The sequence below is a fragment of the Panthera pardus genome, unplaced genomic scaffold (genome assembly GCF_024362965.1).
Source record: "Panthera pardus isolate Hobbes unplaced genomic scaffold, ASM2436296v1 HiC_scaffold_10, whole genome shotgun sequence".
In the NCBI taxonomy this organism is placed as follows: domain Eukaryota; kingdom Metazoa; phylum Chordata; class Mammalia; order Carnivora; family Felidae; genus Panthera; species Panthera pardus.
This window is the reverse complement of record NW_026526655.1, coordinates 48,235,055-48,379,233: the sequence shown is the minus strand read 5'-3', so window position 1 is coordinate 48,379,233 and position 144,179 is coordinate 48,235,055. Positions and strand designations below refer to the sequence as shown.

Here is a 144,179-nt window from a genome sequence, read left to right as displayed (position 1 = left end):
TTTTCTAGCTCTTTGAGGTATAAAGTTAGGTTATTTTGTTTGATATCTTTCTAATTTCTCAATATGTGCAAAAATTACTATAAAATTCCTTCTCAGGACTGTTTTTGCTGCATGCCAGAAAATTTGATAATCAGTCGTATTTTCATTTTCATTTTTCAAGATAATTTTTTATTTCCACTTTGATTTCTTCTCTGATCCATTAATTGTTTAGAAGTATGCTGTTGAGTTTCCACAGATTTGAAGATATATTCACTTTCCTCTTATTGATTTCTAATTTCATGCCACTTTGGTCAGAGAAAATAGCTAGTATGATTTCAATTTTCTTAAATTTGCTAAAATTAGTTTTGTAGCCTAATATATATGAGGATCTATCCTGGAGTACATTCCATGTGCATTGGAGAAGAATGTGTATTTTGTTGTTGTACAAAATGTTCTATATATGTCTTCTAAGTCCATTTGTTCTCAAATGTTGTTCAATTCCAAGATTTACTTGTTAATTTTCTGTCTGGACAATCTATTCACTGCTGATAGTGGTACTGGAATTCCCTATTATTAATATATTGTCTATTTATCAGTTAAGATCTGTTAGTATTTGCTTAATATATATCAGTGTTTGGATGGTGGGGAGTGTATATACAGTTGACCCTTGAACAACATAGGTTCGAACTGTGTGGGTCCACTTATATATGGATTTTTTAAAATAAATATAATACAGTAATGTAAATGAATTTTCTCTTCCTTGTGATTTTCTTAATAACGTTTTATTTTTTGTAGTTTACTTTATTGTAGGAATATAGTATATAAAATATATAACATACAAAACATGTTAATCAATATTTTATGTTATTTGTAAGGCTTCTGGTCAACAATAGGCTATTTATAGTTAAGTTTTAGGGAAGTCAAAAGATGTACATAGATTTCCTACTACATGGGGGGGGGGGTTGGTTCCCCTAACCCCCACACTGTTTAAGGGTCAGCTGTATTTATGACTGTTATATCTTGATGTTTTGACCCTTTTATCATTATATAATGACCTTTTTGTCTCTTGTTAACATTTTTGGCTTGAAGTCTATTTTGTCTGATATATATATACATGATATATATGATATATATATATCATGTATATATATACATATATGATATATGTATATATATATATATCATGTATATATATACATATATCATATATATATATAGCTGCACCTGCTTCCTAACATGTGTTTGGAGTATCATCTTCTACCCCTTCACTTTGAATCTGTTTCTGGAGCTGACGCAAAGTAGTAATAGAGTAGGGTCTTATTTTTTTTAATCCATCCAGCCACTCTGTGGCTTTTGGTTGGTGAGTTCAATCCATTCACATTTAGGGTGATTATTGATATATAAGAACTTGCCATTGCCATTTTGTTTTCTGGTTGTCTGTATCTCCATTGTTTCTTTTTCTTTGTGTTTCTGTTTATTGAGGTTGGTGATTTTCTGTGATGATTTTCTCAGTTTTCCCTTTTTTGTATATTTTGGTTTTTTTTTCTAGATTTTTGTTTTGTGGTTACCATGAGGTTTGTATAAAATGCCTCATGGATAAAATAGTATTTTTTCTGATGATCACAATTTGTCTTTATTTGCCTCTACAGGTTCCATCATTTTCCTTCTATCCTTTTATATTTTTATTGTCACAAATGTATCCTTTTAATTCTGTGAGTTTGTTACCAATTGTAGGAGCTATGTTTGTTTTTAATGCTTTTCTTCTTTTAACATTTATGCTATAATTAAATGTTTAACACCCTATTCCAAATTAGAGCTACACTTTTCTATTTCTGTTTACTTATCACCTTACTCAAAATTGTGTGTACTTTTGTCATTTTGTTTCAGGTAGAAGAGCTCCTTTCAACATTTTTTGTCAGGCAGATCTACTGGTGGTAAACTCCCTCAGCTTTTGTTTGCCTGGGAAAGACTTTATTTCATACTTAACAGATAATTTTGTTGGATAGAATATTCTTGGCTGGAAATTTTTATCTTTCAATACTTTGAATATGTCATTCCACTCTCTCTTAGCCTATAGAGTTTCTGCTGAGAAATCTGCTAGTTTAATGGGGGTTCCTTTGTAGGTTACTTTCTATTTTTCCCTGGCTGTCTTTGAAATTATTATTTTTTTTTAATCATTGACTTTTAACAGCTTAATTATAATGTGTCTTGAAGAGGGTCTTTTTGTACTAAGATAGTAAAGTGATCTATTAGCTTCATGGACTTGCATGGTTAATTCTTTCCCCAGGTTTGGGAAGTTCTCAGCTATTAGTTCTTTGAATAATCTTTCTGCCTCCTTCTCCTTCTTCTGGTATACCCATTATTTCTATGGTGGCTTTCCTAATGGAATCTAATACTTCTTGTAAGGTCGTTTCACTTATTTTAAATCTTAGTTTGCTCTCCTCTTCTACCTGAGTCATTTCCAGACTCTCATCTTCCAAATCACTTATTTTTTCCCCATCTAATCTGCTCTAGTTCCAATGCTTTCTACTGCATTCTTCATTTCATCTCTTGAGTTCTTCAGCTCCAAAATTTATTTGATTCTTTTTTAAAAATTTTCATCTCTTTGGTAAAGTACTCTTTCACTTGGTTAATTTTGTTCTTGAGTTCATTGAATTGTCTTTCTGAGTTTTCCTGTAGCTCACTGAATTTCTTCATAACATCTATTTGAATTCTGTCAGATCCCAATCTTCTGTGACTTTGAATCTGGTTGCTGGAGAATTGTCATTTTCTTTTTGTAATACTGCATTATTGGATTTTTCACGGCACTTGATGAGATGTGCCTCTGTCAGTGATTTCTTATGTAAGTAAAGTTTTGTTTACTTTGATTTTAATAGTTCTACACGTTCAGAATTAGAGGCCTTGCTTTTATATTCCAGCAGGTGACACTCTAGCACAAGTTTTTGGCTTCTCTTACCTGAGTTGGTATTGTGGCTATATTTGGGAGTGTGCACTTTCCATTCTCCACTTCCTCTGCAAGAAGGGCCACTGGCACCAAGGTCACTGATTGTGCTCCTGAGGTCGCCAGTGCTTGTCAACGTTAGGGTAGCCAGAGTTGTGGGCATTGCTTCTCCTGCCAGGGTTATAGTCTCTACTGCTGCTCCTGGAACTACTGGGCTCACAGGCACCAGCGCTTCTACTGCTTCCCTGGCTCCGCTAGATCCATGATGTCTAATCCACTCACCTTCAGATATACAGATATATGGATCTTTCTGGAATCTTGGTGTGCTGTGCACACCTTTGTTAGAAACCTTTGTTAGATTATGGGTAGCCTACTGGTTGTAAATCTGAAGGGGAGAGACAAAGGGAATGACTTATGCAGCCATGATGCTGATGTCCCTGCCAAAATATCTATTCTAATAATGGTTAAAAAAAAATACATATATATATATATATATATATATATATATATATATATGTTTAAAGAACAACTAAATCTACATACCTATTATTCATAATTTGTCTCCTCAATCAAGTATCAAAATTTCAAGACTAGTATAATAAATCATTGAAATATTTTTGTATTTAAAGGTCTCATGTTCAAAATATGTGGAAACTAATTTTTAAGTGACTTTGATTATTTCTTTTGTTATTTAGTTACCAGCATAAATTTAACATTGAAAAAGAAATTTAGAGATCTCATGGCTGGGCATCTCAGAAAATTTCTCTTTAAAAAACAAAGTAAATCAAAACATAATGATTTAGATATAAAGTTCTATCTGCTACCAGCTTGAGTATTGCAAAAACATTTGTTCTCTAAAAGTATCAGGAACCATTCTAAGAAAAATGGCTTATTCTTTTGATATTAAATGAAAACCTTTTTTAATCATATAACAATGACCCTGCTTAAATCAGGTTCCTACATGGGTTCTTTAAGAAAGTGTTATTGATAAATATAAATGGAGTGTTCTAAATAGGATTTTGCATGGCCATAGTCACTAAGTATTTGCAAGTATTTATATATTGTACAGATTAAAGCAGCAGTTTTTCTTAGAGAACATGAAATTTCTTTGATCTAACTTTGATCAAACTTCTTAGAAGTGTAAAATGTACTTCAAATAATCAATTTTTTATGAAAATATCTACTATATATCTATACATATATATTTTTTCTTTATATATATACATTTTCTTTTCATATATATATATATATATATATTATGTAAGGCAAGATTTGCCCTCATATTTAGCACATTTATAACTATGCCATATGTAGAATCAAACATAATTGCATAACATATATGGAGAGCTGTACTCTTAAGCCCATGGAAGAATCTTGTTGCTAGTATGTAAAAAATAGCACATTAAATTCTGAATTATATAGTACTAAATATATATTACTTGCTTATGTTAAGTTGATAGATGTTCATTAAAACTTAAATATTATAAAATAGAAATGTTTTTATACTATAAAAACTTTCACAGACATTAAGTTTTAATGAAAAGATTATTGGAATTACTCTTCACTGAAGCTCATATCTTCTCTTCCTCCCATATTTCCATTCTCAATAATTTGTTTAAGCCACAAATTTTGATGTCGTCTTGACTTTCTTTCCTTGTCTACCCTTATACTAATCAAATAAATCACTAACGTTCTATATTCTACTTTCTTAATATTTCTAGAATCTATACTTTTTCTCCATTATGAAGACAATAGTCAACTAAGCCCAGGATCTCTAGCTTGGTTTACTTCAACAGCTTATGAACTTAGCTACCTATCTCTTGTAAATGAACTCTTGTAATTCACTTTCTGTACTGCATTCCTTCACTCATTCATTGAACTAATATTTATTTAACCACCTACTATGGAACAATGCACTGTTCTATGTGTGACTAACCTTTCTAAAACTCAGAATTAATCATATTATCTTCCTTAAAACTCTTCAATGAATTCACTTACTTCTATGAAATATAATCATTGTGAATTCCTTGTATATCCTCATTTCTTTGCTTTCTGTCAATACTGGTCTATTGCAAATGTTTAGATGTCTTCTCTGGCTAAGATCTTCCTTTCCCCCAGTGCTTTGTTAAGACTCTTATATATCCCCATGTAGTATTGATGAAGAGCACTCATTATTTAGTAAGTGCCTCGCTAAAATGTCTCATCTCTTAAAAAATATGCTCCTTGATAATAAAGAATGTGCCTTAGTATTCATTATATGTAGACTATTCAGCAAGATTTGGAAACATCAGAATCTCAATAAGTAATTACTGGCTAAACAAAGTCCTGCTCATATGCTAAGTTTACTTTTCCACCAATTATGTCAAGCATTTTAATCTTAAATACAATATTAAAAGTATATACTGAAATGCTTATTAGACAAATTTCCAGTCTCTCTCTCTCTTTTTTTTTTTTTTCCCCTAGAGTATGGACCACTCAGGAAGGATAATAAGCCAAGTGGTATACAAACCTCACAAGAAAAGTAAAGAAAAATTCTTGTGACTGGCAGAATCCTCACTATTTGGGTATGACCTAAGAAGTCATATATATTGTGGTAACATGTTATGAGAGCTCACACTTCAACACTCCTATCAATAGTGGCTTTATAGCAGAGAAACCTGAAAATACCACCTTTGCCCAGTTACCTAAGTTAAGAGCACAAGTAGTAGGATAAACTAACTTCATCATCTCCTGAAAAGATATACTGGGAAGAATGCAGTGCAGTATCTGTGGTAGTCCAGTCAAATATGCTTAACCTGAATCTAATCCCAAGAAAATATTATACAAAAACAAAATGAGGAAAATTCTTCAAAATAACAGGCATCAGCCTAAAATTATATCAAGAACTCAAAAGAGAAGTAAAGACTAAGGAACTCTTCCATATTGAGGGAGTTGAAGTAGACATGACTTCTTTAACACATGATCCCAGATCCTGGGATCCTGGATTAGAACTTATTTGTTTGTCTATTTTACAATAATTGGTATCATTGGACAGTTGATGAAATTTGAATGAGATATTTGGATTAGAAGGCACTGTTAGTGTTAAATTTCTGATTTTGATCAGTGTACTACATTTATACAGAGAATGCCCTTCTCTTTCAGTAATTATATGCTGAAATGTTTAGCAATAATAGAACATCATGCTTTCAAATTGCTATCAATTGATTGAGAAAAATCTAATGGGAGTGTATGTCTGGGAACTTGTAGGTCTGTGCAGAAAGAGAGAAAGAGAGAACAAATGTAGTAAATGAGTAATACTAGAAATAACTGAGGAATCTGGAGGGGCACCTGGATGGCTCAGTCAGTTAAGTGTCTGACTTTGGCTCAGGTCATGATTTCAAGTTCCATGAGTTCAAGCCCCGCATAGGGCTCTGTGCTGACAGCTCAGAGCTTGGAGCCTCTCTTGGATTCTGTGTCTCCTTCTCTCTCTGCCCCTCCCCTGTTCACACTCTGTCTCTCTCATTCTTAAAAATAAATCAACATAAAAAAAATTGGGGAATCTGGAATTTCTTGTAGGATTAATATTATTTCAAAATTTAAAAAAGTATAAATAACATCAGAGAAATGAAAAAAGAACTTAACAAGTGGAGAGCTATAGTCCATTAATATCCTTAAATGGAAAGCTGTTCCTGGAGTGGAAGACTCAATGCAATAATGTATCTATTTTCTTGAACTTGATCTATAGTTTCAATGCAATTCCAATAAAAATTATAGTACATTTTATTTTTGTAGATATTTACAAGCTAATTATAAAACTTATATGTAAATGCAAAGGGCTAATATATCTAAGATTGTTTTGAAAAAGAAAAACATATCTAGAGGTTATACCATACCACATAAATCTACAGTAATTGAGAGAGTGTGGTAAAGGTGCAAGGATAGGCAAATAGCTCAATAAAACAGATAAGCAACACATTGATGCATATTTCATCACCTGATTTATGCCAAAGTGCCTCCGCACAAAAAAGAGAAAAGGTGGTTTTTTCAATAAATGGCATTGGGTCAGTTGGAATCTATATGAAAAATGAGTGTTTACCCCCACCATACACAAACATCAATTCTAGGTAGATTATAGACATAAATTTGAAAGTTAAAATAAAGCTTTTAGAAGCTAACATAGGAAAATATCTTCAAGACTCTAGGATAGGCAATAATCTCTGAATAAATATATAAGAAGCAAAATATTAAAGGAAAGAAGGATAAATTAGATGTCAAAAACTAAGAGACTTTATCAAAAGACACCATCAGAAAGGTAAAAGATATTTGCAATACATGGAAACAAGAAATAACATATTCAGTTACATGGAGAACTGCTACAAATCAATAATTAAAGTGGTGCCTGAGTGGCTCAGTCAGTTAAGCGTCCGACTTTTGATTTTAGCTCAGGTCATAATCTCATGGTTCATGGTATCAAACCCTGTGTTGGGCTCTGCACTGGGTCTGGAGCCTGCCTAGTATTCTCTCTCCTTCTCCCTTTGTCCCTCCCATGCTCACTCGCTCTCTCGCTCTCTCTCTCTCAAAAACAAAATAATAATAATAATAATAATAATAATTTAAAAGGCAGTTATCTCAGCAAGAAGTCAAAAAACCTGAACACTTCACAAAAGAGGATACACAAATGGCCAATAGCATATGAAGAAAGGTGCAACATCATTAATCATCAGAGAAATGAAAATTAGATACCCCTTCACCATCTACCAGAGGGCGAAAGTAAAATAACAACAACAACAGATTAGGCCAATTTTGGGTGAGGATGTGGGGAAGTAGAACTTTTTATGCTACTGGTAGGAGTGCAAGTTAGAAATCCACCTTGGAAAATAGTTTGCAGTATTTACTAAAGCTGAAAATATTCACGCTATTGCTGATCTATTCCATACCAGAAATATATTTTGTGTATCAAAGAGAATGTACACGAATTTTTATGGCATCATTATTTGTAATATCTCTAAACTGGAAAGAATTCAAATGCCCATCAATAATGAAATGGAAAAACACAGTTTGCCATATACATACAGTGAAATATCATTCAATGAATGACTCCTATATGCAACAACAGGGATGAATCGCACAGGCATAATAAGGAATAAAATCAGCCAAGCACAAATGATTCATACTGTTACACTCCACTTATGTAATATACAAAACGTTTAAATTTCATCAATAGTGACTAATATCAGAATATTTTGCTTGGAGACATCATTGATAGTCTTCTGGTGTACTGATAACGTTCCACATCTTGATCTAGGTGACAGTTACACAGGTGAGTTCATTTTGTAAAACTCAAAGACATATGCCTAATATTTGTGTATTTTACTGAGTATGCATTTGTGCATTTATAGAGTATGCTTCAATAGAAAACACTAAATGAACGATAAGAAATCAAGCCCTAGCTCATGCACAGTTTGGTCAGCTTCACTGCAATTGGTAGCTCAGCAAAGATTAATAGCACTAAACCACCATAAATATTCTATTTATTTTATTAAGTTAAAGAAGCTGTTATAATACTTTTGAAAACAAGTATCAAATACAAATTGATGGCACTATGTGATGCTCAACATTTAACTAAGAAAATGTTTTTTTCTAATTTTATACCTAATAGTTTTAAGATTGCATTCTTCATACCTTCAAAGATTACCTTCAAAGAAAGATTGCAACTTGGACTGACTTTTCTACCCAAGATAGAAACACAAATATAGAAGAAAACGCTGGGAAGGAATTATTAACATAGTGTCATATTAAAGTTCTGATCACTTATTATTTGACTGTTTATATTTCATTTTATTTTAAGCACATACAGCATCCTCTGTTGTAGAAATAAGAAGGCAAAATGCTTATTTGATCAAATATAAAGAAAACATTACTGTGCTAGATTATCTCTTGGGTACTTGTCTCTATCATACATTTCAGTAAGGATAAGAATTACTACTTCTGGAATCTTCCCTGTGTGGCTCTAGGTTAAAATTTGCTAATGAAAGTAATCTGTGTGAGATATGGAAGGCAGAAGTGAAGCAAAAGACATTATTTTCAGAGATCAGTCATGGTGCTTTAATCAGAGCAACTCTGCAGATGACTTTACAGGCTCACACTGTCCATTGTGGCAGATTTTGCAGAACTCTCCATGAACTCCCTCTTCGTGTCCCCATCTTTTGGCTAAATATATCTCATTATTGGACTTCCCTTTGAATACTAGTTTTTCTTCCTGCTCCAGTGTGTTAGGCTGAAGTTGTTAGTTATTGTTCCACTGATCTGGAGCATTCCAGATGTTCATACTAGCTCTTCCTGCTTTTGTGTCAGCTCTAATTCTTTTTATTAAACCCCTCACTCCCATAAAATTTAAATGACTCAGTTTTGCCTACTGAGAAGTCACTTTGATATTTCACATATTGAAGTTTTCTAACTTTACTGCCACATTCATGTATTTTTTAATTAAAAAAAAAGAACAAGATAACTTATTGACAGATTATTTAAGTACTTCAAAATAACTTAAAAAGATAAAACTCACAAAAATAAGTACAATGTATGAATGTTAGCAGGGAAAGAATATTTTCTATACTGTATATGCCAACTTTAGATTTCATTAGTATCCACACTTAATAATGTAACAATCTTCCTACTTCTAAAAGTGAGTGGCTTCCTTTATTGATCTAAATGTCTTTGCAAACTTCACCAGGTAGTTAACAAACTTGAATTATTTGCCACAAGAACGATTATTTTTTTTTAATTCTTGTACTTTATCAAGGCTATAGGAATATTTTCAATAGTTTGGGTTTTGAAATATATTCCACGAAGCATAATAGCTATAGATATTAAGATACTGCAATGTTAGATATTAAGATACTGCAATGTAAGATACTGCAATGTTAGTTCTAGCATTTGTCATGTTAGAACAATGTCAGTTAACAAAGGTCAAAAAGTATCCTTATTTATGATTAGCTTCAAATAAAGTAGGAATTTAAGTGTACTATCTAAGTATCTTTTGACAACCAGGTATTCAGAGGTAAAGAGTTTCCTCCTTAGTAATAATACAGTCTCCAAATAAATAATGACAATTACTGTCTTTCAAGTAATTTCTGATAAAATTTGATAAAACTCATAGAAAACTGCATTATTTGAGTTAAAAAAATAATGAGGAAAGTGAAAGTTGCTCAAAAAAAAAACTGAATAGCATTTGAATCTTAGGGACACAGGTAGGCATTATATATTCAAATTCTCACAATATTATTGTTTCCATAGAAGGAAGAGGAAAAAAACTATATAGAGGAGAAGAGGAGGAAAATAACATTTATTGAGGGCTATCTATAAACCTTTGCAGAGCTCCTTTTCATATGCTATTTCGTCTTCTTAATATCACAATTATTTAAAATAGACACTAGTATTATTATTATTTCCATTTTATAAATTAAAGAACTGAGATTCATAGTTCATTAAGGGTGGGTAGAGTAAAGATGAATTTAAGACTGCCTTGTATAAGTCTGTTAGGATTTTTTTTTTATTAGTGTGACATAGTAAATTATTTTTATGTGCATACTAATACAGCAGAATGCTGGAGTGAGGGGCACCTAGGTGGCTCAGTCAGTTTGGCATGTGACTCTTGATATAGGCTCAGGTTATGATCTCATGGTTGGTGGGATCAAGACTGGAGTCAGCAGCTTGGGATTCTCTCTCTCCTTCTCTCTCTGCTCCTCACCTACTTGCTCATGTACTCTCTCTCTCAAAATAAATAAATAAACTTAAAAAAAAAAAGAGCCCTGAGGTGAGGTAGGAATTATTCTCTAATTCTGTAAACTTGAGTAAGTTATTAACCCTGAGATGACACAAAAGATTCCATTTTAAAATCAGACTTACATGATTCAGAGATCTCATCCAGGATAAAGCTTTCCTAATAATTTCAAGAATACAATCAATTAAGAAGCACAGAAAATCAAGGGAGGGGTCTTGAATCCTGTTTGTATTCACCCTCTGGTCCTTTATTTGTAAACTATATATATTATATAATGTATTTTTTTCAATTTTTTAATGTTTATCTATTTTTGAGAGAAAAGCATAGCACGAGTGGGGGAAGGGCAGAGAGCAAGAGGGAGACAGAATCTGAAGAAGGCTCCAGGCTCTGAGCTGTTAGCACACAGCGGGAGGCAGGGCTTGAACTCAAGCACCAGGATTTCATGACCTGAGCTGAACTTGGATGCTTATCCAACTGAGCCACCCTGGTGCCCCTATGTTATGTATTTTTATGTATTATATATAAGTATATAAAATATATATAATATACTATGCCTATATACATCATATATATGATTCTATATCTAATTTATAAATATCATACTGATATATGGTATATATCTACACCAAATAGAATACATATTAAATATATATGTAGGCGTATATATATATTTATCAGAGTAATAGATGAGATAATTAAATAAGATGTGCAGGTCACCCCACATCAGTTAGCATTTAGGGTCTGGTAATCTTCATTTTACTCCTAGAAAGTTACATACTTTGTGACATTTTTCAAGGATCCATAACACATAAATCCATAGATACTACATATGTTTACCATATACAATCTAAACCAGGGACATCCTGCTTACAGAATTCCATACATAAGAACTCTTTTCTAAGTGAATACTATCAATTTAATCTTCAGGAAGCCAGTTGTTAGCATGCTTCAAATAAGCTTTTATGAAATCACCCGTCCTATTCTCTCCCAGAAGCACCCTCCACCTCTACCCTGCTATGGGAAAGAAATGAATAGCAGGTTTGCTGCTTTTGTAAGGATCCAATGAGTTAATTCATGTAAATCCATGCTGGTAAAATACTAATAATGCCAACAGCAATTATTATCATTATTGGCTACACTATATTACACGGAGTTTACAAATGGTTTAAAATAATTTAATAAGAGCTAAGACGTACTTAGTTTTGTGAAATGCAAAACTACTGGTATCCTCTTGCACTCATTTTGGTCTAATGACTTAGTGGAAAATATCTTTTTAGCAAGCATATTTTAACAAAAAAGCTACAAACCACAAATTACTATCTAGGTATTCCACAACAATGAATCAATAAAAGGAAGAAATAAGGAAAAAGAATGAGTGGGAAAGGTAAGAGACAGGAAGGAGAGAGAATGAAAGAATGAAAAGAATCAGTAATATGAAAGGTTTAGATAATTCAATTTGTGGTAACATGTTATGCTATGGTAACACACAAAATTTTGTCAGTAATTTGACACTTTCTTTTAAATGATTAATTCAAAGGTACATCACTAATAGTTCACTTTTATTTAATAAAATAAATAATATAAAACATACTTCCTTCATATTTCAATTATATTGTTTAATATTACCAACTTAGAGAAATTATAAAAATTATTTTCACTATTGTTATAATTATAATACTAATAATCCTATAAAGATATATTTACAAGTCTATATTTTGTTGCAAAGCAAATATATTTTATTACAACACTAAACCATTTGTGAGATGGAATTATATTTAAAGAAAGTTTTTAAATTGCACACTCTTGATAAAACATGGTGAAATCATCTAAACATTAAAAGCTAATTTAAGTAACTCAATTGCTTTATTCTCCTACTACTAAACAAAAAAAGAAAAAAAATCTAGGGAAATAAGTTTAATAAGCTATTACCCAACATCCTAAAATCTTCCATTGTAAGGATTGTTTTGCAAGACATAATTGTTTCCACATAATTAAGTACCTACACAAATAATGGTTTCAATGATTACCAAGGTTACCCAAGGCAAACACAATAAATTTAAAATGAGAACTAATCTAAAATGTGTTTCCAATATTCAGATCCATCAGAGACTAATAAGATCATACTTGAAATGAAGTAGCTATGTAAATGAGGGCACACTGAATATTCAATCCTTAAATGACAAACTTTCTCTGAATTTTCTTCTTTCTCACTTAAAGAAAACATTTTATTTTCTGTATTTTCAACATCTTAGCAAGAAACAATGGCTCTGATGGCCTCTTAAATTTGGACAGAATTTCGAATGGACATTATTACCTTTTAATTTTTGTTCCCTGGGCCAGAATGAAAATGTTAAAACATATGCTTATGAGTCTGTAATTCAAAATGATTTTACCATTCTATTTGTGTAAAGATATCTAAAAAAATTAGAAGCAATATTTACAAGGCAGTTAAGGTCTTGAACAAGGTTAACCAAAAGAGACAAAATCCTCTAAAGACTCTTAGTAAATAGCATAAACTAGTTTGATTGATTGGAATGTATATACAATTATGTTAATAGGTAAAAATGAGTTAATCTATTAAATTTTTAAAAATAAGGTTTCAAATTATCCCACAAAAAACACCAACTGTTTTCTGTATGTAAGAGATATAGCTAAAACAAAGTAATTCAAAAGTAGGTAGGCAATATTATAACAAACATGCAAACACTAATGATGTAACAGGAGTAAGCTGCTAACATCAGAAAAGGTAGAATTCAGACAGAAAGCCTCAAATAAAAGAGCAAAGAATTGGGAGAATTTTTTTTTTCTACAGAATGTCTTCTAAGAATGTCTTCTAAGGTCATTTGTATTCCCACCTTCATTAGTTTTGGAATTGCTAAAAATAAAACCCTTCTCAGACTGTTCACTAATTAGGTGAAAAAACTAACCATCCAAACAAACCAAAAAAAAGCCCCAGACCTGATAAGCTGCTTCCTGAAATAACCCTTCAATGTTAATATAAAGGGCCAGCTGGCAGAAGATGATAAGGAAGTAGTAATATTTTTAATTGGCACTTATTCTGAATACTTATAATACCAACTACACGAAAAGGTGAAAATTATTCCATGTTAACAAAAAAACAAGTTTCTCTTAATTCAGTATCAGAAGGATTCAAAAGTAAAGAAATTACATAGCCACAATTAGAGGTACTTTATTTAAATGAATATTCTTTAAACAATTTGAAAAGAACAACCACATTTCTATGGTGATTGAACTTACTATAACAAATGTGTTTACTGGGAAAAGAAATAAACTTAACTTGATGCCAGTTTCAGTCTAATGAGTAGAACAGACCCCAAATTACATGCTGGGACAGCATGAAGCATAATATTCTCTTTAGCTGTATGATTTGGTGGTAAATTGACAGAAGACTTGAGTGATAACTTAAAGCTCCCACTAATCTAATTTGTAATTTTGGAAGACTTCACTTTACTGATCCCTTGTATCCTTACTTGTAAAATAAAAGTATCCACTTAAAAGATAACTAATAACCTTTTCTGTTCTAATATTCTGAAGGGTTTTCACTTTTTAGAATCTTTTATTGAGGGGTTCCTGAGTGGCTCAATCAGTTAAGCAGATCTCACAGTTCACTGGATGGAGCTCTGCATCCAGCTCCGTGCTTACAGTGCAGAGTCTGCTTGAGATTCTCTTGTTCCCTCTCTCTGCCCCACCCCTGCTCATTCCCTGTCTCTCTCTCTCTCTCTCAAAGTAAATAAATAAATTTTTAAAAAAATGAATCTTTTTTTGAAATATAGATGCTCATAATCCATTATCTTGTGTTACTTCAAAACACTCCTTCCTTAAATTCACAAGATATACATTATAGATCGTACATATTTATATAAGCAAAATATGTAAGTTATATATCTATAATTAAAACAAATTTTCATAAAGTGATACTCTTGTTAAACCTGAAACCCACTATTTTCTATTCTTTTCTCTTTTGTTGTAACTTTAAAAATATTGCCTTGATCTACTGAGTTAATTTCACAAGATACTAATAGTTTTTGTTCTTCCATTTAACAAAATAGCTACATTTATGCACATCAATAAACCCTGTAATTTATTTAATCTGCATATACTGATAGCTTTTGTAAGGACTAATATATGAATGCTGAACAAACATGATTAAAATATTCCAATTCAGTCAAGGAAAGTATGCAACAAAGTTATTACTACAGTTTAATAATGTACCTAGTCTTTAATAAATGGATGAGATAAAGAATGGTAAGCCATCACATGGTGTTTTTACTATTCTATACATCATGTTCTTAACATTATGTAGAAAAACAGTAATTTAGGAGTTAAAAATGTGGGATTCTATCTAAAAGGAGACAGTGTCAGTTAGAAGGATCGGTTCTCAGAGATGAATAAAAGAAGAAAAGAAAAGAAAAGAAAAGAAAAGAAAAGAAAAGAAAAGAAAAGAAAAGAAAAGAAAAGAAAAGAAAAGAAAAAAAAAAAAGAAAAGAAAAGCTATTCTGAAGCACACATTGGCACTATTTAAGCAGTGACTGGGGGTGGGGGGGGAGAATTGATTCACTTATTTTCTGAAGTGTTAGTTACTGAATATCTATTATTGAGTTTTTTCTACTTAATAATAATTATTGGGTACTGCTCTAGTTATTGAAGAGTACATTGAAGAAGACAGACAAAAATTTTCCTTAAAGAATTTTCATTGTATTGTGATTAGACATACCCATGTCTTCACATGGTCTTCCCTCTATGCCTATCTGTGTCCTAATCTCTTCTTCCCATAAAAATACCAGTCGTATTAGATTAAGATGCATCTTAGTGACCTCATTTTAACTTAATTACATGTATAAAGACCCTCTCTCCAAATACAGGTACTGACAGTTAGGATTTCCACATATGAATTTTAGATGGACACAATTCAACCCATAACAAAGCCCAAGGTTTTTAATGCTCGTTTATCATGTAAGCACCTGCTGCCTAGTACATATCAAATTTGCAGACGCCCAGACAGAAGGCATATGTCCAGCATAAACCATATTGATTTTATAAGCAGTTTAGGCACAGTGAACCAGTTATCACTTCATAAATGGCTCAACTACCAAGTTCCCCAACTCCAATCAAGAGAGAACTTTTCAAGTAGGCTTTTCTAAAAAATACCAGTCTCAGGCCAACTGCATTAACTCTTTTGTGCATAGTCAGGCTGACAAATTCAGGTTTGTTTTTTTTTAATTTGTGATACATTTTAGGCCAAAAGTATACATATGTTTATTACAATTACTAAATTTTGCATTGATTTAAAAAAAATACAAAAATTATCTTTTGCAAGTTAGTCCATACTAAGCAACTTGGTCACTACTTTCATTTTTCTTATCCTCCAAACTTACATAATTTTAAAAATAACAGAAAAGTAGTGATTTTGCTTGAAATTAGCAAAGATTTCAAAATACAAAATCAAAAATAAAGAGGGGAAGAATCTCCACTGTCTTTAAAACAAGCAAACAAAATTAGAAAAACTAATTTTAGCCATTACTTGAAACCACAGCCTATGAGAAAGATTTATCCAACATAGAAAGAAGATATTAACAGCAGGCACATACCTTATCCAATCTCCATTTGTGGGAGGATAAACCACAGATAAATCACAAAGCAGTGTAATTTCTTTGAAGGAAACATGACAATATCTGTAAGAAAAATAAATGAAATCAACATACTCTTTAATCCAGAAATCTATGTAAAAGGATGATTATAGAATTTTTGTAACAAAAAAAATCAAAAAATTCATAAATAGAAGACTGGTTAAGTAAATAATAGTAATGACAGCATTTAACACCACTTAACTGTAGTTAAAAACTAAATTAAATCAGTGTACTCATATTGAATAATCTTCAAGACATACTGGTCAGTAAAAAATGGAACATGTGAAACATGCTTTATAACATAGATTTGCATATGTTAAGGGGGAAGACTTTCCTCTGTCCTTCAAGGTTCTTCTAGCTTGACTAAATCAAATTGACATGAGACAGATTAACAGGAGAAAATCAAATTTCATAGCATATGTACTAGAAATACACACAGACATGGAAATTCCAAAGTGAGGCAACATGATGTTTATGTGAACTATCATTAGCAGGAAGGTAAAAGGAGATGTTTGGAAACCACAGGTTGCTCTACTATTAAGATCAGTTTCTTAGGTAAGGAGGAATCTCTGCTAATAGCTCTCTTCCTGGTACAAACAGACCAGGGGAGGGAAAGAGATTTTTCCCTCAGATGAGGGGAGGGAAAGAGATTTTTCTGAATCTGCTGTGCTTAGATTGCTTTTAACTCAAAATAATGTTCATGCCAAAGTGGCCCATGAGGCAGGGGGGATGCTCTTGGCCCCTACACATATGTATAATGACATACAGACTACTATTGTTTGCTTTTGGGTTGAGAGTCTTAAGATCTTGGAATAAGGGTAAATTATTTTACTTTATATTGTTTCAATGTTTACCCACACATGTTATTACTTTACCACTACAAAATTCTGCCTCCTCTGCCTCTGAGGGACACCAAAATGATTAAATAAATTATTGGAAGGCTGAAATTTGAGGACTATCATAGGAATCAATATCTCTTGGAACTTAAGATAACATAAAGGGTCATATTGATAATTCAGACTAACATCACTCAAAGATTTGACTCCGTATCAAGTTTTAAGTGTCAATTAGATACTAATAATTACAAGGATATATGTCATCATGAGTCACAGGTAAACCAAAGAAGTCTATGACCCCTAGTCTAGTTCCCCAAGTCCTATTATACCACATTGGATACACGTTAATAGATGAGATTTCTATGAGGTTTGCATTTATTTACTTCACTTTCATATAATAATCCATTCAGGTTATAAGACATTTATATTTTACACTGAGAGGGTTACATTGATTATGTAACATTTCCCAACCAGCCATTATCCATAACTCCATATATTCCAGTTTGTTTATCATAAACAAATCTAGACAATTAGGCACATCTTGCTAAAAGCATTCCATAATAAAAAAGTCTATTTTACTAGCAAAAACCTTTGTTGTTGCTGCTGTGCCAATAGGATTGTCATCAGTATGTTTAGAAGGGGATTAATTCAGCTTCCTTGCCTTTTTATCTTTCCCTGGAGCACCCCCAATACAAGAAGAGACTGTATTGCAGACCTGCAACTTAACTTCTTTCTTTCCAGATGACAAGATACTTTGAACATATTGATCAAATATATTTACATTATAATGAGAAGACAGGTGGTTAATTCTTAAAAGCCAAGAAAGAAATTAGAATGTAATTCAAAATGTAGTGAGTTTATATTCTTCTTAAGAACAAAAAATGACTAAAATGGATAAAAATAAAAATAGACTTTGATAAATAGATGAATAGTATCAGTGAATTATTGAAGTATGTAAAGTAGTTTTGAGATTATATCTTTAATATCTGAGACAGAATTGAGGAGAGAAATCAGTACATCAATCCTGCCCCTCATGTCTTATTCAGGCTTGGTCCAGATCATAATGGTACACAGTACAGATAATAAACTATATCATGTGGTAGTTTTATTGTTGGTTTTCTATTATTCCCCCTAATTTTATACTGATGAAGTCTAATGTGAGAAGCACATAATGCATAGTTCATCAAGATTTAAGGGTAGGGGGATCTGGAGAAAGGTGGTCAAAATGTGAAAAGTTCCAGTTATAAGATAAATAAGTGCCAGGGATATAATGTACAACATGATGATTATAGTTAACACTGTGTATAATATATAAGAAAGTTGTTATGTAAGTAAATCCTAATAGTTCTCATCACAAGGAATTTTTGTTCTTTGTTTTCCTTTTTTTTAATTATATCTATATGAGACAGTAGATGCTAACTAAACTCACTGTGGTAAAAATTTCACAATATATGTAAATCAAACCATCATGCTGCATGCCTTAAACTTTTATTGTGATGTATATCAATTATATCTCAACAAACCTGAGGAAAAATATTTTTGATGTAAGAAATAATTTTATTTAAAAAATGATGAGGAGAAAGAATAATTGTTTGCTGATTAAGAATCCCTTAGAATAGAGCCAATTTCAGAGCTTTAAGATGACACGCAAATTCATTTTTCCAAGCCCAAATTTCCTGTTTGCAAAATGGAGATTGTAATAACTGTCTTACAATGTTAATGAAAGGGTTTCATAATACACACCTTGCTAACTACCTAACACAGTGAATGGTACATCATAAACATTAGTTATCTGTTGTTATGTAAAAAACTGTCCCAAAATTTAATGGCTTAAAACAACAGACATTTAGTATCTCTCAGTTCTTATACTACAGGAATCTGGGCACAGCTTAGCTATGTGCATCTAGTTCAAGGTCTCTCACAAAGCTACAATCAAGCTGTTGGCCAGAGCTGATATTTAAAAAACAAACAAACAAACAAACAAAAACTGTAGCTACTTGACAAATACGGCAAAATTACTCATTTTACTGGATAAAATTTTCCAATAATTTCAAAAATATTTTCTCTCCAAGCATCAAATGTAGACAACATAACCAATCTCATTAATAACAATGATTAGGATTGTGAGGGCAACATATTCCAACAATTAAAATGAAAAGAAAAAATCTTAATAACCAGAAAGTCCATTCCCTCAAATATCTCTATGATTTTAAGCTAGAATACATAGTACAGTGTCTAGTACTATACTTAGCTGGGCAGATTGCCCACCATTTAAATTAATCATGTCCTTCAATCACCATGATCAAATGAAATTTATCCCCGGGATGCATGGATGATTCAACATATGCAAATCAATCTGTGTGACACATCACATCGATAGAATGAAAGAAAAAAAAAAAACAAATGATTACCTCAATGGATGCATAAAAAATATTCAACAAAATTCAATATTCATTCATGATAAAAACTCAACAAATTAGGCATAAAAGGAATATATCTGATATAATAAAGGTCTTCTGTGACAAGACCACAGCTAACATTATGCTGAATGGTGAAAGGATGAAGGCTTTTCTTCTAAGATCAGGAAAAAGACAAGAGTGCCCCCTTTCACCACTCCTATTCTACATGGTACTGGAAGTCCTAGCTAAAGCAATCAGGCAAGAAAAGGTATCAGAATAAAGAAAGGAGCAAAAATGTCTCTATTTGCAGATGACATAATTTTATACATAGAAAATCCCAAAGACCAAAAACAGTTATGTCTAATCAATGAGTTCAATAAAGTTGCAGTATACAAAATTAATACACAAAGTAGCATTTCTATATACCAACAATTAATTTTCTGAAAAAGAAATAAATAATCCCATTTATGGCAGCATCAAAAACAGTAAAATAACTTGGAGTAAATTCAACTAAAGAATAAAAGATCTCTACACTGAAAACTATAAGACATTGATAAAATAATAGAAGACATAAATAAGTAAAAAGGTATCCCATGTTCGTTGACTGGAAGAATTAGTTATTAAAATGTCAATACTACTAAAAGCCATCTGTAGGTTCAATGCAAGCCTTATCAAGATTCAAATGGCATTTTTTTTAAAGAATCAGGGGAAAAAACACTTTTAAAATTTATAAGAAACCACAAAAGACTCCAAATATACAAAGAAATCCTAAGAAAGAAGAATGAAGCAGGAGGTATCACACTTCCTAGTTTCAAGCTATACTATAAAACTAAAGTCATCATAATAGTATGGTACTGGTATAAAACAGATAAATAGACCAACAGAACAGAACTGATAGCCCAGAAATAAACCCAAGTATATAAGGTTAACTAATATTTGACAGGGAAGACAAGAATACTCAATGGAGAAAAGACAAGTCTCTTCAATAAATGGTGCTGGAATAATTGGATACTCACATGTAAATGAATAAAACTCAACCCACTCACAAAAATTAACTCAAGTGGATTAAAGATGTAAATGCAAGATCTGAAACCATGAAACTCCTAGGAAGAAGACATAGGAACCAAGTTCCTTGACATGGATCATAGTAATGATTTTTTTGATATGACACCTGAAGAATAAGCAACAAAATAAAAAATAAAACAGGACTACAACAAACTAAAAAGCTTCTACATAGTATAAGTAACTATTAACAACTTAGAAAATGGGAAAAAAAATTGCAAACAATATATCTGTTAAGGGGTTAGTATCCAAAACAAAGAACTCCTACAACTCAATAACCAAAAAAAAAAAAAAAAAAAAAAAAAAAAAATCCAATTCAAAAATGGGAAAAGGACCTGAATAGACATTTCTCCAAAGAAGATATATAAAAGGCCAAAATGTACATGAAAAGATGCTCAATATCACTAGTCATTAAGGAAATGCAAATTAAAACCACAGTGAGATATTAAATCACACCTGCTAAAATGGCCATTAACAAAAAGACCAGGAATAACAAATACTAGTGTGGATATGGAGAGAAGGGAACTCTGTGCACTGATAGCGGAATTTTAAATTAGCACAGCCACTATGGAAAAATAGTATAGGAGATCCTCAAATAACCAAAAATAGAACTACCATATGATCCAGCAATTCTTCTGAAAATATATGCAAAGGTAACAAAAAACACTAACTCAAAATCATGGTTCCACCCTCATACGTACTGCAGTATTATTTACAATAGCCAAGATGTGGAAACAACCTAAATATCCATCAATGGGCCAATGGATGAATGGCTATTTCACACACACACAATGGAACATTATTTAGCCAGAAAAAAGGAAACCCTACCATTTGTGACAACATAAATGGACCTTGAAGGCATTATGCTTAGTGAAATAAGTCAGACAGAGAAAGACAAATACTGCATGATCTCTCTTATAGGTGGAATCTAAAACAAACAAACAAAAACACAAAGAAATGAAAAACAATACCACCCCCCCAAACTCGTAGAAAGAGATCAGCCTTATGGTGACCAGAGATGGGGGTAAGGGGAGGGGGAATTAGAGAAAGGTATCAAGGTATATTTCCAGTTTTAAGATAAATAAATAGTAAGGATGTAACATACAGCATGATGACTATAGCTAACATTGCCATATAACACATAGCTAAAATGATATAGAAAAATTATTAAGAGAATAAATCCTAAGAGTTCTCATCACAAGGAGAAAAATTTTTCCCCTTTATTCTTTCATTCTTTGTTTCCTTTTTATTGTATTTATATGAGAAGATGGATGCTAGCTGAACCTACTGTGGTAATCACTTCATAATATATGTGAATCAAACCATCATGCAGTATGTCTTAAGCTTATACAGAACTATGTCAATCATCTCTCAATGAAACTGGGGGAAACTTCTAATTAATTAATTAATTAATTATTTCCCTATTAATGCTACTCAATCAAAGTGATGCTTATAATAAAATTATCACCTATTGAGCATCTCTATAGACCATGCATTTTGCTGTTTTTATCAATTTAACTCATATAATGGCCCTATAAAATAAGAGTTAGCACTATACAAATTTTGGAGCTGAGGAAACTAAAGCCAAGAGTTGAAATAAATAGAATTTAAATCCCAAGTCTACACTATTAATACTGTACTATGTATTCCTGTTGCCTTTTACTATCATGGAATTTTCCCTACTTGTGACTGGCTACCTTAAATTTTATGTTATTCTCAATTGAAAGCTTAAACTGGACATAATGTTTGAACATTACTTTTTATTTAATATTTCACTATGATTCATTTGTGTTATCATCTAAAATATATATATTGAGAATATAAGAACAATTTTCCCAATTGATATTTAATTTGGTACCCTTCTTTCTGCATGGTCTGCACCACTTAACAAATCAGGAATATGTATTTAATATCAGCTTTTCATCATCAAGATAAACATAATATTAAAAAATAATAATTCAAGTGTAAAGTATTTAAATGGGTAGGATACTGGCAAAGAGATATACTTTATAATATGAAAAGATACTGTGTAGCCCTTACCAGACTCTGGTGTGTGTGTGTGTGTGTGTGTGTGTACACGCACTATTTAGCAATTACTAAAACGTAATCAAGAAATGAGCAGCCTGAATGCCTAGCACAGTGCTGGGCACTGCTGACCCAGGGGATCCAAGCAATGTAACTCTCATCAAAAGCACCTAGAATCTTATTAAGGGCCTAAGACCCACAGAGAGTCATCAAGTAATGAGAGATAAGGGCTAGGCAATAAAAAATCAGGTGCTAATTTGTTCTGCTGTAGAGGTAGTATTATACTAGTGATAGGGACAAAATTTCTCTTACCACATTTTTTAATATAATTTCCATTTTCTCTTTTGTAAAGATGATAATTATTTGAAAAAAAATCTAAAACACCAGCAAATAAGTTATTTTACAGAAATATAGAAAAGCAGTTAACATTTGATAGATTATATATATTCAGAGGATGGTTTACTTCAATATTTGAGTCAGTTCTGTTGGCAATAGGAGGCATGTTTAATCAGAGGCAGTAACTAATCAAAAGTTAAGTAAGCTTTTACCTACCAAAAACAGACCACTTTAGAAAGTATATGAGGGTGATACTCATTTATTCTTTTTGCCTACATTTACCGAATCAGTTATGGGAGGTTAGATAATACCATTCTATCTCTATACGTTTTGGAATCATTTAGAAACTTATATACATCAGGATGATTCTGATATCTATAATTTTGTAATTTCTAGACAAATTCTTATTTTGAGTCCTCTGTCAAATCAATTATCCCAATAAAGCCTTTTTTGACATGTCAATATATCATATTTTCTCCATTAGCGGGACATTCTGTAACTTTCTGTACTTGGTTGAATGGCAACACCCTAAAATTTAGTCCACTCAGAACCTCAGACTATGAAATTATTTAGAAATAGAGAATTTGCTGATGCAGTCTGGTTAAGATGAGGTCATACTGCATTAATGTGGGCTCTGATCCAAGGATTAGTATCCTTAGAAAGTATTATACTAGTGAAGATTTGAAAAGCACACTAATGTTTACCCCTTCTTGATGCTGAAACCCCAAGACTTCCATGTAAAAAGCTTGATCTAACCACCTGGAATATGAAAAGAACATCCGTACAGAGTGGTCCAACACTCCCAACCACTCCAGCCATCCTAGCTGAGGCCCTGGCTGGACATGTGAGTGAAGCCACCTAGATTATTCAGCTCTGTGTGGGCCAACACAGAAGACCCCGAAGTTCACAAAACTTCAAACACATGCTCCTCTGTCATCTCTAAGAATACAACAAATTCTTCTTCAAACATAATTATCATGGGCTTTCTCTTCTCTATTCTTACTTTCTAACTGCTATCCATATAAAAAGAACTTAACCTGTTGGATGGGTTTTTTTGGGGAATTAATTTACTTTTCTGATTTAACTGTTCTTCTCTAAAATTCAAGATTATCTACTCTTGTCAGCTTCACCATAACAATCATCCCTCCAACTCTATTGTTTTTAAAGTAGGTGAGATGAGGAAGAAACCAAAGTTATTACAATGTTGCCTCAAATCCATTCTTTCCCCTTTATTCTTATAGATTCCTTATTTCAGGACTTCAGTGTTTCTTGCCTATGTAACTACGCATAGTGAAATCTCTCAGGCCTTCTAACCCCAGAAATCCATCCCCCATATTGTCACCAGAATAATCTTCTAAATTGAGAATTTGCTTAAAACGCTTTGATGGGGGGGGGGGAGGGCGGCGCCTGGGTGGCTCAGTCGGTTAAGCATCCGACTTTGGCTCAGGTCACGATCTCACGGTCCGTGAGTTTGAGCCCCGCATCGGGCTCTGTGCTGACAGCTCAGAGCCTGGAGCCTGTTTCGGATTCTGTGTCTCCCTCTCTCTCTGCTCCTCCCCCGTTCATGCTCTGTCTCTCTCTGTCTCAAAAATAAATAAGCATTAAAAAAAAACCAAAAACGCTTTTATGGGTTCTCATTCATGTATGCCTAAGTCAAGACAACAAAAATATACTGGGGGCTCACTAAATGCTTGCTAGGCACTATACTAAGTGTTGTACATAAATAAGTGTGTGAATAAACCAATAGCTGCTTTCAAGGAGTTTCCATTCCCTTAAAGGGAGACTGACAGGTAAAGAGATATTTTTGATGTAATATGAAAAGTGCTAAAATGGAGGAAAGCACAGAGGAAGCAAATTTGGCCAAAGCTTAGAATGTCAGAAAAACTTTGTAGAGATGATGACACTTCAGCAGTCCTGTGACTGTGAATTCCAAGACCTGTGAATATGTGTTTCATGGCAATGAGGAATTAAGATTGCTAATGGAAATACGGTTGCTAATCAGCTGACCTTAAAATAAAGAAATTATTGTAGGTCATCTAGATGAGCCTAATATAATTAACAGATTTTTAATTATAGAGAGGGAGGCGAGGTCTGAATCAGAGAGACAATTGAAGATGCTACGTGCTGGATTTGAAGTGGGAGAAAGGGAAAGCTTCTAGAAACCATAAAGAGGTAGGTCGTAGATTGTGTCCAACAGTCTCCAGAAGAATGCAGCCTTGCCAACACCTTGTTTTCAGCAGAATGAGATTCATTTCACGCTGCTGACCTCAATTATTGTAAGATAATACCTTTGTATTGTTTTAAGCCACAAAGATTGTGGTAATTTGTTACAGCAGCAAGAGAAAACTACCACAGGGCCAAGTCACAGAGGCTGTTATATGCTTTGTTAAGTCTTAGGGCAATTGGAGATTTACTACAGAGGAGAGAGATGGCATCAGATAGCACTTTGATAAAAGATGGATTGCTGGGGTAAAGGTGGCAGAGAGATAAGGCTGTGGTTATCATACAGACAAAAGAATGATGAGTGGCTTAACTGAGGGAGTAGTGTACAGGTGGATAGGACAGGTCCAATTAATTTCAGTGATAAAATCGTTAGGACTACGAGATCAACTGAATGTGGGGAATATGGGGAAAGTTAAGTATCTAGTACTATTTCTCAGTTTCTGGCTTGGGTAGATACTGATATTGTCACTGAGATGGGAAATGCAGGAAAAATAGGGCATTGGCTTTGTCCTGTTTTGGTAAGGGGATGGGTTGAGATTTGAGTACGTGGAATTTGAGACGATTGCGAGACATCTATGTGGAGAGGGGCAGTGGACTGTATCTTAAAATCAGAGTTCAAATTTAGGAGTACTTTGCATATGAGTGCCCATAAAACAAATAGAACAGATGTAAAACTAGTGTATTGATTAAGAAACTGCCTCTGGGGCCATTATTAAATAGTAATTATAATTCTTCTTTAACCTTTGCGGAAAAAAGAGGCAACTATTGGGAAGGCTGTTAGAAAGATTAAATGTGGTGAGTGTTTAGCACAGTACCTAGAGTTAGTACGTTAGTAAATAGTAGGTATTATTACTAAATAGCCCAGAAATAAGAAAGAACAACAGTGGGTTAAAGAATATTAAAGGTCTAAATCCACACTGCTGACAAATCAGATACAGTCTGGACCTTCAAAGTACTTCTAGTCTAGTTAGCTCCTTGATGGAAGGGGCCAAATTTCACTCACCGCCATATCCCCAGTGCTCCACTCACTGATGGGCCCAAGGAGTCAGGTATTTTATAAACTCTGGCTGGATGGTTGACGGGAGGAGAAAGAGGGATCACGGAGAAAGCAAGGGAGTCAGAAAGAAGGAGGGAGTAGGAGAGTGAGGGAAGAGAGCTAGAAAGAAAGGAGGAGACTAGAGGGAGGACAGGAGAAAGGCAGTGAGCCTCGAAGGAAGTCAAAGGATCTTATGTGAACCTGGAGTGGGAACCTGGGGACGGAGTGCGATCACGGTGTCCGTAAGGAGGCACATATAGAAAACCAGGCCTCTGTCCCTACAGTGGGCTGTACAATCACTCCTGGATTTTGTGTTTTGCCCTGTTACTCCACTTCCCCTCCCCCACCGCCACCCCCACCCCCACTAATGCCCCCCCTCCCCCAACCCGGGCCAAACCATAGCTTCTTGGAGGCCAGGAGAAATTAGACAGCTTTCGAAGTTTGGGTTTTTGTTTGGTATGACTGAGGGGTACTGGTTTGAGAGAGAAATGGTACACTGACTGTGACTCTCAGACCAGGCCCCTGGGACCGACTTCCCGGAGCCTGGGACACTCACGCAGCAAGCACCTCGGGGAGGGCTCCACCCTTCCCGCGCTTCCAAGTTGGGAGCCTCGAACGCCACGAGGGTGGGGCCTCGCGGACGCGGGGTACTGACCATTCTGGATCCAGTCGCGACGGAGGGACGACGACGGGGAAAGGGGTGCGAAGGAAGGACACAGGAGAGGGCGGCTGAGGGTAGAAGGGCCCGGGGCTGGCGATGGAGCTGTACCTCAGCGCCTGTTCTAAGGCTGCCAGCGTCGCTGCCACCAAGACGGCCACCAGTGGCCTAGCCTCGGAGAGCCAGCAATGCGGAGACGTGAGTAGCAGCCAGCCCGGCGTCGTGGTCCTTGGCCCGGGCTTCTGGCCCTGTGGGGCGGGGGCAGGGATAGCCACCGACCGGTCTCGCGATTCCTAACCGCCTGCTTCTGGCGCCCTCGTGCGGCGCGGCCGGTGGTGGTGGCTTGGGTTGCTGGCCACAACTGGCTGTGGCTCTGGGGGCGAAGAGTGGGCGGTGTCCGGGGGAGCGGGAGGTCTTCAGGGCTGTCTGGTACGGCGGGACCCTTCGACCTTGACCGTAGGAGTTCATTTGGTTGGAGTAGGAGTACATTGGCCTAATACCTAAAAGGAAAGACCAAACTCTCCCAATTGCATCTGACAGGGCGTGCACAAAACCCACTTTCCAGGGGTCGGAGCGGGTCAACTACTGGATCTGCCTCTTGGGGTCAAGTTGCCTATGATCCCAGGAAGCAATACTTTATACTATACTACGAAGTTAGGTGAAAAGGTAAAGTAATTTTTAATTGTCTTACATTGGTTTTCTTTGCCCTTTGCTACTTGCTGTTAGATACAGGAACTACATCATACAAAGTCCATTAAGGGAATCTGCACTGATATACAGACGAAAAAGATAGCCAACCCCATATCTAACCTAAGATATTGCTTAGGATGCCTATCAGGCAACTTCATCTGTATGGTTTGAACAGAATCGTGGGCTAGAAAGTTTAGATTCTTAGCTCTGTCTTAATTTATAATTTATGGAACCATATTAACATGTCTTTATACTATCACTTTACATCTACTTATTTAGTGAGGTTTTATTGCAAACATATTTGGTTGAGAGGGGGAAGGTTATCAGGGATAGCTGGATATTTGATTGTGTTATGATTTTAACCAATAATAACTTGGACAAAACTCTAATTACAGAACAATTTCCTACTATTTTATTTTGAGTTGCATTCTATTTCATATACTAAGTGAGAAAGAAATGAAGTTGAAATGAGTTAACATGTTCAGTATTTAACTAATGACTGCATGATTTGCCCCAACTTCCTCATCCAGTTTTTTCCTCCAATCCAAAGCCTCAGCTTTTTCCACTTGGGGTCTTTTATACCTACTCACACATACTACATTAGTATTTCTGTGCCTTTGTTCCTTTGTTCTGTGCCTTGTCTCCCAAACCTGGCATATTCTTTCTTCTTCTGCCCAGTCTATGAATCTGAACCATCTTTCAAGATTCTTTCTGAAGTATGATAGCCCCCAATTAGCTGTATTTCCTTAAAATTTGCATTGCTCTCGGTTTATATAGTTTCACTCAACAGTATAATTTTATGTTTATAATTTAAATCATACTGGGGTATAGTATGCTTCTCTCAAACTCTTTCATATTTTTAGTCCTCCATACCTCTACCCTCAAACCTCCCCAGCCTTTGACCCAGTAACTAATGCTGAAGAAAGTTCAGTGCATTCTTTTTCAGTGGTTCTTTGATCAATATTGAAAAAAAAAATTATGAGAAAGAATTCTGAGTGACCCCGTGCCCTTCTTCTATCTATGATGTCATCAGAAATAAGCCTCCCCCCCCCCGAAAAAAAGGGGGGGGACCTGGGTGGCTCAGTTGGTTAAGTGTCCAACTCTTGGTTTCAGCTCAGGTCATGATCTCACAACTGGTGAGTTCAAGCCCTGCATCTGGCTCTGTGCTGACAGCAAGAGCTTGTTTGGGATTCTCTCTCTCCTTCTCTTTCTGCCCCTCCCACTTCATGATTCTCTCTCTCTCTCTCACTCTTTCTCTCTCTCTCTCTTTCAAAATAATTTTAAAAAAATGAATAAGGTCCCTTGGTATTTGATACTTGCCTAATAAACAGCTTTAACCTTACTGATCTTAATAAACTTATTTCTTAGAGTAAGTTTTGTTTTGGGGTATCTGGCTGGTTCAATTGTTAAACGTCCAGCTTTGGCTCAGGTCATGATCTCACAGGTTCATGGATTTGACCCCCACATTAGGTTCTGTGCTGACAATGTGGACCCTGCTTGGGATTCTGTCTCTCCCTCTCTCTCTGCCCCACTTGCTCATGCTTTCTCTCTCCCTCTCTCAAAATAAATGAGCTTAAAAAAAAAGTATGTTTTTTTCTGGAAAATATCTAATTTTTCTTTTTAAAAACAAATTTCTTCTATTAGAACTAACTATGCCACCTCGCACTGTTAGACTTAGTCACATCCAAACAAACTAGCTTTCCTAAAACATGCTTGAAACCTCTAATATCCCTTCTGTAGGCTAAGTGTAAACTTAGCCCTGTCTATTGTTTGCTTATTCAAATATATTGTTTGCTGAATTACCATTTCTGTCAAATAGTAATTCACTTGTCAATTACTTTTTTAAAATGTGTCCTCTCTATATTCTTTATTATATTCATTTCCCCCAAACTATCTTCATTTAATCATAATTAGGCACCAGACTGTTTCCCTGGAGAATGACTTTGTGAGATCCTTCTTTTTCTTTCAGTACAATCTCCTCCATAAACTGGTGCTTTATGTTTATACTTTTAGTTTGTGTGTGTGTGTGTGTGTGTGTGTTTAAGGGAAACTAATCACTTTAATTGACAACAGAATGGTTACGCTGGCTCCAATGAATGGATATGTCTAAAAGGTGTTCTTTGTTTACAGGTCAGTAGCCCAAGTTTGGTCTTGAGAAATATACTGCCATTCCAGCTAATGTTCAACATCTCTTAGATGTTAACATCTTTAAAAAAAGATGTCAGTATCTTAGAAAAATATGATCGGTCCACTCCTTGACTCATGATTGTTGATTGTTCCCCTTACAGGAAAGATATGGTCTTTATATCTGGTCTCACTGAATTCAAAACATTGTCCAATGGGATTCTTTTCTTTGCCTCCTCAGAGAAGCATTGGTAACTGGGGAATTCTGCTTTATGATTTAGGGCCTTGGAAGAAATTGAAGCCTGGTGTCAAACAAGAGGTCAAAAACTTATCAAGGAGGCTTTTAAATGGAAAAGGAAAGCTAGCATCCTATCAGGTTCCCGCAGCCTGCCCCTTTGCCCACATATGAAACATCCTCCCACCTACCTTAAAGGAGTTCTTTATAGGGTCCCACCCGGCCAGGCTCAATAGTGTTTGGAATCTGACTGTGGTGGCTACTGCCAGACTGAACACAGAGGTCACAAATTGGTACCTGCAGGCAGATCTGGGTTGGTGCACAGTGTGTGGGGTCTTATCAGTCGAACTGAAGGCCCCAAGCAGCACAGGCGCTCTCAGGGTCCCACATCTTACGCACATTCCAGTTGCCTTTCACTTGAGACAACTCCTGCTTTGACAGTACTTTAGACTAGAACTTCCATTTTTCTGGGCAAGAAAACTTAAAGGAAAGCAGAAAGAAAGAATGCAAAGGCAATATCAGGACAACTTCCACACCCACTTATATCCTCCACTTTTTCCCTTTGAGAAATTCCCCCATAACCCATTATCCCACCCTGCCATTGAAAAATGGACTAAGAACTCACACACAAAACAATCCACCTCACTTTGGTAATGTAATTTATAAATGAGAGTAGATAATTCATCTGTTTTCTCTAAAGTAACAGAGAAACATGACTGTTAGCTGATATTTTCCTTCTTTTATATGCTAATGATTATTGTATAAGGTGGTATTTGGTCTTTACACATATGAAGAAACTTCAGTCTTATCAAGATCTATTTTTTGACGTTTATTTATTTATTTTTGAGAAAGAAAGAGAGAAAGGTAGCAAGTATGAGTTGTTGGTCGGGGGGCGGGGAGCAGAGAGAGAGGAGGGAGACAGAGAATCTGAAGCAGGCTGTGCACTGTTAGCACAGAGCCCAATGCGGGGCTTGAACTCACAGACCATGAGATCATGACCTGAGCCTAAGTTGGACACTTAACAACTGAGCCACCCAGGTACCCCATTATCAATATCTTTTATAATTGGTTTTTCAATATGTTGAACTTTGTAAGACCTTGATTTTTTTCCTAACTGTAGGATTCAGGGATCGTTGGGTTTCTTGCCTTAGATAAGACCCCCAATACAAAATAACTCTTTAATCCATTATCTTTAAAATCTGATTTTTACTCCTACTATTTTTGTTAAAGCTGTTTCTGGAGAGTGTTATGCTAAGTGAAATAAGTCATACAGAGAAGGACAGATTCCATATGTTTTCACTCCTATGTGGATCCTGAGAAACTTAACAGAAGACCATGGGGGAGGGGAAGAAAAAAAAATGGTTAGAGAGGGAGGGAGCCAAAACATAAGAGACTCCTAAAGACTGAGGACAAACTGAGGGTTTATGGGGGGTGGGGAGAAGGGTGGGTGGGTGATGGGTATTGAGGAGGGCACCTGTTGGGATGAGCACTGGGTGTTGTATGGAAACCAATTTGACAATAAATTTCATAATAAAAAATAAAAATAAAAACAAAAAAGCTGTTTCCATGAATCTTGATAAAAGACTTCTATTTTCTTCATTTTCAGTTTATTGATATATAATCACAATATTATCCCTTTATACTTTAAATGAAGTGAGTACATTGACCTGGAAGAGGGAGGAGGAAAAGAAAGTTTTAGCTTTCTTTATACATTAAAACAAATTTTATCCTATTCCCTTTCTTTCCTTTCCCTTCTTTCTTCTCTGGCTCAGGGCCAAGGACTGATGGAGATCAGAGAAGGAATTAATTGAATGAGAGTAGGTTTTTAGAATAGGATCATGTGGAGAAAAGAGGGAGAGATAATAAATTTATGTTACCTAATCCAAGGCTTTTCTGTTGCTGATTTTTCTCCACACCAGATTCTTCATGCATGCTTTACTTTCGATGAACAGTGTAGTCATTTCGATAGGTTAACATTTAAAAGTGAATTTCATTAGTTTTACCTTTATAATATTTTTAAATCTGTGTTTACAGCTTTTTCGACCTTCTTACGGTTTTAACCTGACTGATCCTTACTGTCGACTTTTGGAAAACCAATATAAAAGTCTCCATGATCCACATTTAAGAGCATACTATAAGCGCAAAGATATCCTGAGAAGATTAAAGAAGGGTGGCTATATCACCAGCAATAATAAAGTGGGTTGAAGATTAATTCTTTTTAATCATTGCAAATTTCTAAGACTTGATAAGGCTTGCTTCTGTACCTTACAGCGGGGTGTGTGGGGGGGGGTCTGTATCACCTTTAATTTGGTCAGAAGAAATACTTAATGGGAAATTTCATAAATTACTCAGTATTTGGGTCAAAGGAAATCAGACAATCGCTTTTTTCTAAATGAAACTACTTCTTCCCTCACCTTTTTTCTTTATACCATCAAAAGATGATTACCAAATAATTTGGGGAGGTAAAGGTAATTTTCCCAATTGTATCATAGTCCTCTTTCTCTGCCTCTAATGTCACTATATGCTTGTCAAGGATTATGTCCCATACACTTTTTAAAAACTTGAGACAAAATAGGAACCTAGCAAAATCAGTCTGATGGAATATTGATGGACTATATTCTTACTGGGGCTGAACATTTTTATTACATTGGTCTTTTAATAACTCCAGTTGTGGGTACTAAATCCTCTATCATGGCATAATGCATATTAATAAAGTAATGGTTTGGAAAAGATATTTCCTCTGGGTTAAAAATTATAGAGAGATCCTGCTTGAAAAATTGTTAGCATTTTATTACTCTTAATACCAAAATATTATCAAATGGTATTCCATTACTGTTTTTTCCTCCAGAAAGTAATTGTTAATGATTTTTAAATATTTGTATTCATATATTTTTGTTGTTATTATTTTGTTTTGTTTTTTAGATTGTATGTACCTTGAGGGAATTGAATAAGTACAGGCAATATCTTACCAGTTTAAAATTAGACTTTGAAAGAAACTATATGAGAGATCAAGTAAGTTAAATACTTAATATGGTTTCTTTACCTAGGATTTGGAAGAAAGCTTTCTTTGTATGCAAAATATTTTCTTTTAATATTTTTACCTTTAATTTTGACAAACTACTTTTTCCAAATAAAATTTAGAAGAGGAATAAATAATATTTTGTGACCAACACAGTTGCTATATTGAGCTAAAAAAAAAGGGACCAAGTCATCTATTAATATGCCTGTGGTAGCTTACATAATTTAGTAATAATTTAGCAACTCAGACATGTCACTTCTACCTGAGCGAGGACCAATAGGAAGAGTCTATTGGGCTAGCAAGATTCTTCATCTGGAACCCCCAAAACAGTGGGAATAACAGGAGAGGAAGTATATGATAGTTATAATGTCCTACAGGTGACTCAAGAAACATGTACATTGTGTATGTGTACCCACACACATGCAGCTGTGTTCATTCAATAAAAAATGTTATTAAAGGTGAAGTGGAATGCCTTGATGTAGAATAAGTGGGTATAGATAGTGACTTCCTTTCAATTTTTGACTCAAAGTTTGTGTGAGAGTGTGTGCACACATGCACATGTGCATGAGTGAATTCGGGTTTTAGGCTTGAGTGAGTTGGATAAAAATGAGAAATGTATGTGTATGTGTACTTTCACAAATTTATGTTCAAAGGTTAAGAGTTGTAAAAGAATGATAATGACTTCTCTATACTATTAAATGTTCTATATTTTCCCCAATTTCTCTCCTATGCCTAGAGCTTCTCTTCCCCTTCTTTCTTATTTTCACTTAACTTTTTCAGAATAGGTATAAAAATATGATGAAATATTTATCATTTATTTTCCGAGAAAGACATCTTTATTTTGGGTCAGTTGTCCATGTCTATAATAGGTTTAAATGCAATTAAACAGAAGCAGCTATTCACAAAGTACTAAGCACTAAATAAAAAGGCATATCGTAGGACAGTTTTATTTCTGAAGAATGCAAAAAGATTTTGTATACATATATATGTATATCTATCTATATTCACATTTATGTACATATATGTCTATGTGTGTATATATGACATACTTTTTTCAATAGGAAATGCTTGCAAAGCAAGTAAATAAACTACAGGAAAACAATCAAATACCTAGACGTTCTGATGTTGCACGGTTCCAAAATTGGTTGTTACAGGAAGACACCCAATCTATTAAGGACCAGGAACAATTAATAAGGAACAGGTAAGATTGAAGTTAATGCATATTTTATGTATATATTGTAGACCCAAATATGGAAGAAGATACTAGAAAGAATTGAAAGTAGGAATTTTTTTAGATAACAAGACACTATTTAACTCCACTACTGTCCCCACTATGGAGAGGAAAGGAGACCAAGAGGTACAGGAATTGGGAAATTATGGTGGCAAAGGTATGAAGAGGAATTTCTACCAGAGAAGACAGGGTTTCTGGGAATCCAAAAGGTAATCCAAGCTGATAACTGAAGAACAAATCAGATCCAAAACCTTTCCTATTGTAGGAGATGAGGGAAAGTATCTTTAGCACATGCTTCTTTTTTTTTTTAATGTTTGTTTACTTATTTTGAGAGAGCATGAGCAGAGTAGGGGCAAAGAGAGAGGGGGAGAGAGAGGGAGAGACTCCGTCTCTCTGCTGTCAGTGTAGAGCCCAAGTGGGGCTCGATCTCAGGAACCATGAGATCATGCTGGCTTGAAGGTCTATGAACAGAGCTGATAGAAAGTCAATAAAATTCTTGTAGTTTAAGAAACAAAAACTAAGCCAGAAGGTGGTTTTGGAATATCAAAGCAGATGAAGCCGTCATAAGGGAAACAGCCAATACACCTTTACTTGTATTTGCACTTTTACTTAGATATTTGGATATGATAAATAGGGAATTAGAACTTGAGCGTACAGCAGAAGAGCAACACCTGCTCCGAATGGATAGAGAAGAAAGACGACAGCGAGAACACACAAGAAGAAAACTTAGTCTTCGTAGAAAAATTGAAGAGGTGAGATAACAAATTTAAAATATTGAGAGAAAAACTGTATACAACTGTTTCATTTGTAACTAGTTGTCCATCATAGTTCCTGAAGTCATTTCAGGTCTGAATCATATATCCCCATTAATCTTTCTTCACAGCTATAATATACAAGTTGTTACATAAAATAATAAGGCTGATAGCACAAACTATGTATATGAACCAATACCTGCTCTTAAAGAGATGATTGTGAAAGTTACTAGACACTATTTAACTCCCCTAAAGTCTTCATTGTTGGCGGGGAGGGGGGGAGATTTTTAATTCAGCTTTAGTAAAAAATAACCATCTTGCATTGTTAATAGGACTGCAGTAAGGAAAGCCCATCCTAAACCCAATGTATGACTTTCCGCTTGGTGGTGGTGGTGGTGGGCAAAATACAAAGGTTTAGTGTGAGCATGTACTGATTATGTAACTCCGTGCTCCCTAGGAATGGAAGACAAAAGAGATGCTACTTCTGATGAGGATTGGAGAAGATGTTAAAAGAGAAGCTAGGATAGAGGAACAACGGCGTCGCAGCAGAGAAGAGAGTGACAGGAAGGTGGGGTGAGCTTTAAAACCTCTAACTGGGACTGTTTGAGGAGAAGCTTTTGCTAGTTTTGGTATTTGAAAGTACACTTTGCGAGATAACAATGGACCAGTTACCCCAAATGATATGCATTATACAAAACTGAAAGCTACGGATATATTTTGGCTATATTATATTCTGACTATAATCAAAAAAGTGCTGCCTTATTATTTGATACAACTGCTTTTGACTTTATCTCACGACGTAAACTAGTAATTTTTCTAGGAAAAAAATGATAAACTGATTTTTCTTACTCCCAGAATTTCTTGGGAAAAGTTCTCAATATTTCCCTACCAGCTAATTTTTTTAGAGTAACTATTTTTTATTTTAAATGATACATAATATCTTATGATTTAGAATGTAAACCAGTGTAAAGAGAAAGAAATTATGTGTAATCCTAGCACCACCTATTGTATGATACATGCACACATTGTGTGATATTTCTATGAAAATTTATTACAATAAATAAATTCATGTTATTACACCTTACAGGGTGTTTTGTAGATTGCTCTTTCATTTAATAAAAAAACGTTGACAACTCTCCATGTGGATTAATACTTGTCTAAAATTACAAGTATTTTCAAAGCTTATTGGTTTTTATTTTTATTTATTTATTTTTAAGAGAGAGAGAGAGAAAACAGGGGAAGGGCAGAGGGAGAGAAAGAGAGAGAGAGAATCTTGAGAGGGAGGGAGAGAGAGAGAGAGAGAGAGAGAGAGAGTCTTCAGCAGGCTCCACACTCAGTGCACAGCCCAGCACAGGGCTTGATCCCACAACCCTGGGATCATGACCTGAGCCAAAATCAAGAGCTGGACACTTAAACGACTGAGCCACCCAGGCTCCCCTCAGTAGCTTATGGTTGACAAACTAGATGTAGTATAAGATATACATAATTTGGTTATATTGATATATACTGCTATGTAATATTTTTTATTAATGTAAATTTAAATATGTATGATAATCTTTTATTCTACTTTGGTACATATACCTTTTAGTATTTTCAAGGTTCATACGGTGAGCTCACCTTATCTCACTTTGTTGTAATTATTATTTTCTAATAATCACTTTTTTGCAATGGGAACTCTCTCCAAACTGACCTTTTTGTTTGCTTCCAGACATTTCTGAAAGTATCTGGTTTGTAGAGCAACAGAATGTCCCAGGTCTCCCCTTTTTGCCTCATGCCAATTACTATTCAAGGAGTCCTGACCAATTTTCGTGACAACCAGTGCAATGGGACAAGTTCTGGCCCTGGAAGTGCTTTTAGACGCTACCACTGATGGTAGACATGGTGACAACACAGGAAGCTTGAGCCATGTTCATGGCAGAGAGATATCTCAAGTATTGATATTTCCAATGGAGTTATTCTAAATTGTTTCTCTTGAATTGTGTTTTAATAGAAGTTTTCAATTCATTGGTGTATGCTTCTTAATATTTTAATATTTTTTTCAGATTGACACCATTTTATATTGACATACATTTTACTCCAATGTATGTGCTTAAATTACAATTATGGAAATCTTTAAAAGATTTTGCCTTTGTATCTTTGTCAAAAATCAGTTGTATAGTGTATTTTTGTATTCTTTTCTACTCTTTGATCTATGTCTATTACACTGCTTTGATTACTGTACCTTTTATAGTTCTTTAAATCAGTAGTGCTAACCTTTTAAGTTTGTTCTACCATTTTAAAGTTGTTTTGGCTAATCTAAATCCTTCACATTTCTGTATAAATTTTGGAATCCGCTTTTAAGTTTCTACCAAGAAATCTTACTGAAATTTAGATTAGCATTATGTTGATTCTATTGGTCAGTTTGAGCACAGTTGATCTCTTGATAATATTGAGTCTTCCAACTTGTGGACCAAATATTTCTCTCCAATTATTTAGGTTTCCTTAATTTTTGCAGTTTTCAGGTCTTACACATCTTTTGATAGATTCATCCCTAGGTATTTCATAATTTTTATGCAATTATAATTGGTATTTTTAATTTTAAATTATGATGATTTGGTGTTAGTATCTAGAAAAGCAAATTTTTTATATTCATCTTGTAGTCTGCATTGAAAAAATCATTCTAGTAAGTTATTTCTAGATGCCAATTGACATTCTACATAAATGATTACGTTGCCTATGAATAAAGGTAGTTTTATTTCTTTTCTTTGGATGCTTTTTCATTTTCTTGCCTGATTGCACTGACTTATAACCCCTGTTATAACCTAGAATAGAAAAAGAGATAATGGACATTATTATCAAATATTTCTTTTGTCCCTTCTCTCCTCTGTACAGGCATATATTAATTAGGTTGCTTGATGTTCCACACCTCACATATACTCTTTCATTCTGTAACTTTTTTTCTCTCAATCTTTCCTTTTGGATGGTTTCTTTTCCTTAATGCACTTTAATTAATCTCTTCTGCAATGTCTATTCTGCTATTAATGCATATCTTATATTACTCATCTCATACATTTAAAAAATGATTTTGGTCCTTTTTATATCTTCCATGTCTTTTCCTTACCTTGTAAATATATGGAATACAGTTATGCTCTAGTATTATTACCTTTAATTCTAGCATTTGTATCATTTATGGGTCAATTTTAATTGATTGATTGACTCATTTTATGGATCATATTTCCCTGCTTCTTTATATGCTTGGTGCTTTTTGATTAGATGTCAGATATCATGAATTTTACTTTTTGGATGCTGAATATTTTCATATCCTTCTAAATATCCTTTAACTTTTTTCTTGAATGTAGATAATTTCTTTGGAAACAGTTTGTTTTAAGTCTTGCTTTTTAAGATTTGTTAGATGGGACCAGAGCCATGTTTAATCTTATACTAGTTATTCCTCACTACTGAACCAAGACCCATTTTAGTACTCTACCCAATGCCCTGTGACTTAAGACATTTTTCTGGAGTGGATGGTGAAAATAGGCATGATAGACAGGTACCAAGCACTTTTCTCTCTAATCCTTTAGGATGGCCTTTGTTTGTTTCCTCGCATACCTGTACTGATCCATTCTCTTGCTAAATACTCTAGGGAACCCGTGGAAGATCTCTAGGGTTCTTTCTCTGTGCAGTTATTTTCTTTCTGGTACGTTGAGGGTCAATATTAGCCCAGAAGCTTAAGACAGGAGTGACTGTTGATTTCCAACATATACTCTCACATTTTAAGTGTTTGTTTTGCATTTTTAAACAGAAAGCTGACATTAATTTTATATATCTTAATATTTTAGAAACAAGCCCTTCTAGAGAAAAAAATGGCTTATCATTTACAAAAAATGCAAGAAAATGGCTTTAAAAGAGAAGAGATGAGAAACAACACACTTCATTACAGAGGACAAGATGGAACATATAGTGAATGTGAGAATATTAAAAAGCTGATGGAGCTATGTAGAAAATGCTTGTCTATGTATTTACGTAAAAATCCTTTCATAAAACTCTGATTGCTTACAATTGCTATCTGCTTTGTGTTAGGCACAGTTCTAGGCGTTTTTCTATTATGGTTCAAGTGGAAAAATAGACATATATGTAAAAATTAGAACAAAGTAAAATAATCTTATCAAGTGGTCTAGTAGCAAGCTTGTCTATTCTGTAGTTCTGACTTCCCTATACTAAAAATAATGTATTTTTTGCTACTGAAACTTTAAAAACTTTCATGTAAGGTAATTGCTATTTTATAACCAACATGGTATTCTACTATTTTCCCAGCCATAATGAATAGACAGTACCAGAAGAAGGTGGGGGGGGGGGCAGGCAGGAGGTCGGGGAATAAAGAAGGGAGGAAGTGGAGAAGAAGGGAGCGTAAGGAAGAAAAGACAAAAGAAGGAAATGAAGAGTTTAAAGGAGGGGTATCCAGTCATGACTTTGCTATGCCCAATCTCTACCAGCTTTCTTTAAGCTCATAAAATACATTAAGTTTGTTAAATTAAATTAATGATGTTAACTACAATTTCATAGCCAGAATACAAAAATGTAGATTTGCTTTAATTATCCTATGTGGGGGGTGCCTGGGTGGCTCAGTCGGTTAAGCGTCCGACTTCAGCTCAGGTCACAATCTCACGGTCCGTGAGTTCGAGCCCCGCGTCGGGCCCTGGGCTGATGGCTCGGAGCCTGGAGCCTGCTTCGGATTCTGTGTCTCCCTCTCTCTCTGCCCCTCCCCCGTTCATGCTCTGTCTCTCTCTGTCTCAAAAATAAATAAACGTTAAAAAAAAAATTAAAAAAAATTATCCTACGTGGTATCAGGAAAGAACAAGATCATCCTCCGTCCTATCAATCCTCTTTCTAGATGAAAGCCTCCTTGTGTCACTCCAGTAGATTACTAACTAGTTTTCATTGCCTCTTTTTTCAAACCTACTTCAAATCTATTTTTCAAACTGCTACTAATTACACTTTAAATCTGTTCTGAGTCTTTCTTCTGCTCCCAAAACATAAAGATCTCTATCACCTCTTAACTGAAGCTCAGACTTTTGAGGCAACCATTCATCACTACCTAGAGCCCAACTCAAACCTAAATTTTAAGCTTTATTTCATACCACCTCCTTGAAGAAGGCAGCTATCATCTAGGGGTGATGTACTTAGGCTCTAGAGCTAAACTGCTAAAGTCCATAATCTTTACCAAACTGCTTTACCGTAATAATCTAGCCATTCAAATGGCTTGGACAAATTACTTAACCTCTTTGAGCTACAGTTCATGATCTAAAAACAAAAATAGTACTCCTAAATTCTCACAAAGATCTCAAAAGTCTATAGTAACTACTCAATTTATTTCATTGTCCAATCAAATGAGACTACTGACCATTCCTAACACACAAGGTCCTTTTCTTACTTCTGTACCTCTCTGTCCAATTTTCTTAGCCTGGAGTGATGTGCTCAGTGTCCATCTATCCAAGTCCACATTTCTTTAAGCCCCACTGTAAGTGACATTCCACAAAGTCTTTCTTTTTTTTTTTTTTTTTTTTTTTTTAATATATGAAATTTACTGTCAAATTGGTTTCCATACAACACCCAGTGCTCATCCCAAAAGGTGCCCTCCTCAATACCCATCACCCACCCTGCCCTCCCTCCCACCCTGCCCTCCCTCCCCCCCCCCCATCAACCCTCAGTTTGTTCTCAGTTTTTAACAGTCTCTAATGCTTTGGCTCTCTCCCACTCTAACCTCTTTTTTTTTTCTTTTTTCCCTTCCCCTCCCCCATGGGTTTCTGTTATGTTTCTCAGGATCCACATAAGAGTGAAACCATATGGTATCTGTCTTTCTCTGTATGGCTTATTTCACTTAGCATCACACTCTCCAGTTCCATCCATGTTGCTACAAAAGGCCATATTTCATTTTTTCTCATTGCCACGTAGTATTCCATTGTGTATATAAACCACAATTTCTTTATCCATTCATCAGTTGATGGACATTTAGGCTCTTTCCATAATTTGGCTATTGTTGAGAGTGCCGCTATAAACATTGGGGTACAGGTGCCCCTATGCATCAGTACTCCTGTATCCCTTGGATAAATTCCTAGCAGTGCTATTGCTGGGTCATAGGGTAGGTCTATTTTTAATTTTCTGAGGAACCTCCACACTGCTTTCCAGAGCGGCTGCACCAATTTGCATTCCCACCAACAGTGCAAGAGGGTTCCTGTTTCTCCACATCCTCTCCAGCATCTATAGTCTCCTGATTTCTTCATTTTGGCCACTCTGACTGGCGTGAGGTGGTATCTGAGTGTGGTTTTGATTTGTATTTCCCTGATAAGGAGCGACGTTGAACATCTTTTCATGTGCCTGTTGGCCATCCGGATGTCTTCTTTAGAGAAGTGTCTATTCATGTTTTCTGCCCATTTCTTCACTGGGTTATTTGTTTTTCGGGTGTGGAGTTTGATGAGCTCTTTATAGATTTTGGATACTAGCCCTTTGTCCGATGTGTCATTTGCAAATATCTTTTCCCATTCCGTTGGTTGCCTTTTAGTTTTGTTGGTTGTTTCCTTTGCTGTGCAGAAGCTTTTTATCTTCATAAGGTCCCAGTAATTCACTTTTGCTTTTAATTCCCTTGCCTTTGGGGATGTGCCGAGTAAGAGATTGCTACGGCTGAGGTCAGAGAGGTCTTTTCCTGCTTTCTCCTCTAAGGTTTTGATGGTTTCCTGTCTCACATTCAGGTCCTTTATCCATTTTGAGTTTATTTTTGTGAATGGTGTGAGAAAGTGGTCTAGTTTCAACCTTCTGCATGTTGCTGTCCAGTTCTCCCAGCACCATTTGTTAAAGAGACTGTCTTTTTTCCATTGGAAGTTCTTTCCTGCTTTGTCAAAGATGAGTTGGCCATACGTTTGTGGGTCTAGTTCTGGGGTTTCTATTCTATTCCATTGGTCTATGTGTCTGTTTTTATGCCAATACCATGCTGTCTTGATGATGACAGCTTTGTAGTAGAGGCTAAAGTCTGGGATTGTGATGCCTCCTGCTTTGGTCTTCTTCTTCAAAATGACTTTGGCTATTCGGGGCCTTTTGTGGTTCCATATGAATTTTAGGATTGCTTGTTCTAGTTTCGAGAAGAATGCTGGTGCAATTTTGATTGGGATTGCATTGAATGTGTAGATAGCTTTGGGTAGTATTGACATTTTGACAATATTTATTCTTCCAATCCATGAGCAGGGAATGTCTTTCCATTTCTTTATATCTTCTTCAATTACCTGCATAAGCTTTCTATAGTTTTCAGCATACAGATCTTTTACATCTTTGGTTAGATTTATTCCTAGGTATTTTATGCTTCTTGGTGCAATTGTGAATGGGATCAGTTTCTTCATTTGTCTTTCTGTTGCTTCATTGTTAGTGTATAAGAATGCAACTGATTTCTGCACATTGATTTTGTATCCTGCAACTTTGCTGAATTCATGTATCAGTTCTAGCAGACTTTTGGTGGAGTCTATCGGATTTTCCATGTATAATATCATGTCATCTGCAAAAAGCGAAAGCTTGACTTCATCTTTGCCAATTTTGATGCCTTTGATTTCCTTTTGTTGTCTGATTGCTGATGCTAGAACTTCCAGCACTATATTAAACAGCAGCGGTGACAGTGGGCATCCCTGTCGTGTTCCTGATCTCAGGGAAAAAGCTCTCAGTTTTTCCCCGTTGAGGATGATGTTAGCTGTGGGCTTTTCATAAATGGCCTTTATGATCTTTAAGTATGTTCCTTCTATCCCGACTTTCTCAAGGGTTTTTATTAAGAAAGGGTGCTGGATTTTGTCAAAGGCCTTTTCTGCATCGATTGACAGGATCATATGGTTCTTCTCTTTTTTTTTGTTAATGTGATGTATCACGTTGATCGATTTGCGAATGTTGAACCAGCCCTGCATCCCAGGAATGAATCCCACTTGATCATGGTGAATAATTCTTTTTATATGCTGTTGAATTCGATTTGCTAGTATCTTATTAAGAATTTTTGCATCCATATTCATCAGGGATATTGGCCTGTAGTTCTCTTTTTTTACTGGGTCTCTGTCTGGTTTAGGAATCAAAGTAATACTGGCTTCATAGAATGAGTCTGGAAGTTTTCCTTCCCTTTCTATTTCTTGGAATAGCTTGAGAAGGATAGGTATTATCTCTGCTTTAAACGTCTGGTAGAACTCCCCTGGGAAGCCATCTGGTCCTGGACTCTTATTTGTTGGGAGATTTTTGATAACCGATTCAATTTCTTCGCTGGTTATGGGTCTGTTCAAGCTTTCTATTTCCTCCTGATTGAGTTTTGGAAGAGTGTGGGAGTTTAGAAATTTGTCCATTTCTTCCAGGTTGTCCAATTTGCTGGCATATAATTTTTCATAGTATTCCCTGATAATTGTTTGTATCTCTGAGGGATTGGGTGTAATCATTCCATTTTCATTCATGATTTTATCTATTTGGGTCATCTCCCTTTTCTTTTTGAGAAGCCTGGCTAGAGGTTTGTCAATTTTGTTTATTTTTTCAAAAAACCAACTCTTGGTTTCGTTGATCTGCTCTACAGTTTTTTTAGATTCTATATTGTTTATTTCTGCTCTGATCTTTATGATTTCTCTTCTTCTGCTGGGTTTAGGCTGCCTTTGCTGTTCTGCTTCTATTTCCTTTAGGTGTGCTGTTAGATTTTGTATTTGGGATTTTTCTTGTTTCTTGAGATAGGCCTGGATTGCAATGTATTTTCCTCTCAGGACTGCCTTCGCTGCATCCCAAAGCGTTTGGATTGTTGTATTTTCATTTTCGTTTGTTTCCATATATGTTTTAATTTCTTCTCTAATTGCCTGGTTGACCCACTCATTCGTTAGTAGGGTGTTCTTTAACCTCCATGCTTTTGGAGGTTTTCCAGACTTTTTCCTGTGGTTGATTTCAAGCTTCATAGCATTGTGGTCTGAAAGTATGCATGGTATAATTTCAATTCTTGTAAACTTATGAAGGGCTGTTTTGTGACCCAGTATATGATCTATCTTGGAGAATGTTCCATGTGCACTCGAGAAGAAAGTATATTCTGTTGCTTTGGGATGCAGAGTTCTAAATATATCTGTCAAGTCCATCTGATCCAATGTATCCTTCAGGGCCCTTGTTTCTTTATTGACTGTGTGTCTAGATGATCTATCCATTTCTGTAAGTGGGGTGTTAAAGTCCCCTGCAATGACCACATTCTTATCAATAAGGTTGCTTATGTTTATGAGTAATTGTTTTATATATCTGGGGGCTCGGGTATTTGGCGCATAGACATTTATAATAGTTAGCTCTTCCTGGTGGATAGACCCTGTGATTATTATATAATGCCCTTCTTCATCTCTTGTTACAGCCTTTAATTTAAAGTCTAGTTTGTCTGATATAAGTATGGCTACTCCAGCTTTCTTTTGGCTTCCAGGAGCATGATAAATAGTTCTCCATCCCCTCACTCTCAATCTAAAGGTGTCCTCAGATCTAAAATGAGTCTCTTGTAGGCAGCAAATAGATGGGTCTTGTTTTTTTATCCATTCTGATACCCTATGTCTTTTAGTTGGCGCATTTAATCCATTTACATTCAGTGTTATTATAGAAAGATATGGGTTTAGAGTCATTGTGATGTCTGTATGTTTTATGCTTGTAGTGATGTCTCTGGTACTTTGTCTCACAGGATCCCCCTTAGGATCTCTTGTAGGGCTGGTTTCGTGGTGACAAATTCCTTCAGTTTTTGTTTGTTTGGGAAGACCTTTATCTCTCCTTCTATTCTAAATGACAGACTTGCTGGATAAAGGATTCTCGGCTGCATATTTTTTCTGTTTAGCACACTGTAGATATCGTGCCAAGCCTTTCTGGCCTGCCAAGTTTCAAAGGAGAGATCAGTCACGAGTCTTATAGGTCTCCCTTTATATGTGAGGGCACGTTTATCCCTTGCTGCTTTCAGAATTTTCTCTTTATCCTTGTATTTTGCCAGTTTCACTATGATATGTCGTGCAGAAGATCGATTCAAGTTACGTCTGAAGGGAGTTCTCTGTGCCTCTTGGATTTCAATGCCTTTTTCCTTCCCCAGTTCAGGGAAGTTCTCAGCTATAATTTGTTCAAGTACCCCTTCAGCACCCTTCCCTCTCTCTTCCTCCTCTGGGATACCAATTATGCGTATATTATTTTTTTTTAGTGTATCACTTAGTTCTCTAATTTTCCCCTCATACTCCTGGATTTTTTTATCTCTCTTTCTTTCAGCTTCCTCTTTCTCCATAACTTTATCTTCTAGTTCACCTATTCTCTCCTCTGCCTCTTCAAGCCGAGCCATCGTGGATTCCATTTTGTTTTGCAATTCGTTTAAAGCATTTTTCAACTCCTCGTGACTGTTCCTTAGTCCCTCGATCTTTGTGGCAAGAGATTCTCTGCTGTCCTGTATACTGTTTTCAAGCCCAGCGATTAATTTTATGACTATTATTCTAAATTCACTTTCTGTTATATTATTTAAATCCTTTTTGATCAGTTCATTAGCTGTTGTTATTTCCTGGAGATTCTTCTGAGGGGAATTCTTCCGTTTGGTCATTTTGGAGAGTCCCTGGCGTGGTGAGGACCTGCAGTGCACTTCCCCTGTGCTGTGGTGTATAACTGGAGTTAGTGGGCGGGGCCGCAGTCCGACCCGATGTCTGCCCCCAGCCCACTGCTGGGGCCACAGTCAGACTGGTGTGTGCCTTCTCTTCCCCTCTCCTAGGGGCGGGATTCACTGTGGGGTGGCGTGTCCCGTCTGGGCTACTTGCACACTGCCAGGCTTGTGTTGCTGGGGATCTGGCGTATTAGCTGGGGTGGGTAGGCAAGGTGCACGGGGGCTGGAGGGGCAGGCTTAGCTCACTTCTCCTTAGGTGATCCACTTCAGGAGGAGCCCTGTGGCAGCGGGAGGGAGTCAGATCCACTGCCGGAGGTTTGGCTCCGCAGAAGCACAGAGTTGGGTGTTTGCGCGGAGCGAGCAAGTTCCCTGGCAGGAACTGGTTCCCTTTGGGATTTTGGCTGGGGGATGGGAGGGGGAGATGGCGCTGGTGAGCGCCTTTGTTCCCCGCCAAGCTGAGCTCTGCTGTCCGGGGGCCCAGCAGCTCTCCCTCCCTTTGTCCTCCAGCCTTCCCGCTTTTGGAGCAGAGCTGTTAACTTCTGACCTCCCAGACGCTAAGTCGCGCTTGCTGTCGGAACACAGTCCGTCCGGCCCCTCCGCTTTTGCCAGCCAGACTCGGGGGCTCTGCTTGCCCGGCGAGCCGCCCCTCCGCCCCGGCTCCCTCCCGCCAGTCCGTGGAGCGCGCACCGCCTCGCCGCCCTTCCTACCCTCCTCCGTGGGCCTCTAGTCTGCGCTTGACTCCGGAGACTCCCTTCTGCTAATACTCTGGCGGTTTTCTGGGTTCTTTAGGCAGGTGTATGTGGAATCTAAGTGATCGGCAGGACGCGCTGTGAGCCCCGCGTCCTCCTACGCCGCCATCTTCCGGAACCCCCCTTTTTTTTTTTTTTAAACGTTTATTTATTTTTGAGACAGAGAGAGACAGAGCATGAACAGGGGAGGGGCAGAGAGAGAGGGAGACACAGAATCTGAAACAGGCTCCAGGCTCTGAGCTGTCAGCACAGAGCCTGACGCGGGGCTCGAACTCACAGACCGTGAGATCATGACCTGAGTCGAAGTCAGATGCTTAACCGACTGAGCCACCCAGGCGTCCCCCACAAAGTCTTTCTTAACAGCCCTAATTGGAAGATCCTTCTTCTTTGAATCCCTTATAGTACTTTGTATTATTCTCAATACACTTATTACATACTTCCCATTGTCTTAATCACCCATAATATCATATCTCCCACTTTTGTTTTCACAGAGCAGAGAGTACTGTATTTATGTATGTATTCATGTGTATGTGTTTGTGTATAAAATATATATTTGCTAAATGGGCTAATTCAATTTATTCAGCTCATCAAAATAATGAAAACAATCTCATGCTTCAGAAAAGAAATCACTTTAGTAACTATATACATTCCTACAAACTCAACTGTTAACTTTCTAAATAGGAAAAGAGTTCCAAGTAGACATTTTAAACATTTGTTACCTCAAATTCCCTTTTGAAGAAGATGTAAAGGGAGTGCTTGAGTGGCTCAGTTGGTTAAGCATCTGGCTCTTGATTTGGGCTCAGGTCATTATCTGACTATTGTGAGCTCAAGCCCTAGATTGGACTCTGTGCTGAGCAGGGAGCCTGCTTAAGATTCTCTCTCTCCATCTCCCTCTCCATGTGCCCCTCCTCACCTTCATGTGCATTCTCTCTCTCTCTCTCTCTCTCTCTCTCTCTCTCTCTCAAAAAATAAAGATAAAATACATTAAGAAGGTATAAATGAATCCAATTTATATTATCAAGGTGACACGAATATCTATCTTACAAAACAAACAATTATACTTCCAAATAATATTGTCATCTTCCACCAAGTAGACAACTTCCAGAGGGACAGAGAGAGAATGAAAGAGGAAGGGAATATTAGGTGAAATTTGCTCCAGTGGGCAGACAGATCACTCTCACATTTACATCTCTAATGAAAACCCATTGAGTACCCATTATGTGAGGAGACTTTGCCCTCCTTACGTGGTGAAAAAGAAGAACTATAATTACCTCTATCACAAAGGAGTGATATATATACAGTTGCCTGTGCCAGGCTGGGAGGCACATCCAAGAATGCAATAGTAACTGTGGCCCAGTGGGTCTCTAGCCAGTAGCTACATTGGTATGCATCCCAGCAGATAGGAAATGACATGTTACAGTTTGTCTGGGTGTAACTTTTCTCTCTACCAGAAGAAAATTCTGTCCCTTCAAGTATATCTTTTAACTTGAAGTGATAATATTTCAAGAATTATTACCTTCCCATTTCACATCTTTCCATCTTCTCCAATACCTCCCTATAATCCCACATACAAATGAGCATAAGGCTCACCTCCCTTGGGCTTGATAAAATAGTCTATCTTGGGTAATTCTGTCATCACTCTTACTAAAAATAAATGTTTTATTACATTTTTTAAGCTTATTCTCCAAAGAAGAAAAAGAAGTCTTTTGATAATATGAACTTAGTTTACCAAGTTGGTGACCAGAGACCAAATAAAGGAGTATATGGTAATTTAATATTTTGATAAGAAATACTGTAGTAACTTGAGGAAAGACTGAGTTTGGATAGAAACTTTTGCTTAAATGCTTTAAATGCTTAAATCTTCTATTTTGTGTTGTCAAATGACTGATTTAGAATGATGCTTACCAATAATGACACAACCTCTATTGCTTTCAGAATTTGATCTCTAGTTACTGATTTAGTGTTCTAAACTTAATATTATGTCATAATTTTAGAAAAATAAAATGAAAAATCTATTGCTGTTAAACAGTATATGATACCTAAAAAAAAAAACCTAATTTTTATAATGTTCAAAATGATTTTAGAAAACTCTGAAGTCAGTCAGAAATTAACTCCAAAACTACTCTGAACCCTTTTACTTTATTTTACTTTATTATTTATCCCATACTGTTACTTCATGTTGTCTATTAGGGCTCACTGGATTAGACCAGGAACACAAACGGCAGCATAAAACTTCTCCAAATAATACACTGTCAAAGTGTGAGGCTGTTAAAAATTGAACAATATGAATCTCCTCCCACTACCAAATTTCCAAGAAAAAATTAAAGCAAAAAATTTAAATTACTTTGGCGTTATTAATTCAAATTTAAAGAAGAAAAGTCCACAATCTTTCCTCCCTGAGTATGTAATTTGATTAGTCTCATCAAGACTCTGAAACCTGGGGAGCGACAGAGTTGTCTTAGCAGAGGATGTCTTCCACTTTCAGGACCACTGAGGTAGATTTAACTCTTAAGCTTCATGGGTCCTATTTTTAAAGCTCAAAGACTTTTTTAAAGACCCCAATAGTTATTACAAGGCACACAATTATGACAACACCAGCCCCACCTCTACAAAATGTGTACATTCATCAGTTGAAGGAGATTTGGGTTGTTTCCAGGTTTGGGTGATTATGAATAGAAAAATCAGAAGTATTTGTAGTCAGCTTTTTATGTAAACAAGGGATTGTTGAGTCATAGTAAATGTATGTTTAAGTGAACAAAGTACTGTCCCAAATGCTTCCAGAGTGCCTGTAATATTTTTCATTCCCATCACTAATGCACGAGAGATCCATTTGCTATGCATTCTTGCAACCATTGTATTATCAGCAATTTTTTATTTTAGTCATTCTAATAGATATAGTGTTAGCTCATTGTGATTTTCATTTGCATTTCCCTGATCGTTAATGATGATGAATATCTTTTCATATGCTGTCTGCCACTTGTAAATCCTGCTTAGTAAAGTATCTGTTGAAGCTTTTTGCTCATTTTTAATTGGGTAATTTTCTTACTGTTAAGTTTCAGAAGTTATTTATATACTCTGAATACAAATCTTTTTCAGATATGTGATTTGCAAATATTTTCTCTCAGTCTGTGACTTGCCTTTTAATTTCTGTTCCATTGATCAATTTATGTGTCTATCTCTTTGCCAGTACTGCACTGTTAATTAGCATAGCTTTTTACAGTCTTGAAATCAGGTAGTATAATTCTACCAACTTAATTTTTTCCCTCAAAATTTTAGGACTATTTTAATTTGCTTGCCTTTTGCATATAAATTTTTTGATCAGCTTGTCTGCAAAAATTAGGCTGAGATATTTTAGTGAAGTACATTAAATCAATCTACAGATCACTTTAAGGAGAAAAGAAACCTTCTACAAATCTTGGTCTCCCAAGCCATAAACATAGTATCTTTTTCTGTTTAGGTTATACTTGATTTCTGTCATAAGTGTTTTTATAGTTTTCAGCATAGAGATCTTATATATGTTGTGTCATATTCATACATAAGTACTTCATTGTTTTGGTACTATTATACATGACGTTTTTAAATTTTGTTTTCCTGTTGTCCATGACTATACTTTTACGATACCTCTTTTTACATATTTTTTAGTGGTTGTTCTAGACAACACTGTACTTATCTTTTCACAATTCCACTTCACCCTTTAAGTGGAATGTACATCTTTCCACTATCTATGACTTCTTATCCCCCAACCCTTTGTTATAGTTGCCCTATGTATTACATCTACATACATCAAACATCCATTCAGACAACGTAACATTTTTATTTTAAATAACTAAATAGAAGAAGACTAACATATTATATTTACCCAGATAGCTACCATTTTGAATGCTCTTTAATTTCTGATATTCCAGGTTTCTTTTCCAGTGTCATTTTTTTCAGCCTATAGAACTTCTCTTAGTATTTCTTTTAGAACAGATTTTCTGGCACTGAATCATCTTATTTCCCTTCTTCTAAAAATATCTTTATTTTACCTTCATTCCTGAATGACAGTGTTTTCATTTGATATAGAATTGTAAGTTGACATTTTTTCCAGAACTTGAAAACTGTTTTTCCGTTTCATTGTGTTTCTGTAGTTCTGATGAGATATTGTCTATATTTAAATAGTGATCCTCTGTAAGTAAGGTGACATTTTTCTCTGGTTGTTAAAATTCTGGGGGGTGGGAAATAGCTTTTAGCAACTTAATTATGATATATCTTGGTGTGGATTTTTATTTTTTTGCCTGCTTTAATCTTCACTGAATTTCCTTAAACTTAAGTTTATATCTTTTGCCAAATTTCATTTAAGCAGACTTCCTTATCTCACAGAAAGAACTACTATCCAAATCTAGTGATTATCATAACCATTATTTTTTAAATATATTTTTAAATATATTTACTACATGGGTGTATATCCTTAAACTACATATATACATATAGATAGAAATAAATACCATTAAAAATATTTAATGTAACTGATATGCTGTTGTATCCAGTTGTATGTGATGTGCTTTTTACACTCAGCATTATGTTTCAGAAGTTTTATCTCTGTTGCCTGACATTTTATTTCATTACTGATATATCCCATTGTGTGAATATACCACGATATACATATATTTCTCTTGATGGAAATTATACACATAATATTTATATCGTATTTTTATATGTTATATATATTTGTATTATATGTTACAGATACTATATTTATATATTATATATATTTATATAAATGTTTATATAAATATAAAATCTCATGGTACTCATTGAAGAGATTCTCTAGGGGTTATATGCCTAGATATGGGATTTCTGCGTCATGTTTCCTTTTCTGAGAAATCATATTTTCAAATCTCTTGTCCATTTTCCTAAGGGGTTTTCTTTCTCTTGTGGATGTGAAAGAATTTTAAGCCATACTAGATAATTGTGTTAGTATATATATATATATATATATATATATATATATACACACATTATAATAAATATCCTCTTCCAATTATGATTTGTTTCTATCCTTTCTTTTTATCTTTTGATGTACAGAAGTTCTTAATTCAATATGGCTGATGTTAATCTTTTGTCTTATTTGTAGCAAATATTTCCAGTTTTGTTAATGGCTTTTTTAACTGTTCTTTTTTTTTTTTTTTAAGTTTATTTATTTATTTGGAGAGTGGGGAGCAGAGAGAAGAAGAGAAAGAATCCCAAGCAGTTTCTGTGCTGTCAGCATGGAGCCTGATGCAGGGTTTGATCTCAGGAAGCATGAGATCATGACCTGAGGCCAAAGTCAAGAGTCACACATTCAATTGACTGAGCCACCCACGCACAACAGTTTTTCTTATTAAACATTTCAAACATAAATAAAAACCAGCAGAACCCATATGGTGCCTCCATCTGACTTGTTTCACTTAGCATAATACCTTTTCTATCTATAAAATCATGTCATTCACAAATAGTGACAATTTTACTCTACTTTTCCAATTTGGATGACTTTTGTTTCTTTTTTCTTTTTTTTTTTTTTTTTTTTGCTTAATTGGAGTCCCAGAAGGTCCCTTAAGCTACCCATCAGTCTCTTAATCTATTTTTTTTTTAATTCTTTTCCAGGTGCCTGGGTGGCTCAGTCAGTTAAGCATCCATCTTTGGCTCAGGTCATGATCTCATGGTTCGCGGGTTTGAGCCCTGCATCGGGCTCTGTGCTGATGGCTCAGAGCCTGGAACCTGCTTCAGATTCTCTGTCTCCCTCTCTCTCTGTCCCTCTCCTGCTCATGCTCTGTCTGTCTACCTCTCAAAAATAAATAAACATTATATATATATAAATTCTTTATCTCTTTTTGGGTGAGTTCCACTGCCCTCAATTCCAGATCACTAGCCCTTTCTTCGGTTCCACCCATTCTGCTGTTGAACCCCTATAGTATCTTTTTCAGTTCAGTTATTGTATTCTTTAGCTCTGTGACTTATGTTTCACACTGTCTTATATTTTATCTTTGTTGATCTTTCTGTGTTCATCCATTCATCTCTCAAGATCTGTGAGCATCTTTATGATGATTACTTTGAACTCTTTATCAAGTAAATTACTTATCACTTTTTCATTAAAGTTTTCTTTGGGAGTTTTTCTTGTTCTTTCATTTGGAACACATTCCCCTGTTTCCTCATTTTCCTTGTTTTTTGTTTTTTGTTTTTTATGTATTAGTCAAAACAGCTATCTCTCCCAGTCTTAAGGGAGTCATCAAAAGAAGGCCGGGTGTGTGTTTCATTTGTCTGTGCAGCATCCTGCCAAGAATTGGCTCTCCAATTGTTTCAGTCCCATGGGGCCCCAAAACACAAGGACCCCTGGCCACTAGAGCCAGGCAATCAAAGGGTATCCCTTATGAACTGTGTGTACCTGCTGGCTTTGACAGGGCTACAGGGGAGGGGTTGGGGCAGGCAAGCCCACCCACTGGCTTCAGTGGGGCAGGCCACAGGAGTTTGCAGGGGTAAGGCAAGCAGAATTAGCAGGGTAGAGAGAGGGCAAAAATGGCACCTGGCAGTGCCAACACTTGCCAAGATAGGAGACTATAAAAATGGGAACAATCAGCACCTCCTTCCCTGGAGAGAGTTGGAACAAACTTCTACCCTTCCAGAAGATGCTTTAAGAATAGCCAGTGGATCTTCTTCGTGTATGGTCCACATGCTTTTCAGCCTGCTGTACTTGTGCTGGGTCTTAGGGTAAGTAGTCTGTGTACAAACCCTTTAGGAACAGAATCTTATTTCCTAATGCCCTTTGAGTTTCCTGGATGTAAGCTATGTTGATGTTTTGTTTTGTTTTGTGTTTTTTTTAAGTAGGCTCCATGACCAGTGCAGGACCCAACATGGGGCTTGAAATCACAACCTTGAGATCAAGACACAAGCTGAGATCAAGAATCAGACATTTAACTGACTGAGCCACCCATGCTCCCCCATAGTGATTTTTAAAGCCAGATGTTTGCAGGCTCATATCTCCAGTGCAGGTCCCAAGGGCTAGGGAGCTCAAACTGCTTGCTTCTCAGGGATATGCTCCATATTTGTGAATCCCTCTCACAGGTCGGTTGTCATACCACAGGTGGGGTTTTTGGCTAGACCACACCTCTGCATGGTGTATGTCTTTCCCAAGCAGATGTGGCCTTTTTATCTTTTGTTGTGGAGGAACTGCTCAGCTAGCATTCAGGGCTTTTTCAGAGAAATTTGTTGTGTATGTAGCTGGATATTGGTGGGTCTACGGAAGGAGGTGAGGTCAGGGTCTTCTTATGCTGCCATCTTGCAGGTTCAATTTCTCTAGCAAGACTGATTCATAGATGGTGGCGTGCCTTTCCATCAAGAGGCATATAATATCTCATTTCCTTTCTCTTTGTAATGTTAGCAGCCATTTATGTTCAAGGCCTAGATCTATGAATTAATTAAGGGTTTCAAGTTGGGATAACTTAATTCTATCATTCCTTCTTCTTAGATTAATTGGAAAAGTTGTATTAAAAGAAATTTCCTCTTGGGGTGCCTGGGTGGCTCAGTCGGTTGAGCGGCCGACTTCGGCTCAGGTCATGATCTCGTGGTCCGTGAGTTCGAGCCCCGTGTTGGGCTCTGTGCTGACAGCTCAGAGCCTGGAGCCTGTTTCGGATTCTGTGTCTCCCTCTCTCTGACCCTCCCCCGTTCATGCTCTGTCTCTCTCTGTCTCAAAAATAAATAAACATTAAAAAAAAATTAAAAAAAGAAATTTCCTCTTAACTACTATTTGGTTACAGTGTGGTATAGGATACTTCGGAAAAGCAGATTGAAGCTTAACATTTTACAATCATTTATTAGTTTTCAAAGTAGTAAATTGTTTCAGTAGCATCCTTCAACAGTGAGCAATTAGGTTTGTTTTTTTCATTGTGAATTTACAGATTTAAATAAATTTAATGTACTTTAATAAAATTATGTTAATGTGTTTATTAATGCTAAAAGGGTGATAGTTCCTGCCAGTGGGATCTCCCGTTAGTATAACTCTTAAGTCCTTTGTGACATAACCCTAATGATTTTTTATAGCTTCCTTGCTATCTGGGAAGACAGGATTATTCAAGCTTATTTTGTACACATTTAATTGCTTCAACATCATTGAGTTTCACTGGCATCTTTTAAATGATAAAGTGAACATATATAGATGATAGACAGATAGATGATAGATACATAGATACATAGATAGATAGACAGATAGACCTATTTCTGGACAGTCTCCTGTTTTATTTATCTATTTGTTCTTACATGAATACAGTGTTCTCAATTACTATAGCTTTATAATAAGTCTTCAAATTTGGTAGTTTGAGTTCTCTAATATTTGTGGTTCTTCTAGATTGACTGTCTTGTGGTAGGGCCTTTACTTCTCCATATAGATTTCAGAAACAGCTTTCCAGTTTCTACAATATAGTCTGTTGGGATTTTATTCGGGCTCACCTTTCATTTCTTTTTCTTCCTGGCTAGCACCTCCAGGATAGTATTGAAAAAAATGGTGATTGTGTACATATTAATCTTGTTCCAAAATTTAAGGGGACATGATCAATATAGAGTGTCAGCTCTAGAGATTTGAAGATAGCTTTTATCACAGGAAGGACATATCCTCATATTGCTAGTTCACTAAGAGGTTTGATCATGAATGGCTATTAAACTTTATCATTTTTTCCCTGCATCTTTGAGATAATCATCTAAATTTTTTCCTTATTTCTTTTAAAGTTGTGAATAACTTTGACTTATTTTTAATGTTATATGTTAAACCAGTCCCACATTCTTGGGATTAACGTTACTCATTCATCATGCATTATCTTTATCATATATTGTTAGATTCAATATATTTCATTTATAATTTTTGCAACTTTGTTCATGTGGGATGGTGACTGAGGTTTTCTTTTATTGTAATGTCTTTTAATGAATTTGGTATTAGAGTGATTTTGGTCTCAAAATATGAGTTGTGAGAGTAGAAGTATTCCTCTTTAATTTTCTGGAAGAGTTTGTGTATAATTAGTGTAATTTCTTCTTTAGATATTTGGTATAGTTCAGAAATGAAGTCAATTGAGCCTGGAGTTTTCTTTGTGCACATGTTTTTACATATTCGATTTCTTTAATAGATATGTAGTTCTTCATATCATCTATTCATAAATGAGATTAGTTTGTGTTTTTCAAGAAATTTGTCCTTTGTATATAAATTTTTAAGCCTACTACCATACACTTATAATATTCCTTTATTATTATTTTTTAGTATTATCTATATAGACTTTTGTTGTGCTATTATCTCTAATTTTCCTGATGCTACAAATTTGTGCTTTTTCTTGGTAATCTGGCTTATCACTTTTATTGAACTTTTCAAAGAATTAGCTGTTTCATTATTTTCTTCCTTTTTTTTGATTTCTTTGATATTCACTTCAATCTTTACTATTTTCTTTCTTCTGCTTACTAAATATTGACAAGGAGGTGGAAGAATTGAAACTCTGATACACTGCTGAATGGCTTGTAAAATGGTACGGCAACTTTGGAAAACAGTGTGTTGTTTTGTAATAGTTAAACATATACTGGATCACTGTATGATCCAGTCGTTCCACTAATAGATATTTACCCCATAGAAATGAAAACTAAGCGACTTGTACACGAATTCTCATAAAAGTTCATTTGTGAGAGGCCAAAATGGAAACAACCCAAATAGCAGGTAAATGAATAAAAACTGTGGCATATCCATATAATGAAGCACTTCTCAGAAATAAAAAGGAACAAATTATTAAAATATGTGAAACCATTATACTGAGTAAAAGAAGCTAGGCAAAAAAAGAGTACATATTATATGATTCCATCCATATAAAAGTCTAGAAAATTCAAGCTAATCTTGTGTGAGAAGTATAGAGTGTTGTCAGGATGGGAGGAGAAAGATAGATGGATTACAAAGGTGGATGAAAAAACTTTTAAAAGAGTATTAGAAAAGTTATTTGATTGCAGTGATAGTTGTAGACATATTTTAAAGTTGAAATATTTTCAATTTAAATGAGTATAGTTTATTATACTTCAATTACACTTCAATAGATTGTTAAAATAAAACAACTATGGTTTTTCTCTCTCATTTATTTACTTTTAGGACCTACAGCAAATGCCATTTATCAATCTCTAAGTAATACAAAGAATGTCGTCAAAAAATCAGCAACTTTAGTTGGCCAGTCAGATGTACAAGTTAATAGTACTGAACAAAAGGTATAAAATTATGTCTCAAACTTTTGTATGATGATTACTTATCTAGTTAATTTTTCACTTCTATGATCTCTTTCACTAGCATGATACCAATTGGTTAGGGATATTAGGGTCTATTCATGAGGCCAGATTTCTTTCCTTGGGCGTATTGAGTCACTATGTAATTTAACAGTAGTAACTAATCCAAACATTTAGCAATTACAATGATAATAATAGCTAAAACGTATTCACTGTTGGCCAAGCCCTGTGCTAAACTAGAAGGAAGGGAAAATGAGGAAATTTGGACACATAAGATATAAAGATGAATAAAACATAATCAATTATCTTGAGGACTCATTGCCTAATAGGACAGACAGACTCAAAAATGTTATCACAAGAAAATGATGTTCTCAAAATCAAAGAGAACTGTGTTTAATTAAGCTGTAGGCTGGATTGGAATAGGTTACCTTGTATTTCCCTGAAATAGACTGAATGACTCTAAACTTTGTAAAACCAACCATTGAATGGATTACTATGCCTTTAAACAAAATATGGAATACTAGAAAAGGAACAATTTTGTACACTGCTACATATTGAACTCAATTTTAAACTAGTTAAATTTGAGATCCCTATAGAAACTATTCCAGGAGGTTGTTAATATATATTTTCCTGAGACAATTTTCATGTGAGATTAGGGGATAAAAGAGAGAGAAACTATATTAATTTGGTTGATTGATAGTGACAAAATTTCTTTTATAAGTGCAGTTACTAATGAATGTTTTTCTCTTTAATGTACCATGTAGAAAGATGGAGTAACTAGAAAATCAAATACGTCTGATGATAGAGGTGAGAAAATGAAAAACAGTCATACTTGTTATATTGTTAATTTAATAATCATGACTATATATATATATATATATATATACAGTTTCATAATCATGACTATATGTATATATATTTTATATATATATATATACACACACACACTATATATATATATATATATGTATATATATATATATATATATGTATATATATATATACAGTTTTTCAATTTGTTTTGCTGATTATAACAATCATGGTTATTTTGGATAATAAAAAATGGTAAAAAAATTGTTTATGAATATAGATATAATTAGCTCACATGTCAGTGCTTGCTTGATGAGTATGGCTTTTGAACTTTGCTAAGTATGGAAAATTTAGGGTCCCTGATGTGGCTGTTTATAGTGATGGAGTACATTACTCACATATGTGACTCAGTAAGTTACAGTACAGAGAACTGTCTCTGGAAGGGCCCCACACTCCACTGCCATCAATTCTCCATAGACAATACATCGTATTTCTCATTTCCCCTTCAGCAGACCATACAATAGCTAAATTTCCCCATACCTTGTTAGATTTCTGGAAGGCACTAAAAATACTCATATGCATATCCTACATATACATAAAGAAAATATTAGGCACCTCCATTGAGTAGCCAATGATCACTTCGAATTCTATAGAATATCAAACTCATCATCTTCCTGATCCTTCTTCTGTTTCACCTAGGCACAAAATGTTAATTATTCTTTGACTCTTCTTTATTGTATTTTGCATCCCAAGGTTGCTACTTTCTTTCTAATCTACCCCCTTAATTTCTTTTGCCCTTTCCTCTCTTTTCATTCCCACAGCTTCTACCTTGTTTCTTTCATCCTTGGCTATTTCAGTACCTTCCCCCATTCTCCTCCTCCTCTTTTTAATCCCCATAAATATTGCTGTGAAAGCAATCTTCCTAAAACACAGCTTTGGTTATTCCCTTATCCAAGTAGTGAGTGGTTTTTGATTGCAGACTGAATGAAAAGAAAGCAGTTAATTCTGGCAGTGGTCTGTGTTTAATTATAGGGACTAAGCTAGCTTAATATTAAATAAATTAGGATCAGAGGTTAAGGATTTCAGACTTGTGTCTAAAGGCAATAATGAACCATTTGAAATTTGTAGCCAGTGAACACTAAAAACAGGTCATGTAATTCCTGGAGATACTTCTTTACCTCAAATAAATGCCTGATTGTGGTAATTCAATGATTGTTTAAGCTCAGCAGAGGGAACATGGGATCAAATCTATTCATCAGCATTCACCCTTGTTCCAGAAATATGATCTTCTCATAGGTAAAATTAATCTCTTCTTTCTCTAGGAGCTGTAAACATCTCAACTCAAAATTCAATTATTTCAGCTCAAACTTCACCCACAAGAAATTGTCCAAGATCTTCACAGTCTTACTTGGATCCTCCAAAAAATAAGGTATATAATATTTCCTTTTGCCCCAAAGGCAAGCAGAATTAATGAAGTACATTCTTATGATCAGCATGAGTATAAAAATTTCCATTCATGAAGTGGCCATACAAAACAGCTTCATTCCCTGAAATTAGTCATACCATAACAAAATTTTAACATCCCTAGGATAATCTTCCTAAATATAGGCTACAACATTGTAGTTCACAGTGCATACCTACAGCCTACAGAGGAAGTATTAATTTGGCTTTCTTTGGTTGGGCTTCTACTAATACGGATGGACTGTTCAGAGGTAGTCATATTCTCTCTCCCCTTTGTTTTTGACTAGCCATCAGTTACCTGCTTTTGGAAAGTTACCATCATAAATTCAAGGTGTGTCTTCTGATATACATTACATTTTTTTTTTCCTCTGTGAGTTACCAACTGGTTTTAGGAGTCAAAACCACATTTCATTACCAGCACAGTGTTAACTGGTTCACCTGTACTGAAGAGTTAACTTGGTTTGAAAATGGAAATTAACTGTTTTTCCCAAATGAATTTGTACTTGAATAGGGTAGGAAGTGGCATCATTTTCTGTTTCTTATAATGCATAATAATTGACAAACTACACATAACTTCTAAGATGTATGTTTACCATAAAATGCTTTTCTATAGTGCAGTTTTGTTACAAACATTTTACAGTTCAGCATTTTACTATGTCAATATCCACTTTAAGTATGCTAAGAGTCAAAAAAGAAATTTCTTAACAACTTTGACATTTAAAATTCTCAGATTGCCTAACAGATCCCAAAGGCCATGTCTTTTACTAAAAACAAACAAACAAAAACTCCTGTAAAAACAATCTAAAGTTTATTACTGACCTTTTTTGGTTAATGTGCATATTATTAAATTTGCCATCCATATTGATCTCAAATAAGTACCAAATGTCCACAAATTCCTAATTTATTATGAGGAAAAGCCTGACTGTTTTATTATGCTAAGTATTACACTCTGTTTCCAACATGTTATACGTAGCCTACCACTGTCATAAAATATATTTTTTGTGACCTATGTTCAGCTCTCAGATCTGGTGGGCAAAAAAAGAAGCCTGTTTCACTTGATTTACCTCCTTGAGCAGACTGAGTTCTTGAGCAAGTCTAGAGAACCACATCCCTCTGTAATCAGAGAACCTGTTATCTGCTTTCCACCTCTAAAACTTTTATTGTAGCTTTGTCAAAAAAGCACAATGAGGTGCCTGGGTGGCTCAGTTGGTTAGTCATCTGACTTCAGATCAGGTCATGATCCCGTAGTTTGTGAGTTCAAGCCCTGTGTTTGGCTCTGTGCTGACAGCTTGGACCTGGAGGCTGCTTCAGATTCTGTGTCTCCCTCTCTCTGCCCCTCCCCAACTTGCACTCTGTCTTCTCTCTCAAAAAAAAAAAAAACAAAACTTAAAACATTTTTTTAAAAAGCACACCTATTCTTTTATCCCACTGAGTTGATTAACATATTTACCAATCAGTGTATTCCAAAGACAGTTCATTTTAGGATGCTAGTGAATATCACTGTCAGAAAAGAGTTAAAGCAGGCTTGAGACTTGTGTCTTTAGAAGGGCCTGTTTGCAAGGTTACCCCTTTGGGTAGCATTGGGAAGTTGACTTTTCCCAAGTCCTGAAGTAATATGGAACTTTCCGTAGCTGAATGGATGGTGCACTGTACTGCTAATAATGTGATTTTTGCTGAACATCTGATTTCCTTTTAAGAGACTGGAATTTTGATATGCACTAAGGCACAGGGTGTCCTCATGACCAGCCTTCAATAAAAACCTTTGAGTGCTGAGTTTCTAATGGATTTCCCATGGTAAAAACATTGTACATGTTACTGAATTTTTTTTATTTGCTGGAGAAAAGAGCATGCACAGAGAAGGGAGAGAACATAAGAAAAACTGCGCATGGAGTTTTCAAGACTCGGCCTGCGCCTTTTCCCCTTTCTTTATCCTATAGTGTATTCTTTTACTATAATAAATCTTAAACATGAGTACAACTATATTCTGAGTCCCATGAGCCTTAGAAAATCACCAAATGTGTGGGCAGTCTTGTGTATCTCCCATGATACAACTATGAACTTTTAAATTATGTAAATATCACAAAATGTGTGCAGTTCTTAAAAACTGACATTTAAGGGAAATTCTCAGAATCTTAAATTTCTGTATTTTAAATATATAAATAATAGTTGATGTTCAAATCATGGAGGGGGAAATCTTTTGAGGATGTTTGTTTTGTTGTTTGGATTATATAGAAGGAGATAAATGCTGAATGGAATGAACGATCAAACAAGAGATCAAGCTACTTCTGTGAATCAGGTAAACATCAGTAACAGCTACTGAGTAAGTTATGAGATCTATTAATTCATTCTTTTAACTAACATTTATTGAAGTCCTGCTTCATGCCTGGTATGGTGCTACATATTCCTGGAATGTTTGGTACAAATTACTGGAAAAATATTTAACCTCGCCCTGGCTCTCTTAGTAAGAAAAACGATTTTTAAACTACAGATTCAATTAAATCTGAAACTATTCATATTTTCTGTCTCTTTTATCCATCTAAATTTTCAAACTTCTTGGCAGAAAGTTGCTATATGTCCTATCCATATGGATTAGATTATTGAAAGGCAGTGTAGCATAATGGGTAGGAACATATAATCTGACCCAAATATTTAAGTTGAATCCACACTCCAACACCTAAAATTTATGTTTGGGCAAGTTACTTAACTTCTCTGTTCTTTGTTTTTTCCAACTATAACATGAGAATGTTACCTAACACAAGTTACCTAACACAAGTTCGCTGACCACCGCTGGAAAGATCAATAATCAAGAGAGGAGCTTTGATTGGAAAGGAATTTGAGCTTTATTCAGGAGGCTGGCAACCTGGAGAGAGGTGTACTCTTGTCCAAGGTTTTTGCTTGGCCAAAAGATTTTTAAAGGGGTTTAATCAGTTAAGGCAAATGCAGTGGTCTGTGACATTTCTGGATTACCTTGCACACTCGATGGCACCAGTTATCTCAGAGCTTGGAGGTTGTTCAAGTTCTAGTTCCTTAGCGCCCAGGATAAGGGCTGTGCAAGAAGGTCCAGTTCCTTGGTATCCAGGAGTTGTGCAAGATTACTCTGTTCTTTCTGCATAGGAGGGAAAGTTCTACTGATGTGCAAAGGGAGGACAATAAAGTTATTTGTGTGACCTTGCAAAAGAAAAATATTTTGCTAAAAGATGCTGGGCCAATCAAAAAGCTAAAGTGGCTTCAAACAGACTTCTGGCCTCTGTGGCCTGGGAACGTTCAGGTCCTTCATTTCCCCCATGGCCAGTGGTCTGCAAATCTCAAAGAAAGTAAATTAGTTCTGCTACAGATCGAGGGTCAGGAAGCAAGGAGTGTGTTAACTTGAAGCAAGTTAACCCTTAGGACTGGCTGGAGTATTGTTACAAGAACAGGAATTGTACATCATTCATACAATTCCTATGGCAATTCAATACATTAATATTTGTAAAAGTGCTTAGAACAGTGTGTGGCACTTGATTTGTGATATGTAAGATTTTGAAATGTACTGCAAAACTTTATATGCAATATTTTCATTTTTTTCTAATTCATATCTATATTCTAATTGTCTTATTTTGTATTTGTGAATTCGTCTTAAAATTTTAAGTATATTGGATTTCTAGGTTCCCTTTTGTTATTTATTTCCAATTTAATTGCTTTGCAGACTGAGATCATGGCCTTATTGTACCAGCTTTTTTTGTTTGTTTGTTTGTTTATTTATTTTTTTTGAGAGAGAGAGAGAGAGACAGAGCATGAACAGGGGAGGGGCAGAGAGAGAGGGAGACACAGAAGCTGAAACAGGCTCCAGGCTCTGAGCTGTCAGCACAGAGCCCGACGCGGGGCTTGAACTCACGGACCGTGAGATCATGACCTGAGCTGAAGTCGGAGGCTTAACCGACTAAGCCACCCAGGCGCCCCTGTACCAGCTTTTTCAAATATCTGCAGGATTTCTTTACTGGCTTAGCACACGTGATTAGTTTTTAAGAGTTGTATATAGTTGAAAATAATAAATATCAATTTGGTAGTACCATGTTCTAAATATTTCCATTCAGTCAAGATGTTTAATTGTGTAGTTCAAAAAAATCTATATACTTACTTTTATTTACTCTGTTCTAAAAATCATTGGAATTGGACATCTGTGTAGTTCAGTAGGTTAAGTGTCCAACCCTTGATCTAGGTTAGTTATTAGGCACATCAAGGACTATCCTGATGAATTGAGGGTTTTTTTTTTAAGCTTTTATTTAAATTCCAGTTAGTTAACATACAGTGTAATATTAGTTTCAGGTGTAGAATTGAGTTTTTATTATTGTGTATGGTTTTTACCAGAAGTGATGCTTTTTGTCTCAAATTTAGTAGGTCTGATACTAATATAGCAACATTAGCTTTCAGTCTTAGTATATTTTATGGATAGATGTGGCTTTTGTAAACACTCTATCCCTGCATCTTGTTTCATTTTTATTGAGTCTTAGAATTTGACTTTTAACTGAATGTAAGCCACTTACATTTTGTTAATTACAACCTTTGGAAGATTTTTAACGCCATATTGGTGTTTTGCTTTGTTCTGCTTTTTGATATTTTCTTTTAATTTCTCCTTTCTTGCTTTCTTTCAGAGTATTAAATTTGCTCTGATATTCTCTTTTAATTTATTAAACTTACTTTTTAATCCAGTTTTCCCTCTACAGTTTTAGGAATTGTATGCTATGTATATTCCTTTTGACAATTACCTTTGAATTTTAACAAGTATACTTAAAGTGAAAGCCAAAGTTAGAATAATTTACTTCTAAATCACTATCTCACATTTAACCAATTATTTAGTTTTGATTTTTATTACCATCTAAATTAAGATTCTGTTTTTATACATCCAGGTTTTGTTTATATTTTTCCATGTTTACCAATATTTTGTTGTTGTTGTTCGCCATTCCTTTTTGCATTTTGTCCTTTACAGAATCACCTTCATTCTTCCTAAAGTAAATCCATTCTTCAGAAATGTCATTAGTGAATGTATTTTGGGAATAAATCCTCAGATTTTATTTGATAAAACTCTCCTTATTTTACCCATGTTCTGGGATATAATTATGGCTGGATATACAAGTTATTAAGAACAGTTATTTTCCTCTTAGCACTTTGAAGATACTGTTTTACTTAAATGTTCTACTTTTTCTGTACTTAATAATTCTTGTGTAAGTGATTCTTCCCCTCGCCTCCATACACACCTCAGTCTGCTTTTAAGGTCTTGCCTTTGTTTTTCATTAGTATCACCATAGTGAACAGGTCTGGACAAGTTTCAGCTATTTTTCTCTCCTATATTGCTTCTCTCCACTTTATTATTTTCCTCTAAAACTCCAGGTATATATATGTTAGATATCTTCTTTTTCTTCTACATCCTTTAACAACTATCATATTTTCCATCTCTCTGGTGCTGCATTCTGGTCAATTTCTTCCAATTTGTCCTCCAAATCACCAATTCTTTCTTCAGTTTATCTAATTTACTATTTTATCAATTCCATGCACTTTGAAATTTTTCTGGTTAAACATTACATATATATATATATATATATATATATATATATATATATATATATATATCTGAGTAGATATTTTTCAAATTTGACTTGACTTTTTTGATAGGTTCTTGTCCCATTCCTGTATTTTCCAATTCCATCTTTATATATTTTAACAGATAAAATTCACTTTTTAAATATTCTATATCTAGTAATTCAAATGTTTTAAAACATTGATGTCTATGCCTAATGCTATTTTTCTGCAGTCATGGTGTTTCTTCATATTTGTCTGTGTGTGTAGTGTGTGTATGTGTGTGTGTGTGTGTGTGTGTACAGGGCATTATTATATATGTGAGCTCATTTTTTAAATTTATTATTATGTTTTAAATGTTTATTTATTTTGAGAGATAGCAAGCATGAGCAGAGGAGGGGCAGAGAGAGAGAGAGAGAGAATCCCAGGCAGGGCTCAAACTCAGGAACTGTGAGATCATGACCTGAGCTGAAATCAAGAATCAGCTGTTAACCAACTGAGCCACGCAGGTGCTCCATGAGCTCACTTTTAAATTTTATTATTTATTTTTGAGGAAGACAGAGAGAGTGCATGCAGGGAAGGGGCAGAGGGAAAGAAGGAATCTCAAGCAGGCTCAGCATTGTCCACACAGAGCCGGACATGGGGCTCAAACTCATGAAACTGTGAAATCACAACCTGAGCCGAAATTGAGTCAGACGCTTAACCAACTGAACCACCCAGGTGTCCCTATCTGTGAGCTCATATCTGGCAGAAATGTATCATTGGGAATTCCATATTTAGATAGTATATATTGCTCTATAGAATCAAATTAGACACATTAAATATGTATACTTCTTTGATCACCAGTTATGGTTCAATAAAGCAGTTAAAATTTTACCATATGCTTCTGGTAGGCATCTGGGAGAGATATCAATACAGGTTTATTTTAATTTTTATGGAATATACAGTATATTTGAACCTCAAAGTTGCATAAGAATTAATCATCACAGATTATCTCTTAAGAGATATTTTGGGGGCACCCGAGTGGCTCAGTAGATTAAGTGACTGACTTTGGCTCAGGTCATAATCTCACAGCTTATGGGGTCGAGCCCCGGGTCGTGCTCTGTGCTGACAGCTGGGAGCCTGGAGTCAGCTTCAGATTCTGTGTCTCCCTCTCTCTGCCCCTCCCCTGCTTGCTCTCTCTCTCTCTCTCTCTCTCCCTCTCTCAAAAATAAAATAAACATTAAAAAAATTTTTAAAAAAGAGAGATTTTTATTTTTTCCTCTTCCTTTATCCAAGGCTGAAGCCAAGACATAATTTATTTGTGCTGCTACCTCTGTGGCATGAGTTTACGTTTAAAGACATCTCTTCTACCAAGGGTATAGCTCTTTGGGATCCAGTACATTTTTAGAGGCTCTTAGTTTTGATTCTCCACCTTGTTTGCAGGTATTGCCGAGTCTCATAAGGAAGGCATCAGCTTTAGCACTTGCTTACCCTTCTAGATTTGTGCTACCCCAAATTTTTTGCTTGATTGTTTTTAAGAGGTTTGTTTCAATGTTTTATATAGAATTTTAGGCATTTTTTAAAATTTCTAACTCCCACATATTAATGGAAACCACAGAAAAGGTTTTTTTTGTTTGTTTGTTTGTTTTCTATTTTGTTTTTAAAATAGTACTGTCTTCACACTTAATTTCCCAGGTACTCACTCTTAATTCCAGTTACTTCTCCAAACCTAGCATACACAAAAACATACCCACAAAAACAAACCCCAAAAAGGTTCATGAGATTTAAATAAGACTTTTTCATGCACATGATTAGTACCTATTGATTACTCATTTATTAGAAGAAACAAGAGTTACCATTTAAACTTGACTTTGAACTGGTTCTAATTACTGATAATAGTTTCTGAAATCAGGGCATCCTTTTTGTCTACATCTTTTATTCACTTGTTTTTTTGCATAGTTGACATATACCAATCCAGTATGCCTGTAGAGATGTACTGCACAGACTTCCTATATCACTTATATATAAAGTATTTACTAAAACCCAGTAATAGAATCATGCTGGATTATGTACAAAGCAAGTTAGCTAATATTCAAGCAGGAGGAGATTAGTGGCAGATAAAGCAATGAATAAATGGTGAGGAGCATATTAATCAAATAATGCATTCAACAAATAAATGTTACTGTATACTGTGTGTTAAGTGCTGAGGATATAGTGGTAAATTTATGTCATAGTCAGGAAGACAGAAGAGTAAACATTTAATTATGATATAACATAATGAGTTTTATAATAGAAACATGTGTAGAATGCTTTAGGAGCACTGAAGAAAGATATTTATTTATTTACTTAGGCAAGGGTTTCTAGTGGAATTAACACAAACTGAATGAAGCCTAAAAGACGAGAAGTTAAAAGAAGGCGTAGGGTGCTTGAGACAAAGGAAATGGCAAAAACAAAGGCCCAGAGGCATGGAAAACATGTTACTCAGTAAACTATGTTATTCTGTGTCTCTGGACTATAGAACATACATGAATATATAGAGGCTAACCAGAGTAGACACTACAGAGGTAAGTAAGAACATCAGATGGTATGGTATATTTTATGTCTTACTAAGGAATTTGGACTTCATTGTGGAGAGTGTCTGGAGGCTTTTAAACAAAACAGTCCGAAAGAATAAAGATCTACTAGAGGATATTAATTTCCACTTTACAAGTTTCTGGGGAAGAATACAAACTAATTACAATTTTCTTTTTCTAATAATTAGGACCTCAGGTTCATGCCAGATCCAAGGGTACTTTCCCTTGTCGTATTTTCACAAATACGTAAGTATCTAAGAAAATTAGTGTATAATTATAAATTAATACTTTAATAATCACATGAGTGCTATTCAAAAGCAAATGATTACATGTAACCTTCTAGTAGTTCTACTGAAAACTTCTGTCTTTTGCAAACTCTCAGCACTAAGCATAAACTGTAAAGCAGACAAAGCCAATGTTCTTCCTCTTCCTTTTCTGTTTCCTTATCCCCAGTGTGGCTCTACACTTCCACTATATTCAGAGCCTTCGTGCACCTTTCAAGTATATCCTACATTAACACCCCCACTACAGGAGATTTCCAGGATCTAAACCTGTTTCTTTGCTTTTATTCCCTTTGAAGCATTTACCATTTCTTGGCTTTTTGAGATTGTTGGCTTCCTAAGGATGGTAAATTAGTTTATTCCCAAGTATTAGCTTCATCAGTTATTCTTCTCCTAAAGGGTATTTGCAGTATAATCCCAAATAATAACCACTAACATTGGAATTGCAAGTCTCTGGAGAAGAAATTTTGGGGGCCTGGGGGATTTCCATTCCTCAAACTTCGGTGGTCACCTATTCTGTTAGTGGTTATGATCTTCTCAACTTTAGAAGAAAAACTATTATTTTAGGCCTGTATCATCACCTTTTTAAAAAAGTAGTATGCCAAAAATGTCTAGCATATACTTTAGAAACCAAATCACTATGAAAATGGTTGGGTAAAGTTAAGTGATGTATGGCAATAGAGGGTGTCAAAATATTCAGATCAGGCTTCCTTGGAGGAAAGATCTTGATTTTAGGACTGATGTCAGTCTGACTGACTTACTGAGACTTCATAGGATATGTAGCACTGTAATAGATGCAGGAGGAAGAAAACTGACTCGTTCAGTTTAAAGCAATAGTATGGAGTGGAGGAATGATGATCATGTTTATATAATGACCATTTTTATTTTATTGAATAAATAAATTTTTATTTATTGAAAATATAAATACCTCTTCATTAAAAAGTTTGCAGGACGTTCATAAATCTTAATTTCTGCCTTCTTATTTTCCCCACCCAAGATTGCAGAACTACAGAATCATTTGAATCTTTCATAGGAAATATTTCGGCTACTCTTTCATTAAAAATCTTAGCTTGGCTAAGATGACTAACTCAGTGCATGGCCTGGAGCTTCTTTACCAGTTCCTCCCAAATTGACAGGAATACTTACGGCTGCATTACCCAGCCTAACCTCAGGTCAGAATACAAATAAAACACAACTAAAGATACTTTCTGGTCTGACTATGCCCATCCATCATACACATATCACATTCCTCTTGTTCTTTTTTTTTTTTTTTTAATTTTTTTAAATGTTTATTTATGTTTGAGAGGTGGGGTGGAGCAGAAAGAGAGGGAGACACAGAATCCGAAGCAGGCTTCAGGCTCTGAGCTGTGAGCACAGAGCCTGATGTAGTGCTTGACCCCATGAACCATGGGATCATGACCTGAGCCGAAGTCAGATGCCTAATTGACTGAGCCACCCAGGTGTTCCATACATTCCTCTTGTTCTGATTTAACTCCAGATTTTGTAAGACTTTACTATGGAATCATTATATCTGATCTACTGTCCACCTCCTCTCCCCTCCCTTTCTTCTATTGTTTAGTTCTAGTTTTTTCTAATGTCAATACAAAAGGCACAGAAAATTTTTATAAAATAGACATGGAAATTCAGGACCAAGAGAACGAAGACAAAGCAAAAGTGTTTACCCCACGATAGCGGGGGGGGGGGGCAATAAACAGAGTTGCAATAATTGTGTACTGCACTTTGATAATGAGTAAGTTTTGCATTATTGGAATGGAAGATGTAAGGGGTAACAGAGTGAAGAAGGCAATAAGTCTGCAGTTGTGTGGACTGTGGTCAGGAATTTGTAGTTTATTTAATGGGTGGCACTCTGATGGTTTGGAGGGGGAAGTAATGGTCACATTAGTATGCATGATAGATAACTCTGACAGAATTACATAAGAAAAATTGAAGGCAAGAAACCAGGAACCAGTTCTCAAAGTCCATTAGTGGCATGCACTAATTTTGTATTAGACAGTAGGCCTAGATCCAAAAGACTTTAAATGGGAATTTATTTATCAAACATTTATTGAGAAGCTTCTATGTTCAAAACATAATGCTAAATGTGAGGCAGATACCACAATGAAGAAAACCATGCCCCTGTGTTTGGCAGGTGTTGCTTTTCAAGGATATCATGGAGCTGGAGAAAGGGGATAGAAATAGGGCAAGTTAAAATAGCACAGAGCTCACTGTTTTTATCTAGATCAACCATTTTTCTTGAATAAACATTCTCTGGAATGCTGAAAGCCTTTGGTTAATTTTCAGAGTTCAGAAAACTGAAAAAAAGGACAATTAATTACTATGAAATTGTAATTTTTTGCCAGTTTTTCATTACTTTTATAGAGGAGTAGGTTTTTAGAGCTTCTTACTCTGCCTTTTTCACCAATGTCATCCTTTATCTGGTTATTAAAATTGTTTGAAGTGTTCTTCATAAAACTTTCTGTTATTTGGCTAATTTTATTCTTAGGTCTTTGCTGTTTGTTTGGATCCATATACATGCCTTTGGGACAGAAAGCCTGTTGGAGACAGTTATTAGTTAATAGGTTGGACTCCTTGAGTTCTATTTGGTCTCTACAGTATAATGTGAAGGGAACAGAAAAATGAATCTGGGAGAGCTAAGTTGCAAAATATCTAAAAGAAGAAAACTATGCTTAGGTTGACCTGAGAAATCAGATCCTGAAGAAATAAAGAAGGCCAAAAGACATGTCACTGACATCAGCTTTCATTCTCCACGTTCCATACTGCAAAAAAGGTTTTAGTCTAAGTATGGTTTTTACCAAGCCCAATTTCTGAGCTGAAACCAATGAAGGTGTTTTTTGGGGTGTTTTTTTTTTTGGTGTTTTTTTGGGGGGTGAGGATGGGAGGGTTGGTTTGAATTTGGTTTTTGTTTTTTCTGCCAAGATTTAGGATGTAATTCCCAGTCTTGCTGTCTCTCATTGAATTTCAGACTTCAGGAAAAATTGAATTTTATAATGGATAGTACAGGCCCTCAAAACTGGAAAGGGGATGTCAATTTTCTTTTAAGAAAGTAGGAAGAGGGCCTATGTTGAAATATATGAGAGTATCATATACCTGAATATAAGCAAAGAGCCCATGTTGAAATTTATGAAAGTATCATATGGTCTTAGAGCTTGTTTTATTAATGACTTGTTTTTTTTTCTCTAATTTTAATTATTGTTATTTTACTTGTTATAATTCAGAAACTGTGTTTTCTATTTCATTAGTGTGTGATGATAAATAATTCTAATTAGAAAACATGATAGAATATTTTCATATATAGAAAAGGTCTACATCTAAGTTGGTATTCCATGGCTAGAAACTAATTATTTTAACACGTAGTTATTGAATAATCATTCACATATTCCCTTCCTGCTGTTTGATGAGAGCATAGAATTATCAGAAAGGTCTTCTCAAATACCTTGCCACCTTATGGTGCCTTTTAGTGAACAGAAAGGACAAGTCCCCTTCTCTCTCCAATGCTGTGTCTTCCTCCAGAGAGCCACAAAGCAGGCATGGCAAAGGAGGGTCAGAAGTAGAATTTTTAGATAGATGTATTTTTTATGCATCAGCTACAATTCTATACCTTCAAGCAATAAAGTATGTGGGCCAGTATCAAAGGAGCAGGATAAATTGGAGAGAGGGGGAGGGGGTGACAAAAAATAAAGCTTATTCTTCCTTTTGAATTTCTATAGAAAAACTCTCAGATATAAAGATAAGAAGCAGGTGATTAATGATTAGAAATTTTGGAAAAAGTTATATCAATTCTTGACCCTAGACAATAACTAAATGCTCAACCTTTCTTGACTTTACAGAGAACAGAGCTTCTTACAAAATTGCTGGCAAGAAAAAGTATGTATCATTGAACAGCATATTAATCATACTTTCTAATGTGTCATAATAGAAAAAAAACTGTGAATAAAATAATGAGGAATCACCTATTGATATTAATGTCTTCCTCTGCCTTTCTTTAAAGTTTACTTTCAGTTAATTCTTAAATGTTTCAGTGATCTAAAGTTCTTATCAAAAGATAATGTTGGCCCTTCAGAGAGAAGTTTCATGGGTATAGAAGTGTGTGGAATGACATTAAAGGACGTAGCCATCATGACAGCAACAAATACCACAAACCTATTTTATCATGGGAAACCATTAGGTGACATGGCTTTGCAGACTTGGCTGGTAAGCTGGGATGCCTGGGTCTAGCTCTAGACATTTTAGTAAGAAGTGGCCGGGTCACCATAGAATGTCACATAAAAAGGTATCTGGTCACCTATGAGTTGAGACTTGGAATAGGCAGATAATATGGTCCAATTTACAAAGCCCTAGTCTAGAACTAGTCAGACCACTCAGGAAATAGAAAGGGGTTGGAGAACAACACATACTCTGACATACTTTTTCCCATGGACACTTGCTCAAGTCATAGAGTGTGTAGCAAATATAAAAGCTTTGATTCAAGGGAATATTTCTTAGTTTAACATTAAAATGGAAAGCAAATGAAAACTAGGTTTTAATTCCTATACTTCACTACTTAGAAAACTTTTGGAATATCTCTCTTTCATATATAAAATTTAGAAACTCTTTCTCACACCTAGCCTAAGAATAATAATGTAGATTTTTAAAAAGTTATTCCTGGTAATAAAGTTTGAATACAAAAGTAGTGTATATAGAATGTCTTAGTTTATTATGTATTGCAGTGGATTATGACAATTACTTTTTCTGTTAAAATTTATATTTTATTTTAAAAATGTTTGATTTAGGATGTCATTATATAAAACAAGTATTATACAATATATTCCTTCATCCAAAATATGTTTTCAAATCACTAGCCATTGTACAATAAGTGAAAAAAATATATTGGAAGACTCATGAATTAGAATAAGATAGAATTGTTCTCCCTAGGGTGCCTCTAAATACTCTCCCAATATATCAGGAGAGAGTATGTTGCATAGATGTTAAATTTTCTTTGATGTTGCCCTGAAATATGAATACTTCCATGCTAACTTAAGGTAATATGTTGGGTATGAGCAGCCTCTTTACAGACATCATACTAGCCTTCCAGACTTTGAGGTCAATTACTTATGTTTATAGCCTTTATGTCTTAAGAGTAATAACAATTTAAAAACAGATGACTCATTTATTATAGGCAAAAGAATTTTTGCAAGCTCAAATTTATTTTCAGGAAATAAGTCGTGGTTGATAGAATTCTACACATGCATTCTATTTCTGCTTTTGGTCCAGTGTAATCTGTGACACCACCATTAACTACTAAGAAAATGGTTCTCCAAATCTGGTCCTTGGGTTTATATTTCTGGCTCAAAATGAGGAATTCAATTTCTCTACCCTTTTCCTCTCCTGACTCTTTCAGACTCCAGTCTAGTGGAGCCCTTTTTTTTCTATCTAATTTGTTCTTTCATTGCATCATCTTTTCTCAGCCTTCCTACCTAAAATAGTTTGCATTGATACTCTTGTTCAATACAAAGTGATTCAGTCTCCATAAGCATTTCCTTTTGTTGCTATCAAATAATTCTTAACGTTAGCTGCAGTCATTTCCATATATATATAAATCACAGATTCACCTCTGCAGCAGAGAATGGGAAGGAGAGATGGCTTATTTTCATCCTTACATCTTAGCTATACAGACAGATGCCTCTGAAAGCACCCAAGTGTTTTGACCACATCTGTTTTGAGAAACACTTTGTTGTAAATAATCTGGTATATTACTAAATAATATTTCTGGGTTGTAGACACTGTTTCTTCTTGCCAACGCTTGCAGAAGCATTGTTATGTAGCTAGACAGCAGTTTGGTGAGATTTTTTTTCTATTTCATCAAAAAGTCATTTATCTCAGCAATGAATGCTGGGAAAAAACAATAAAAAACTTCTGAGGGAATGTGAATCAAATGAAAACCTACAAAAAATATTTTACTACAGTACAGAATAAGTCGATTTGAAATTAATCTGAGATTCTAAATAAATTCATTATGTTCTCTTTATGATAGTATCCAGCTATGCACTGTTCTATATAAAAAATTAAATGTTACCCTCTGTCCCAGAATAGAATAAGTTATTAAATGATTTTCTCTTCATTCTTCTTGCCTCATTTCCAGGTAACTTCTGAAGAACTGAATAGTATAATTCAGAATGTAATGACCTGGGTTGTAGCTACAGTGACCAGTATATTATACCCAGCCATCACGAAATACGAAGAAAGGTTCCGGAATAAAGCATACCCAGGGTCTTCGGACTCCATCCTCTCTTCAGAGAGTTCAAGTTTCTGTAGCACATGCAGTGGAGAGCTTACATACAGAAGCTACGCATCTGCTACTACTAAAACATTTCAGCAAGAGCCCTGTGCCTTTGAGGTTGACGTCTCAATAAGGCAACCAACCACACCTTTAAAACCACCTTCTGCTCACATCAAAAGAACATCTGTGGGAGAAACATGCCACGTGAAAGGGCCAGCTATAACATCAGAACTCAAATATGATAAAACCAGTATGGTATATGCAAATCCTAAGCTCAGAACTTGTAAATCGGATAGCCACCTTTTAACATCATTTGAAACAGGCACAAAAAAATCTAAGGATGCTACTACTGAAACAGATGGCTTAGAGAGTCTACTTGTTCCTGATCAAAAAGCAAAAGCCATGGATGAAATGAAGAATTTGAAGAATGTTTTTGTTAACTTTAAATGCCACTTAAAAGGGGAAACTGAATTGATTTTGGAAAGCATTTTTCAAGAAATAATGTCTGATTTAACACAGGCCATTCCCTCTATTTCTTCTGTTACGGCTGAAGTTTTTGTGGACCAAAGTGAACCTGAAAAGGGAGACCTGCTTTACAATGTTGATATCTGCTCAACAGCCTCAGAGATAGTGGAGAATATGCTTGAGAAGCTACAGTCTGCAGTTGAGAAAAAATGTGTTGAGATATTTTCACAAGAAGATCTGTCAGTTGACATTAAGCTGGGCTTAATACCCAATAGAGAATACCTCAGTCCATCAAATGGAAAACCTTTAAAAGCTTCACTGCCTTCTAATGTGGAACCCATGTGTGACATTGCAGAGGATATGGTACATGCCATTTTAGAAAAGCTGATGACTCTTGCATCTTGTAAGCGAAATGAACTGCCTCATCTTGAAGATGCAGTTGAACTTTCCGATCAGCAACCTGTGACAGACCCAACATACATGTCCCTCAAAAGAGCCGACAAAAAGAAATGTAGTCCTGAACCTGATGCTGCTAATTTAATTGTTAAAGATGAAATAAAAAGTTTAATGTCAAATATTTTTTCCCAGTCCTCTTTGGTCGGCTATATAGAGGAAGCAATCAGCACTATACTAGGATACATACAATCTGAACTTAATGACGAGAGACTTATTGCATCTGAAGAAACAGTAATATTCCTTCAGCTTCTTGATGATATTTTCACTCAGCTACATCAGGAGCCAGGAAAAGGAGATGTTAAACAATGTAGACACTCTAGACTAAGAAGTCCTTCTGACGCTGAAGGAAAGTACAGACTTACTGGCACTAGATTATCAAATGGTCCTATGTCTAGAAGACCATTTCCACCTGTTAATGTTCCTGGCATGGTCCTTTATTCTGAAGATGATAATGAAGAAATAGACAGAATTGTGAAAAATGTGCTTGATTCATCTTTTAAAGATGAAAAGCCAAAATCTCGGGAACAAATTCCTGAGAATTGGTTTAAAAAAGGAAACACTTGCTTTGAATACAAGAGGAATAGCAAACCACTTAAAGGAGCTACTTCTCGAAGAAACAAAGTTGCATTTTGCGATGAGGGATTAAAGACTGGGCTACCATCTTTTAATAATAAAGAAATTGTAAAGGAAAAACCCTGTCTGAATAGAGACAGTTTGATTTTCAGCCAAGATGAAAAGCATCACATACAAAAGGCTTCGGAAAACATAGTTAAAAGTATTTTAACAGAAATGCTCAAGGACCTATCTTCTGATCACTTAGACAGTAAAAGTGGCAAAGCAGCTTCTTCTGTTCTTGTTTCAAAAAAATCTCAAGGACTGTCACATCAAGAATGGATGGACAAGATGTTCTCCATGTCAGAAATTGGTGCAGTGGCTCAAGAAATAACAGACGCTGTGTTAAATATACTCCACAAGGCCTTAAGCTGCATTCCAAATACCACCGAAGGTTCCATTTCATCATCAGTTCAATCTTCTCTAGATAGTTCTGATACTCCTCACATGGTCAAAGAAGCACCAAATGAAAAGCCATTAAAAATATGGCTTGACAGTGAAAAGAAAGTGAAATATTTATCTTCATTCAGTGTAGATACTGTGAGGTCTTCTCTGTTAAAATCTGAAAAAAGTGAACCTCAACCCATAGATGACATTGCCGATAAGATCATTAATACAATTGTTAAAAAGCTGAAGTTATTCATTTGTCAGAAATTGCAGATGGTCTTCAAACCTTCAGTTGTGAGGCAATCTTCATTACAATCTCAACTTAGCACTTACACAACTAAAGTGGTAAACATTGTTTTGCGTGCTATCCAGAATGAACTAGAACTCAGTAACAGAACCCTAAATCATAGGGAAATAGACCCTGCCAAATTGCTTACAGGTAAAGGATTTTTTGCTGACACTGATAAATTAGAATCTCTTGTCTCAAATCTCAATGATGACATTATGGAATCTCCGTTATTAACTTGTATTTGTGAAATGTTATCTAGTGGACATTCAGATCAAAGCAATATTTCACTCCCTTCAGACCAGCCAAAGCCTGCAACTTCCTATGGATCTGACGATGTTGATGAACAAGACATTTTGCCAAGTGGGCAGGATAAAAAATCTTTTCACGAATGTTTGGCTACTCCCTGTGCTCTCCATAGTGTTGTAAATGCAAAAGATCTCGAAGGCAATGCCAGATTGCGAGTGTTAGACAGTATTGGAGAAATACTATATGAAATGTTATGTAAGCTCATAGGAGCCCATCCTCACCATCAGCCACCTTGTGGTAGTAAACAAGGCAGAGAAGAGAATGAAAATCCTCAAATGGCTCCTGCATTGAAGTCTAATATTCAGATCATTTCCAAAACAATTTTGGAATACATCCTTGCAAAATTATGCAGTTTTGATACGGATACCAGTTTTGTAAGTTCTGGATTTAAAGCTGTCTCAGAGTCTCAATCTCTTGATATCGACAGCCTATCATTTGCTTCAATTATTAAGGAAATGGCCAAATGCACTGACATGATCTCCAGCATAGTTTCCAGGGTGATTCAGGAGGGTAATAAAGAGGTGACAAAAAGCACAACAAAAACCATGGCTTCGGTGACTTCCAAAACAGGAAAAACAAAAGAAATGCATCCAAATGAACTGAAAAATGTAGCTTCAGATATTCTTAATATGGTTTTTGCTAAACTGGAAAGGTTTGCTAATGGAAATTTAGAAACTCTGGGTTGTGTTAATGATGGAAATGAAAAAAGCAATAAGATCGACTTGGAATGTGAAAGTCCCAGTATTTTCACAGACACACATGAAGAACTATTGCAGTCTGCTTTATACATGAATGCAAAAAAGATATCAAGTACTATTTTGAAAGCTATTCAAACAGAATTAAATATGAACTCATTAGATTTAAGGACAAGTGTAAATACCCTACCACCTGAGAAACAAGTGCTTAAGAATATAGTCAATTTAATTTTAGATGCAGTGTCCTCAGATATGTTTAATGAAACTGAATCTGAAGAGGGAGTCACTAAAACTTATCAATACAGGCCAACCTATGGAAATTTTCTTCCTGGAGGTGCTGAATCAGATTCATTTCCTGAAGATGCCTCACATACAGAGAAAGAATTCACTGTGGAGAGAACATTATTAAGAGAAGAAACTAAATCAGATTCTCTTAAACAGTGGGTTCTAGAGAGAGCCTTAAGCAAAATTGAAGTGAAACTCAAAGAACCACAGAAATCTCCAGTCGTTCCCATTATAAGAAACATTTTGAATGAAATTTTCCACAGTGCGTTGGTCAATCAGTTGAACGTGCTTTCTCTATCCCACTCTCATTTAAGTGGCATCCCTCACAACACTGATGAGCCAATTCCTCAAACATCTGTTCAATTTATAGATAAAATAGATAAAATGATGGGTCCTTTAGTGTCTGAAGCAGATGTAATCATAGTGGCAGATGATGTTGTTAGAACTGTATTTCATAAGCTTTATGCAGCTGCTATGCCAGAAAGAAACACAAGTGAAAATAGGTATAAAACCATCACCTTTAGAGCAAATGTTTCTTTACATGAACACACCAATGGAGGGAAGTCTTCTGTTACTGTACTAGACAAGAACCCTTGTACTCCTAAGTCCAGATTCAGTGTTGACAAACAGGCTAAAGTAAATGTAGTTGAAGATATTGTACAGGTGATATTAACAAATTTAGAAACTTTTGCTACTTCCAAAGTAAAATCTCTCTTTTGTCCCAAAATCAACTTCACAGTGCCAGTGGCTTTGGATAAAAATGCATTAAGCAAAGCATTATCAGTCAAAGATTTGTATTCTGAAGACCAATTTTCCCCTTGCTCAGTGGATAGTATTACCTCAGAAAAGACCAACTCAGTGTGCCAACTCTCCTTAAATAAATTAAATACATATGCAACAGAAGTGGCTAAAAAAATTTTACAAGGAATCAAACATGGGTTAGATAAAGAAAGGGGAAGAAGTCCTTTCTTAACACATAACATTGTGGTTTCTGAAAATATTGCAAGTCAAATTGTTAACACGGTGTTAGATATTGTGTCATCTAAAGGAAAATGTGATGAAAACAATTCTGAGGAAGAGATTAATTCAGATCAACAAGAAGGTATTATTGAAAAGCTGTTTAATAAGACTGAATATAGAAGAGTACTTCAGTTTCAAATACAAGATACCATTGAAGGTATCTTATGTGATATTTGTGAAAAAACACTGTATCAGAATAATCTACCTTGTGCCACATCCACTCGGAAATGTAGCATAGCTAGAAAACATTCTGGAGCAAACTCTGAGATATTCACTGAGGATGCAAATAAGATTATCCCAAAACTTTCAGTGCCTAAATCAGATGTCATTTTGATATCTAATGATATAGTGGATATTGTTCTTCATAATCTCAGTTCTATTGTCATGCTTAGCATAAATGCAAAGAATCTTACTTCTGCAAAATTGCCCCTGACTGTTTGTGACATATCTTCAAAAGCAGAGTGTCAACAGCCTCCTCTTATGGGGTCAAAAAGTGAAAGACAAACAGAGCATTGGCCATCCTCAAGAAATCTGGAATCAGCTTATGCTGATGATTGTCAGATAACAATAGAGAAAGAAGACGCCAATAAATCTGCTCCTGACCCATGTGAGGAAAATGCCAACTTCATTACTAAAATTATTTTCAATAGGTTAGAAGCTTTTGCCACAGAAAGAATAGATTCACTAATTATTCTGGCTTTCCAGCCTAAAGAAGAGTCATTTGATAGCCTGGAACTGGAAAATTATAAACAAGATGATAGCATCTTTCATGAATCAAGCCAAGTGGAATCAAATGTCCTGAAAATATCCACTAAAACTATCCTCAGCCAAGAACTCACAGATTCCACTTTTGCAAGGTACAGAGAAAATCTTGAGTCCCCAATTCATCTATCACAAGCTACTCTTAAGGAATATGCTGATATCATTGCCAGTGCCACTTTGACACTTATTAAAAATGACTTAGACTTAGAAATCCAAAAGATGTATCCATATCCAAACAACATTTTATTCCAAGAAAACATCATTGTGAGTGGAATCGTGAACAGTATCTTAGAGAGTTTATATGATAAAAGATCTGCAAAGGAAATTAGTGTTTACTCAAAAGACAATCCTCAATTATTTTCACAACTAACTGTATCAAATGAAATATTGCTAGGACAAAGAGAGCAAGAGAAAAATAAACTATCTCAGTTTTCAAAATATCCTTTAGAACAAAAACAAATGGCATTGGAAAAAGAAAGCCAGAATATTTTTTTGGAAGAAATATTTATGAGAAATGGAAAATCAAAACAAAAAGAAAAGGCTGCACTGCTCAGTGCAGTGGAAGAAGTGTTAACTACAGTTCATCAAAGAATAATGGAAATCATAGGCCATTTGCAGCCATTTAATGAAATCCCCCACTTTGTATCTAATTCTAAAATTAAAACGTCAGACATAACACAAAAAAACTTTCAATCACAGATTAACAGCGTAACAAATAACATAGTCGAAAGTGTTTTGGGGAAAATGTACTCTATAGTTACATCATTAAATGAAAGTAACAAAAAAGAAGCATCTGACAACAATGATACCTTGTCTAAGAAAGCAGCATGCATCAAAGAAACTAAACAAGTAGGAAAAGGGTGTAATCCCACCAGATGTGTGATACCGCAGGTTTATCCTTATGCAGGCAGTCAAAATGTCTCTCTATTAGAAAACAATTTTTTTCAATATTCACCATTGCAAGTGGGGAAAGATTTAGTCCAAATGGTTCTTAATAAGATCATAAATTTTGCCTCAACTCATCTAGAAGAGACCTTGTCCCCTGAAAGTTGTTCTGATGAGTTGCAACCTCTAAAGCTACACAGTTCTAAAGTGGGCTCTAAGGGCAGCCCTAAACCAGATTTTAAAACAAGTTTAAAAGCAAAATCAAAAGTTACTCCTTTGCCTAAATTTAAAACAAAATCACACCTAGGACCTAGTGGTTCTAAGGTCAAGATCAAGACCAAGTTAGGTCCTAGAGAGAAGACTCCAAAAGGCAATCAGTCCAAGGCTACCACTGGGCTGCCACACACCCAATCAACAGGTGATGCCCAAAACTTACTGGAAATGAAACTGCCCACTTCAGAACTAAAAATGTATGCCAAAGATATAGTAAGTAATATCCTGGAAACAATTGTGAAAGAATTTGAAAAGATGAAGCAAACTAGAGCAATGATAAATGCTAAAGCTTTACCATTCGATCAAATCATGGCAGCAAATAAAATAGTTAACACAGTTTTGCAAGGATTATATGCTACAAGTAACCGCAATGTGGCTTCTCCAATCAAATGCTCACATGTGGATGATCTCAGACTTACACAGGGGAATTCAGATGCAGAGTATATTGCCAAACAACAAGCATGTTTTTACTTGGAAAATGTTTCTTCACAGCTAGAACAGATTTTTCCTAAAGAAGGTATATTTAAAAAATTGTTTGACAAATGGCAAGCAGAATCAAACGATATGGAAAATGAAAAGTATACACTAATGACGATAGCTGAAAATGTGCTGACTGAAATCCCAATAAAAACAAAAGAATTAGAACATTCTCTTTCACTTTTAAATTTGCCACATCTTAAGGATTGCGAAAGCAGGTTCTATAATCATTTTAAAGGAACCTCTACTAGAGTTGAAGACACCAAAGCTCAAATTAATATGTTTGGAAGGGAAATTATTGAAATGCTGTTTGAAAAATTACAGCTCTGTTTTTTGTCCCAGGTGCCCTCTCCAGGTAGGCAAGAAACTCTAGCAAGTAGAAAAGAACATATTAGTACTAAAAGTAAATATGATTTGCCAATCAAGGACATCCTCGGCAGTGTACCAATATCTAACACAAAGACAATAAACCAAATTTCTCTGGGATCTAGCAACCAAATTGTTAGAGAAATTATAGAAAGGGTTTTAAACATTTTAGAGTCATTTGTAGATTTGCAGTTTAAATATATCTCTAAATATGAGTTTTCAGAAATAGTGAAAATGCCTATAGAAAACTTTTTCCCTATCCAACAGAGGCTATTAAGCAAAAACATGCTGCCAAAATTACAACCATTGAAAAAGTTTTCTGATGAACCCAATTCAAATACTATTATTTCCAAGGAAAACATACAGAATACCCTTCTACAGGTTCACTCATTCCATTCAGAATTATTTACATATGCTGTTAATATTGTCAGTGACATGCTTGGTATAATTAAGAACAAGCTAGATAAAGAAATAAGCCAAGTGGAACCATCTTTAGTTAGTACATTGAAAGAGACTGTTATAGCAAGTGAGATCATTGGCACACTAATGGACCAGTGCACTCATATCAATAACCTTCCAAAGGAAAGTTTGTTCCAAGGAAAAGAAAATACCTATATTGTTAATCAAGTTGAATTGGCAACCGATATGAAAATGCCCTTGTCAAAGTTAAAGGAAGTTACTTTGGGAAATAATCCTTCACAAATCAGTGTACCTAGTTTTGTGTGTTATCAAGAGGAAAATACGAAAAAAAGGCATAAGCCTTCATTGAACTTACCCTCATATGCCAGACCCTCTGTAGAAGGCACAATTAAAAGCTCAGAGCCAATGGAAATGCTTGATTCCGAAAATATAACATCATGCTCTAGAAACCCAGTACAAGACTACAGCCCGAGGGAATCGAACTTTGGCCTTTTTGACCAAACCATGAAAGGAATCAGCTCTCTCCCTGAAGGAAGTGTCTTACAAAAACTGTTTAATAAAGCAAATGAATCCACAGAAGCAGCATTAAAACAAGTCATGTCATTCATAGAAATAGGAAAAGGTGAAAATCCGAGAGTATTTCATTATGAAACTCTAAAACCAGTTGAGCCAAACCAAATTCACACAACTGTATCTCCACTCAAAATATGTTTAGCTGCAGAAAATATTGTCAGTACTGTGCTATCAAGCTATGGTTTTCCAAGTCAACCATGCATTAATGAAAACATGGAAACAATGAAACCATTTTTCATATCAAAGCAAAACTCTGTGTCTATAATATCCGGACAAAAGAATGAGGAAAAAAGTCTGCTTAGAATGTGTGATAAAAAAAACAGCTGTATACCTGAAGAAGAAAATAAAAAACCTAAAGCCAGTAGAGGAGATTTTTCTTTATTGCAAAAATGGGAAAGTAAGAGATACACAAAGATAAAGACCCTGAAGGAAGTTAAAGTCATCACTTTTGCTGATCACGAGCTGGGTCCAAATGAAATTCATTTGGTAGCAAGACATATCACCACATCTGTGGTCACATATTTCAAGAACTTTGAAACTAGAGGTAAGCAAGAAACAACCTACTTTAAAAGTTGGTATAATTCAGAAAAAAATAGATATGTATAAAAGCTCTTCTATCCAAGAAGCTGCATTTATTGTTTTTCTAAAAATAGCCTTGGAGGTGGAGTATTTAATTACTTCTTAATATATCAGGATACCAAAAAAAAAAAAAAAAAGAAAAAAGAAAAAAAGTTTAACATACACCTGGCTTGAATCTGAACAAGTAAGTCTATTGCTGTTTTCCATATATGCAGATGAGAAAAAAATGGGATTATTTTAAAGGAAGGGATTTGGGTTGATTATGAGATACAAGTTCCAAAGCGTTTTTAAAGTTGTTTTTTGTGTGTTTTTTTTTGCATGACTTCTTTTTTTTTTTTTTTTTCAACGTTTTTTATTTATTTTTGGGACAGAGAGAGACAGAGCATGAACGGGGGAGGGGCAGAGAGAGAGGGAGACACAGAATCAGAAACAGGCTCCAGGCTCCGAGCCATCAGCCCAGAGCCTGACGCGGGGCTCGAACTCACGGACCGCGAGATCGTGACCTGGCTGAAGTCGGACGCTCAACCGACTGCGCCACCCAGGCGCCCCAGCATGACTTCTTTATACCCATACCAAATACACAGTTAATTGATTGAAGGTTAGCAATTTCTCTTTCCAAGGTGTACAGTTGAATTCTTTGCCATTATTAGTCATTATTTATAAGGACAGAGGTATTACCAATCTTGTTTTGTTTGTATTCCACTATTCTTACAATCCTTAAAGTCTAAACATATGTTCACAAAGTTATTTTCACTTCTTTTCTAAGAGGTTAAATCATATGTAATAGCCATTTTTGCATCTCAAAACCTATTGATTATTGGAAATTTCATAAAATTTAATATAATAATACTAAAATGTCCCTGAACTGGATCAATAATTGCAATAATTAGTTGCTATAATATCAGTTCATATACATCACTTGCCAATCATTTTAATAGGAGAACACATACTACCAGTCCTACCCACCTGCATAGGGAGATCATTTCTCATCCTTAAAACTGAAATTCTTTTTTTTTAATTTTTTTAAAACATTTTTTACTTATTTTTGAGAGACAGAGAGAGAGTGCAAACAGGGGAGGGGCAGAGAAAAAGGGAGACACAGAATCCAAAGCAGGCTCCAGGTTCTGAGCTGTCAGCACTGAGCCCAACGTGGGGCTCAAACCCATGAACCATAAGATCATGACCTGAGCCAAAGTCGGTCACTTAACTGACAAAGCCACCCAGGTGCCCCAAAACTGGCATTCTTTCAAGATGGATAGTTGTGTGTCTGCAATTTCAAGCTCATAAACAGACTTTCTCCAAACATAGCCTAACTAAATTTAGAGACTAATAAAGGGGGAAAAAAAAGAGAGAAGATTCATGAATTCATCCCATTGGTATTTGTCCCTTTCTATCAAATCTATTCTCTATTTCCAGACATGTTCAAGGCCTTCCAGTGATTTTACTCCTGCTCCTTCTTCTCCTTAGAATACTCTTTTTCCTCATTCCCTTCATCTCAATATGACCAAATCCTGTCTAGCAGTCAAAGCCAGGCTTAAAGCTTCCATCTCCACAGAGTGTTGCCTGACTTTACATGCAGATATATAATAGATGATTACATCTGGAGGATATTTTGAGGAAATAATAGTGTGTTTTTCTGGCTGCCACTTCCAAGAAGCTGGCCATCCTAAGTAGGTATATGATTTTCAATAAATACTCTGTTGAATAGAAAAAAGAGTAGAGTTATGACAAACTATAATCGAGGGGTTACAGTTCTGCTGACACTGCAACCTATCCCCAGCCTTCCTAGCACATTTTCATTTCAATCAAGTCATTATTGCATCACATCCTAAAAGTAATGAATAGCCTAACATTAAATGTTTTCACAAAAAAAATTAATTACATGAGCTCTCTAGAGATCACTGGAGACATGATAGATTATAACATTAAACTTGGAAATCATTTCTCTGTATGATTTGCAGCTTCTTAGAGCCCCTACCCATTTAAGCAAGACAGATATCGGCACTTGACTTGGAGACTTGAATTCTTTAGGATTATTTTCTCAATTTTTTGGCTAAAATTAAGATTCTACAGGTGAGGAAAAAAAAAGATTCTACATGTGGGAAATAAATATATGAAAAAAAATCCAATATCTTTCTTGATTATGTTTTTCATTTTCTTTAGTGAGATATTCCATAGGTGAAATTTATATGTAAATAATTTCCAATATATTGAATTTTATATATTTCTCTTCATGTGTGCTAAAAATGATCAGGTTTTTTTTTTTTCAGTTTCCAGTGAGGAGAAATCTATTATTTCTACATTATCAAGGAAAAAATGTGAATCACAACAGCCTCTAAGAAGTATATACAATGATTCTTCACTTAATCAATTTTGTGAACATCTTACTGAGTCTGTCATTTGCCATTTAACTTCAAGCATTTCTGGTAACACCAAAGATAGTAGAGAAAAAGAGAAAGCATTGGAAAGCCAAAATGCAACATTTAACAAGATTATTTCAATTGATTCTCAAATGTTTGAGAGTAGGTCAATTTCTATTGGAGAACTTGCTTTAAGTATTTCTGAAATCATTACCGAAATCCTCTTTAACAGTAACATTATAGAGGTTGACATTGCACAACAAATGTGTCCTTTAAAAACAAAGTACATTTACTGCCCAGGAGTAGCTGCTGATGACTTTGATAATCTCTTTCAGGATCTTTTAACAGGAGTAATTCATGTAATGTCCAGAGAAACAGGAAAAAACCATCATCTTGAAAGCAATGGAAGAAAAAAATCATTTTCCGTGCTTAGGAAAAATAGTGTGCCCATTTGCAATGAAACAAATACCATGGAAAGACAGAAAGGATCCAGAAATTGTGAAGCATCTACTTACCAAATAGATCATCTCCTTCAAAAAAAGAAATTAAATTATCTGGCATGTAAGTTAGACAATCTGGTTGGTAGTCTAAAAACTTGTGAATCCAAAGAAGTAGTCAATAAAGTTTTTAATATTGTTTTAGATTTATTTTCACCAGATGAATATCCAGGTGAGGCCATGAATTCTAATAAAAAAGCAGGAACATTTTTCTCATCCTCAAATGAGCAGCAAACTAATAGCATACTTGGAAATAACTTTGGCCTCACTCCCAAATCAGTTTTTCTTCTCAATGTCGTGTGTGAGAAACTTATCAGAACACTTTTGGAAAAATGCACAAGCACTGTTTTTCTTGATAATAGCCCTCTTTCTGATGAAATATCAGCAGAAGAATGTAAACTTTTAAAAATACTGCAAAGTGTAGAAGACAAAGAATTTGATTATTGTAAGGGAGCAATGGACTGTGAACAATTTCAAGGAGATTATATGTCAGACTATTTGGAAAATCTGGCAGAAATGGATCAAGATTTATTATCATCAGACTCTATGCTTACTATTATTTCCCACAGCTTGGTTAAATCATTGATGGACAAACTATGTCACAGTACACAACTCCCCCAAAGCCCACCTTTTGCAAACAAGCATTTGAGGCACACAGGAAGAGAAATACAGTCTAGTTTCATAAATGCACAAAGGCCAGAATTAACAGAATTAGGACAAGGTAAAGCCTTTTTAGGATTCATGAATTATGAAGGTAATGCTTTGACAGGATCCCTGAATAATCTCAGAGGGTTTAGCCCCCAAAAGCAATCACCATTTGGCAAGAAATGTTCAGTAAATTCCACTTCTGTGTCCCCTCTCAAAAGACAGGGAACAAAGGATATGGATTCAATACCCATCCATAATAAGCTTTATCCAGGAGATATAAATATCGGTGTGTATTCAGCCACATTTTTGGAGGAGATAATTTCAGAACTGTTTTTTAATCTCTCTACTTCACTGTGGGGAAAAAATGAAAACATCACCGAGGGCCGGCTCAATGAGATGAATACATTATTTGTCAATGGTGTAGTAAATAAGTTTAATAACGCACAAGTCACTGTCTTACGGGATGTTGAAGAAAGGCTGTGTTTTCCACCAATCCATAAAGAAACGATTAGTAGAATTGTTGACTCAGTTTATTATGATGTTTTACAGCAATATAAATTGAAAGTGACTTGTGATGATAATCTGGCATGTGACAATACCTCAATAGCAGAACAAATAACTAATAACATATTGTTGGAGATTTTAGACTACCAACTCCCATCTTGCTTCAGAGAAAAGCTCATACCAAATTCATATTACCCTCTCCAAGCTGAAATTATATTGCAGAAACTTCAAAATAACTTGAGAAAATTTACTTCCCAGTTCAGGTCTTCAACAGGCTACAGCACCATGTTGTCACATTCATTTTTAGAAGACATCATCAGAAGACTTTTATCTCAACTGATTCCTTCACCCAACAAGACCTCCCCTTTGGGAAACAAATATTTCATGAGTTCAGGTTTCAATGAAATGTCTACCTGTATAATAAATAAGGTTATGTCAGCCATTTCAAAACATAAAATTTGGTTCACTATATATGATAATCAGTATCTATGTAGCGGAAAAAACCTCCCGAAGATGGTGGATACCGTTTATCACAATATTATGCAAATGTCTGATTCTCTTGTTTCAATACAGAAAAGTATAGCCAGCCGAAGCCCAATTATGATTGACCGAATAGCCAGTTTTATTATCCAAGAGATTATTGAAAATCATCTTCAGCCATTTTTGTGTGGAGAAGGTTTACCTCGTCCAAAGACTCCATTGGATGCCGTATCAAATATGGTTAAACAGGTTCTCAATGAAGTTATAGAGTCACAGAGACCCCACACGTCATCACCCTCAGGTATTTATCCTGATACATTTGTAGAGGCAATTGTTGCCAGACTTTTATCAAAGATTTTCAGTCCAAAGCATAACACTAAAATTGAACTAGAAAATATGACCCAAAAAATAGTAAACTCAATAAATAACCATTTTAACAAAGCTAAAATTCACATTCTATATGATGGCAAAGAACAGTCTTACACCTCTGCAGATACAGATATTGTGGATAAACTTGTCACCTCGATTTATAGAAATGTTTTAAAACAGCATGGGCTAGACCCTGAGGTTGATAAAGAGTCTGAAGACAGTGATATTTTTGTGGAAAATATTACAAAGTTAATTGTAGCAGCTATTTCAGATTACCTTCTTCATCCTCTATTTTCTGGGGATGTGTCATCATATTCCTCTTCTATTTCAATGGCTGAGAATATTGTTCAGGACACTCTTGGTAACATCAGTAAATCTACCAAGACAAGTCAGAATTTATCTCCATATAACACCTTGCTGCCATACACGTTTTTGGAAGACATGGTAAGAGTACTATTATCTAGAATCTTTCCTCCTGCATCTAGCATTGTTCCAGATAGAGAAAGCCCAAAAGACAGATTAAGAATGAATTTCAACGAAATTGCTTCAGAGATAATCAGTGATATTAGGATGAAAATTTCCCAACATGAAATTCGGTTTTCAAAAAATGAAGAAGAAACCAAGTTTGTTTATTCCGAAGATGATGTTCAGCATCTCGTGGACTCAGTATTCAAAAATATTTTGCAAAACTCTGAGTCTCAAGAATTAGTTGAGCAAAATATCACAAGCAGTAATGATGTTCTTATTGATAGAATAGCAGGTTTTATCATTAAACATATCTGTCAACAACATCTTCAGCCATTTGAGGATGGAAAGTTATTACCTTCTTCATCATATAAATATTTTGATGATGAGAGAAAACAGTGGTTTTATGCCAGTGTTTATTCCTCAACTTTCTTGGAAGATGTAGTCTCTGGGGTTTTAAGCAAAATATTCCACAGGGTGTTAGGCATTGTACAAACAACATCAGTAAGGGATTCAGAAGATGAACTGTTTGATAAAGCTGAGAAACTCATCCATTTGATAGCAGAGGAATTCTCAAAAGTTGAAGTTAGCATTCTAGAGAATGCTGAGGAACAACTGTGTTTGCCTCCAGTGGAGAGAGATGCAGTCAAGAACATTATTGATATGGCATACAGCAAACTTCTTCAAGAATATGAAATGGAAATAATGTCTCCTAAAGATTTTCTAAATGACACAAAAACATTGGCTGCAAGGATAACTAAAATCATCCTTGCTGAAACTTTTGATTTCCAAATTCATCCACACCTCATAGGAAAGATTCCTTTTAAGTCACACTCCAAACTCAATACTAATGTTTTAATAAAAAGACTTCAGTGTAACATTACCAAATCAAAATTTCAAAGGCAGGCATCAACAATATATACTACCATGTTATCACATACTCATTTGGAAAAAATTGTCACTCAGCTTATATCTCAGATGACTCCATTGGCCTCCATGACAGAACACCCAGATACTTCTCAATCAGACTTAAATAATACAGTCACAAAACTGATAAATGAAATTATGTCAATAATTTCAAAACATGCAATATGTATTATTAAACATGGGAATGAAAAACAAAGTATGATTTCAGAAAAAGATATCCAGTCTATGGTTGATTCCATTTATGCTGATCTTTCATGTTCAAATCTATACCAATCCCTTACAAGAGATAAAAAAGGTATAAGTAATATAACTGTTTCAAAAATAGCAAGTTTTATAATAAAAGAAATCTTTAACCACCATCTTCAGTCATTTTTATCTGAAGATAAAACTCTTGTTTCAGCTGCAGTTGATCAAACATATAAACAGAAAGCAATAGATCCTAAAAAAAGAGAGTTATCTTTCATTGTGAACTCGGCTGTGTTTTGGGAGGAGGTAATTTCTGAGCTTTTATGTAAACTCCTTTATGCATTCTCACACAATTTCTTGGCTGCTGAAAACCCAGATACAGTAAAAGCCAAAATTACTGGTATTGTTACAACATTAGTAAATTCGATTGTTCTGGAGTTTACCACATCAGAGATTTTAGTTGCAGATAACTTTGATGATGACATGTGTTTTTCAGAAGGATATAAAGAAATTGTTAAAAACACAGTCAACCTAATTTATGAAAAAATTTTAGATGATTATAAATCTCTGATGCAAGTATACAGGGCTGTACAAAGTGACACTATTTGTTTTGGGAGAAAAATATATCATTTGCTATTGGAGGAAATTTATGATTATCAGGTGCAGTCATTAGTTTCAGGAGAATTAGTGTCTTCTTCCTATTCTTCCCCTCAAGCTGATAATATCATCAGAAATGTGCTCAATGTCATCACAAAGGATAGCCATACCTTGCCATCATGTATTACTGTGTTGCCTCGTTCTCTTTTGGAAGATGTGATTTACAAGCTGCTAGTGCATATCTTCCCTTCAACTGACACTGAAAGTGAACTAAAAGAGGAAGAAGTTACATCCGATGGTGAGTTTGTAGATGCAACTTCGAAACTGACAGACGAAATTATCAAAGAAATTTCTGAACATGAGATTCGCCTTGCCACAGCAGAGGAGAATGCAGAAAGTATGCAATTAGAAGTGATTGAGAGTATGGTTGACTCTATATGTAATAATATTTTGAAGAAATCTGAATTTCAAGCTGAAGTACAGAAAGGTACAGACAAAAAAGGAGGCTCATTCCTCAGTAAAATAGCTGGATTCATCATGAAAGAAATCGTGGATCATCATCTGCATCCATTTTTACATGGTGAAGAACCATCTTCCAGTGACTTCTCTGATTATGAGCATGTGTCTGTACTTAGTAAACCTGATAAAGAAAAGACACAGCCTGCTCTTTATTCAGCTACATTTTTGGAAGATGTAATCGTTGAGCTTGTTCATAAATTTTATTCTCTTCCAAGTATTACTAAAGATTCTAAGAAAAAAGAAATGGTAGAGCCAGACCTTGTGGGCTTAGCTATAAAATTTGCAAACTCTCTGATAGGAGAATTTAGGAAAAGTGAAATTAAAGTTCTACCAAATGCTGAAGAAACGCTTTCTTTTCCACCAATTCATAAAGAAACAGTTGACAAAATATCCAATTTTGTGTATGATCAGTTCATAGGAAAGTATGGATCTAGTGATATTCAGAAGGTTGATAAAAGTAACATTGTCATAAAAATGATTGCCACTTTAGCTCAGAAGGCAATCTCTGCTTTTAAGATTCAACCACTTTTTTCAGGAGACTGGTCTTCCACCTTCTTTTCATTTCTAAATCCAGATAACATCACCCAAAGGGTTCAGCATTTACCGCAGCAAACCTCTACACAGATAAACAAATGCTTAAAAGGGAATGAACTTGCTTTACCAAAACATTCATGTAAACACAGTTTTGCAACCATAGACGAGAAAAACATGCTGGACACTTTGGAAATAGACAGAGGTACAATAAGTAGAAAGAAAAGACTCAAAACTGAAGAGACCTCAATGAAAAAAGGTGACATCCAAGATCCAATAGTTCCCTCTGCAACTAGAATTATGAAAAGCAACATAGTTAACCTGTTATCAGGGTCAGCTGAAAGTGTGGCAAACAAAAAGAAAGAGACAGAAAATAAAATGGAAACTTCCATTAAAAACCATGAGAATTTATCAAGAGTTACTTTTCCAACCACCAGTGTGAAAAGTAAAGTTATGCAGGAGCCAGATTTAAAGATAACTCTAAAAAACAATCACATTGAGAAGAAAACCATACCAGTTTCAAAATATAAGAAGAGACAATATAATAATATAAACATACAATTTCCTACTGATGATACAGACTATAAGGAGGAAGTACTTGGACCAAAATTTGAAATAAACATTGAAAAGAAGATTGACTATACAAGAGAAAATACATTTAAAAAAGAAGACAAGCCCTTTCAGTTATCTTTGACATCTGAAGCAAGAAATACAGAGACCACAGCAGAGAATTTTTTGAAAACAGTTACCCAAACGCCAAATAATGAGGATGGAAAAGACTCTCCGTCTCAAACAGATATAAGTGAGAAACAATACTCAGATTATGAGTATGTTCAAAATGTCACTGAAAACATTTATGACAATATCTTAGAAATATGTAATTCTCCAGAATCAGCAAATTATTCAAAACCCCGCAGTGTCCCAAATGATACAACATTGCTTGCAATTCAAGAAGTTGGTGAAGATTTTACACAGTCTGTTTCAACGAAGGATTCATCCCTCTCAATTAACAAAAATCTCCCTGTCAAAGAGAAAGAGAGAAATAAAGAAAGAGAGAGAGAGGAAGAAAGAGAGAAAGAGAAAGAGAGAGAGAGAGGGAAAAAAACAGAAAAAGTGAAGAGTAAGGAGATTAAAAATGAACCCAGTAAATCAGACAGTCCTCACTACCCACCAAAAACTAAACCCGGAATTGCTCCTGCTAAATTTTTAGAAGATGTTATCACTGAAATGGTTAACAAATTGATCTTTTCTTCCTCATCAGAAACACAAACATGTGATAGACATCAAAATGTAAGAGATGATGAAAATCAATCTGAACTTTATGACACAGCTGTGAAACTTATGCACTCACTGTTAAAGGAATTTTCAGATGCTCAAATTAAGGTATTTAGGCCACATAAGGGAAATCAGTTTTTTCCACCTGTAGATAAATTGTCATCAGTTCCTAAAGCACTTCTTTGGCATAAAGAATCAACTACAGATGAAACATCATCCAACATTAAGAAAATAACTGCGGATAGAATGCCACATATGCATAAAGTGACTAGAAAACCCTCATCAAATAAGATATCTTTAGATAAAATACAAGTAATTGATAAAACATTGGTTGACAAAGTTGTTCATTCTTCTGTATGCAATATTTTGAAGGAATATGGATCTCAGGATTCCATTTGTAAAAATATAAAGAGTAATGGGGAAAATTTAGCAAGAAGACTAGCCAGTACAGTGATAAATGAAATTTTTCAACATCAACTTGATTTCATATTTTGTGATGAAGTTCCAGCTTCAGCATGTTTGCCTCTGGAATCTAAAGATGTCAAAAACATCCGAAAGGTGGCACAAACAGCCAGCAAAGAATGTCAAACATTATCACCATATACCATCCTGCTGCCTCACAAATTTTTGGAAAATGTGATTTTTGCTCTTTTATCCAAAATTTTGTTAACAGAATCCAACACTGAAGTAGAAACATCTGAGTACAGTTGGTTCACAGAATTGGACTTCCTTCAAATGAATTTATTAAATACAGTTACAACAGCAATCTCCAATGATAAAGATATGACTATACAATATGTGGAATCCTTGCATCCCAATGATGATGAAATTATTCAATTAGTGATTCATTCTATTTATAATAACCTCTTATCACAGTTTGGATCACAAGAGATTATACAAAACTGTGTAGCCAGTGGATGCAGAATCCTTTCAGAAACCATAGTTGACTTAGTTATGCGAGAAGTGGCTGGCAATCAATTGCAAAACTATTTTTCTGGAGAGCTAACTCCACATCAGTGTGCAGAAGTTGACTGTGTTGTTGAAAATATTCTTAAAGATGTTATCCAAACTGCTGATGCTCCCCAGTCTCAACCATCACATGTTCATATACTGCCTTATAACATGATAGAAGAAATTGCTGTAAAATTTTTATCAAAGCTTTTATCTGTGTTTCCAAAAGTGGATAAGGAAAGAACCAAATCTCTAGAAACTGACATGCAAAAAATAAGCTCAAAAATAATAAATTCAATACAAGAATTTATCTCCAAAAGTAAGATTAAACTTGCACCACCAGCCAAGGAATTGCCTACTGTACCTTTAGCTAACAACGAAACTATTGAAAAGGTAGTTAATTCTGTTTACACCAGTGTTTTAAAGCACTCTGGCTCACACGCTTCTATGTTTAAGGATTTAATGGGTAAGAGCAATGTCCTCTCTGATGTAATAGGTTTTTTAATGGTGAAGGAAATTTCCAATTCTGAATTTCAACCTCAAGTAGAGGACAAAGCATCAAGTTCAGAATTAGTTCTGGAAGCTGTCAAAATTATGGAAAAAGTGGTCAAAATTGTTGATGAATTTAAGTCCCAGGAAAAGTCTTCATCCAAAAAAGAGTCTATGTTAGATGCCAGGTTTTTAGAGGAAGCACTGGCCTTGTTCTTGGCTAAAATAGTAAAGTTGCCAAGTGCCTCAGGCAAAGATGCAAAAAATTTATCAAAGCCTGAGTTAAATAAAATTGCATCTCAACTGACAAAATCAGTGACAGCTGAAATTTCCCAAAGTAACATTAATCTTGTTGCTGCTGATCCTGAAGGACACTTTTTAAATCCAGAAAGCATAGAAATGATTTCTCAGGTTATTGATTCTGTATACAGTAAAGTACTGCAACAATCTGGAACCCATAAAGAACTCTATGATGATATAAAAGGTACAAACACTGTTTTCTCTAAAAGCGTGGCTGGTTTAATTATTAATGGAGTTTCACAGTTTCCATTAGATACAGTTAGCACAAAGAATTCAAATGCTAATCTCTCTGGAAATCTAGATGTTAATAAAATTATTCAAAAGGCCCAAGAGCATGTGGCTATTGATACACTCCCTGAGTTAGAGGAAGAAGAGCCATATCAAGATTCAAATGAGAATTTTCCAATTAAAATAGTTCCACACGTTGGGAGTAAAGCAATCAAAATAGATCCAGAAATTATCTCAGAACACTTAGCAGTACTTTCTGTAAAAACCCAACCTCTTGAGAAACTCAAAATGGAGTGTTTGAGAAAAACTGGACATAGCATAACAGAACTGAGAAAAGCATCAATAAGCGGGAGAAGCTACTCCTTACCAGACACATCTAATGTAGGAAAGATACAGAGAGAAAGACGTATCTCATTGAATCAGGTGGGACGACTGGATGTAAAACCCTTCGAGGTAAGTGCAAAAGCAATAGCAAAACCATAAGTGAATAGTGATTGTCCTGTGATTTCCTTCCTCCAACAGGTATATGGGAATGCACTTTTTGTTGTTATTCCATGCCCAACAGGAAAACTGGTTGCACAGGTTCATTCCTTTAGTCACATGATTTACAGGGACTTGCCATGTCAGTTCAGTGGATCACTCTAAAAGTCTCAGGCTAGTTTTCCTAAGGAAATCAGTTTCAACTGGCATTTTTAAAGAACAGAAATACAGGGAAATGCCCTTAACAGTAAAATAAGGATGACTGAAATTATAATCTTCATTTGCAGATTCAGAGGAAACACAGTCTCCTATAGTTCCTGTTATTTTTTGTGGATATCTACATTCTTTATTGTGGATAGCTAAAGCAGTTTTTAAAGGCCAGTTAAAGAATATCAGGATATATGAGGTTTCAAAAACTATCTAAAATAGTTTTAATTTCTCAAACTTACGACTCTATAACAGTGGTACTCTTTACTTTTAGCAACGCTCACTAACAAACATTACATTACAAATGCTAGATTATACTTGTTTGTTATCATTTTATTTTAATTAGCCTTCCTCGATTTTTTCTATATCCTCTATAAGTGCCCAGTTTCCTCTTCTGTCCATATTTGAGACCCAGTTGCCCTAATGCTGCCATTTTGATAAACTGGACCTAGCTCTGCCCTAAATTAGCTACACACTAGGGCATCAAACATGTTATTTGATTATGTGATTAAATATATTATTTGATTAAAGTCCTAAGGACTTTAAAATGTCAAAATGATGTCCTTGTTACATGGAAACTATAGCACTGAGGACAAAGGAATTGTCTGGCCTATAGAGTTACACTGATCTACACGTTTTGATTTTTGTCAATCCCCTTAAATTGATGGTGTTCACTCATCAGAAGACTGGGTATGCTTAGGGATATAATCTGTGGCCTGGAAAATGAGCAAAGTTTGATAGAACCCTTCTCCCTGGAGCATAAACTTGAGGTGAATGTTTTGCCAGTACTATCCTGTAAGGCACTGAATTCCATCTTAGGGTTGGTAAGTATGTTAATTAGTGCTTTATATTTTCATACTCAAATACTGAGATCACCATGGGCTGAGGCACTAATTTAATCTCCTTTGCCCTAAATTTTCTGGACCAGATGACCGTTCCTTCCAGCTCTAAGATTTACTCTTCCATATGTGTTCTCATCACTGTATTAGCATATTGCTTAGCAGTCTTCATTTATATATAAGTAATCCCTTGGGGTAAGATTTGTATGAACAGACTGTAAACTAACATTACTCAAAATCTGTTTTTAATTATCTGTAGAATTGTCTGTCACAAATCTTACTCTTAGTTAATGCCTCTCTTTACTTAAGTCATTTATAGACCACACACAGTGGGAAAGAGAATATTTAAGCCAAAAAAATTACCCCTGTCCTTTTAAGGGGAAGAAAAGCCATCCTAAAAAAATTTTTTTTAAAGCAGATACATAGAACTTTATCAAGACATATTATTTGCACGAATCTGGGTTCCAATACTATATATCTTTAGCAAAGGGACACAAAAGAGACAAAAGAACAATAGATTAGTTCAAAGAATCTAAACATTTGTTGGCTCCATGTCAGTACTTTGTTTTCTGTTTTGAGTACTATAAATTCCCAACACACTAGGAATATACATATCAAACTATATATAATAACAAATTCCAAAGCCATATGGAATTATTTTTGATTTCTAAACCACTAGTTCCCTCTACTAACACAGAAAATCAAAATTGATTGTGTTTTATCTTCTTGAAAAAGCTGTTTCTATATTTTGTTTCCACAGAAGATATTTTTTTAGGGCATCATTATCTGAAAAACTGGATCACAGTGTTACAAAGGGATGTTGAAGTCTAAGATTACTAACTCAGTTTGGAGGTTCTGTGGCATCATCAAAGGCTACAGAAATTAGAGAAATTCTGTTATTTAATTATCATTGTCTTTTCTTTGATCTGTCCTTAAACATTGAAAATGGAAAGTTTTCCATTGACTTGACTTGGGAGGGTAAGAAAAACATTAAGAGTTATGTTGTGAAGATTCTTTTGGAAAATATAACCAGGATCAGGAGTGGAAGAACAGGGATTGAGGAGTCAAAGGCCTTCACAAGTTTGGTTATTCATCGTTTTAAAAAGCCAATATCAGACAATACCTTGCTTTTTTATTACAAATATGTACATTTGGATTCTCTATGACTGCCTATGTAGAATTTTAGAAAAGTGGATTATAGTGTCTACTTCTGTCCCCAAACTTTCAAAGTCAATGAAAAAACAAAAAGTAAATTATGATGCAACAAAATATAAAATTTAAGCTAAATAAATAAATAAATAGAAGGAAAGAAAGAAAAAGAAAAAGACTAGAAGGAAACCTATGTTAGACCTTCCTCTACACTTAGGAGTAAATTCTGGCAGATTAATATGATCTCTGGAATATTAAAAAAAATGCTAGATACTGACAAACATTTTTTATAACTTTCATTTGTTTCTTCTTTATACGAGTAGTGGCATTGAAAGATAATACTACTTAAATTGAAACTATAAATCATATTAAAATAGCTATATTACAATAGAACCACAGAAAGAGTGAATGAAGCATTGGTTTTTAATATTCATTGTACCTTCAATTCCAGGCTGTTTGCAGAAATTCATTTCAGAATATAAGAAAGCCTGATATCACCAAGGTAGAGCTTTTAAAGGATGTTCAGACCAAAAAAGATCTTATCATTCGGTTAGTAGCTCATGATATTGATCAAGAAGATTCAGAAACTATCATAGAAGAGGGACTAATGTCTGAAGATGAAGTTGTTTTAAGAGAGGTTGTAAAAGAAGAATACTTCAGAGAGCAATTTGAAGACCAAGTGAAAGAAGCCATGAAGCCAGTAGAAAGCAAAGTTGTTTCTCCCAAGCCAACACTAAGCACAAACACCCTGAAAAATTTTTTTTCTTTAAGAAAATGTTGTCAGTCCACATCCAGTGCAAATATTGAAAGTACTGAAGGAACCTCAAATCATATAATAGAACTTAAGGGGAGAAAAGTTAAAAGAACCATTGCTGAGTTTGACATGGCCACGTGCTCAACAGCCGTGACTGAAACAGACTCTTGGAAGAAAAAGCCACAGAGTAAGGTGAATGAGAAACATAACTGTCAGTGACCAGATATTTACGCAAAGAATAGAGATCTTCAGATATTCTGTCCATGAATGTATCTTAATTAGGCAGTAAAGAATACTTACATGGTTCCAGTCTCTTCCCAAGCCTGGTATTAATTACAGTATAACAGAATTATTAACAGATGAAACCATGAAACTCAACTGAGGGAAAGCAGATAATTGAAAGAGACCTAGATTAGTTAGAAGCCCAAGGAGAACAGAAAATGAAAACCACTGAAAAGAAATGCAAGCTACTTATTTAAATATATCATTTAATCGATTCCAGTCCTTTTTGTTATTTTGGCTGGTAAATAACAGCCAAAATTGAACATTTTGTGTAAGAAGACTTACACAAGTAGGATAGAACTAGATTGGGTCAACATAGGAGGAAGTGAAAAAAAGATCCATACAAATTCAAATTGTCTGGGTTTGATTCCTGACTCTCCTTTAATAGCTATGTTTCCTTTGGGCAAGCTACATAGCCAACTTTTTTCTTAAAAGTTACTTAGCCAACATGCCCAAAATAAACAGGCTAATCAAAATATTTTAAGTATCATCCTTGTAATCAGCCCATAAACTCCACCATTATCATGGGGTATAGCTCTTGTCCCTGGTATCATAACTCTGAAATGACAGCCTCAACTTCAGTGATCATAGGGGGTTGGCCATGTCCAAAAATTAGTACCAAAACATGTTTTTGTAAACTTTGTATGATTTGGGATTTCCTGGTGAGACAACTCTATTGATTATCCAATTAACATGATTCATGTGTAAATATAGAAGCTGAGATGAGCCAGAGAAAAAGAAAAGAAATACAACTGTGTTCAATTCAGAAGCTTAACAAGTAAATTATCTTCACACAAATTTTGATCTATTTGTTGGGAAGCTATGTGTGATTTCATGACCAGATGCAGTCTGCAGAATAGTTTTCTTGAGCCTCATATTCAGAAATGCTGGCTTTATAGGTAGCCAAAGAAATGTTATAGCATATAGGATAATTGTATATAGCAAATGTATAGCAAATTGTATATAGCGAAATTCAAAATGGATTATATGAACAATAATCTCAATATTCGTTTTTGAGATTTTAAGAAAAATTACAATAATATTCTCGTAAAAAATATGGTCATGAAATCACACATGACTTCCCAACAAATAGATCAGAGTACATGTTAAGATAATTGATCTGAAAAGCATCTGAATTGAACAGAGTTATGTCTCTTTTCTTTTCCTTTTTGAAGTTGGTAAGGTATGATTTAAAATATTTGTAAAGTGCAGAAATGGAAAACTATATTCTTCAAACAATCTGAAATTTAAAATCTATTCAAACTCCCATATTATAATGGATCATCCTCACTAAGTCATTCCCCAAAAAATACATATTGGAAAGAGATCTTTTAATGAGAATCATGGGGTTCATCCATCTTTTAAGTGATTTCTAGATATTTTTTTCATTGTAGTGTAGACTAGAGTTTAAAATATGCCAATAAGGTGAGAAAGTACATGTCAATCTCTATGGGACAAATGGTTTTCACTTTTCCAGAAAGAAGAAAGGAATCTTACTACTGAACCAACACATCACTTCATACACAGAATTATGAGTTCATCTTCATATAACCTAGAAGATCTGATTTCATCTTCCAGGTATGTGAAATTTAAGCAATATAAAAACAGAAGTTTGAGATGAAAGTATTACTTATTGGAAGAATGAGGCCCCTGGTAAAACTATGGTTGGGCAGTATTCAGCCTTAGACTTTCCTTCATTCCTTCATATTCTTCCCACCTATAGCCTCCCACTGTGAAGACTTCCTGAGGCATTCCCCCTTCTACCTGATCCCTAATTTATAGTTACCTGGTTTGTACATTTTTTTTCTTGTATAGCAGTATTTTGGATCAAGAATTTTCATATATATATATATTATATATTATATATATATATAATATATAATATATATAATATATATATATATATATTTTTTTTACCCTGGGAGACAGGCATAACAGTATCTGCACTATGAGCCCAAAGGGTTCCTGTTCAACTCTCTTCATGAATTAAATGTTCCAGTGTATATAACTGCCTGTAGGAATGATTCAAAGATGAAATGGAGCAGTGTAAGGTAGACGGTTCATAGATGAACTCTAAAAAACAATGGAGTTTGATGTAGTCCTCTAAGGATAGAAAGCATTTACATGAAAAGACAATTCAGGTTTGGACTACTATAGAGGCAAAGTCTGAGTAATTATAGAGGACATATATATATGTCATATATATCTATATATATGTCTATATATCTATATATATATGTCTCATATATATATAGAGAGAGGACATATAGCAATTATAGAGGACAGAGAAAAGTATACTGTAGATTTGAAATCTAATAACTGTATCTAGAAGAGCTCAAATTTCTTCAACATTGTTCTTAAGTTTATAAGACTATAGGAGATGCAATAGGTATAAGAAGAAAAACTTGCCTGGTTACAGTTCTTTCCACATACCATAAAGGAACTGTTTATTTTCAACACTGACACTATTTTTGTGACATCTATTCCTGGCCCATCATTGCCTCTTTTTCCTGCATAATGGTTGTTTTAAAATACACTAATAATGCAGGCACCTCTCTACTGTTTATTTTAATGATGAAGACAGAAGGCACAGATAACATCAAATAAATGTAAATTTAGAGCAAGATGGCAGACCAAGAAACTGCAGTCCCTTATTTCCTCAGGAAGACAAACAAAAACAACTACATACTGATAAAACAACTTTATACGAGCTCTGACAAGTCAAATATCTGCAGCAACCAAGTGAATGTCTCATCAAGGAAAAGGCATATTCAAACCAGTAGGAAATTCCACAGATTTTTCTTTGCCTTTGCCCAATCCTCTCTGCAATGTGACAAGACACAGTTGGGAAGAAATGGCTCAATTCTCAGTTCCCTCCCTTGGGTTGGAAACAGCAGACTGGAACTTGTTTGCATTGTTCTGGCCTACCTGTCGGGTACCCGAGGGAATGTTTCTGTCTCACCTAAATAGACTGAGACAGTGGCACAGTTTGGATCCATGCCTGAAATCACAGAAGGCAGCTGATGGGTGCCACAGTGCATGAAAATCACAGGGGACTGCAGATGCACCTGAGAGTAAGAGCTTACAGGCAGGGGGATGTAATGAATATTAAAGGCCCTGAGAAGAAGCATGATGGGAAGCATTCTTGGAAAATAAAATGTTTAAAAGCAGATCAGACAGAGGGAGTCTTTGAAGTTCAGCTGAGAAGATGGCAGATTAGGAGGAACCTAAGCTCATCTTGTCCCATGGATACAACTAGATAACACCCATGCCAGCCATAATTAAACCAGGAAGACTGGTACAAGAAACTCCACAACTAAAGGCAAGGAAGAGGCCTCATCAATAAGGTAGAAAGGGTAAAAACATGGTGTGCGAACAAAACAGACCATGGGCTTCTGTGATAGGGAGGGAACTGGTGGCACCTAGAAGGGCAGAATACAGACTTTCACACAGGGAAGCCAACAAATGAGAAGAATGAACCTCTGTAATATTTGCCTTTGAGACTAAGAGGAGTCAAATTTCATGAGTTCTTAAAACTAGCAGGACTTAAAGTCTGGAATTTTAAAAATCAGCAGGCTTGGCTATGATAGAGCTCAGAAGGTGTTAGGAAGTGGCATCCTTGCCCTAAAAGAGACAGCTTGACAAACAGCCCATGCAGATACAGCATAGAACCAGCATTTTGAAAAATTCAGGGGGCAGACAGGGGAGAGAATGATCTGCTCTTGTCAGAGCACAGCCCAGAGACACAAGGATCTTGGGTAGGCCCCTTCAGGAACAAAGGAGCTAGCAGGTGCCATTTCCCTCCCCTTCCCCCCAGCATAAACAAGGGCCACCTTCAGGAAACAACACAGCAGTTCTTACCTAACTTGCCTGCACCAAGCACCCCCCCCCCATACTTCACCAGATCCACCCTTCCCAGTCATGCTAACCTCAGTCTCAGCACTGCAGACCCCTTCCCCAGAAGACCAGCACAAACCCTGTAAATACCACATTATTTGACCTCTCAAATTTTTCAGGACCTCAGTTGCAGCAGTAGCAGGGGCAGGTCTCATTTTGCAAGCAGACCATTGCACATCTTGCTGCCCACAATAGGCAAAGACAGCCTCCGCAAACAATTGGACTGAAGGAAAAAGAGGCCAAGACTCAATAGCAGAGCACACGCAATACACATAGGAGATACTCCCTGAAGTGCCAGGCCCTGGGGAACAAGGATACTGCACTGCAGGGCACTACAGGACATCTTCTCCATAAGGCTATGATTATTAAAGAGCAAGGAGTGGCTAACTTTTCTAACACATAGAAACAGACCTAGTCACATGTGACAAATTAATGACCTGGAAGACAGAGTAATGGAAATCAAGCTGTCAAAAAGAGAAGAAAGAAAATTACACAAACTGAGAATTATCTCAGGGAACTCAGTCACCGATTACTTGATACTTAAGAAAGTATCAAGTGTAATAACATCTGCATTATAGAGATCTCAGAAGAAGAAAAAGATAAGGGGGCAGAAAATTTATTTGAAGAAATATAGCTGAAAACTTCCCAAATTTGGGGAAAGAAACATATATCCAGATCCAAGAGTCACAGAGATTCCCCCAAAATTCAACCCAAGGAGGTCCATACCAAGACAGAGCAATTAAAATGGCAAAAACTGTGATAAAAACATTTTAAAGCAGCAAAAGAAAAGAAGACAGTTATATACAAGGGGAAACTTCATAATGTTATCAGTGAATTTCTCAGCAGAAACTTTGCAGGCCAGAAGGAAGTGGCATGATATATTCAAAATGCTGATAGGGAAACATCTGCAACCAAGAACACTCTATCCAGCAAGGCTATCATTCAGAATAGAAGGAGGAATGAAGAGTTTCTCAGACAAACAAAAACTAAAGGAACTCATGACCACTAACCCAACCTTACAAGAAATATTAAAAAGGACACCTGGAGTGGAAAGGAAGACAATAAGTGAGACTAGGAAAAGTAAAAAACACAAAAGAAGTAAAAATAAATATTTCTGTAAAAATCAGTCAAGGGATTCAAAAATAAAAGGATATGAAATATGATACCATATATCTAAAACATGGGAGGGAAAGGAGTAAAAATTAGATTTAAACATAAGCCACCATCAACTTAATATAGACTGCTCTATACATAAGATGTCCTATACAAACCTAATGGTAACCATAAATCAAAAACCAGTAATACATATGTAAAGAAAAAAGAGAAGCGTATCCAAGTGTATCACTAATGAAAGCCAACAAACCATAAAAGAGAGCAAAAGAAGAAAGCATCAGAGAAAATATATAGAAACAACCACAAAACAAATAAAAAAGTGGCAATAAATAAGTATCAATAATTACTCTGAATGTAAATGGACTAAATGCTCCAATCAAAACATATAGGGTGTCGGGATGAATTTAAAAATAAGACCCATCTATATGCTGCCTACAAGACACTTCAAAAAAAGACATCAGTAGACTGAAAGTGAGGGGATGGAGAAACACCTGTCATGCAAATGGATGCCAAAAGAAACCTGGGGTAGCAATACTTATAGTTGACAAAGTAGACTTTAAAACAAAGACAACAAGAGACAAAGACATTATAAAATAAGAAAGGCAACAATCCAACAAGAGGATATAACAATTGTAAATATTTATACACCTAACATGAAAACACTCAAATACATAAAACAGTTAATAACAAACATAAAAGAGATAACTGATAGTAAGACAATAATAGTAAGGGACTTTAACACCCCACTTACATCAGTGGACAGCATCCAAACCAAAAAGCAGTGAGGAAACAATAGCTTTGAATAACACACTGGACCAGATGGATTTAACAGACATATTCAGAACATTCCATCCTAAAACAGCAAAATAATACACATTCCTTTCAAGTATACACAGAGCATTTTCCAGAATATATCACACATTAGACCACAAAACAAGTGTCAACAAATTAAAAAAAATCAAAGTCATACCATGCATCTTTTCTGACCACAACACTATGAAACACTATGAAACACAAGAAAAAAATCTAGAAAGACCACAAATATGGAAGTTAAATAATATGCTATTAAACAATGAATGGGTGAACCAAGAAATCAAAGAAGAAATTACAAATTACATGGAAACAAATGAAAATGAAAACAAAATGGTCCAAAAATAATTTGGGATGCAGCAAAAGTAGTTCTTTGTTTTTTTTGTTTTTTTTTTAAATTTTTTTTTTTAACGTTTATTTATTTTTGAGACAGAGAGAGACAGAGCATGAACAGGGGAGGAGCAGAGAGAGAGGGAGACACAGAATCTGAAACAGGCTCCAGGCTCTGAGCTGTCAGCACAGAGCCCGACGCGGGGCTCGAACCCACGGACCGTGAGATCATGACCTGAGCTGAAGTCGGACGCTTAACCGACCAAGCCACCCAGGCGCCCCGCAGCAAAAGTAGTTCTAACAGGGAAGTTGGTCATAACACAGACCTCCCTTAAGAAACAAGGAAAATCTCAAATAAACAACCTAACCTTAATAGAAGGAAGGAAATAATAAAGTTTAGAGCCAAAATAAATGATATAGAAACAAAGAAAGAAATAGAGAAGGAAAGAAAGAGAGAGAAAGAGAGAGAGAAGAAAGAAAGAAAAAGAAAGAAAGAAAGAAGTAGGAGGAGAGAAGATGGCAGAAAGAAAGAAGTAGGAGGACACTGGGCTCACCGTGTCCTGCTGATCACTTAGATTCCACCTACCTCTGCCTAAATAACCTAGAAAACTGCCAGAAGACTAGCAGAACGGACTCTCCAGAGCCAAACGTAGACAAGAGGCCCACGGAAGAGGCTAGGAAGGGCGGAGGTGGTGTGCGCTACACAGACTGGTGGGAGGGAGCCAGGGTGGGGGTGGATGGGCAGCCCGCCAGGCAAGGCAGAGCCCCCAAGTCTGACTTGCAAAGTGGAAGGGCCAGTCGGAGTGAGTTCTGACAGCCAGCGGGACTTAACATCTGGAATATTATAAGTCAACAGCTCTGCTCAGAGAGTGGGAGAGTGAAAGGACACCAGGAGGGAGAGGTGTTGAGCCCTGGAAGACAGAGCTCAGCTCCGCAGGGAACAAAGGCACTGGCCAATGCCATCTCCCTTGCCCATCTCCCTCACCCATCCCCCAGCCAAAATCCCAAAGGGAACCAGTTCCCATCACCGAACTTGCTTGCACTTCACAAACACCCAACACTGTACTTCTGTGGATCTATCCCTCTGACTGGTCGGCCTCCCTCCCTGGTGCTGTGGGGCCTCTCCCGCAGGGGACCACTGATGGCAAAGCGAGCTAAACCTACCCCTCCCGCCCCTGTGCACCTTGTGGATCCACTCCGGCTAATACGCCAGACCCCATGAAAGCAGCACCACAAGCCTGGCAGTGTGCAAGTAGCCCAGACAGGGGACACAGCACTCCACAGTAAGTCCTGCCCCTGGGAAAGGGAAAGATAAGGTACACACCAGTCTGACTGTGGCCCCAGCGCTGGGCTGGGGACAGACATCAGGTCTGACTGTGTCCCGCCCACCAAGGCAAGTTACTCCAGAGAGCACAGAGGAAGTGCCCTGCAGTTCCACGCCACCCCAGGGACTATCCAAAATGACAAAATGGAAGAATTCTCTTCAAAAGAAACTGCTGGAAGTAGCAACAGCTAATGAATTGATCAAAAACAATTTAAGCAATATAACAGAACAAGAATTTAGAATGATAGTCATAAAATTAATGGCTGGGCTTGAAAAAAGTATAGAGGACAGCAGAGAATCTATTGCTACAGAGATCAAGGGACTAAGAAATAGTCATGAGGAGTTAAAAAATGTTATAAATGAGGTGCAAAATAAAATGGAGGTGACCACAGCTCGGATTGAAGAGGCAGAGGAGAGAATAGGTGAATTAGGAGGTAAAATTATGGAAAAAGAATGGGCTGAAAAAAAGAGAGATAAAAAAACCCAGGAGTATGAGGGGAGAATTAGAGAACTAAGTGATGCAGTGAAACGGAACAATATCCGTATAATAGGAATTCCAGAAGAGGAAGAGAGAGAAAGGGGCTGAAGATGTACTTGAAAAAATCATAGCTGAGAACTTCCCTGATCTGGGGAGGGAAAAAGGCATTGAAATCCAAGAGGCACAGAGAACTCCCTTCAGACGTAACTTGAATCGATCTTCTTCACAACATATCATAGTGAAACTGGCAAAATACAAAGATAAAGAGAAAATTCTGAAAGCAGCTAGGAATAAACACGCTCTAACTTTTAAGGGAGACCAATAAGACTAGTGGCAGACCTATCTACTGAAACTTGGCAGGCCAGAAAGGAATGGCAGGAAATCTTCAACGTGATGAACAGAAAAACTACGTAGCCGAGAATCCTTTATCCAGCAAGTCTGTCATTCAGAATAGAAGGAGAGATAAAAGTCTTCCAAAACAAACAAAAACTGAAATAATTCATCACCACTAAACCAGCCCTACAAAAGATCCTAAGCTGGATTCTGTGAGTGAAATGTTGCAAGGACCACAAAGTACCAGAGACATCACTACAAGCATGAAACCTACAGATATCACAATGACTCTAAACCCATATCTTTCAATAATAACACTGAATGTAAATGAACTAAATGCGCCAACCAAAAGACATAGGCTATCAGAATGGATAAAAAAAACAAGACCCATCTATTTGCTGTCTACAAGAGACTCATTTTAGACCTGAGGACACCTTCAGATTGAGAGTGAGGGGATGGAGAACTATTTATCATACCACTGGAAGTCAAAAGAAAGCTGGAGTAGCCATACTTATATCAGACAAACTAGACTTTAAATTAAAGGCTGTAACAAGAGATGAAGAAGGGCATTATATAATAATCACAGGGTCTATCCATCAGGAAGAGCTAACAATTATAAATGTCTATGCACTGAATACAGGAGCCCCCAGATATGTAAAACAATCACAAACGTAAGCAATCTTATTGATAAGAATGTGGTAATTATAGGGGGCGTTAATACTCCACTTACAACAATGGACAGATCATTTAGACACAGGTTCAATAAAGAAACAAGGCCCCTGAACGATACAATGGATGAGAGGGACTTAACAGATATATTTAGAACTCTGCATCCCAAAGCAACAGAATATACTTTCTTCTCAAGTGCATATGGAACATTCTCCAAGACAGATCACATATTGGGTCACAAGACAGCCCTTCATAAGTATAAAGAATTGAGATCATACCATGCATACTTTCAGAACACAATGCTATGAAGCTTGAAATCAACCACAGGAAAAAGTCTGGAAAACCTCCAAAAGCATGAAGGTTAAAGAACACCGTACTAAAGAATGAATGGGTCAACCAGGCAATTAGAGAAGAAATGAAAAAATATACAGAAACAAATGAAAATGAATATACAGCAATCCAAATGCTTTGGGATGCAGTGAAGGCAGTCCTGAGAGGAAAATACATTGCAATCCAGGCCTATCTCAAGAAACAAAAAAAATCCCAAATACAAAATCTAACAGCACACCTAAGGGAAATAGAAGCAGAACAGCAAAGATACCCTAAACCTAGCAGAAGAAGAAAGATAATAAAGATCAGAGAAGAAATAAACAATATAGAATCTAAAGAAACCGTAGAGCAGATCAATGAAACCAAGAGTTGGTTTTTTGAAAAAATAAACAAAATTGATAAACCTCTAGCCAGGCTTCTCAAAAAGAAAAGGGAGATGACCCAAATAGATAAAATCATGAATGAAAACGGAATTATTACAACAAATCCCTCAGAAATACAATAATCAGGGAATACTATGAAAAATTATATGCCAAGAAACTGGACAACCTGGAAGAAATGGACAGATTCCTAAGCAACCACACACTTCCAAAACTCAAACAGGAAGAAATAGAAAACTTGAACAGACCCATAACCAGCGAAGAAATTGAATCAGATATCAAAAATCTCCCAACAAATGAGTCCAGGGCCAGATGGCTTCCCAGGGGAATTCTACCAGACATTTAAAGCAGAGATAATACCTATCCTTCTCAAGCTGTTCCAAAAAATAGAAAGGGAAGGAAAACTTCCAGACTCATTCTATGAAGCCAGTATTACTTTGATTCCTAAACCAGACAGAGACCCAGTAAAAAAAGAGAACTACAGGCCAATATCCCTGATGAATATGGATGCAAAAATTCTCAATAAGATACTAGCAAATCGAATTCAACAGCTTATAAAGAGAATTATACACCATGATCAAGTGGGATTCATTCCTGGGATGCAGGGCTGGTTCAACATTCGCAAATCAATCAACGTGATACATCATATTAATAAAAGAAATATAAGAACCATATCATCCTGTCAATCGATGTAGAAAAAGCATTTGACAAAATTCAACATCTTATCTTAATAAAATCCCTCGAGAAAGTCGGGATAGAAGGAACATACTTAAACATCATAAAAGCCATTTATGAAAAGGCCACATCATAAAGCCAATATCATCCTCAATGGGGAAAAACTGAGAGCTTTTTCCCTGAGATCAGGATCACGACAGGGATGTCCACTCTCACCACTGTTGTTTAACATAGTGTTGGAAGTTCTAGCATCAGCAATCAGACAACAAAAGGAAATCAAAGGCATCAAAATTGGCAAAGATGAAGTTAAGCTTTCACTTTTTGCAGATGACATGATATTATACATGGAAAACCTGATAGACTCCACCAAAAGTATGCTAGACTGATACATGAATTCAGCAAAGTCACAGGATACAAAATTAATGTACAGAAATCAGTTGCATTCTTATACACTAACAATGAAGCAACAGAAAGATAAAGAAACTGATCCCATTCACAATTGCACCAAGAAGCATAAAATACCTGGGAATAAACCTAACCAAAGATGTGAAAGATCTGTATGCTGAAAACTATAGAAAGTTTATGAAGGAAATTGAAGAAGATATAAAGAAATGGAAAAACATTCTGTGTTCATGGATTGGAAGAATAAGTATTGTTAAAATGTCAATACTACCCAAAGCAATCTACACATTCAATGCAATCCCAATCAAAATTGCACCATCATTCTTCTCAAAGTTAGAACAAGCAATCCTAAAATTTATATGGAACCACGAAAGAACCCAAATAGCGAAAGTAATTTTGAAGAAGACCAAAGCAGGAGGCATCACAATCCCAGCCTTTAACCTCTACTACAAAGCTGTCATCATCAAGACAGCATGGTATTGGCACAAAAACAGACACATAGACCAATGGAATAGCATAGAAAGCCCAGAATTAGATGCACAAAAGTATGGCCAACTAATCTTTTACAAACCAGGAAAGAATATCCAATGGACAAAAGACAGTCTCTTTAACAAATGGTGCTAGGAGAACTGGACAGCAACATGAAGAAGGATGAAACTAGATCACTTTCTTACAGCATTCAATAAACTCAATGGAGTTTGCGTTCAATAAACTCAAAATGGATAAAGGACCTGAATGTGAGACAGGAAACCATCAAAACCCTAGAGGAGAAAGCAGGAAAAGACCTCTCTGACCTCAGCCGCAGCAATTTCTTACTTGACACATCTCCAAAGGCAAGGGAATTAAAAGCAAAAATGAACTATTGGGACCTCATGAAGATAAAAAGCTTCTGCACTGCAAAGGAAACAATCAACAAAACTAAAAGGCAACCAATGGAATGGGAAAAGATATTTGCAAATGACATATCGAACAAAGGGTTAGTATCCAAAATCTATAAAGAGCACACCAAACTCCACACCCGAAAAACAAATAATCCAGTGAAGAAATGGGCAGAAAACATGAATAGACACTTCTCTAAAGAAGACATCCAGATGGCCAACAGGCACATGAAAAGATGCTCAATGTCACTCCTTATCAGGGAAATACAAATCAAAACCACACTGAGATATCACCTCATGCCTTTCAGAGTGGCTAAAATGAACAAATCAGGAGAACTATAGATGCTGGCGAGGATGTGAAGAAACAGGAACCGTCTTGCACTGTTGCTGGGAATGCAAACTGGTGCAACTGCTCTGGAAAACAGTGTGGAGTTTCCTCAAAAAATTAGAAATAGATCTACACTATGACCCAGCAATAGCACTGCTAGGAATTTACCCAAGGGATACAGGAGTGCTGATGCATCGGGGCACTTGTACCCCAATGTTTATAGCAGCACTTTCAACAATAGCCAAATTATGGAAAGAGCCTAAATGTCCATCAACTGATGAATGGATAAAGAAATTGTGGTTTACATACACAATGGAATACTACATGGCAATGAGAAAGAATGAAATATGGTCTTGTGTGGATCCTAAGAAACTTAACAGAAGACCATGGGGGAGGGGAATGGAAAAAAAAGAGTTTAGAAAGGGAGGGAGCCAAAACATAAGAGACTCTTAAAAACTGAGAACAAACTGAGGGTTGATGGGGGGTGTGGGAGGGAGGGGAAGGTGGGTGATAAGTATTTAGGAGGGCACCTGTTGGAATGAGCACTGGGTGTTGTATGGAAACCAATTTGAGAATAAATTTCATATTTAAAAGAAAGAAAGAAAGAAAAGAAAAGAAAAGAAAAGAAAAGAAAAGAAAAGAAAAGAAAAGAAAGAAAAAGAGCAGTTCAATGAAACCAGGAGCTTGTTCTTTGTAAAGATCAACAGGAGTGCCTTGATGGCTCAGTTGGTTAAGCATCTGACTTCAGCTCAGGTCATGATATTGTGGTCCATGATTTCAAGTCACACATCAGTCTGTGCTGACAGCTCATAGCTTAGAGCCTGCTTCAGGTTCTGTCTCCCTCTCTCACTGCCCCTCCCCCACTCACACTCTGTCTCTTTCAAAAATAAATATATATTTAAAAAAAAAAAAGATCATAACCTCTAGGAAGATTCATTTAAAGAAAAGATATCCCAAAGAAACAAAATTAGTAATGAAAGAGGAAAAATAACAACCAACACTACAGAAATACAAACAATTCTAACAGAATACTATGAAAACCTAAATGCCAAAAACTTGGACAACTTAGAAGAAATGGATAAATTCCTAGAAACATATAGCCTACCAAAACTAAAGCAGGAAGAAATATAAAATTTGAACAGACCAATCACTAGCAATGAAACTGAATCAGTAATAACAATAATAAAAAAAACCTCCCCCAAAACAAAAACCCAGGACCAGGTAGCTTCACAGGCAAATTCTACAAACATTTAAGAAGCGTTAATACACATTCTTGTTAAACTATTCCAAAAAATACAAGAGGAAGGTAAACATCCAAATTCATTCCATGAGGCCAGTATCAGCCTGATACTAAAACCAGATAAAGACACCATAATGAAAGGAACTACAGGCTAATATCTCTCATGAATAGTGATGTAAAATCGCCAACAAAATACAAGCAAAACAAATCCAATAATAATGTAAAAAATCATATACCACAATCAAGTGGAATTTATTCCTAGGACGCAAGGGTGGTTTAATATGCACAAAGCCATCAACATGATACATCACATCAATAAGAGAAAGGATAAGAACCATATGATCACTTTAATCAATACAGAAAAAGCATTTGACGAAGTACAACACACATTCATGATAAAAACTCTGCATAGTAGGTCTAGATGGAACATATCTCAACATAATAAAGGCCTTATATGAAAAACCCACAGCCAACATCATACTCAATGGTGCAAAACTGGGTGTTTCCCCCTAAGGTCAGGAATAAGACAAACGTATCCACTCTTGGGAGACAAACCAAGAAATATCCTTAACTATAGAGAACAAACCAATGGTTACCAAAAGGGGATAATATGGGATGAGGATTAAAGAGTACATTTATCATGATGAAACAAAATAAAATAAAATTATTTTTAAAAATAAGCAAAAATAAACCAAAACCAAAAACAAAACCAGGTCAGACAAATTGAAAAAAGAAAGCATATACATAGGATCAAAAGGATGTATGCTGAGAAAAGATATAAAATCTTAAGGTTCTGCCTCAGATTTTTCTCAAGGTTGAGTCCTGTTAATTAGTAAAGGGCTTCCACACCAATCTCTAAAACCTGGGAGAGGTAGTTGTTTCTTCAAATGCCTAAATTTCAACATAAGTTCACTATACATACAAAGAAACATGGAAAGAGGTCCCATTTAAAGAAACTAAACAAATGTCCAGAAAATGTCCATGAAGAAGCACACAATTGGACATATACAACAGACTTTAAAATAACTATCTTAAATATGTTCAAAAGTTATAGGAAAACACAAAGAACTAAAGAAAATTGGGAAGTATATGAGCAATATGAGAATAAAAAAAAAACCCAGAAATATAACTTATAAAAAAGAACCAAAGAGAAGTTCTGGAGCTGAAAAGTATAACTGAATTTAAATTTCACTAGATGGGTTTAAGAGCAGACTCAGACAGAAGAGAACATGAACACAATTCATTTGAAATTGTGGAATCTGGGGAGCAAAAAATGATAGACTAAAGTGAACATAACATGAGGAACCTATGGGATACTATCAAACATATCAATATATGTATCATGGGATTTCCAGAAGAAGGAGAGAAAAGGGCAGGGCGATTATTTGAGGAAATGATCTTTAAAACCCTCCATATTTGCAAAATGTCATGAGTATACAAATACAATAAGCTTAATGAACTCCAAGTAGCATAGATATACAGAGACGAAACCAAGACATATTGAAATCAAAGTGTCAAGAGCCAAAGATAAAAAGGGAATCCTGAAAGCATCAAGAGAGAAATGACTTGTCATTGTCTATAAGAAATCCCCACAGAACACTCGGGGAAATTTTCAGAAGAAAGCTTGCAAGTCAAAAGGCAGTGAATGATATATTTAAAGGCCTGAAAGAAAGAAAAATATCAAATGAAAACTCTATAACTAGCAAAAATACTCTTCATAAATTAAAGAGAAATAAAGACATTATGAGATAAAAAGACAAAACCAAGAATTTTATTACCACCAGACACGGTACAGAAGAAATCCTAAAAGAAGTCCTTCAAGTTGAAAGTAAGAGATGCTAAACAGTGACTCAAAGCCATATAAAAATATAAAATTCTCTAGCAAAGGTAAATACATGGACATATATGTAAAAACCAGTATTATCATTTTGCTTAATAACTCCACTCTTTATTTTCTACAAGATTTAAAAGATAAATACAAAAATAAGTATAAACCTCTGCAGATGGGTACAAAAGATGTAAAGACATTACTGGGGACATCAAAAACATGAAGGAAAGGGGGTTAATCTAAAAGGAGTAGAGTTTTGTATGCAATTGAAGTTAAACTGGTGTCAATTTGTCATCATTTTAGGATTCTGTATGTAATCCCTATGCTAACAACAAAGAAGATATCTATAGACTATTCCTGAAATAAAATGCAAAGGGAACCAACTGTGTATCTGCAAAATATCAACTACCACAAAGGAAGGCAGCAGTGAAGGAAATGAGGGATAAAAAAGCTATAAGACATACAGAAAAAAACTAACCAAATGACAAAAGTAGTGCTTCCCTATCAGTAATTTAGTATAAATGGACTAAATGCTTTAAAAAAACACAGATTAATAGAAAGAAGTTCAAAAAGAATATCCAACTACAGATAGTCTCCAACTTATGATGGTGCAACTTATGATTTTTTGACTTGCTGATAGTGCAAAAGTAATACCCATTCCGTAAAAACTTGTACTTTGAATTTTGAATTTTGAGCTCTTCTCAGGCTAGCAATACACTGTACAACACTCTCTTGTGATACTGGGAAGAAGCAGTGAGCCACAACTCCCAGTCACCCACACAATCATGAGGGTAAACAACCAAAATATGAACAGCTATTCTGTACACATATAATCATTCTGTTTTTCACTTTCAGTTAAGTACTCAATAAATTACAAGAAATATTTTACACTCTATTATAAAATATGCATTGTGTTATATGATTTTGCCCAACTGTATACTAATGTTTTTTCAGCATGTTTAAGGTAGACTAGGCTAATCTATGATGTTCAGTAGTTTAGGTACATTAAATGTATTTTTTTATTTATGATATATTTCAACTTATAATGGGTTTTTCAGGACTAACCCCTTCATAAGTCAAAGAAGATCTGTATATATTGTTTATAAGAGACTCACTTTAGAAATAAAGATACACACAGGTAGGAAAAGATACCCCAAGCAAAGACAAACCGAATGAGTGCAAGGTTAGCTATACCAATATCAAACAAAATAGACTTTAAGTGAAAAACAAGAGACAACATTATTATAATGATAAAAGGGTTCATTCAATAAGAAGACATAACTAATATAAACATATACGAAACAAACTTGAGAGTTCCAAAATAGATGAAGCAAACACTGACAAATTTGAAGAGAGAAACAACAGTAATAGAGGACTTTAACAGACTACTTTCAATAGTGGACAGAACATCCAGATGGAATACACGGAGGACTAAAACAACACTATAGATCCGTTGGAACTAACAGACCTACACAGAACACTCCACCCAACAACAGCAGAATGCATGTTTTTCTCAAGTGTACATGGAACATTATCCAGCATAGAACATAGGCTGGGTGATCAGGATACCACATATAGATCACAAAACAAGTGTTCATAAATTGTAAAATATTAAAATTATACACTGTATCCTTTCAATCACAATGGAATGAATTTAGAATTTAATAGCAACAGGAGAACTGGAAAATTTATTTTTGAGACAGAGAGACACAGAGTGTGAGTCGGGGAGGGGCAGAGAGAGAGGGGAAACACAGAATCCAAAGCAGGCTCCAGGCTCTGAGCTGTCAGCACAGAGCTGGATGCGGGGCTGGAACTCACGTACTGTGAGATCATGACCTGAGTGGAAGTTGGATGCTTAACCGATTGAGCCACCCAGGTGCCCAAAACAATACATTCTTAAACAACCAATGGGTCAAAGAAGAATTCACTCAGGAAATTAGAAAATACTTGAGACAAATGAAAATGAAAACAATATACTAAAACTTATGGGATAGAGTGAAAGTAGTTCTAAGAGGGAAATTTATAGGTGTAAATTCATTAATAAAGATCTTATAACAATAACTTACCTTTATATCTTAAATAAAAGAAGTAAAACAAGCTAAAGTCAAAACTAGGATAAGGAAGAAAATAATACAAAGCAGAGATAAGCAAAATACAAAATAGAAAAACAATAGAGAAAATCAGTGAAACCTAGAGTTAGTTCCTCAAAACCACCAACAAAATTGACAAAATTATTGCAAGATGGCCTCTGGAAAAAAATAGAAGACTCAAAAACCTAAAACTATTAATGAAAAAAGGGACATTACAATTTATTTTACAGAAATAAAAAGGATTATAAGTGAGTATTATGAACAATTATACACCAACAAATTGGATAACTGAGAGGAAATGGATAAATTCCCAGGAATACATGACCACTGAAACTGAATCATGAAAAAAAAATAGAAAATCTGAACAGACTAGTAAGGAGATTGAATCAGTAATCAAAAACCTAACAGAGAAAATCTCAGGACCAGATGGTTTCACTAGTGAATGGTGAATTCTAGCGAACATTTAAGGGGGAATTAACATCAACCCTCCTTAAACTCTTGTCAAAAAATTGGATAGAAGGGACTATTTCCAAACTCATGAGGCTAGAATTACTTTGATACCAAAACCTAGAAAAAGGCACTACAAGAAAACTACAGATTAACATCCCTGCTGAATATTGATGCAAAACTCTTTAGCAAAATTCTGGCAAACAGAATGCAACAGCACATTAAAACATTTTACACCAGGACTCAAGTGAGATTTATCCCAGAAATACAAGGGAGGTTCAACATATAGAAATCAGCCCATTTAATACAACATAGTACAAGATGAAGAACACACATACTCTGATCTAAATTAATGCAGAAAAAAACATTTAACAAAAGTCAATACTTTTTCATGATAACACTCAACAAACTCGGAATAGAAGGAAATTACTTCAAAGTAATGATAGCCATATGTGGAAAACCTAGAACTAATATTTTACTTAGGGTGGAAGCCTGAAGGAGTTTCCTCTACGATTGGAAACAAAATTGCCCAGTCTTACCACTTCTATTCAACATACTGGAAGTCCTAGTCAGAGCACTTAAAAAGACTTAAAAGGCATCTAAATTGGAAGATAAGACGCACAATGATCTCTGTTCACAGATAATGTTATCTTATATGTAGAAAACCCTAAAGAGTCCATACAAAAAGAAACAAAAATTTTAGAATAAATGAATTCAGGGCCACCTGGGTGGCTCAGTCAGTTAAGTGTCTGACTTTGGCTCAGATCATGATCTCACAGTTCGTGGGTCCGAGGCCCATGTCCAGCTCTGTGCTGAAAGCTCAGAGCTTGGAGCCTGCTTCAGATTCTTTCACACACTTGTTTTCTCTCTCTCTCTCTCTCTCTCTCTCTTTCTTAAAAATAAATATTTAAAATTGAAAAAAAAAAACGAGTAAATGAATTCATCACAGTTGTTGGATACAAAATCAACATAGAAAAATCAATCACATTTCTTTTTTTTTTTCCAATGTTTATTCATTTTTGAGAGACAGAGAGAGACAGAGCATGAGCTGGGAAGGGGCAGAGAGAGGGAGACACAGAATCTGAAGCAGGTTCCAGGCTCCAAGCTGTCAGCACAGAGCACAACGTGGGGCTCAAACTTACGAACTGCGAGATCATGACCTGAGCTGAAGTCGGACGCTCAACCGACTGAACCACCCAGGCGCCCCTCAATCACATTTCTATGTACTGACAATGAACAATCCCAAAGGAAAAGTAAAAACTATAAGTGAACATTCCTGAAGGAAAAGGAAGGAGACAAAAATTAATGGAAAGATTATGCTAAGTGAAATAAGTCAGACTGAGAAAGACAACGTATTATTTTTACTCATAAGTAGAATCTAATAAAAATATGAATAAACAAAAAGCAGAATTAGACCTATAAATGTAATACAGAGAACAAACTGATGCTTGTCAAAAGGGAGGGGGTAGAGATGACTGGGAGCTACAGACTTTGACTTATGGAATGAATAAATCACAGGAATAAAAGGCACAGCATAAGGAATATAATCATTGATATTTTAATAGCATTGTATGGGGGCAGATGGTAACTACAATAGCCGTAAACATAGCATAATGTATAAACTTGTGGGCTGTACACCTGAAACTAATGTAACATTCTGTGTCAGTTATACTCAAATTAAAAAAATATAATTTAATAATTCATGGATTGGAAGATTCACTATTGTTAAGATGTCAATATTACACAGTATTCTACAGATCAGCATTTTATAAGAATTGCATTTGATGGCATTTTTTGTAGATACAGAAAAGATTCATTCCAAAATATTTATATATAAAAAATTCTTACTAAATTTTATATAGGGACTCCTAATAACCAAAACAATCTTGAAAAGTAAGAACAAAGTTGGACTTACTGATTTAAGAACTTACTGCAAAGACATGGTAATGAAAACAGTATGGTACTGACATAAAAACAGACATAAAAAGTAATGAAATAAAATAAAAAGCATACAAACAAATCTTTCATTTATGACCAAATGATTTTTGATAAGCATGCCAAGGCCACTTAATGGGAAAAGAACATTCTTAAAAACGGTGTTGAGAAAACTAACCACACACACAAAAATGAAGTTAGACCCTTCCCTTATACCATATGTGAAAATTAACTCAAAATGAATAAAAGACCTAAGTAAAACTGTAGACCTCTTATAAGAAAACAGGGGGGGAAAGCTTCATGGCACTGGATTTGGCAATAATTTCTTGGATATGACACTAAAAACACAAGAAAGAACAACAACGACAAAAATTAGATATACTGGACTTCACCAAAATTAAATTTTTTTGTGCTTCAAAGGACAGAGTGAAAAGTCAACTCATAGAATAGGAGAAAATACTTGCAAATCATATACCTAATTAAGTGTTGCTACCCAGAATATATAGAGAACTCCTGTAATTCAATAACAATAAAAAAATCAAACAACCTGATTAAAAATTGGGCAAAGGATTTGAATAGATATTTCTTCAAAAAATATACAAATGGGCAATAAGTACATGAAACGACGCTCAACATCACTAATCATTAGGGAAATGCAAATAAAAATCACAATAAAATGCTATTTCACACTCATTAGGATAACTATTGTCAGGATATATACCCAAAAGAATTGAAAACAGTGACTCAGATAGTGGTACTCTCATATTCATAAGCAGCATCATTAATAATAGCCAAATCATGGAAGCAACCCAAGAGTCACCGATAAATGAATGGTTAGGCAAAATGTGGTATATGCATTCAGTAGGATGTAAGTAAGGCTTAAAAATGAAATTCTGACACATGCTACACACATATGAACCTTGAAGGCATTATGCTAAGTGACATGTCAGTCACAAAAGGGCTGATATTACATGATTCCACTTATATGAGATACCTCAGGTAGTCAAATCATAGAGGCAGAAAGTAAAACAGCAGTTCCTGAGAATAGAGAGAGAGGATAATGCACTATTAAATGTTTAATGGGTAGAAGAGTGTCAGTTTTGGGGAAGATGAAAATGTTCTGGAGAATAGATGGTGGCAATGGTTGCACAACAATGTGAATGGACTTAAGCACAGAACTGTACGCTTAAAAATGGTTATGGTGGAAAAGTTTGTTATGTGTATCTAACCAAAGTTTTAAAAGTGGAAAAAAAGTTAATTTAGAAATCATTTTCATTTGATTTGGAAATTAGGTGATAAATTACTCCAGGTTTACATCCATATGAAGAATAACTGACAGGTTGTTCTTTTGCTTAACCAGTAATTTCTTCATTCATTAAATGCACAGAAAATGAAATGTTCTTTTTCTTTTGTTTTAGTGAGACTGAAGATTTTTCCTCAGATACAAGTGCCAAAATATTAGAAGGTTGGATTTATTATTTTTCTTAAATTAGAAAGCATTCAAAAGAAGACTGCTTTACTGCTTTGATAAACTTTTTACTAATTACTTATTGTTTGTTTACTGCCTTGTTTACTGCTTTGATGATTTTTTTTAGCTACCAAACCTGAGATTGATATTTTTTTCCTGCAAATTTATCTATTTTGGAGGAAAATAAGCCATTACTACATCACTCAGGTGTTAAAATGAGCCAACTAGTTTGCCTTTTCTGAATTACTGTTAAGATTTTATTAATGATTTTGATCAAGAAAATGGTGTGATATTATGAATTCAGTTACCATGCTCCTGTGAAAAATATTCATAAAATAAGGTTGCACCATACAATAGTTTTTACTTGAGTTGGAACCCATTATACTAGCATTTAGCGATTTCTTACCCTTCCTTTGTACTTAGTCCTACCATAATGTACAAGAAAGGGGAGGGGCCTTTTAGAGCTAAATATATTTGCTCACATTAATATCTGACTAGTATGGACTTCACTTGAAAAAAAGAAATCTCTATTTTTATTTTACTCTAAGGAGTGATACCTACTCCTTCAAACATTTGTGAGAACTTTTTGGTGAAACCTCAGAGGATCAATGTGGTTCTAAGAGTGTTCATAGGTACAAGAAGTAGAGTGTCATGTTTAACACAAAGCGGCCTTAAAATTCAAACCACAGTGGGGTGCCTGGATGGCTCAGTTGTTTAGCATCTGATACTTGGTTTCAGCGTAGCTCATGACCTCACAGTTCGTGAGATCAAGCTGTATCTCAGGCTCTACACTGATAGCGGGAAACCTGCTTGGGATTCTGATTCCTGTCTCTGTCTCTGCCCCTCCTCTGCTTGTGTTCTCTCTCCTTGTCTCAAAATAAATAAACTTAAACAAACAAACAAAAAACCTCAAACCACAGGTTTACCCTGGCTATTCCAAACACACAACACCACTCAAGGAGTTACTTTAAAAACATAGTTTCTTATCTTCGAAGTGAAATTATTTTCATTAAGATGATTCATAGAATAGCAATAAATATGCCAGAATTCCATGAACATACCATAATCAGAAGATGTCACAATAATCACTAATCACACATGTATTATGGAATCATAGGCTGCTAGAGAAACCATTCATAACAACCCCCATCATGTTTACATGAGGAAACTCAAGCTCAGGGTGAGGAAACAATTTTGCCAAGGTTACTTTGAGTCAAAGGCAGAGTCAATTCTGGATCCTAAATCTCCTCACCATAAATGTATTGTGGGTGTTTTTTCCCATTTTTTTTTTTTTGCAATGATCATGCTTAATTCTTATATCCTTCTGCAGTATTTTAGCTGCCCAATTCAATCTTTTATTTATTCATTCATTCAAATATTTACTAAGCATCTCCTTTGTGCTCTAGGATCCTATATGTGAACAAAACTGACAAAGTCCTTAATCTCATAGAATTTATACTTGAGTGGGCATCAAAGGGTAAGGACATGAACAAGATGATTCCAGATATTTATAAGTATTTCCCATCTCATCTGGGACAAAAGCAAAAGAAATTACAATGGCTTGTAAAATCTTACATCATCTGGATATCACTCCACCCCCTTTTACTTCTCTAACTTCCTCCTCTGTTTCTCTTTTCAGCTCTCTGCCCCAGCCTCACTGACCTTAAACATTCCAGGCATTCAGGCCTTTGCTCTTTCTGATCCTTGTGTCGTGCTCTTCCCCCTACATCTCCCTTGCTTACCCCTCACCTTGAGGTCTTTGCTCAAGTTTCATCTTCTCAGTGAGATCTTCTTTTACCATACTCTGAAATTGTACCCTCATTCTCACCATGGCACTAACTCTTCCACTTCTTGGCTGATTTTTCTCACTGGCACTTATAACTTTCCGATAGACTGTTAGTTGTTGTTGTTTTTGTCACTATCTCCTTCTAGAATGTAAGTTCCCACAGTGTTCACAAGAACCTAAAATAGGCTTATAGTAGGAGGACCATTTAGTAAAATAAGAGAGACGATGGGAATAACTAATGAGAGGCACAAGAATTTTGTTTTGGTTATGTTGAGATTGATTTACCCATTAGATGTTCAAGTTGAGGTGTCACATAAGAAACAGGATTTTTAAGATGGAGTTTAACAGAGAGGTCAGAGCTGGAAATTTATATTCTTTGTTTCATATAGGTATACAATAAAATAAGTTAACTCTGAACATCTGAGATCCTCAACTATCAGGAATTTTTCTATGACTTTTCATCAAAACAAACTCCTAGTATATGCTGGGAAGTTGACAGCCATTTAGCCTAGAAACTTAAAACCTATGTTTGGAATGATAGGCCTAGAAGTAAACCCAATACCCTCAGTCATTTAAAAGCAAAAGTCAGCTCAATTATGTGCAATATAGAGCCAGGTACTTTTAGAAAAATCATCAAACAACAATAAATTTTTACCAGTATTGTCAGATAAGTGCCATAATGAATCCCTGTCATATTTGAGTTATTTGAAGTTTTACTGCTACTTCTCCACCCCCCCAAAACCTACATTTGTCCAAAGGATAACTCAGAGAATGACCACTTGTCTTGGCCCTTGATGATGACATGTCTATAAAATGCAAAATTCTTATATATAAGATATCTCATTGAGTCCTGTTGCCAGACAGGCAGGGAAGAATCTCAATCACATTCTACATAATTAGGAAACAGTCAAATAAGTTAGATTCAATTTGCCAATGTTCTTCACTCTAAGAAGTAAAGCTAAAACTCAAACTCAGATTTTCTGCCTCCCTAGTGGTTGGTTTTTGTGAAACTTTTCTAATAATTTCTCTCTCTTTGTTTTTAATGTTTATTTATTTTTGAGAGAGACAGAGAGACAGAGCACGAGCTGGGGAGGAGCAGAGAGAGGGGAGACACAGAACCCAAAGCAGGCTCCAGGCTCTGAGCTGTCAGCACAAAGCCCAACACGGGGCTTGAACTCACAAACTGTGAGATCATGACCTGGGTCAAAGTCAGACTCTTAACCGACTGAGCCACCCAGGAGCCCCAAAACTTTTCTCTTAATTTCTAACTCCCTTAGTTTAAATTTGTTTTACAGGCATACTAACTTCCCCTGGAATTTAGGCAACTTTTGATTCTGTAGCAACTTCTCCAGATTTCCTCTTGGTATTGCCTCAAAATTCTCCTGGTTCTCACTCAAAGTATTTCATAAGACCAGCACCTTCTTTGTTCCAATAATCTGCTTTTAATTAGCTATGTAGAATCAAAGAGTGTTAGAGCTGGAAGGCCCCTAGGAATCACCTATAAGGTAATCTCTTATTTTACATGTAAACAAATAAGCCTGCAGAGATTGAGTACTTATGGATAAACATGTGGCTATTAAGTAACAGAGTTGGCCTCTCCTACTAAATCATATTTCATCTTATAATTCCTAAAGGAAAGTCTAGGACATGCCCCAGAACTCTAGAGATCTTACCTATTTCAGTTGTGTTCCCAATGTCTGTACAGTGAAAGTGATAATAATTTCTTCTACCTAACTAAATTCTAGAACTTTCTGGTGAAAAATAATAAGACCAGGTTTGTCTCAATACTGTTCATGCCTAAAAAAAGAAAAAAAAATACTATTTTTTCCTTTTCTTTTTCCCCTTCCCAACAGGAAATTCTCAGGAGCAAAAGCCAGAGAATTCAGACAATGTGAAGGTAAATATTTTTCAATAAACTCTAATTAGCATACATGGAGTCCAGTTGAATATAGCCCAGTTTTCAAGGCCACATCAGGGCTTGGGGTGGTACAGTTTGTGGAACATCAGGAAACCTACCCCTATTCAGTATTTCTTCCTGCTCAGATCTTTCCCTCTGGCTAAGAACTATCCATGGAACTGAAGAAATCCCTTAATCAAAATTTTCACTTTACAGGTAAGTTATTCCTTGCTTACGTGCACAGAGTAACCCACTATTCCTCCCTAGAACCTAAATGGACTTCCACTCTTTAACTGTGTTACTACTGACTCTGGAGAAAACCGTACAGGGAGTCACTTGGCCCTGTCTAAGGCAGGTAGACCCAAGTGAGGAACTTGGTGGAGGCAGGGAGGGAATAGAAGCTTTCAAAAATGGAGGAGACTGGCTTGCAGGAAATGAGCGCTGACTCCATCTATTTTTCTGTATTCCTAAGGACTGATTGTTTAAAGGCAGCTTTCCAAGAGGTTCAGCTACTCTCCACTATGAACTCAGGAAAAATTTTCCTCCTAATTCTTTTTAAAAGTTTCCAATGAGAGCCAAAGCTACAGATCTTCTTTTGTTTTTATCACTTTGTTTCTTGGCTCAATTTAACCCCACTTCTGAATTTCCCCTACACCATGCACATGGAATCCATCAATTACCCAGTCCCTTATCATCAGAGTCATCTTCGTCATACTAATGCCAAACCCTGAAGATGCTGGGAAGTTTCTTACTCAACCTAATCCTCATTTATGAATATAAACATCTATCTGACAACCTCGGGCTTACTTAGGCCATTATTTTCCAAGTAAAATCATATGGAAATAACAGGGAGACAGAATCTGTAGACTGATGACCTCATGACAGACTATTCCTTGTGTCAGGCTAAATTCCTTGCTAATCCTGACCCTTTTTTGGCTTTTTGCCCTTCCCATAACTTGCAGCTTTTTCCATGGTAAAACTATAGTTGAAGTTGTTATACCCAATCCAATTCAAAGTAAGGTGGACTAAGCATATTCTATGCCATCTCTATCTCTGATTACAACTAAAAACTCTGGACAACAACTGAGGATTCTGGAAAATAAATAATAGCAGGAGTTTGAGGGGACAAATAAAAACTCAAAGAATCACCAATTTCATTATGAGTTTTCCTGGTTTTGTACCCCCTTATCTCCTACTTTAGACCTAGAGCAATTCAAATCCTGGAATTGCATGGAAAGAATGGGCAGAATAAATCCCCAGGAGAAATCATTGCTCTCTCACCAGAATTAAGATATTCCTGTGGACTGGGAAGTAGAAGAATCTCACTTCTTTCCCACTTTTCCCATCTCTTGGCTCTGCCTCAAGGCAAGTTTCAGACACGAAGCTACATGGCAATGGCTGCAGAGGCTTGAGGCACTTAAAACTCTGTGAGAGAAAAATCCTTCCCTCTGACCAGAAGAATTAGGACAAGGTCTCCAGTAACCTGAAGAAGATTAAAAGGAAATCTGCTTTTTTTTCTCTGCTTCTTTTTGCCACTTTACTCTAGACATAAATGCAATCGTGGGATGTGTGAGACAGCACACAGAATGGGTAGCCACAGCATTCTAGCCATAGAACCAGAAAGGAGACTATTGAGAGTTAGGGATACGGAAAAAAAAAAGTCACAGAATATCGTCAGAATGGATCCCCTACAAATCTGTATGTCTCTCCTGTGTTGTTCATGTATGCAACTGGCCTGAATTTACATAAACAAAAGGCTTTGAGAACTTGAACTATAGCTTTAATAGTGGTGCACACACAGGGATGCTACGTATATATACTGCCAAGGCTTTGGAAACTGAATTTACATTGGAAACAGCTATAGAAGGGTAGGATGTGTGGTCTAAATCTAAGTGGGTTAATTACCTACTTAAGCAAACAGATAAAAAACTAAACCATCTCCAGAGTACTCTAACAGTTCTTAGAAACTCATAAGTTGTTTAAAATGCTCAAGATAGAATTCAAAATTACTTAACATACAAAGAAATAAGACAATGTCTACAACTTTTAAGGGAGAAGACAAGAGATACCAAGTCTGATGCAACTAAAATTTTGGAATTTTCAGACAAAAACTTAAAGTGGTGGTTATAATGGTGTTCCATGAAGAAATGGCAATCTCTTATGAATAAATCTTATGAAAAGATAGATGTTCCTAAAATAACAAGTATATTTATTCATCTCAGACACTTGGTAGCATCTCCTTGCCGGTGTTTAGATTAGGGATTCTGAAGTCAGTCTCACACATGTGGGCATTTTTTAAGAGATATCAATATCTGTCCCACCCTGAGAGATTTCAATTCAATTGGAGGTGTGGGACCTTGGGATTCATATTAAGAAAAAAGAATTTCCACAGGATGCCTGGATAGTCAGTCGGTTAAGCGTCCAACTTCAGCTTGGGTTATGATCTCGCGGTTCATGAGTTCGAGATCCATGTCAGACTCTGCTCTGACAAATACAGATTCTGTGTCTCCCTCTCTCTTTGCCCCTCTCCCACTTGTACTCTCTTTCAAAAATAAATAAAACATTTAAAATTTTTTTTAAAAAATTTCCACATGTAACTATTGTGCTGCCAACACTGAGAATTAGTGTTTTAGATAGTCTTGGTTCCATTTTATTCCTCAGGTATATATTTGTTTTGAAATACATTAATAGATAAGCTACCTCAAGTCCTCTTTGAAGAACTATGATAAAACTCCTATAATACCTGGTGGTTTTTTACATAATCTATATGTAACATATTTTATGTTTCTTCATGAATTTAGGCCTTTTTAAAAAAATTCTCATCATTGATTTCCTTATTTAATAGCTAGTTTTATAAAATATATACAAGGTAGCCCAATTACCTATCCCAGTCTATTTTATGCCTTTCTGAGAAAATTGCTGCTTCTCTGTTCAAAGAGGTGATATAGGCCTACAGAGTAAAGCTAGTATCTGAGCCATGTTCCATGCCCAACTAGGTCCAGATAGCCTGCTTATTGCTCCAGACTCCAAAATACCTAAGATTTCCATAACAGGAAACTGGAGTTACATAGTGAACAGCCATTTTACCCCTTAACATCATCTCTCATATCATAAAAAGAATTTATAATTTGTTACTTATTTCAATACCCCCAAAAGAGGGAGGGGGCAGACAGAGCTGGCTTTTTTTGTGACTTAAGATGGCTGAGCATTTGATCATCATTGAATGGTATCCAAGGCCCACATCTATGACAAGGGTCAACCCTAGGTGCCATAATTGGCAAAAATTATGATCCTGTCTCAGTGGATAATTCTTTGAGACTTCAGAGCACAGACATTATTGATGTAAGGTGCTACAATGGTTGTACTACATCTTTTGGGGATTTCTAGGTATCTTAGTGTGTACTATCCAATAAAAGATTAAATAAGTACTTTACTTTGTCTTGGCAGTTTATCACCATCTTTGAAGGAAACAAGAATATTGTTGGCAATGTACATTCCTCAAAAGAAGTCATTTCAGGTACAAAATATACTATGCTTTAGCATTCATCCTGGAATGAGTGGCTCCTTCCTTGAAGTATTGATGCCTATTATCAATATGAGATTGAAATAATATTCTTACTATGTGTATGTTTGTGTGTATAACAATTTGCAGCTTATTATGTGGTACTTTTATTTTAACCTCAAATCATAGTTACAAATAATAGAACTAACATTTATTAGGAATTAAATATCCCCTTTTTATTAAAGAGGGAAGTGCGAGTCACTGAAGAAGAAAGTAAGAGTATATTATTCAAGGTCACCCTGCAGCTAATAAGCTGCAGAACTGGGATTCAAACACAGATCTGCCCAACTTCAAAGCCTAAGTCCGTTCAATATAACCAGAATTCATACATTTAAATGCCCACAGGAGCCATACAGGTAATGTTATAAACAAGAGCAGTAGGTTGAGCAAGGGTCTGTGGTGCACTGGAGATGGCATGTCCCATCTAAAGGAGGGGGGCGCCTGGGTGGCTTGGTCGGTTAAGCGCCCGACTTCAGCTCAGGTTATGATCTCACGGTCTGTGAATTCGAGCCCCGCATGGGGCTCTGTGCTGACAGCTCAGAGCCTGGAGCCTGTTTCGGGTTCTGTGTCTCCCTCTCTCTCTGCCCCTCCCCTGTTCATGCTCTGTCTCTCTCTGTCTCAAAAATAAATAAATGTTAAAAAAAAAAAAATAAAGGAGGGAGCTGCTACTCAGCAATCACTGACACACTGGCTTGTTGCCAGGTCTTCCAATTGAAGTCTTCGCATTTTTCAAAAGAAGTTAGAGGTGAAAATTCCTGACTTTTAAAGTTTAAGACATAATCCAAAATTCTTCTGAAATGTTTTGTGGACCAAACAAAACTTGTCTACATCCCCTACACCATACTATTCTGTCTCTGTGAATCATAAAGCCCTAGTTTAAAAAAGAGAAAATGGAGGGAATAACTATCTGAGGTTACACAGTCAACAAATACAAAGCTTTTAGTGCTCAAAAACAGATCTTCTGACTTTGATCCTCCACTCTTTCTTCCCTCCATAATGTGGTTTCATATTGTTGCCATTGCATCCCAGAATAAGCCCCATATTGGGTTAATAACCAAAGATAGTCTATAGTTTTGCTACAGAAAGAACTACTAACAAGATAAATGCAGGGTTCGTGACTTTCTCATGTAGGTTATTAAGCTAGGATACCAGGCACCCTCTGGTCTTGAACAATACACAGTCATCTAATAAAGCATGTGGATTTGAGGCAGTGTCCCAAGTGTGTTTCCTGGAGCTGCTTTGCATTAGAACCACCCAGCGTACTTTTTTCACAATGTAGATTCCTGGACCCTCTCTAGCCTGCCTAAGTTAGCATCTCTGAGTAATGGTGCCCAGAGATCTGAATTTTTAACAGGACCACAAGTTTCAAGAACAGAAATTATTTTGTACCTCCAATGACAATTTCAGAAATCTTGCAACAATGCCTCAATCATGTCAGTAAAATTTTATCTTACTTTTTCAGAAAGTACATCTTTCTCTTTCATCTATGCTTTTGTGTCTTATTTGCTGCAAATTTTGTGGGTTTTTTTTCCTTTTAAATTCTTAGGTCATTTTAAAAAATAATGGTAGAGTAAAAACCCTGAATATACTTTTTTGTTCTATATTTTTAGTTAAATTTACCGTTGGCTATCTTAACTTTAACTATAGAAGATTATCTTGCTAGAAAAGACAAATCTAGGTAACTACAAGATGTATAGTCATGAACTTTGGCACATGATGGAATTAAGAAAATGGGGGTGCCTAGGTGGCTCAGTCAGTTAAGGATCTGACTTTGGCTCAGGTCGTGATCTCATGGTTCCTGAGGTCGAGACCTTCACTGGCCCCTGTGCTGACAGCTAGAACCTGGAGCCTGCTTTGGATTCTGTGTCTCCTGCTGTCTCTGTCCCTTCCTCACTCACACTCTGTCTTTCTGTCTCTTAAAAATTAATAAACATTAAACATTATTTTTTTAATTAAAAAAAAGAAAATTTGGTCATGTGTGTTTTCATGTCTTATCAAAAAGTTTCAAAAAAGTACATAGATGTTCATTTCTATCTTTACATATTTATAAGTAAAATTATAATTTTGTGATAATTCAATGACTCTAAACCCGTATCTTTCCATAATAACACTGAATGTAAATGGTAAATGCGCCAACCAAAAGACATAGGCTATCAGAATGGATAAAAAAACAAGACCCATCTATTTGCTGTCTACAAGAGACTCATTTTAGATCTGAGGACACCTTTAGATTGAGAGTGAGGGGATGGAGAACTATTTATCATGCTACTGGAAGCCAAAAGAAAGCTGGAGTAGCCATACTTATATCAGACAAACTAGACTTTAAATTAAAGGCTGTAACAAGAGATGAAGAAGGGCATTATATAATAATTACAGGGTCTATCCATCAGGAAGAGATAACAATTATAAATGTCTATGCGCCGAATACCGGAGCCCCCAGATATATAAAACAATTACTCATAAACATAAGCAACCTTATTGATAAGAATGTGGTCATTGCAGGGGACTTTAACACCCCACTTACAGAAATGGATAGATCATCTATGTAAAAGATCTGTATGCTGAAAACTATAGAAAGCTTATGCAGGTAATTGAAGAAGATATAAAGAAATGGAAAGACATTCCCTGCTCATGGATTGGAAGAATAAATATTGTCAAAATGTCAATACTACCCAAAGCTATCTACACATTCAATGCAATCCCAATCAAAATTGCACCAGCATTCTTCTCGAAACTAGAATAAGCAATCCTAAAATTCATATGGAACCACAAAAGGCCCCGAATAGCCAAAGTAATTTTGAAGAAGAAGACCAAAGCAGGAGGCATCACAATCCCAGACTTTAGCCTCTACTACAAAGCTGTCATCATCAAGACAGCATGGTATTGGCATAAAAACAGACACATAGACCAATGGAATAGAATAGAAACCCCAGAACTAGACCCACAAACGTATGGCCAACTCATCTTTGACAAAGCAGGAAAGAACATCCAATGGAAAAAAGACAGTCTCTTTAACAAATGGTGCTGGGAGAACTGGACAGCAACATGCAGAAGGTTGAAACTAGAACACTTTCTCACACCATTCACAAAAATAAACTCAAAATGGATAAAGGACCTGAATGTGAGACAGGAAACCATCAAAACCTTAGAGGAGAAAGCAGGAAAAGACCTCTCTGACCTCAGCTGTAGCAATCTCTTACTCGGCACATCCCCAAAGGCAAGGGAATTAAAAGCAAAAGTGAATTACTGGGACCTTATGAAGATAAAAAGCTTCTGCACAGCAAAGGAAACAACCAACAAAACTAAAAGGCAACCAACAGAATGGGAAAAGATATTTGCAAATGACATATCGGACAAAGGGCTAGTATCCAAAATCTATAAAGAGCTCATCAAACTCCACACCCGAAAAACAAATAACCCAGTGAAGAAATGGGCAGAAAACATGAATAGACACTTCTCTAAAGAAGACATCCGGATGGCCAACAGGCACATGAAAAGATGTTCAACGTCGCTCCTTATCAGGGAAATACAAATCAAAACCACACTCAGATATCACCTCACACCAGTCAGAGTGGCCAAAATGAAGAAATCAGGAGACTATAGATGCTGGAGAGAATGTGGAGAAACGGGAACCCTCTTGCACTCTTGGTGGGAATGCAAATTGGTGCAGCCGCTCTGGAAAGCAGTGTGGAGGTTCCTCAGAAAATTAAAAATAGACCTACCCTATGACTCAGCAATAGCACTGCTAGGATTTACCCAAGGGATACAGGAGTACTGATGCATAGGGGCACTTGTACCCCAATGTTTATAGCAGCACTCTCAACAATAGCCAAAGTATGGAAAGAGCCTAAATGTCCATCAACTGATGAATGGATAAAGAAATTGTGGTTTATATACACAATGGAATACTACGTGGCAATGAGAAAAAATAAAATATGGCCTTTTGTAGCAACATGGATGGAACTGGAGAGTGTGATGATAAGTGAAATAAGCCACACAGAGAAAGACAGATACCATATGGTTTCACTCTTATGTGGATCCTGAGAAATGTAACAGAAACCCATGGGGGAGGGGAAGGAAAAAAAAAAAAAAAAAAAGACGTTAGAGTGGGAGAGAGCCAAAGCATAAGAGACTGTTAAAAAACTGAGAACAAACTGAGGGTTGATGGGGGGTGGGAGGGAGGGGAGGGTGGGTGATGGGTATTGAGGAGGGCACCTTTTGGGATGAGCACTGGGTATTGTATGGAAACCAATTTGACAGTAAATTTCATATATTAAAAAATTAAAAAAATAAAAAAAAAATAAATTAATTAATTAATTAAAAAAAATAATTTTGTGATAATTAAAATATGAAGAATGTAGAAAATGTGAAAAATGAATGTAGAAAAATGAATCTAAATGAAAATTCTTTTATTATCTATACAGTCTTATCTCACATGATAAAAAAAAAAATCACTTGAAGTTAACCAATTGAAAATTCACCCAAAGTAGGTGAGAAATTATGACAACTTTAATGCACTTGTGCTTTCACTTGAGTACTCTGAAATAGATACCCTCGTTGTGTAAAGTTGAAAGTTACTTTAAGTTTAGCTCATCAGGCTTTTTCCAATAGTGTTCTGATAGAAAAAGAAAGACATTCTTTGTACACCTAACTGGAGAAGTATCAAAGTGCGGTAGGTCCATGAGAGTCAAAAAGCTGGACCCTATTCCCAGAACATCCATTTTCTACTCATATGACCTTAGGCAAGGTATTTGACCTTGCCAAGATTCAGTGTCCAAAAATGGACTTATCACTCTTCCTATTTCCCTTACAAGAGTGTTAGAAGGATCAAATTAGAAGAGCCTTTGTGAGGGGCACCTGGATGGCTCAGCTGGTTAAGCATCTGACTCTTGACTTCAGCTCAGGTCATGATCTCATGGTTTCTGGATTCAAGCACCATGTCAAGCTCTGCACGATAAGTGCAGAGCCTGCTTGGGATTCTCTCTGTCTCCCTCTGGCTCTGCCACTCCCCTGCTCTCTCTGTCTCTCAAAATAAATAAATAAACTTAAAAAAAAAGAACCTTTGCAAATGTTTTTAAATCCCATAAAGTATTTTATAAACATCACTTTCTTAATTCTAAATCATCAATTCTATAGTATACCTGTCTCAATTAGAATGCCTAATAAATACTGTCTCAATTAGAATGCCTAATAAATATTCATATTACTTTTTTGCTTTTTCCACAGAAACTCCCAAGCCTAGTATTTCCAAACAAGGATCTAAAATGTTGGCAAAGGTATCTTCAGCTCTCTCAAAGGTGTTTTCTCGAAGTAACACCAATATTTCCAAATCTTCCTCACCACCTGACCAAGATGAGCCCTGAAGCTTTTATACCTGATAGAACTATGCTTACTTCCCTTAGAAAATAAAGTGATTTTTAAAGCATAACATATTGTCCTAGAAGATGATTTTTATAATACTGAGCAGAATTTTAAGATCAAAGAAAGTACAATAGAAATTTGGATAAGAGAAAGGTTTGATGAATGCTTTTGATAAACATTTGGCATGAAAAGAGGCACACTGTTAGTATTACTTGTGTGCCATAAATATGAAGCGACCAAAAGTGTACCTGGAAATGACCTTGGAGGTTTCCTGTTAAATTTTTAGAGGGTATTTTCACCAAAATAATTAGCAAATTGAGGTAACACTCAAATGAATTCTGTAACACAGCTATGAAACTGAATGGTTCACTATTAAAGGTGTATTTGTATGTTCAAATAAAAGTATACCAGATGTAAGAAATCAGCTTTTCCCACCTGCAGATAAAGTATCATCAGTTTATAAAATAGCTCCCAAGCAAAAATATCTAACTATGAATAAAGCACCATGTAGAAGTAATTAATTAGTTACCAGTAATAAATTACTAGTAAAATACATAGTATTTTATCTATGTATGCATAAAATAACTTTTACAACTTTAAAAAAACTTTTCAGAAAAGACAAAGGTATTTTGTGGGTCAAATACTATCAATAGGTAAATTGTTGGTCAGCAAAGCATTAAATCCTTTATATTAATATTTTCTCATTAATATAAATAAAGGCTCTATTTGTAGGAACATAAAAATGACAATTTAACAAGAGGAATAGCTAGTAGAGTGATAAAATAAATTTTCAAAATCATTTAACTTGCTACTTTGTAGCATATTTGCCACTAGATTCTAAGGATCTTGTTTAAAAGATCCAAAACAGCAAAGAGTGTCAGTGATCATCACTATCTAACTTAATGCCAATTCATGAATTTTTAGAAAATGTGACATCTTCTCTTTTATCTAAATTTTTCTTGACAGTAGCCAGCACTAAAGTAGAAACATCTGAGAAAATTTTATTTTATAAAACTGAATTTCCTTTAATAAAGTTAGGTTATGACATTGAGCTCTGGAGAAAAAGATGTGATTATATAGTAGAATTTTCACATTCTAATGACAATGTAGTTACTCAATTGGTAATTTAATCTATTTATACTAATCTCATGAATTATTTGATCTCAAAGATACACAAAATAATGTAACTTACAGATGCAGTCATTTTCAAAAATGATAGTTAATAAGAAATGACTGGCAGTCCAGTTCAAAATTGTTCTCAGAAGAATTCTACCAATGGGCTTATATTGACAAGTATTAAGTTGAAAGTATTCTTACAGATGTCACCAAAACCACTAGTGTTCAATGTCACATGATTTCAATAAAAACTGCCTTTTAACATATTATTGTTTACAAAGCTTTTATCCATCATTGCAAAAGTTGATAAGGAAATAAGCAAATCTTTCACAGGTGAAATTCACTCTGATTTCAAGGCACTCTGATTCACATAGTCCTGTAGTTAAATATTAACTATGTAAGGATAATGTACTCAGGGACACCTAAGTGGGTCAGTGGGTTGAGCAACCAACTCTTGATTTGGGCTCACATCATGAACTCACAGTCCTGAGATCCAACCCCACCTGTGGCTCCATGGTGGGTATAGAGTCTGCTTAAGATTCTCTCTCCCTCTTCCTCTGCCCTCCCCACCTCTTCACATGCTTTCTGCCTATCTCTCAAAAACAAAACAAAACAAAACAAAACAAAACAAAACAAGACAAAAAAAAAACAACAATAACACAGAATAGTGTACTCATATGAAGTTTTTTTAATGGTAAAGGAGACTTTCAGTTTTCTCTACCTCAAGTAGAAGAAGAAGCATCAAGTTCAGGATTTGTTGTTAAAGCTGTCAGAATTATGGAAAAAGTGGTTAAAATTATGGTTAAATTTGAGTCCCAAGTATAACCTTCAACCTGAAAAGGTTCTGTGTCAAAAGTCATGTGTTAAATGAAACTTTGGGCATATTTGGCTAACGTAGTGAAAAAGATGCTAAAAGGATCAAAGATTAATTAAAAAAAAAAAAAAGCTTATTACCTGATAGGGGCACATGGGTGGTTCAGTCAGTTAAGTGTCCAACTTCAGCTCAGGTCATGAGTTTGAGCCCCTAGTCAGGCTCTGTGCTGACAGCTCAGAGCCTGGAGTCTGCTTCACACTCTGTGTCTCCCTCTCTCTCTCTGCTCCTCACTCACTCATGCGCTCTCTCTCTCTCTCTCTCTCTCTCTCTCTCAAAAATAAACAAACAAGAAAATTTTAAAAAAGCATATTACCTAATAAATTTTTGGTAGCTGAAATTTCTAGAAGTACCTATCTTTGAGCTGTTGATCCTAAAGAAGGCCTTTTAAATCCATAAGGCATTGGAATGATTTATTAGGTTGTTGATTCTGTTTATGTTGTACAAAAACAGAATTTGGCAAACTTTTTATGTAAAGGGCTAGATACTAAACACCATAGGTTTGCAGAGCATATGATCTTTATCAAAGCTATTCCATTGTGCCTTTGTAGCAAAAAGCAGCCTTAGAAAATGTATAAACAAATAATGTAGCTGTCTGGGATCCAATGAAAATTTACTTATGAAGAATGAAATTTGAACTTTAATTTTCACATCACAAAATACCATTCTTCTGATTTTTTTCAGTGAGGGGTGGTGGGGGGATAAGCTAAATAGGTAATGTGTATTAAGGAGGGCACTTGTGTTGAGCACTGGGTGTTATATGTAAGTGATGAATCACTAAATTCTACTCCTGAAACCAATCCTACACAATGTGTTAACTTGAATTTAAGTAAAATCTTGGAGAAAAAACAAATTGTAAAACCATTCTTAGCATTTAAGCTGGTCAAAAAAAGATGGCAGTCTAGATTTATGGCATTGGTGGTAGTTTGCTTACTTATTTCCATTAAAAATTTGGGATCCATAAATTAGTTGAGTATGATAAGAAGGATGCAGAATATTTCTAAAAGCAATGGACTTTACTAGTGAAGTACTTTATAAACAATCAGTGATTACAAAATATCAGTACATAAATTTCAAACATTTATCTCTTTAGTGATTTGGTTATTTGAATATATTGCCAAGAAGGCACATGAGCATTCAAAATCGACCTTGGGTTAAAAAAGTTTAATTTGTAGCTGAATTTCTAGTAAAAATTATTTCTTACCTTGGGAATAGCCAATCAGAATGGATCCAGACATAATTTCAGAATAGTTGGTAGTCATATTTGTAAAACATTCATCATCAATCTCCATTGCAACAGAAGGGGGTAAGCAGCTCCAAGTTCTCAGCCCCCACAGAAAGATTGACAAAAGGTAAATTGAAAATGGTAACAAAGATCTGTGGTGTTTTCACTTGCCCTTGCTCCAACACCCCCGCATCTCCCCAGCACATGAGCAATCTTGAAAAAGAAACCTGCAACCTTATTTAAGTCCTTGGGCTCTTAGCTCTATAGGGAGCACAGCAAACCTTATTAGAAAATTATTGTGTATGTTTGTCCATTCCAAACCATCTGGGAGATGCCTGAATGAGGGATGCAAGGAGCATGTCTCTGTTTCACCTGATAGAAAACAGACCAGGTAAACAGTGGGCATTACTCAAAACAAGTGCAAGCCAAACTCACAACTCAGATTCCCAGGGAAAGAGTATGATGGAAACATGAAACAGATGCCAAAGGCCCTGGAACAAAAGTTAAGGAGATTCATTAAGAAGTTAGGACATTCAAAAACTCCCATGTGAGGAAATTTAGAAAGCCATGCACATGCCCAGAGCAAAATTCATGTGCAGAAAACAATGTGAAAGACACTAAACTTTCACCTCAGGCTAATCCTTAGGCTTAATGTAAGCCTAGCTAAGTACTGAAATAGTGCCTTTGCACAGAACCATTCTGCACAAAGGGATGAATTATTTTGTTTCCTTGTCTGCTTGTTTGTTTTGTTTGTGTATGTGAGGGTCAGGGGTGTGAGTGCAGGGTTGTGTTTTAGCTCCTGGTGCTCAAGGGAATCTCTGCCAAAATTAGTTTAACACAAGGAACAGAGACTTCAGTGGTCAGAGAAGACAACACAGCCTTTAAAAAATAGTTTGAGAAAGTCACTACACAAATGGACTAGTACAGCCTTCAACAGTGGAGAAACAACAAGTTCTGTCAAAGAGGGAAATCTGATTTCCATATGTCATAATACTCATATGCCCAGTTTTCAACAAAATAACTCATGGAATATAAAGAAACAGGAAAGTATGGCCTATTGAGAGGAACAAAATGTTAAGAAATCATCCTTGAGGGAGTGCCTCGGTGGTTCAGTGGATGAACCGTCCAACTTCAGCTCAGGTCATGCTCTCACGGTTCATGGGTTCGAACCCCTTATTAGGCTCTGTGCTGACCGCTCAAAGCTGGGAGCCTGCTTTGGATTCTGTCTCCCTCTCTCTCTCTGTCCCTCCCCACACCCTCAAAGATAAATAAACATTAAAAAAAGAAAAAGAAATCATCCCTGAAGGAAATACAGACTTTGGGTTAATTATACAAAGACTAGAGAACAATTGCATTAAATATGGTCAAAAAGCTAAAGAAAAACATAGATAAAGACTGAAGGAAATCAGAAAAACAATGTATAAACTAAATGAAAATATCCATAAAGAAGTAGAAATTATTAAAAGAAAAAGCCACTGTGGAAAATTTTGACATTTCCTCAAAATATTTATTATATATTTATAATATAATATAATAATAAACATATTTATTCAGTCTTAAATAAAACTCTGACACATGCTACAACATGAATGAACCTTGAAAACATCATGCTAAGTGAAATAAACCAAACACAAAGGGTAAATGTTGTATAATTATGCTTATCTGAGGTACATAGAAAAGGAAAATTCATAGAGAAAGAAGAAATTTTAAGAACTAGAGACAGTGTGAAATGGGAAGTTATTGTTTAATGGGTGCAGTTTCTGTTTTGGGGGATGAACAAATTCTGGAAATGCATAGTAGTGATGATTGCACAACATTTGTAAATGTACTTAATGCCACTGAATTAAATGGTTAAAATGGTAATTTTTACTAAAATGGTTATTTTTACCATAATTTCTAAAATAATGTTTTTAAAAAGAACCACACAAATTCTGGAGGTGAAGTATACAGCAACAAAAAATTTGCAAGAGGGGTTCAACAGCAGAGTTAAGCAAGGAGAAGAAATAATCAGTGAACTTGAAGCTAGGACAATTGAAATTATTTAGTTTGAGTATCAGGAAAAAAAAATAGAATGAGGAAAAGTAGATAGAGCCTAAAGGACCTATATGAGATGCCATGAAGTATATGCATTATGTACATCCCAGAAAGAAGAAAGAAAAGGGGACAGAAAGAATATTTGAAGTACATTTTAATATATACCACAATTCTGTCTTCTTTTACTTTGTCCTAATGTTGCCAATTTTATACACCAGTTTTAACTCAGGAGTTTAGCTGGTCAATAGTTTTATCTCATATTGTATTTTTGAGAACACCTAGATTTCATGACCGAATTCAGTGTGCAATTTTCCTCTGCAGCATGATCAGAAATGCATATAGAAATAGAAGGGATTTTTAAAGCATTGTTTTATTAATTTATATCAAACTCTTCTTTGTCTAATACCTGACTTGCATTTTTCCCAAAAAAGAAATGAGACCAATTACTGAACCAACATATTACTTCATAAATAGAATTGTGAATTCACCCTCAGATATTCAAGAGGATCTGATTTCAGATCTTAGATGTCAATTAAAAGTAGTTTATATCCCTAGAAGCAAAGTGAGATCCCACAAAAGTCCATGGAAAGGAATATTAGAAAACTTAGAGAAAGACAAAGAGACTAATGTTTTCTCTAAGTGCTTGAGTATTATCTGAGTAAATTTGCAAAGGTTGTGGCTGGGACTTTTGGCTATGGCTTTGAGGACTTTAATAAATCCTCTTGCTTATAAAACAAATATAAAACTAGACAAAATTATTGAAGCAAACCATATCAGGAATCTGGAAATAGACCACGGGCAAACAAAAAATTGGGAAGGGATTATTCACAACAACCTGACAGAATTTCAGGTAAGAACAGAAAGAGATCTATTTTTGCATGAGGCTGCTCCCTATCTTCTCTTTTTAACTTGGTCAGCTAGGACAGTTTTCTCCAGGCATAGACGACCACCATAATGAGAAGCTTTGCTTCTAGAGAGGGCACATGATTTGGAGTAGAAGGTAAAAACCTGAGGTGATTTTTTTCATTAATGGTAGTAAATTAAGTAGAAAAGAAAGAAAAAAAATGCAACCGTGCTAGGGCTGATTTGTAGTCATGGTTGGTGTACAGGGTTCTGTATCCAGAATCCTGGGTATTGGGGAGCTTACAAGGCGAAATAAGCTATCCACACATTCCTGGCTAACAAAGTAAATGCATGCATTGGAGACACTTGAGAATCCCTGTGATCTTGGATACCTGAGATACCTCAGATACTAAAGATGTGAAAGCCCAGGAAGACTAGAAGAATGGCTGTATTTTTATTGTTGTTGTTTATTTGTTTTAAGTCTATTTATTTATTTTGAGAGAGAGAGAGAGAGAGAGAGAGAATCCCAAGCAGGCTCCATGCTGTCAGTACAGAGCCCAATGTGGGACTAGATCTCATGATTATGAGATCATGACCTGAGCCCAAATCAAGAGCCAGATGCTTAACTGACTGAACCACCCAGACATCTCTGATTGGCTGTATTTCGAATGTACTCTAACATACGCAGATAATTCAGCTGAGGTTTAGAACCTTCACATATCCTCTTCCCCAGTCATTGACTAATACTTAGCTTTGCAGCCCTAGAAGTGACCATTAAGACACCAGGCTAAAAAATAAATAACAAGAATAAAATATATAACGACAAATATATCCATATACATTAATTTTTTAATGTTTATTTATTTTTGAGACAGAGACAGACAGAGTGTGAGTGGGGGAGGGGCAGAGAGAGAGAGGGAGACAGAATCCAAAGCAGGCTCTAGGCTCTGAGCTGTCAGCACAGAGACAGACACAGGGCTCAAAACCACCAACCATAAGATCATGACCTGAGCCTAAGTTGGACACTTAACCGACTAGGCCACATAGATGTCCCACTGTTATTACTCTGAATTATTATCAACTACCAATCTTATTTAACAATTTCATTTTACAGATGAGAAAAGACAGATCCAGAAAAGTTAATAGGCTTATCCAAGGTCATAGATTGTAAAATTTAAAGCTAGGTTTACAACTATTTAATCTAAATAACAATTACTTTGCTATACAACATGTTGGTGGACTTTATTTGAATTTACTATTCCCTCAATTTTTTATAAAATAATGAATTAAGACTTGTATCATTCATGGATAGTTTTTGTTCAGATCAAATACCCTAATTGTTGTAACTTAGATTAATGCCCCAGTGTTTCTTCACAGGCCACAAAGAGTCACTCCACTACTGAGTTTTGTGCAGATGTTCCATACCCTATAAAAATATTAGAAGGCAAAAATCTCACCCCCACCTCCTGTATACCCAGAAACCTTTCTTGTACTACACTGACAAAACGGTTTCCAGGTAATAATTTGAGAAATTCACAGGATTCACCTTGTTTGTTTTTCTTTTCTCAATGGATCATCGGACTTACACTGTATTTTGTACAATGTCTGAAAACAATATTGCATATATTTTTGTCTGCTTTTAGATTTTGTTTTTGCATAAAGAGAGGGTAAATCCAGACCACTACTCACTCATGGATGGAAAGAGAACTTATTGTTTTATTTTTACTCTCTTTTTTAAAAAAATAATTTTTTGGCAAATCATTAGGTAATTTTAGTTGGAAACTTTCTACCAGGTTCTGGTCAATTTGTGTGCTAAAATATTTTATACACTAGAGTTTTATAAGTTCAGCTCATGATCAATTCCTTGTTGAATTCCCTCTGAGCACATTAAGTTCCCTCTGAGCTTGAACCACCAAGTCTAAATATACCTGACCTTAGAAAACAACTAAGACTGTATGACTTTAGTTTTTATTGACTCAGAAGTATGCTTTAGATAAATCATTTTTGATGTTCTAAACTACATCATCATATCATTCAGGAACAATTATATTTTGTGTTTTCAAGTTTTCCATTTCTAATATGTGCCAGGTTCTGATATAAATAAATGTATTTAATAAAATTTTACATCTGATCATCTTTTGTAGATGATTACACAGAAGATTTAATTTTCTTTAAAAGTTTGAAATATGGGTCTTTTTTGGGTCTTGACTGGGAAATAGGAGTTTCAAAATAATACTACAACACACTTAGAATAATTGATCATTATCAATATCTTTTGGTTTAAATTTTGTATTCATTTTCTGAAAATTACAGATTTATAACTTGCTGACAGCCTATTTTAAACACTGAATAAACTATTTTACTCTCTAATGTATTTCTCTTACGATTTATTTTTTATTGTAATATAAGGAAGAGGAAAGCAGCTGCATTCTCCAGCTGTGACAAAGTGTTTCAATAAATGAGGCAAGCAACATCAGTAATAAATAAAGCAATTTACTTCTTTACAAAAATGACTATCTCTGTTTAACATCAAAGCTGTAGCTAGTAGCGTGGCCTAGCAGCTGGTATGGCTAAAGTGAATATTCACTGGGAAATTAGGTTGCCATTATATCAGCTATATTATACTGACAAGGGCATACTAAGATGTCTATGGAAAATGTTTAAAAGCTTTCCTTTTGAATGCAATACAAAGAAACTGTCTCATTTCACTTAAGTCACTGATATTGGTTGAGTGACAGAATGCAGTCTATTGCTGCTACCACAAAGCAATTAACTTCCTCTTCCCCCTACAGGCAGAGAGTCCAGAGTGCTCTTTAATGATGAGTAGGAAGAATTATGCTAAATCTGTAAGATTGATGAAAAAAATTATTTTGCTTACCCAGAGGTTGCTATGTTTCTAGAAGAGCTAGAGTTTGTAGAACTAGATAGAGCATGTTCCAATATGCAACTCTCAGGCAATTCATCATTACACACACACACACACACACACACACACACACTTCCCCTAGTAGCTAGTCATCAACTATCACAAATTAGACTACATAACAAAATTAAAATTTCCCAAAGTATATTCAGAACTAATTGTATTTTCTACTATCCACTAAATCTATGAGGATCTATAGCTAAACTGAGTTTTCTTTTTTTTAATTTTTTTTTAATATTTATTTATGTTTGAGAGAGGGAGACAGAGTACCAGCAGGAGAGGGGCAGGGAGAGAAAGAGAGAGAGAGAGAGAGAGAGAGAGAGAGAGAGAGAGAGAGAGAGAGAGAGGAGACATAGAATGCGAAGCAGGATCCAGTCTCTGAGCTATCAGCACAGAGCCCGACATGGGGCTCAAACCCACAAACTGCGAGATCATGACCTGAGCTGAAGTTGGACGCTTCTCCAACTGAGCCACCCAAGTGCCCCATAAATTGAGTTTTCTAATGCTCACTGGAAAAACTACACAACTACTCAACAGCTGTTTATCACCTCTCAACCTGGATTCCTATTCTCATACTAATATTTGGGTACAAGAAACCAAGGCATCATCTATTCATGGATCCAGGTTTGTATCTCGAGTGTATGTATATCAAGGACCAAGGACTAGTATTATTCATTGAAATATTTATAGCTTATATTTGTATATCACCTTGCAGTTTACCTTATATTTTTGTAAATTTAATAACAATGTAAGAGATATATGAAAGGAGTTATTGCCGCACTTGAGACGAGACCACTCACTTCATAAAGGTAAATAACACCATAATGCTACATATCTATCAGTTTGCAATGTGTTTGCTAGACTGTGAAAAGGGAACATTCCACAAAGCGGTCAAAATAAAACATCATCACATTAAAATATGAAGTTTGGGAAAGGAGTTAATGATAGGATGAAAAAGAAAAAAAGAGAATGCTTAAATAGAAAATTAAAAAAGAGAAGATTACAAAGGAACTTCTGATGAACTTGTGTTTTCATCAATATTTCCTCTTCTATTTTTTATAATATGGCCTAAAATCTATTTCTGTACAGAAAAACCCAGTTATTATAAATATTATTTGTTGAGAAATCCTGCATTCTGAGTGTGCTGACTTTCTTATCAACTAGCTTAAGTTGCTCAATGTTCACCAGGTATATACTGATCAGAATTTTTACATACCCAAGGGTGTGACACTGAGAACACATAAGAGAATGTCTCCATAGCTTCCAAATGGTACAATAGATGATTATAGCAAACTGCTAGGTAACTTAAAAAGCTGCTTCTTGATTTTCTATGTTCCACAAGATGGTTGGTGAGGTCAAAGCTATTTTCTGAAGAAGGAGGAGGAGGAGGCAACAACAATGACAAATTTGCCTTTTTCATGCTCACACTCTTATATGTATTACAGACTATTACAGTGTGATAGTAAAGCAGCTTAAATAAGACCTCTTCTATTAAACCAAATACAAAAAAGATTTTTTAAATGATAAAACATTACTCTTCTTGCTTTGTTTTAGATATTTCTATAGGTCTATAAATATATAGAATATTTTATAAATATTTCATAAAATATATATGCTTTCTTTGTTGTGTTACATATTATATAAGATAGCTATTTCAAATAAATAACTATTATAAAAGTTCTCTGTTTAAATTTCTAATATGGTAAAAATAAATAGAACTTACCACATTAAGGTTCTTAATAATTTTTAAGAACTTAAAAAGTTCCTGAGAATAATTTTTGAGAGCCACCACCCTAAATTAAGTAGTAAATGTGTTACACCAGGTACATAGCTAATATATGCATTTTTGCAAATGGGAACAGAGCTCTGTTTCTGCTACATACAACTTACTAAGTTTTTTTCTGGTCTAATAATTGAAAGTTTTAGGAAAAATATTTTCTACTGAATATTGCAAATGCTTATACATGATCATTAAGCAGAGGAAAATAAAAATTCATATTAATGATATGAATCAAAAACTTGTCATTTAATTTGATAGAATATCATTACTGGCAAAGAACTTTCCTTTTCAGAGTCAAGACAATTAATTAATTATTATATTAGTGAGTGTCTACAAAACATCTATATCAGAAGTAGCATATTTTGAAGTAGAGGGAAAACATGTAGACACTCTTCTGGCAATGGTTAAGATGGATTATGGCAAATGATGCCAATAATAGCGGTCTCTCCTTTGGTGTTTACAATGAACAAATCTAAAAGGCTCCTGACAGCAAATTTTGAGAGCTATTCAAAGGAAGGTGGGTATAAAAGAATTTTTTGAATGAAAATAACTCTACTCCCTTATAACACAAAACATTTAAGGTAATCAGAAGTTAGAAACAACCTATAGTATGAGAATGAAAAAGTTAAAACGGAAGTAATTTGAACATACACTAGGGGGTGTAGATTGGTATATCTTAGACTACCTGAATAATCACTTAGTCCTCTCTTTTACAATTTCTAGCATATGTATATATGAGGCATTTTCACTTAAACATTCTGTGTCTTGTGAGCAAAACTGGAATACAAAGTTAAAATGGATAAGTCTAGACCCTTGGTATGAAAAGTATATATATATTTTTTGCTAAGTTTTGTTGGATCATATATAAAAAAAAAGTTATGGAAACAAAACTCTTAATTTATGTAGAGACTGGGAAGACCTGAAATAAACTAAGAGGTTCTATAAATGTACTCTGTCTCCTGAAACTCTCATATAAAATTATATTTGGTCATTTGCCATGACCTTTGAGAGGTCCATTTAATTATGAAATTTAACTGTGTATTTGGTTTGTTTTGTTCTCCCAAGGGAATCTAAAGAGATTAGCTTGATTCGAGTTATATTAGTTCTGCCTACATTGGTTTAAAAGTTAACCTCAGATTCTATCCTGGTTTACTTTGTTTTAGCACCAATTTTTGCCATATTTAACTGTGTTGATCTTATTGGAAGAGAATTATATATTACATACTTTTCATTCATGGATTATACTAGTAGAACTAAATATGTCATCTCTACCTAAAGTTACATTTTTTGTCTATACTACTTTACTAACCTAACCACTCACTTGTGCTTCAACAATTGAATAGACATCCTAATACATTGAAATCAACTGCATACTACTGCAGTTCTACTAGTTGGATATTATTACTAGGCTGCCATAACAAAGTACCACATACTGGGTAATTTAAACTCAGTTTCGGAGGCTGGAAGTCTGAGATCAAGGTGTCAGCAGGATTTTTATTTCTGAGGCTTCTCTCCTGAGCTTATTGGTAGCCATCTTCCCCCTATGTCTTCACATGGCCTTCACTTTGCACGTTTCTGTCCTAAAATACTCTTTTTATAATAACACAATTCATTTTGGATTAGGGACCATTCCAATGACCTCATTTAACCTTAAATACCTCTTTAAAGTTTAAATGTACATTCTGAGTTACTGGGGGTTAGGACTTCACCATATGAATTGTGTACAGACACAGATTATAGCACTGGTATAGTACAGGCAAGAGGCAAAGAAAAAGAGTGAAGGTTGACCATGTTCCATGAAATTGTCCATGGTGAGGATCAGTCAGATGATGTGCAGCATGGTGAAGGGAATCATCTCCAGGTTGAGGATCCTGAAAACAAAAGCTTCCAGCCTCTTATATACCCAGAAGGCCAAGAGGAACAGGTAGGGGATGTGCTAGGAGTGAAAAAGTGCTGAATCAGAGTGTTGAAAAGTTTCTTAGTGAGACTGTTTCAGCTGAGGCACATTTTAGGTGCACCTTTTAGTCACCTATATAGTCACCTATAGTCTCTGAATGGAGGCACCCAGGCTAGGTATGCCGATATGCATGTAAGCATGACTGGCCCAGGAGTGAGGGGCTGTGTCCTTGACTGCCATTCCCTCCATACTTAAACTCTCAAAACTGGGTCCTCATGAATATAATATATAAATAAATAAAGTTTATATTTTTAATATAATATTAGAAATGTATACTCTAGAAGCAATGAAAACAAATTGAAATTGTCAGTGTACCAATAAAGGAACTGTAGAAACAAGTTAAGACTACCCAAATGAGAATGAGCAAAGGCTATTTATTCAGAGCTTGCTATAACAAGGGAGTCAGCCATCAACACTTTTGTTTGGCAGAGATTCAAAGGCAGGCAGATGAATGGGAAAGCTTTATATGGAAAA

General features: G+C 35.4%; 1 protein-coding gene across 1 annotated transcript; it reads left to right on the top strand.

The window, feature by feature from the left end:
• Positions 1-26,922: 26,922 nt before the first annotated feature.
• On the top strand, positions 26,923-131,023 carry FSIP2 (fibrous sheath interacting protein 2). The gene is made up of 23 exons (XM_019461551.2): positions 26,923-27,100; positions 27,443-27,568; positions 31,986-32,147; positions 32,874-32,963; positions 34,032-34,171; positions 34,815-34,953; positions 35,411-35,521; positions 38,772-38,898; positions 48,000-48,089; positions 56,444-56,556; positions 57,336-57,378; positions 58,704-58,810; positions 61,075-61,138; positions 67,139-67,196; positions 71,080-71,116; positions 73,371-82,323; positions 84,629-94,137; positions 96,811-97,305; positions 98,873-98,973; positions 118,301-118,347; positions 121,990-122,033; positions 125,481-125,550; positions 130,822-131,023. Exons 1-23 carry the CDS (start codon positions 27,002-27,004, stop codon positions 130,956-130,958), a joined length of 20,862 nt encoding a protein of 6,953 aa, XP_019317096.2. The 5' UTR covers positions 26,923-27,001; the 3' UTR covers positions 130,959-131,023.
• Positions 131,024-144,179: the final 13,156 nt, after the last annotated feature.

Excerpts from the sequence above, each read along its gene's own strand:
- FSIP2 (XM_019461551.2), top strand. The coding sequence starts at position 27,002 with ATGGAGCTGTACCTCAGCGCCTGTTCTAAGGCTGCCAGCGTCGCTGCC. Across the intron at positions 34,172-34,814 it reads GAACAATTAATAAGGAACAG|ATATTTGGATATGATAAATA; the intron begins GTAAGATTGAAG and ends ACTTTTACTTAG. Across the intron at positions 118,348-121,989 it reads AAGTGCCAAAATATTAGAAG|GAAATTCTCAGGAGCAAAAG; the intron begins GTTGGATTTATT and ends CCTTCCCAACAG.